Source organism: Tinamus guttatus, unplaced genomic scaffold (genome assembly GCF_059628265.1).
Source record: "Tinamus guttatus ecotype Peru unplaced genomic scaffold, ASM5962826v1 Tinamus_guttatus_pri_ptg000240l, whole genome shotgun sequence".
In the NCBI taxonomy this organism is placed as follows: domain Eukaryota; kingdom Metazoa; phylum Chordata; class Aves; order Tinamiformes; family Tinamidae; genus Tinamus; species Tinamus guttatus.
The window spans coordinates 14,541,084-14,685,262 of record NW_028288774.1 but is presented as its reverse complement, the minus strand read 5'-3'; the positions used below and the strand labels follow the sequence as shown (position 1 = coordinate 14,685,262).

Genomic DNA, 144,179 nt, shown 5'->3' with positions numbered 1-144,179 from the left:
CAAAGTTTATATGCAAAGTGGCAACACACACACACAAAAATGTCATTATTAAAATAATGTGAAACGTATTAAGTGATGGGGAAAAACTACAATGGATTGTTTTGGTTTAGTTGATTTTACTAAGCTATCTGTAAAATGTTATCTCTTCACTCTTGGATTTTTTTTTTATGGACATCTCGGATTATGTACACGGTACATATGGCTTCTGCTGTCCAGCTTCCTGTTTATGTCCCCTGGAAATTGTCTTTGCTTGACAGAATTCTGTTCATAAATGGCATGATCATAACATATTTGAGGCCTTGTGTGGAAAAGTATTGTTACTTGTGTTAATCGTGTTATGACAATAAATAGTTATTTGCAAACATAGTTCTTTTACAGTTTGAAAAGTTTCCAAGGAGCGCTGAATATGTATGTCTCAACTCTGCATATACATGCAGGTATGTGTATAAAGAGCTTTCACCAGTTTTTCTCTCCTATTCTGTTTTTATTCATAACTTTTCATTAACTATTTTTAACAGTGACTTCTTTAGGAATTAAGGGACACAGTTAACCATCACTGTTTTCAAAGCTACTGCTTACAAGAAGGCTAAATGCTTAAGCTCTGCCATTGTTAGGCAGGTGAGTTGTGTGAAAACTGCAATTTTCAGAGGGTAAACATAACAATATAAAGTGTTCCTCCAATCATAATTATTACACAGATTAAATGTTTATGGAGTGAAACAACAAAATGGAGTACTCTTCTTCAGTATTTTAAAAACTACCCCTCTGTCTGTGTCTGAAGGGGCAGTGAGAAAGGAGGTGAGAGAAAAACAGAAAGTTCTGTTGCATTCCAGGAATAGCCCTTTGCTCCCACTACTTAAATGAGAACAATGTGGGAATTTTTGAGTGCAAACGAGGCATAAAATGTTTTAGCTTTAGTTTTTGTTTTTCTTCCTGGATGAGACGTATGTATGAGCTGTATTCTGGAATTAGTTTTAGAGCAGAGCTGAACGCCTGGCAAAGCAGCGGTTGAGTAAAAGTGCTGATACGCCCTTAATAACAATATTGCAGATGCTGTTTCATTGTTTCGTTGAGCTTATGGACTGACAAGTTCGTGTGAATTGACAGAACAAGCCAAAGGAGGAGGTTTTAACCAGGGATCATACAATGGACAGTTGCACACAAACTGTTAGGTAAGCAGTGATAAGTAGGCAAGAGATGCGTTGGTGACAACCGGGCTCTCTGTTACAAAAATTACGTGCCCTGACAAATAAAGCTTTGCTACTGCAGGGCTGTTCATCATGTTTAACTTCACTGGCATGTTATAGTTCTTACCTGTTTGAGGCAGCTATTTAATCTTGTTTCACACCCCTATTAATCTCACTTGTCGCATCGTAATGCTGTACTTGAACTGTTGGCACAGCCCTGAGTGCTCTGCCAGGCAGAGGCAGGAAATTCTGATGACTAGCTCCAAGTTGCTTACATTTGTGTGACATTGCTTACAGCCCCTGTTGTTAGGAAACTGTCACTGTTTCCATAGTAAACTCGAGATCTGCTGCCTTAAGTCCTTCAGGGTGGAGCTTGGCAAACAGGCCAGGGCTGATTTTGCTGCCATTAATTTCAACTGCAGGATCACAAACTAAGGGAGGCAAGTGAGTCTCCTGGGGGGGGGGTCAAACAAATAATGCACTAAGGATACTTTCCACAGTAAAAATGCCTCTTTTCCCAGTCTTTTTAGGGGCTCTTCTGTGCACACATACTATGTTGCTGGAGAAAGAATTGCCCTGAATAAAGAGAATTTTCCCAGGAGAGGGAAGGTGATCTAACAGGCAAGCAACCCAGCACAAATGCTGGCTGAGGTCAGTGGCCAGTTAAAGCCACATTGCAGCAGATGATTTAGACACCTAGAAAACTTCTAAGTGTACAGCTAGCTCTTTTGAGTACGATGTTTCCAAGTTCTTTACTATGGAAAACTTTGTAATAGTGACAACTGCAGTTCCTGCTGGGAAGCTTGGGTGCCATTAGAAATGCAGCCATGACAAAATGCAGGTACCTGGGCTCAGTTGTTCTGCTGAGAAGTTGAGGCTTCACCTGCTCGGAGCTCTATTCAGTGTTTTACATAGTGAGGTGGTGTGGGTGTCAGAAATAAATGTGGAAGATAATATGCAACTGAAAAGTGGCATTACACAAGTTCTGAATGGCTTTTTTTTCCTTCTCTGTGATTTTAAGTATATTCAGCCGTTTTGCAGTTATGACCTTTGTAATAGCCACTCATGCAAAGTTAATTCTGAGAGATGAAATTCTGTGTTTGTATTATTGTCTCTTAATGATGGAAGCCTGTACAGGAAACTTAAGGTAATCCAAAGCGAGTGGGTGAGGACTGAGTGAATGCAACTTTAAAAAACAAACAAACAACCCTTTTGCTTTGTTTTTAGGAGTTTTAAGCCAAAGTTTCCCCAGATTCTGTTTTCATTTTTTTTCCCCCACAGTTGTGAGGTTTAGACAGCTACTTTGTGCATTTCAACTTGGTTATCTTTAAATTATTTATTCTAGGAAGTAGATGGAGAACCTAGCCTAAACATGGCTCACAAGTGACAAAGGCTGCGAAAGCACAGAAAATCCAGCAGGCAACTGGAAGCTTCTTGTATTCAGTGTTGAATCCAGGTACATAGCACAGGCTTTATGGCACTGCAGTGTTAAACTCAATTTAACTAACACTTGGAAATTCCTCACTCTGAACACACCTGTTAAGCAAGCAGTAGTTCCTTGCATGATTTGTTCCTGACTCTTCAACAGCCCTAATGAAAATATTAGAGACTCGTTGATTCATTAATTCTAAATGGCTCAAATCTGCCCTCTTTCTTGCAAGCTGGGAGGGGCCTGAAACTGCAGAAACCTTGTGGTTTGCTTTTCCGCTGCCTGGGAGCAGCTAAGAGTAGGGCATGTCCATAAGGACCTTCTAGCATTGCTTTTTAACCCACCCCATACCCTGCAATACAGAAAGTAAGGCTGCTGTGCCCAGCTCAGTGGAGAAAGGCACAGAGAAGCTGCTGAAGATGAGGGAGTTGAACACCAGTGACAGTGCTTCTGGCTTGTGAAGTTAGTCCATTGTCCTCTTACCTGTCACATGTTCTTCTGCTTTCAAATTTATCTGGTCTTTCCTGTCGTCTGTGCGTTGGTACACGCAGATATGCACACCACTCAGTGTTTTTTTTTTTTTTTTTTTTCCATAAAGAGTTATTAAAAAGTACAGAGTTTATCTCTAACTTCCGTAGAAGGCAGAAAGTTCCTGAATCATGAATTAGTGATGCAACACCATGCATATTGCATTAGGCTCTGAGGAACAGTGCAGCAAGTGATGTGTAGTAATTCAATACAACCTAGCGCAGAGTGGCACAAAACTACAGTGAGCTGCAGGATTTGAGAGCTGCAGTGTTCTGGGGGCTTGACGTGGCACTTTTCTAGATTCAAAAAGAGGTTGTATTGTGCATGAAGTTGTGAAAGGAGATGCTGCCAGTCAGTGCCTTTTTTTTTTTTTTTTTTTCCTTTTTCCTCCTTTTTTCAGCAGTTTATCTGTAGGGAGTTAGAATTGGCCATCTTAGGTTTGGTTTTGGGGTGTGGGTTGGTTGGTTGGTTTGTTTTGTAGAACCAACCAGAGATGCTGCATGATGAGCACGGTGCTGCTCACAAAAATGCAGCAGATCCCTGTGCTGTCCAAGTCCAAGCTGAGCATGTACAGAATTCTGAGGTGCTCTAATTCTGCTTCTTGCTTGCATAAACTTAAAAGTAATTTTTTTTCCCTTTAGTTTATTCTGGCATCTGTATCAGGTGGATGATATTGCATGTTTTTCTGAGCAGGGAATAAATACACTGATCAGTGTGCCAGTGCCAGGCACCATTCTGTCAGAAATACTATGTCTTGGAGAAATAGAGTTGGCACCAAAACTGCCTGTTTAGCCTAGGGGGGAGCTCTAGGGTAGTTGTTCTGGGTGAAGAATTCAGCAGCTTTGCAGCTGCTTGTGTGGAACATCTTGCATCTGCTGATTAAAGGCAAAAGCCACTTCCTGTCTCAGCGTGTAATGTGGTTTCTGAAGTGCCCTGCGATGTTCATTAAACACTACCAGTTTTTGACTCTTTTACTCTAAGAGAAATGACCAGCAGTGTAGGCTGGCTTTCCACCTACTGAGGTTACATATTGGGATAGGACCTTCTTGAAACTGTCTTTTTTAAACTATTAAAACTCCCCCATGGTCATTTTGTTGCCAAATGCTCTTGGATCACATTCTGTCCCATCACTGCAGATACAGAAGCAGTGAGCTAAACTCTACAACTCTGGCGCTTCTACCAAGATCTGCTGAGACAGTAGAAATCTGTCCCTTCGAAAGCAGAAGTGTTGACAAGAGCATGGTGTGTCCATGTCATGTCTTCACAGTATTTGAGATTTAAAAAAAAAAAAAAAAAAGCACATTGTTCACACTACCGATGAAGTTTCTAGCTGATCCTTTCTTCTGCTTCTGTAGAGCGGACCAAATGTATTTGAAGGAGTATTTAATGAGAGTTCAACAGCTTCTTCAGCTCCTAGAGTGCTCTAAAGCTCTCCTGCCCAAAGGAAGACTGCTTGTTTCCCTGCAAATCGTTTTGATTCACCTAGGTCTCAGCTCTGCCTTATTTTTGGAGTAGCACTCTGGATTGCATCCAAGGCATCAGTTCTCATTGCTGGCTCTTTTTCTTTCTTCTCCCCACAATCACTTGCAGAAACTTCTATTTGCAATCCTCTATTTGCACATTCCAAATACTGAATATTTTGTAAGGCAGACCTTTTTCCCCCTCTCAGTACTAATAATTCTATCCCATCTACCTGGGCAGAGGTGGCAATCGCTTCAGTTTCATCAGATTAACTTTTCTTTCATCTATTTCATTCTCTTGTGTGGTGTTTTGCTGTAGCACAGTAACATATGTTATATCTCTTCCCTGGAGAGAAAAACAAGTCATTTCCTTGCTGCTGATAATGCCTAAGGCATGAGTCTCCTGTGGCAGAAGATATTGCAGGTGATTGCGTTGCTACAAGCTGCTTGCTGGCTCTTTGCTTCGTGGAAGCAGAAGGCTAGCTGAGAAAGTAAGGAGAACAGGTAATTACTTCAGCTTGTCAATTTTAACCAAATACTTCCAGAAAACCTGGTCTGTTTTACATCAGTGCATGTAACCATGCTAGGATGAGCCTGACTTGCCAGGGGGAGGAAAGGTTTTCTGTATCTCTTACAACCAACATTGAGAATAAACTGCAAAACTGGAAAAACATGAATGTAGGAAGAGCTGTGCTGACCGTGTGTCCCTGTTACTCCTGATAAGTAACAGTTAGATAACATCACTGATCTCTTGGGAGGGCCCATAGACCGGCATGAGAACAAATAAGATTTTTACTGAAAAGGTAGGCTCTCAATCTGTTAACATGAATTGAGGAATCTCTCTGAGCCTGAATGAGGTTTCTTGCATGGCAAATGGCAGTGCAGAATAGATGGTTTTTGTTTTTTTTTGTTTTTTCTTTTTTTTTTTCAGAATGCATTTTTGTGTGTGTGAGTTGCTTCTGAGAAAGGAAAAGAGAAATACTTGTTCCTCCAGATATCTGCGCAGCTGGATGTTTGCCTCTCCAGACAATATGGAAATGTCATATGCCAATCAGCTCTGAACAGTGTGACAGAACTGGTGTTGCTCTGCCCTCTTATGGCAGAGCTGGAAACAAGATTTCCTATTCAGTTTTAGTAAGATTTATTGTGTGCATGTTACTGTGGGCTGCCTAGAAAATTACGTGGACGCTGTTGCTTCTGACATTGGCTGTTTTTTAATTAAAAATAAAGGAACAAACAACTCAGAATTTATTATTTTGTCCCATCATTGTTCTGTAAATCTGTATGATTTAACATTTCCCATCTCCTTTAAATGACCTGGTTTGGAGCAGGGGGTAGGCTGATTTCCCTCCTGCTTTCCACACTCCTACATTGTACTCCTACTGTGATAATACAAGGTATTAGGCAGAAGCTGTGTTGAAAACTTCCTCTCTTTGTGTCTCTGCTTCCCTGTTTAAGGGTAGGGACTGGGACATTTGCAATTTTCCCCCAGAAAAACCCTAATCAGATTTCAGTCTGGAAAGTACCACTGAAGATTTGAAATGCACCTATATCCAGGGCTGGTGTGATGTAATAGCTGTATGAGCATACTACTCTGCAGTAGTACTTCTCTGTAAAATGTTACTTCTCTGTAAAATGTCGCTTTTCTTCCTCTTTTCTGGCTTGACCTCTCGACCTAACTGCAATAAGGTCTGTGAACCTGCTTTCTTATTCTTTTCATTGCTGCATGCCCTTCTCACTGGCTCCTGCAGGTAAGTTATTTAGCCATGGAGACCAAGCCTGGCCAAGAGCAAATAGACCCGGGTTATGCGCCAGGTTTCTGCTGTAGTGGAAGCTGGTCTCTGTTGACTGACCAAAAGCAAATACTTGGATTAGCTTTGGGACTTCCTGGAGCATTGAGCTAGTGACAAATCGTTTGTTTCTGATCCCCCAGCATTTGAACTTGGTTCCAGCTCACTTTGTCTCTGTCGGGCAGTGGTGACCTCTGTGAAATCAGCTGTGCGGAGATGCCAAGGGATTTGGGCTGCCCTCGCTGACCTGAGTACCACATGGAGCCTGCTCTTTTACATCCCCTTGTTGAGGTGAAGCGATACACGTAGCATAGGCATGCTAACAAAATATACAGGGATTTGTCTTTAGTATCTTTCTGAGCAAACATGCAAGGATTCACCTGAGTGCCGTTTGCTTGACATGTAGCAGGTTTGTATTTTGAGAATGTTCTTCAGCACTGTAACACTGTCAGTGCTTTTCCCCATGTTAAAGTTGGGTGTTAAAATGCATTCACCATGCTTTCCAAAAAGTCAGATAATTTACCTTGTTAGATTTATTTTGGACCGTGAGTCTGTTATGCATTAGTTTGAGATGTGCAGCTTAATTGATGAAATTATTTTGCATATCTTCTGTATGGTAGATAATTGTGTTTTTTTAATGCATCGTATTGTTGCAGTATTTTGAGTCTTACTGCAGGAGAGTGTAATCCAAGCCTGCTGCCAATGTATTTCTGGGGCAAAAGAACCTAAAGCTGGAGAAAGCAGGGTTAGCCTCTCGTCTCCCTCTTACTTGTTTCATACCAATGACAGGAAAAGAGACTGTATGGCTCCTTCTCCCACCTGATGTTGTTGTATCTGTCACTTGTCAGCAGAAAACTCTGAATATCCAGTAGGAAAAATCTGTCATCAAAAGGATATACTCAAAGGTCCGTCTTAATTGTATTCAGGAATTATATTTGTTAATTCCTGTTATATTCAGGAATTGTTTGTGATTCTTGATAAAATGATCATTTAGCCATCACAGAAATGTGTTACTGGAACAGATGTTTAGACACTGAAAATTCAGTGTGTCCTGTCATAGCTTCTCAGGATGAGTCCCAAAGAGCAGAGAAGCTGCTTTTTTTTCCTTCCGTCCCCTGTCCTTTCCCAATTAATTGGTTATACAGTAGATGTAGGGCTGGATTCTATCCAGGGAAAGCTTTGGCTTCTCTAGCTTAACGTATTGTTTTTCTCATAGCCTGCAGTATCTGTCTGTTTATTGATATTGCTCATCTTGGTTTGGTCTGATTTACCTTGAAAGGAAAAGTAACTGTCAGGAGCCCTAACTGCAAACGTAGAACATATTTCATAGCACTGTCTGCTGCAGGTACAAGTTAGTGAGCCTGTGTGTGACCTACATGTGTGCTGGGGAGCTCTGAGAGCAGGAAAAACAGCGTTTCTGAAAGGTAGGGAAGGCAACAGGTGTTGTTTCTTTCAGTTGTTTTCCAATTACTTTTGGCTAGCGTAGCAGCTATGCCACTTTGCATAATGACAAAGAACATGATGAGTTTTCCTCTGAAATTGCACTCCTTTTTGCACAGGAAGCTCCAGCAGAGCTTGATGCGTATCCAGAAGCTTGAGTTACAGTCCAAATGTTCTGGGAGAAAGGTCCTGGGGAGGGGGGGACTTCTGTGGGTTCTCGTTGCCCCGCGGGTGCTTCTGAACATTCCCGCTATTGTACGTGCCCTGAAAGGTCAGCCTAAGAATTCAGGAGAACGAGGCAAGTTGGACTAAAAACATTGTCAGAAGGCAACCCTTCTTGTTTTACTGCCGCCTTTGAATCCTCGCTGGAGTTAATTAGAAGCAATAAAACATAACTAAATGTCCCTCGGTGAGGCAAGAACACTGGCTCTTTCAGTTATGCTGAGGCCTCAAATGGGAGCACAGTGGTGGCGGGGGAGGAGATGTTGAAAGAGCAAAGTCTTGGAGAGGAGATCCATGGATTCTGACACAGTGATCGGAGTCGTACCTTGGAAGCGTGGGGGCTGGCTGCAAGTTATACAGGGGTGGTAGCCACGTTCCTGTTTGCGCTGTGGAGACACAAAGGTGACCAGATCTTTAAATGCATGTTGTGCTGCTGAAAGCATCTTGGGATGCTTTGGCCTTTCAACATCTTCATGTCCTAAGAAACTGAACTTTGTAGCCCCACAGTCTTGTTGATAGTGCTTGAATATTGCAGAACATTTGCCTGAGATGTATGTTCGCTAACCAGAACCAAATAGGATAGCATTGAACTGAAAACTCTTGAGTCTGTTTTTAGGATGATACTGTGTCTAAAGGAGTAAAGTTGTAAACATAGGCTGCAAACAAAGAAGAAATGACTGATCTGTCTCCAGTGCCTGCGTTCATGCCTCCTCCTTTGCATGGACACTAGCATTCTAGTTTTCCAAGTTCAAAGCAATAGCTTGGATCAGGAAAACAATCCAGCTACGAACAAATCCAGGTAGACAAGTACAGATGAATGTTTGGCTTTCCCAGCAGCCTGACCAGAATCGGGGCCAGCACAAGGGGAAGGGCAGCAAGAAGCACCTTACTGGGAGAGGTGCCCAACTGCTCTTTCGGCAGCAGCCAAAACTCAGTTGGCTTAAAGAAATTAGGAACTAACTGTAGGAACATACTTGAGCTTTTGGATCCTTCAGAAATATTTGCTTTGTTTTATTTCATTTTATTTTTGTCTTGTGTTTGGTACACTGGCAATCAATTGTCACCACTGCTGTTTTGAATGATGGCATATGATCCGTGCTAGTCCAAAAGTAATAAATCCCAACTACATGAATCCCATCTGAAGGCGCAACCTGGCAGAACATCATGCCTTTGCTCTGAGATGAGCCTGTATGACAGAAGGGAAGAGGGTTGTGAATGAGGAGTTACTTATTGTTTTCATTCTAGGAATAGATGCTTTTAAGCAGTGGAATTCCCTCAGCTTTTGAACATGTCTGTGAAATGTAAGATAACAGCTTCCACTTAAAAAGGAGACTGGGAAAGGTTGACTTCATTCAGAGGTTTATTTTTTCTGCACCCTGCCTTTAAAATAAACAAATAATAAAATAAATAATAATATAATATAAATAAATTTTGTTTTGCTGTTGCTTAGTATCTTGGATGAGCCTCTTAATGTCTTGTTCCTTTGGGGAAATACTGCTCAATAATGGGTTGAGTCAAAATGGGGCATAATTTATAATCAAGTCATTGGAATCAATGGATTCAAGGCAAAAATTGTTTTTAAAAAAAGAGAAATTTGAAAGAAAATCAAAATTCATGTGTGACTTAAAACCTGAAAACATTTAAACCCTATTAAACCTACACTGCTTTCAGCTAAGGACTCTTGGATTGATGAATGCAATATATGAGGATAAAGCTGATAGAGTTTAGTATTTTATGATTTTTTCAAGCCATTATATCATGTTTAGAATCTATGAAATTATTAATTTTATCGTACTAACAGGTTTTCCAGTTTTCTAGCAGTGACCCTGCACGTTGTTCAGGTGTGACTAGTGACATTTTTGTTCAAAAACAAAAAGAAAACCCTCCCATTTATATATCTCTTTTCCACTGATCTTCCAGCAATTATTAAGCAGCATTTGCTGCTTGCTTTATTCATCCCATCCCTCATCCTTGACTCCTCATCCCCTCTTCTCTTAAGCTTCACGTTCTCAAGATGTGTACATTTGGAATAAGCTCAGAGGAAGAAGCACTTATGTGCAATCCCATAGCATCAAGCATCCTGTGGAGGCTAAAAAGTCTGTAAATCGGCTGCATGGCAGAAGAGGAGACGGGCCAGGCTGCGTCGCTTTGATTTGTGCCCTACGCTGGGATTGGCTTCACACTGTGAAGTAGGTCTGGATTTCAGGCACACAGTCGTTTTGGACACTTGGTGATTTAGTGACTTTGGCTTGTGCTATTAGAGAGACCCAGGGCCCTGGTGGGGCGATACGAAGCCAGCTCTGCATTTGGATTCTGAACACGCGTGTGAGTAGAGATCGGCTCCTGGAATTTGATCTTTGGCTCTCTTTGAGGAACGGTGCTGGTGGAGCTGGTTGCCAGAGCTGCGAGTTTTAGGAGCAATAGCAACTATGCATTGGAGAAAGAAGATGAGGTCATCGGTGCCTCTGAAGCTGTTACCCTTATCTACTGTGCACAGAGGCAGGAGAGCAATAGGTAGCAAAGGAGGAGAACCAAGAGCAGCTGGAAGAGGAAGCCCACGTTGTTCCTTCATCATCCCGGGCCGGGACAGGTCGTACGGGACGTGCTCTTCCCTGCTTTCGCTCCTGGAGCCCTTTGGCTGCTGCACAGTAAGTGTTGCCTCACTGCCATGAGTGTGGAGCGAGCCGATCGTGGCTCTGTTTTGCCTGTGGGCCGGAAGTTTCCATTTCTCATCATTAATGTGACAGGGGCTCTTTGCACAGTGTCCCTCCTAATTGCCGAGCTCGCTTGCTCGTGTTTTTAAATCAGCCTCTTGGATGGCATCACTCCAAGGGGTGTCATCGTGTGGGTGGTCAGAGAGGCCTGGGGGACGAGGACATGTCTGAGAGGGGGACGTTTTGTCCCTGCAAAATACAGAGGAGTTGCTGAAAGACAGAGGTGTTCAGTGGTTTTGAATACAGCTGCTCTTAGCTGTACAGAGTGAGAGTGATAGTGCCGAACCTGTGGAACTGGGGATTGCCACAAGAACTGCAGTAAGAAAACGGCAGTTTTCACAAATTCTGTGTTCTTGTAACAAAAACCAGCAGCTCAGAGTTTCTGGGACAGGGATGATATTCAGCTGTTGGTTTTGATAATGTGTTTGCAGAGTAAGACCTAGCTGCCTTTGTTCTCAGGAGAAAAGAGCAACAAATCCTACAACTGAATAGTATATGTAAATGCTTTTTAGGCTGTTGACTGCTGGTGGATCAGGGGATACTCTGAAGTGCCTGATCAAATATTGGAGTGCATCCAATAAACTGGGGCTAATGGGTCAGGTTATAAGAGCCCGAGCAGAATTAAACCCCATAAATCTTCTCTCTTGTGTTGATAACAATAGAGAGAGAGGCTGATGCCTGTTGGCATTTTGAAAAAAATGTAGTTTTCCTGTAGGCCAAGTATAAGAAGTTGTTCCAAACTTAAAGCCATGTTGATATGCATGTATTATTTATGCCATTTTCTTTTGTCTTAAATTTTTGATGCATTTCCCAAGTAGAAAATATTTCTTTTGGCATTGTCAAGACTGGGAATGTTCAATTATTTTTTACAGAGACACGGGAGACTGAGATTCTCAACCAGTTAAGCCACAGTTGCCAAAACTGATGATACAAAAGCCTTCAGCAGTGAAGGCAGGGTAATTCAAGCATGCTGTTCTGTTGAATCTCTTAATTTAGCTGCAGTGTCCCTTATTTAGGGGTCAGATAGATTTCTAGGAGTGTTGCACTTAGAGAAATGGGACTTGGCCATGAAGGTGGCTTGGACCTGGCCCTGCTGAATGCAGTGGTACTGAAATCCTTTTAAGAAGTGGAGCCGAGCTCTCCTCTCAAAAATGGGGTCTGACTCTGCCCCTTAGACAATGTCTTGCACAGCACCGAGCACCCTGTCGGCACTGTGATCTCCTTCTGTGGTGTTCCTCAGGTCTGAGGAATCAGCTAAATACAAAGTATGCAGGCAGTATAAAATATCCCATCGTCAGAAGTTGTAGACCATAGGGGCAGGTAAGTGCTCTATGGGTGGATTAATGAGTAACCTCTACTTCGATTAGTCAACCTCTGTTCTCTGGCGATATAATCTGTGGGCTTCTTTTTTCCTATAAAAACTCTTCTTGTTTTCACTCAGTCACTTCCACCCAAGATGTCCATTGCCCCTAGTGAGCTGCTGTTCCTCCTGGCAAGCACAGTTTGTGTCACAGAGATTCTTGCTCTACCATCCCCTCTTCAGAAAGGTAGGATCCAAATTTGACATCTGTCTTTAAGACTTTTCTTACTAGTCCAGTTTTTGTTTTTAGGCAGAGACAAACATGGAAGCCCATGTTGAAAAGAAGGGATTAGTTAAACCCCCTGAGAATTTGACCCTGAGGACTTGTAGACCTAGATACAGATAGCATTAAAATAATTTATCTGGTTTTAGTTCTTTGCTTTTGTTCCAAGTCTGGAACTGACAGCTATCTTTCAATGAGAAATTCTTATGAATTTTTAATCTAATTCCTTAATAATCCAAAATAAAATTGTATAAGCCTAATTTATAATTACCTAAGTAAATTAAATTCTGACAGATTTACAGTAAGTTAATGATCCTGGTTTGCATTTTGCTTGTGGGCTTCAAACAAAATGCAGCAAGTCCTGCAAGAATACCCTGTCTTATATTTTAAAATGCAGAATATTTTTTTCTTGGCACTATTAATGATTCCTTCAGGAAGACTTAGTAATTTATAGCCAACTGAAATGGAAATCAGATCTTGACTGCATGACCTATTATTTTTCCTTCTTTTTTAAATTTGCGCTCCTGAAAAGGGAAATTTCAAGTGATTTGCAGTGTCTAGGAAAACAAACTTGCTTTCAGTTAGCTCTACTTTGGCTGTCAAAAGAAGCTTGATATCTAAAGCATGATACCAAGTTGTGTTCTCAATCACTCCAAGGTATGATGGTGTATAGGTTGGTATTCTTTTGCTTCACTGTTCTTCCCTGCAGATAAATGCGACTGAGGCTTTAGACCTCTCGTCTAACCAAAGACTTAGAAATTGGTCCTGTAACTGTCCAGACCAGTCTGTAAACTGGTGTGCAGTCCTTTGGCATTAAAGATGTAATGCCACAAAAGATTTTAGTGTTACTCAAAATATAAATCTTGTGTTCATGCTTGTATGTTGGGAGAACAGATTCAGTGTCTAAAAAAAAATTCTAGTTTGTGGATCTAATCTGTTCTCAAACTTGGTGCCAAATTCCTTTGATAGGAGCTAAATCCCAGTTTTTTATTTTGTGTCTATGTCCTTTTTCCACTCTCTTTGTTGTATCTTTGCAAATGGTAAAAAAGATGGAAGCACTGATGACTAGAAAAAAAAAAAGATTGAATTCTAAATTCATGTCCTTAGCTTGGACAATTTATATAAAGGATTATAAAATGTGGCTTCTGCAATGACAGAGGGACTGCACTGACCTCTGCCCCAGAACCTGCCAGCCAATTTTATGTTCCTAAAAAAAAAAAACAGAAAAAAATAAATCCAGAATAATCCTGTCTTTCTTTTTACTCCTCAGATCCTAAGTGTGGGCAGAAATTTCATGAGACAAAACCGTGGAGTTACTTTAACCTTTTCACACGCATTGTTGGGGGAAACCAGGTGCAACGAGGCTCACATCCATGGCAGGTTTGCACAAGCCAATATGATCTTATTGTCAGAACAGAGCCCTGACTTTTCCTAGAAATAACAAAAGGAAAAAGCAGGTGTACTTTGTGCTTGCTGACACTTTTGGTATATATCAAAACTGTTGAGCTCCATCCTGCTTTTATCAAGAGCAGTGAAGCAGACAGGGCACCGACCCTTTCTACCCGCAGAGGAAGCCTTTATGTTTATCCTTGTTTCTGGAAGAGCATCTGTAGATCAGTCTTCTGTAAAGAGGTAGGGGTGACCCTATTCCAAAAAGACCTTCCCACTGCTGCCACCGCCAGCACCGCAGGCCATTGCCCAGCATTGTGAGGTTGCAGTTTGGAGGACAGGACACCGTGTGCTGCTTGGAGGCTCAGGATTGCAAACGATTTGGAGAACAGCCTCGGCATAGGCATCAGGGGCTCTCCTGCTCTGCAATGCACCCAGCGCCCAGCAAAGGAGAAATGCTGAGTGAACCAGCGACCTTTTCGGTTTGCTGAGTGCCTCAGGGACTTGGCATTTATTACATATATGTCGTCTCCATCTATGCCCCCAAGTTATGGCTGAGGGGAATAGCAGGGGTTTAGGACCTCTTAGACTCAAGAACAAAAAAAAGTGTTTTCTTGAAGTGCAGCATGAATTTTAACTGCGTGAACTGTGTAAGAGTTCATGCAAGTTCTCTTTTCTTCCTTCCTCAAATGCAATCAAAGCAGATTAACACATAGTCTTTAGCTGACTTGTCTCCTTTACGATGCAGATTTCCTTGAAGCGCAGGGAAAAGCATTTCTGCGGAGGCACCATTGTTTCTGCTCAGTGGGTGGTTACAGCAGCTCACTGCGTCTTGGACAGGTACGGACGTGATGCTTCAGGAGCTGCAGGTGCAGGAAAGCTGTGTGGGTTTTAAAAGTGTGTGTGTGACAGTCTTGTAACCAACACTTTCCATGTTGCAACAGAAGGGGAGAGAAAAAGCAAAACTGGTAACTATTTCAAAAGTGATGAACGGTAAAATAGACTTCCCAGATGGGATGGAGACTCATTTTTGGGAAGTGTAGCATTAGTGCTAAAAGAAGAAAAATATAGGGCTGGGAATATTGTAGTTGGTATTTTTGTCTTGATTCTGCTATGGCTTCACAGAGATTCCAATTCCATTGTAGTTAACATTGAATCCCTGTGCTAATGGAGTTGGGATTATAAATTCCAGTTGTTATTATTGTCCAGTTGTCAGGATTATAATTTCCAAACTGTACTTCTAATTGTAAATTAGATCTGTATCAGGTATCGTATGCGATCATGTCCTGGTCAAATTAGGCAACAACATGCAGAGTTTATATTAAGTATAGGAGGACAGGCAATATCTAAATCATCCTAAGGTCTCTTGGCACAAAAGTGTTTAATCAAATCTGGTTAATATGTTTGAAACATAACAGCAAATTTATATGGATTGCTTTGGTATTCCATGACTTCACATTTTGATTTGTACTAGGAACTTGCAAGTGGGATTCATTATGTTTAAAGGCACAAACTGAAAAACGCTAGAGAGGTGGCATCTCTCTCTCTCTCTTTTTTTTCCCTATGCTTTGTTGTTTCCAAATCTTCCCTCCTCCATGCACAAAGCAGTATGAGCGAATATTTTTAAATACGGGACCATGAGCCGTTTCTTCCACAGACCACTGTCAGAGTGCTCCCAGCGCCCTGCAAATTACTTTTCTTCTCAGTCTTTTTCATCTCTCGGTTTCTGCTGTAGGGGGCATAGTCAGCTTGCATTAAATGCTCTAAAACCTTAAGATGAAAGGTATTACGTATCAATAGTAATAATGTTTTCATTGAAAAACAATTATATTTTCCTTCCATTTTGAAGATTATTTGCTTGAAATTTTGTTTTGTCATTCTATAGGAATTTACTTCAGGATTTGAAGGTCACTGCAGGAGAGCATGATTTGAGGATCAGGGAGCCTGAAGAGCAGACCCTCCCTGTTAAATATGTCATTAAGCATCCAAAGTTTGATCCCAGGAGACCAATGAATTATGATATTGCCCTTCTGAAGCTGGATGGAGCCTTCAACTTCAGTAAGGCCATAGTTACCTGTGATCTTTTACAGTGAAGAAGGTAAAGCCTCTCTTTCTCGCAGATGCTGTGTAATGTCTTGACACTGAGTATATACCAATTTCTCAGTTACTAGATTATATAATTCAAATCTCCCGAGTAGTTTGCTACTGGAGGTAAGTCAGAAAGATATATCAGTTGTGTTTAATGATCTTATAGAGACTTAACGCTCCCTTCAAGAAAAAGATATTGTTCTTTGTATGTAGAATATTAATATTTGGCCAAATAACAGTGTGGGATGTTTCTGTTCGCTGTTGATCTAGAGATGTACATGGAGGTTTCTGCTTCAGGAGGACAGTAGAGCTGGTCAAAGGCAGGCCAGAGCTCAGAGCACATCACAATGTTATTTGGCCAAATATTAACATTCTACATACAAAGAACAATACCTTTTTCTTGAAGGGAGCGTTAAGTCTCCATAAGATTGCATGAGATTATCTTTAGCACTGTCTGAAAGGTCTGTTTGGAAGTTCTAAGGAAAGAAAAAAATGACAGAAGGAGAGACATTTCTGTTTCCTAGCCTATTTCCCAGCTATACCTCAGCTATAGAGTAGTTCTGTTTTACAGACATTTTCTTCTTTTTTTTTCTTTTTTTTTTTATGCTATTCCTCCTCATGTTTACGTGCTGTTGAGGGGCAGAGATGAGTTCAGCCTATTGAAATAATATGCTGCTATTCTGTAGGTTCACCTTCACATCACAAGGATACCGAGACCTGTGGTTCTGTTTTCTAATACATTATGAAGTAACAGCACAGAAAAATTGTCAAAGGGCAGACTTTTTGGTCTTTGTGGCATTCTTCAGATGCCACATAAATGAGAGTATTCTTTATCTTTGAAGAGCTGGATGAGGGGAGAAAAAAAAATGCTTTTTGTTTCTCTTTCCAATATTTATTAAGCAACTCCATGTCTATGTGCCACAGGTACATCAGTTTTGCCAGCATGTCTGCCTGATCCTGGTGAAAAGTTTGAAGCAGGATATATCTGCACTGCTTGTGGCTGGGGCCGTTTGCACGAGAGTAAGCTACTGGCGTTGTTCTTTGCCAGCGTCTGCAACAATCTTCGTTTCTTTATTTCTTCCTTCTTTTGTAAGGGACAATGATTTCTACAGCACCCCCATCTCTCTGTAGCAGGCAGACGTTTTCAGCTCAGTGAAGTTCTCTTGCCAGTTTTACGTATTCAATTTTAGATATTTTCTTGATAATTGCTCCAAAACACATTGTTTCAGCTTATTTCTGAAACTAAAAGCTTAAATGCATGGGCTATGAACAAGAAGAAACCATCAACTGGGCATAGGAATTGTTTATGTGTGAACTACCTCAAAATAAGTCACTGTAATATATGGACCTGTATTTAACATTGGAGACACTTTTAAATTTACTCAAGTGAAACTAGGCTTATTTTCAAATGTACACATAACTGGCTGTGTATCAAAACATGTTTGTGACCATTAAACTGTCTCGAGCAGGACTGCAGCTCATATTTTTTTTGCATGCTGGTATTGAAATTAATTTCACCTTTCAATATTACTTTTGAGCAAATCCTTTTTTGTGTGTATGTGTTTCAGATGGAGTACTCCCTCAGGTATTACATGAGGTCAATCTGCCAATCATAAACAGTAGGGAGTGTTCAAGAGTATTGTCAACTTTAAGGAAACCTATCCAAGAGGACACTATTTTATGTGCTGGATTTCCAGATGGAGGAAAAGATGCCTGCCAGGTCAGCTGAGGAGAGGGCCTCGTGTATGTACAAGTGTTTCTCAGACAGTCAAGATGCTGTGTCCCTGAGTGAATAGGTGTGCTGTGTATTGCAATATTTGGAATGTATTCATTTTGTGTGCAAATTCTTCTAAGATCTGTAGAGGGGAATCTGCTTATTAGATGATCCCATTTTAATTATCACATACATAGTACAACAGGGTCCTGAGAGTAATTTTGATTTGAAGACTCTGTCTTTTGCAGCATATCCCAGTGCAATAATATTTATGGCTTTCTAACTTCAGAATGTTGCTAATGTTCTCAGGAGGACGGTAAGAAAGTATTGTCTTGGATTACAGGAAGGAAAAGAAGCAAGATGAAAGTGAAGTGATTGTTCATCATGCATTATGAAATGAAAAATGAAATGGAAGAAAAAACTCCTTGCTCCATCTTTCATGCTGAAACAAAGCAGTTATATACCTTTGAGGCAATTAGTCTGACTCTCCCTTTTTAAAAATCCTGACTAAACACAATCAAAAAGTCTTTCTTCACTTCTTTTTTTAATAACTGTTCCCTAATTTGGTAGTTTTGACACTATGGTCCAAAAGAAAGCTCGATGAACTCTTGGAGGCTTGCTCAGGGTTATTCACATGCTTTTGTGAGGAGAGCCCCGTTGGTTCTAGGTTTCTGCTTGTTTTGCACAGGGAGACTCCGGGGGTCCTCTCCTGTGCCGCCGCAGACACGGTGCCTGGGTTCTAGCCGGTGTCATCTCGTGGGGCATGGGATGTGCTCGTGGCTGGGTGAGTAACGAGAAGAAGCTACATTACAGAAGAGGATCTCCAGGAATATTTACAGACCTCGGTGCTGTGCTGCCCTGGATTCAAGAAAATATGAGTACTGGTAATAAGTCTCCAAAATAATTTGTCTTCTATGTGGTCAACTCTTCTGTCTCGTAATAGTATTTCTTTTAAATTTAGGTTCTTCAAGGCTTGTACTTATATTTTCCCCCATACTTCCTGACAAAGTGCTATAGCTCCTCACAATGCCTTTAAATATATGGTATGACTGTTAATTGTCAATAACAATCAAATATTGTAAATGTTACACTCTGACTATAATCTGGACTATATATACACATATATATTTTAATATTTAAGGACTCCTTTTATCCAACCAGCCAGCCAGCCTGGAACTTAGTTTTTAAATTGAAATTTCACTGGTTGAAAGCTTTGGAAATGCATATACAACACTTGGAAGCCATTTGTTATTTTTCTCATCTAAAATGTCTTGGATTAGACATTAAACCAGGCAGGGAAAAGTGATGCTTTGAGAGGTATTTTCACTCACTCTGCCTTGAGGGCTACATGCTACCTATGTAGGGGAACAGGATGAGGATTCTCTGTAATTTCCAAAGTTGTGGAGCTGGAGATATAAATGACCATCTGTTGAGGGGTTATTTTCTTTAAAAGATATTAGAAATTGCATTAAAATTTCTGCAGAATAATGGAAAACTGAGGAGAGCTCAAAAAGAAAAGTCTGGAGGGAAAAAAAATAACAAAACTTCCCATTAGCAAACTTCAACTTGTGACTGGAAGAAAAAAAAAAAAAAAAGAAAGGAAACCCCAGAGAAAACTGAAAAGACTTTAGCTTCTGAAAGGTATTTTGTTCTCAGTGTAAAAAAAAAATGTAAGGAAATTCTTTTTATTGAGGATTTCCAGGGAACACTTTCAGTCCATGAAAAGAAATTATATGATTAGCTGTTGTGGTTATTTTGTTCAAAATGTAGGTCCTGATGAGTCAAAAAACAGAACAAAGGTTTGGTGGATAAAGCCAGGACATAGTTCCGAGTTGCAGCGCAGTAGGTTTCCCTCGCCTGCTCGCCGGTGTTCCTCTGCCACGCCGGTGCAGAAGATCCTGTCCATGCTGTCCGTGGTGGCCAGCAGGCCCAGCGCGCCCGTGTCGCCCGTGTGACGCTCGCAGCTGGGCTCTGCTGCCCGTGCCTGCCCTGCGTGGCGTTTGCTCAGACCGTGCACGGAGAGGATGGTGCTGCGCACGCTGGGCATGGCCTGGCAGTGCGCCGGGCATTCCGGCAGCGGCTGCTCCAGAGCTGCTTTTTCCAAAGCCAGCCTTGTCTGAAGTGGTTTAAGTGCAAGCCTAGCTTATTGTGGACACAGTGTATCCGACAAGCATTTGAATTTGCCACGCTGCTAGCGGTATGAAATTGCCATTTCATACTGATAAATATGAAGTCTATTGTGAATACAAAAGCAAAGTAATTTATTCTTTTCCACCCCTTCTCTTTCCCACTTGTCTTTAGATCTGAAAATGAAAAGTTCCACAGGTGAGTATGGTATTTTTAAGTTTCTACATGCATCAGAACTTGAATAATAGTTTTCAAAAGGACTGTTGTATAATCTATGAAGTGAGAAACATTTATAGCATGATCCATCAAAACACATCAAATATATGTTTTAAATGCATGTTTTCTTTTTGCTGTAACAGATGATTGCGTATGCGTCAAATCTGATTTCTGCTATTTCATTTTAACTCCACAATGCAGCATTTTGTAGTGCTCAAGGTGGCAAACTCCCCGGCAGTGAAGGAGAATTACATTTTCCTGGAAGCCCTGAGCATTTCTATCAAAATCACCAGTAAGTAGACAAAATGCAGTCTCTCAAAGAAACAATTCATGGTAACTGTGAACTCTTCTTTTGTTGCAGTTTTTTGAACGGAAATTCTTCTGTCCTTCCAGATTGTGTCTATGGACTCTGTCTGCACCAGAAGGGAATTATATATTGCTTCGTTTTTCCCACTTTGATATAGAGTCAGAAACATTTTGTGACTATGATTCTTTATCAGTCTATTCAAAAGATGACAGGCTTGTTGGTGAGTTGCTGAAACGATCTGCCACTGCTAAACCCAGTGAGAACACTGCATTTTAACTTGTGTTACTCTCATTTTCATCTTGAATGCGTTGTAGTATACTATCTATAATAAGAGACAAGAGCATAGGAGGAAAAAGAGTGGAAAAAATGCCTTGTAGGGAACTCGCTCAGTGCATGGTTTGCTGGTGTCAAGGATTTAAAGTTTTTAATACTATCCATTTTTGGCTGATGGATTAATAAAAGGCAATTCCCTTTTCATTCGTGAACTTTTATAACCAAGTACTGGGTCTGCAGATTTACAAAAATAGTACTTGCAGATTTCTCAAATGCCTAAAGACTTTGAATAGTGGTTATTCTCTATTAATGTATTTCAGGGAAATTCTGTGGAGGAGATCTTCCATTACCTATTTTGATTGGCTCCAATAGCGTAAGGCTGAAATTTGTGTCTGACAGCAAGAATTATGGAACTGGGTTTTCCATGACTTACAGAGCTCTTGCACCAAATACTCTTCCTGGTAAGTCTAAGTCTAAGCAGTACACCTGTCTGCCATACTGTGCCCCTGGGTGGTGGCCTGAGAAAAGGGTTCTTACGAAAATGAATTGGAGGAAGCTCCTATTCTTTTTCTACGTGGAGATGTAATGGAATGCCAGAAAGAGTTGGGCATTATATTAGATGCTTTTGAGAAAAGCCCTCCTGTACTTTTGTCCTGTCCTCTGCTTTTTGCTAGATTGTATCTCCTTTCCCATCTCCAAAGACAGATCATCTCTCTGGGAACAGAGATGAAACATTTTCTCTGCGTGTTTTTCAGGCAGAAGGATTTGACTAGCTCTTCTGTACCTGTCCTTTTTAACCTGTGTGAAAGCAGCACAATATTTTTTTCTGTGAATTTTGCGTGTGTGTTTGTGTGTGAATTATTTAATAGGAAATCACTCTGTCTCCATTTTTGTTTGCCTTTGGATTTACAGATTCTGGCTGTGAGTCTTTAGCTGTCCTTTTTGAAGAAGGAGTAATACAAAGTATGCACCATCCAGAGCACTACAGCAACCTGGCAAACTGTCAGTGGGTGGTTTTTGCTCCAGAAGACCATATAATCAAGGTATATTAGGAACTCTTATCTACAGAATGGAATGGAGTACTCTTTAGTCAACAACATGCAAATCAGGCAGCGAAGGAAAGCAAGATCTAACAACATAACCTTGAATAACACTGGTGGATGTAATTAGGAGAAATTGTTTTTCATCCTGAAAGACAGATGGGCTTTGGTTTCTCCTTCAGATTATAGTAAAATAGGATTTCTCAGTTTAAATTTTATTATGGCAAATTCTTCTGGCAAAAATAGTGTGCTACATATCACCTGTGAGAGGTCTGAATGACACAACCCCCAGATTCTAAAGGAATCATTGAAAATAGTAAAAACTCATAAAAAGTCTTTGAATTTCTCTTTGCAAGCCTCATGAACAGATTGTTTTTTTTTTTTTCTTTAAAGCTTACCTATCAGTCTTTTGAAGTAGAAGAGAATGAAGATTGCTCTTACGATGCTGTGACTGTGTATGAAGATGTAGGAAAAGAGGAGGAAATTGGTTTGGCTTTTGATTTTCAACCTAATATGCTGATTTGGGGATGATCCATTACTCATTATTTCCACTACCTCTATTTTGCAGTGTAAAATTAAGTAATTTCTCTTTAGAATCTCAGATGGTATTATGGATACTGGTCTGAGTACCTTGAAAAATACTTGCATGCACTGCTTTTTCTGTTCCACTTACACAGAACAATTTGTGTATTTGTAAATATGATATGATATGTAAATTCTATCTGAAAAATAGAAAACAGTCCTTCAGGCTGAGTCTTTTTATCTGCTCCTCTGTTACACATAGTTATTTTTTACTCTCCTGGATGACAGCTGGAATACAGTGAATATTGGTTGCCTGCTATTGGAAGATAAAATGGTGTAGAAGTGCATTTTAATCTGCTGTGATTCTTTTTTTTTTTTTTCATCTTTAGCTAAGTCTTGTGGATTTGCTCTACCAGCTCCTGTTCTGAGCTCCTCTGATATGATGCTGATCGTCTTTCACTCTGATGAAACAGAGACCTTTGGAGGATTCAGAGCTGCAATCTCTTTTGTTCCTGTAGCAGGTAATAGAAGTAACTTGAGAGTTTGCCGCTTTGAGGCAGCACACTGGGTTCTTCAGTGAATATGCATTTTGCTCCAGGAGATTCTCATCTAGGAAACTTTTCAGTGAAATAACTTTGTGAACCTACTTTGGGATGTAGTGAGTGGATAGAGAGAAGTAATGGCTGTCCTCTAAGCCTCAGAGATTTGTTTATTGTAAGGACATTTTGGTGCATTTGGTGCATATATCTGAGGATGTAATAGCACAGATTTCTACTGTAGGAGTCTAATCCTTCCACAGGAATGAAAATAAATAAGAGTGGTTAATATAAAAATATTACTTGAGACACCCTGTTAGTATGTTTTTTATTTTTGTTTGCTAGATTTAAATACTTTGGATTCAAGTAGTGAAGAAAAACTTAAAGATATGGATATGACTGTAGAAGACCTACAGATTGAGACAGGTAAGTCAGTATGGGGTAAGTTTTCTTCATGAGAATGCATAACAAAAATGCTGTTTTCTCCAGCTATCTAATAAATGCAGTCTGTGTTGCCTGTCAAGACCTTTAGTTAAGAGATGTTGAGGAAATAAGAGTATAAAAGATAACTCTTGTGTGCTTTAAAATAGCAGAAGGTATTTTTTTGGCTTCCTTAGCTTGTAAAGTCATTTGCAGCAGTGTACTAATTATTTCAGCTTGTATGTCAGCTTACACTTACCTGCTGTGGTGAAAAACGTGCAAAGAGTATGAGGTGGTTGAAAATAATGTCCACAATTTTTGAACTTGCCTTTGTAATTCTGGGATGTAATGGAGAATAGCTTGACTACATATTCATTGTACACCTGAGGCTAAAGCTTTTGAAATAGCGTAGGACCAAAAAATACTCTTTTGTAAGCAGTCGTTTTGTCCTTGGTAAAGCTATGTTTTTGCAAAGATCACCTCCTCTTGCTATCTCTGAATATTTGAATCTTTTGCAATGTGGAAAGTTGTGGGATTTAGGGAAAAAAGGGAGGGTAAAAAAAATGTAATGTAGCTTGCAGATTGCCTTTTAGATGGGCTATTCCTTGCTTTTCTAAATCTCATTCTCTGAAGATTTCTCTGATATATAAATCCTTTCTGTTTTAGATGGTATTTGTGGAATGGCTTCAAATCAGCCCCGGTTCCTCTTCAGTAGGGTAATTGGAGGTGAAGAAGCTGTGCCATACTCGTGGCCTTGGCAAGTCAGCATACAAATTTCAGATGAGCATATATGTGGAGGAGCAGTTCTTGCCAAAGAATGGGTTGTCACAGCTGCTCACTGCTTTAAATCGAAGTAAGTGTCGTTGTAGGAACCCTTCTCTGGGATGGTCTGTGCTTGCACCGAGTGTCTCTGCTGTGTTCTGCCCCGGGCGGTTGGCGTGGTTAGGGTTGCTTAAAGCTTAGACTGACGTAGAATTCCTTTGCTCAATGCATACATGCTAGGATCACAGTGGCAATAACCTCCTTCTGTACAATTGATCAGATTTAAAAGGTCGGGTCAGAATTAAAAGCAAATGTTTAAGTTTGCAAATTCAGAAAAGATCAGCAAGGTATTCATCTGTAAATAATTTGGACTCTAAAATGCTTTCTAAAATGTCCTTAGATGTTGCTGAAGGCAGTGTGGTCTTACATGATTATTGGCTGTAGGACAACATTAGTCATTCAGCTGGGACTGGCCCTCGTGGTTATAAGATTCTCAAGCCATGAAACCTGTTCTACCAGCCTGAGAAGGTACCTCCCCCCACTTTCTATTTTCTTTTTTTCCTTTTTCTTTTTTTTGAGGGAACCATACAGAGACTTATGGACAGTGGTCACAGGACTTCACGATCTTGCAGAGCAAGAATACAGACAGGTACTATAAGTTATGCTTAATAATAGCAGTTTTTCTGTAACTGCCAATTGTATCAGCACAGAACTGTGCCTTCACCAGCAGTTATGTCCAAAGCTCAGTATCTTGGAAATCTAAATATTTAAATATTTCCTTCTCTTAAAGAATCATGTATATAGCTTGAAAACATATTAAACTAAAATTCATCAAACCTCAGATTTCAAAGTCATTCAGAAAATGCCGATGTCCTTGCTTTCCTAGAAAAGGACAGTAAAGCAGCTTATTATCCATCCCAGTTTCAATAAGACCACCATGGACTGCGACATTGCGCTCCTGCGGCTGGCCGAGCCCTTGGAACTGAACCGCTACGTGCGCCCGGCGTGCCTGCCGGCGGGCGGCGAGGCACCGCGGCCCTCGCGCGTGTGCGTCGTCACGGGATGGGGCGCCCACGCAGGAGGTAGGCAGCCCAGCGCCGTTGTAGCTGTGCCTTGGAGACCGTGCTGGGCGTCGTGACATTGGTCTTGTCTGTGCTTGGGTTCCTGGAGAGGTGCTGGGTGAAGTCTTTGCCTGTGTAAGCCGAGATAGGCATGTAGGTAATAAATGAGTGGGAGTAAAGCAATTAGAGCATTGGGAAAGGTGAAGGGACCCCAGAGGTATTCTTCATCCTTCGTGATGGCAAGTGAGGCAGGTATTATATCTTGAATTCATGCTTTTGCTGGCTTCTGAGATGTTTCTGTCTCTGTTCCAAGATAGAGAAAAGGGGAAAAAACTGCATCAGCTTGAGGTCCCCATACTGGTGCTGGACACGTGTCAGAGCTATTACATAAACCTCCCCAGTAAAGTGACCCAGAAGATGATCTGTGCTGGGTTCCCTCTGGAGGAAGGCAAGGATTCGTGCACAGTAAGTTGCGCGCATCAGCTTTATTTTCTGCCGCTTGAGGTATGATTCTGAATAGGTTCTGCAGTGAGGAGTGTTAAAACCATAGTAAGAGCCATTGCCTTCCAAACACGCTGTGTCTGATTCACAGAGAAAACAATTACTCATATTACATAAAAGGTATATTTCTTGAATAACGGTTAGCTTCTATCTTTTTCTACCTTTTAAAAGCATTCAGATCCAAACACATGAACAGTTGCAGCCTGTCATAGCTGAAATGATGTCCTAAAAACATAATGTTAGCTTGTAACGAGAGCTCTTTGTCCTTGTATAGGGTGATTCTGGTGGCCCGTTAGTTTGTCCTTCAGAAGATGGCTCTGGACTGTACACCCTTAATGGAATCACTAGCTGGGGCCTGGGCTGTGGAAAGAAAAGCTACCCAGGAGTATACACCAATGTTGGTGTTTTTGTTGACTGGATCAAGCAGAGTGTTAATAGTAGTGGTAAGTATGGAAAAAATAGTTAAGATAATCCTTTTGCTACTGATAGATGATTTTGGAGGCCTTTTCCCGGGTCCAACACTTCCTGAAATCCTGGTTCTTAAAAATATCCTAGCAGAGTGCCCAGAAAGAGAGGAATCCAAAGCAGTAGTCATTTCTGAAAATCTCATTTCTCCAGGATGTGTAGTTCCTGTTTTTAATACATTTCTCTTATTGATGAATAGTACTTTGTCCCACTGCTACTTTGCTGCCTCGTTTCTCATGATTAGGAAGAGGTAGGGAAGAGTGACCTGATACATGTTAGTCAAGTCCATTTTGACGAGCTTACTGACTGCTTTTGTTTGATGATCTTTGTGAAGCTTACCCTGTTCTTCTTCATTGTTGTAGATCTTCCCATTTTCATGGTGTAACTGTCAAAGCAGCAGTTCTGCTGGACAACATTGCAAGACACTTCCAAAGCACAAGTATCATTGCAAGCCAAGCTTGGTGAGAGTGTATGTACGTTCATGCTTGGTGAACGGATTCCAAAGTAGCTGATCCTTGCTTCAGTGAAGTTACTGATTTACCCGAATTGAGACTTTGGCCTTAAATGCATGTTCTTGGGGCAGGCAGAAGTTGCTTTAAATCTTCTGAAAGTCTGAATGTTTAAAAGAAAGGAAAGGGAAAGATGAACTACCATATCTCAAGTGTGTTCTTGAACACAGTACACGAGGGTATTCTGCAGATATGGGATGAAATAAGCACTCACGTAAACAGGACTGACAGACTATGAAGATCAATGGGAGCATCACCTCTGACTCTGAGAGGACCTGAGCAGTGGTGGTAGTAGCGAATCACTGAGGAACAGGAGGATATTGTGTAGAGACAGGTGATGTGAATCAACCCAATCATTGGGAAAAGGGTATTTTTTAATGCATCTAAATGGTAGTCCTCGTGGACTGATTTCACTGATTTAAGTGTGGCAATACTCTTATCAGCTGAGAAACCTGGCCACTGATGCCTGTGATAATATGGTAACAGCTGCTCCAATAAGGAGGCTGAATTGCAGTGTAGTGTGAAATACTCATTTTTCTGGCTCTCTTTTTTATAATTTGTACTTTTTATAAAAGTTATCAAATGCAGAGAAGGCATTACTACTACTACAAGATGCAGCAGTAGTAACAGAGGTGGCACTTCCAAAGCTGCTCAGGCTTTAATTAATGAAAATAGTCTGTATTATTTCCCATTTTAACAAATACTTTGTTGTTCAAATGGATACAAGTGTTTGAAAATACAAGCATTCCAGACCAAGGGCCTCTAGTACCATGCAAGAACTGAGAAATATTCTAATTGAGCTGTAGGTGTAGTTAAGCAGGTGCTGTGTGATGCAGGCACTGTAAACTGAGCACACTTAAAGGCAAATAGCAGTTTGCTTAATGCTGAAACGGTTGCTTACACAAGAAGTTGTGATGACATCTTCCAGTTATCTTTGCAAATGGTGCTGTGCTGGGTCTTCATGTTTAAAACTCGATGGGGCCTTTTGACTCAATGGCCATTTGACTCAAAGGTTTTAAAAAAGGAGCGGGGTGGGAGCCACACACATACAGCTGTATCAACTGGGCTACTATCTTAGATTATTTATATGTGATTTGATTGTTAAGATACTTTTTGCTTGACTTTATCATGTTGGCTTTTCATATTTCTCCTACTATAGCTTTACAAGTAGTCTAATTTTGTTTGTTCTGTGTTTTACCAGTCTTTATAAGCTGCCAGAACCTTTCAGTAATGCAAATGTGAAATGTTTTGTGATGCAAGCGCAATCTGATTCAAAAATAAAAAATACTTCCAATGGAGTTCATATAATGGAATTGTATTTTAGTTTTTACAAAATCAAATATGTCTTGTTACTGTCTTTCAGGAAAAATAAGTAATCTCTGCTGGAATATGAGTGGGCTGGGAGACCTAGATACTATTTGCTACTGCTGGAGTAAACCTGGTCTCTACTGCTCAGGCTTGAGAGCGCAGCAGATTCCATATACTTTTACAACTTATTATTTATGCATGTGATTTACAAGACTTTGGGAAAATAAAAGGAGGGAATTTGGGACTAAGAAGTTGGCATTAGTGTGTGTTCACACAGCTAATCAATATACATACCATGATGTTTTGCAAATGTAGTTCTTTTTCTGTGCAAAATGTGCAAGGATTGGAAAGCTGTAAGGCAGTGTGTGTTGCGTGGCTGTTCATTGTGTAAGAAGGGCATTTGAAATGCACCACAGTGGATTATGGATGTGATTTATATGAATGGACGCTATGAAAGTGCTGCTAGACTAAAAGAAGTTATGTGAAAAAGTACTCAGGAAAACTTCAAAAAATGTGTATAGAACTAGAACTTTTTGTACTCAGGACCAGGACCTGATTCCTATATATGCAAAGTCATCCCCAGCCCAACCCACTTGAATTACTTGGCAGTTGCATGAGGTGTTTGTTAACCCCATGGTCAAAAGGTGCGGTACTATTTTCAAAAGCAAATCGGGTTCCCCAAGTGCTTAAAATCTGGATAAAAATCTTCTCTTGACATGCAATATTGAAATGTCTTTTTTGTAACATTGTATGGAACCAAATGAAGACTCATTGTATTGTGTACTGGCACTGCGCTTAAAAATAATAATAATTTTTATTCTAAATATTTTGTTAAGTATTGCTCTGACCCTTGGTGAACACAAGCATCTGTGAGCAATAGCTTTCCTGCTGAGGAATGGTCGGCCTGCTCTGTCTGCACGTGTGCATGCATGTGTGAGCTGGCACTCCAAACGCATGGCCAGTGATAGACCTTTTAGATGGCATTTGCAGGTTACTTTTTTGTAACTTCTGTTGGAAACGGGAGATCTTCATCACAAAAACAGAGAATACATGTTCATTGTTAAAGCAGGTCCTGGAATAGGACTGAAAAGCAACTTCCTCAAATCTGAATTCTGGCAATATAGAGTAACATACGATGTTAAAAACACTGTTGATCTTGGGCTTTGTGGCATTATCTTAGTGAAGTCGCTTGTTTCATAATTGGTTTCTGAGTCTTCTCCTCCTTTTAGGACAGACTTGCTGCAGTCTGCATTGCTCCTGGTAGCTCGTGCTCTCGTGCCTCTCCGGTGAAGCCAGAGGAGCTTCTTTCAAGTGGACTCTGTCTCAAGGTAAGTGTGCCATGTGTTTCCCAGGTTCTGCAAGCCCCCTTACTTGCCTTTTTCTTACTCAAAGACTGATCTGTGGTCATGAGGGTAGATTAATACTTCTTATCAAAAGTGCTGCTGTTGATTGCCCAGTTGGGCAATTATTTGTCATATTACTAAGTGCCTTAAAAGTCAGCTTTAAAATAGTTTAAAAGCAGACTAAAATTCCAAAATACCGTGGACTTTGGGATAAATTCTGTGAAGTAAGAATGTGTCTTGTTTCTATTGCTTTTGTTCTTATGCTCGTTAGTTTTAGAGAGGCCAAGTGGCATTTTGCCATGTGGATATATGGTGGCATCACTGTGAAAGCTGCTGCCAGCTGTACTATTACCTTATTGTAAGAAAATACAAGGTCATGGCACCTCAGTGAGAGAAGATAATACCTGAAATCATGGAAAATGGGTTGTTCGGGCCTGGAGTTCCTCAGCTTTCATATTCTGAGGGTAGTGGCCATCTGTAACACTGACTTAAAGAGTTAATTTAACAGAGATGTATCACACCCCTCAGCCTCTCTGTTTTCTGCAGCCTGCATAATACAGGATTGCATTGCATTTTGGTATTGATTCTCTTGCTTTTGAAGTCAGGTGAGAAAAAAACAGTGATATGAAATAAGGATTACGAAGCATGGTGCTTGTAAACCTTCTGAGCTTCCGTAATCAGTAACACAGAAGAATAATTACGTTTTTATGTCAATTCTTTCTAGGAGTCATAATACAAACATTCCAAAAATTAATACAGCAAATGTATTATTTTACTTCCTTCTTAAACTACTGTCTATAACTTGGAACACTGAGAAACTACTCCTGGCATTCTTTTCTCATAGATTTGGTCAGGGTTTTTTTTGTTTATTTGATTGTTTTTTCTTCCTTATAAAGAAATGTGCATCCTGTGGACATCCTTTTATTTTAGATAAACTAATCTGAAACTAGTGTCATGTACTTGGACTTCAGAGACTTGTGCTTGGCTTCTGTGTGTCGCCAACTCTCGGCTCCTGTTCTGCAGTCTGTAGATGCTATAGTGATATTTAGTCTCACATTTTGGTGGTGAAAGCAATCGGGACCCCATAGATACCAAATGTTATGTTAGTACAATAGTTTATCGCTATGTAAAATTTTTGCCCAGCAGATGGAGAAGAAAATAGGAAATAATTTATTGCCCCCTTTCCCTAGTTGATTTTACTGTGAAATGGCAGTTTGCCGATATTTGGCAACGTGGACTGTGGACTGGGCTGCAACATGCAATCTGGGACAATACAGCAAATCAAAGGGCAGTGAGTGCTGCGTCTCCTGGGTGCCCAAGCTTTGCAGTCCGTGCCTTACTTTTATTCTTGCTTTTCATGCATTCTTAGTGGTCTTTCATTAGGATTTGCAGTCTAGAGGGAGCGTGTTTGTGCATGAAAATCAGTTTTATCTGAGCATGCTTGCAGCGTGAATGCAAGCCTGTTCCTTGGTTGTGAGCGGTGCTGTTTGACTCGCGGGGTGTGTGCGGTTGTACCTGGAGTGCTTCCACTTGGATATTTTTACAGGACGGACTGTGGCGAGCAGGGGCTGGAGCAGAGCTGCTGCATCGGAGCTTTTCAGCTGCTCGGGCGTGAAGGCGATGGGAGCTGAGGTAGGAGCCTGCGGGCTGCTGGCGAGCCGAGCCACCAGCCTCGAGGACGCCGCGTTGGCGCCTTTTTGTGCCGCCGGGTCTTGCAGCTTTGCAGGGGGCGGGCCGGGGCGGGCCCGGGCGCCGCTGCGGGGGCGGCTGCACCGGGAGCGGCTGCACCGGGAGCGGCGCCGCGGCCATGGAGGCGCTGGGGGTGAGAGCCGGAGAGGGGAGAGGGACGGGGGGGTCCCTCTTCCCCAGCGCCCCTGACCGCCGCCGCCGCTGCTGCTTTTTTGCAGGTCACGCCCGTAGCCGTCGCCGTGCTGGTGGCAGCGGTGTCTGCCTTGCTGCTGCTGGCTCGGGGCGCCGGGCGGAGGAAGCGACCGCCGGTCACGCTGCGCGACCCGCAAGCCAAGTACTCGCTGCCGCTGCTGCTCAAGGAGGTGCCGCGCGACCGTTGGCCCGGGGCGGCGGCGGTTGGTCGGGGCGGGGTGGGGCGGGGTGGGGGGGCGTGCGCCGACCGTTGGCCCGAGGCGGGCGGCGGTTGGCGGGGGTCGCTCGCGCGGCCGTTGGCTGAGGGAGGTGACCGTTGGCGGCCGTTGGTCGCAGGCTCAGGGCGCCTTGCCCTCAAAGGTGGCTGCCCGTGGGGCAGTGGGGACCCTGCAAGCAGGTAGGTCTGCGCTGAACTTCTGCAGACACTGGAAAAAAGAAAGAAAAAGCACGTCCTGTTGGTTTTGAGATTCATTTTTGAAGTGACTTCATTCGGTGTCTCCTTGTCTCTTTTTTTTTGTTGTTAGGAAATCAGTCATGATACTAAGAAATTCCGTTTTGGGCTACCTTCCTCAGATAATGTATTGGGATTGCCTGTAGGTAGGTACTGAACCATGTCTCTACTTAGGATTTCAGAATTTATTACCTCTTTTCATAGGTCTGGTTTTTCTAACTTTTTTCTCCAAGAAAGATGGGAATTTAGTGCTCAGCAAAGCAGGGAGTTAAAAACTGTATCTGAAAGTTACTGTGCCAGAGAGAAATGCTAAATTTTGCTGTGATCATATTATCTTTTGTGTGCATTTCATGCTTGTGCTAAATTGTGTAATGCAGTTTTGGAGTCAGAGTAGTGAAGCTGAGCTGGGACCTGAATTACTAGCTAGTCAGGATGCAAATGGGATGGTGTCTGTTCAGGTTTTTAATTCTGCTTATTTGTATTCTATTTTTGGTCTCTGGTGCCCTCCGTTGTTTTTGTGCCTTAGCTGTAGTAATTAGAATGCCTGACAGATGCTTACAGTAGTGAGTTGTGCAGCCTTAGATGAGAAAGAGCAACTCTTCCATCTTGGAAGCTTATAAATAATGTATGCAGAGCGATGGGGAAAATACAATTACTCTATGCAAAAGATCCTGCAATATTCAATATTCAAAGCATTTTATGTGCATGCATTTAACCTTTGCATGCATAGATAGATATGCATATATATATGCCTCCTACTTTCGCTTGCTTTCTATAGCATTAAGTTCATTTCAGACGGATTGGCAGAGTTTTCTTTCCTGTGTCCTGAAAAACAGGTGGCACTGAACCTTGGACCTCAAATTAACTATGTATCTATGTAGGAGCAAGTCTCCCTTTTTGATCTCTGGATTTGGCAGATAATGTAGGTCTGTTTACTGCGCTTGACAGCTTTGCTTGCTGATTGCAAGCATCCAGCTTGTCCTGTTTCTGCCCTGAGAGTGCATCTTGCAGGCTGCCTGGCTTTCCTCCTGGCTTGCAAGAGAAAGTGTAATTGGGCTGCTTGTGTAAATAGATAAATAGTAAATGAATATAAGAAGTGCTCCATAGTGCGTGTTCATACTTGTCCCAGGGTTATTCTTAAGAATGTAGGAATAAGATGCTGAAACTTTCCACAGGCCGGATTACTCTCTGGGGATTTTAGCCTTCTGCTTTTTACCAGGATCAAAGTGTAGACAGTGCTTGTGAATGAATAACAAGCTTTTTGTATCACTATTTTGTTATAAATTTCCTACTTTTTTGTGTCTTATCCATGATTCTGTAACATACTAGTGCTCCTCTGTTTTCCCATGTTACAGAAATCAAACTGTTTCTGGAAAACAAACAAACAAACAAAAAACCCAAGAACTGGACTGATGCTCAGCAGTTTGGGTAGCAGCACTAATCCAAATCCTGCATTTTCATTAGTTAAATACCAAATCTATTTATAGAATAGAAAATCCCACAAAGTAGGTGCTATAAGGTTGTTATATGGTTTAATTTCTAGAAAGTTTTGTGCTTTCTACTGACTGGCTATTTAAACTGGAAAAATGTGTAGAAGTTATGGTTATTAATAGATTGCTTTTTCAACAATACATGTCTGGTATTGATACATAATACACAGTAAGGAAACACAAAACAATATGGCTACCTCAGTTGGGAAAAGCCAAACTTATCATGCCAGACATTTTTTTTTTAATTATTGTTATTTTTAGCTATAGGAGCCTTTGGATCACAGCTGATGTCTCTTAGGACAAAAATAAGGGGGGATGTACTATGTAGTTCAGTAGTTTGTTATGATTGAAGAAAAGAATCAGCTCCTTGGCTCTTATTTGGAGGGGGAGCATGTACACTTGCATGTGTGATATATACTATGATTATGATGATTTTCATAAATCATGGATTGTGTAGCTATTTACATAAAGTTTTTTTTTTCTGTGCAGATTCAGAGGCTAACGGAATAGGTATTTGATGTAACTTTTATATTGTAAAGAATTTTCCCATCATTGCTTGTGTTTAAGATGTTAAAATACCTGTTTTTCCTGTCCTTTTTCAGCCTTTTCTTATCCTCTAGGTCTGAAAAAAGCTTGAAACCAGGGGATGAAATCAAATAATAATAATCAAATTTCATTCTTTCTCCCTAGGCCAACATGTTTACCTCTCTGCAAAAATCAATGGTAATCTGGTGATCCGAGCCTATACCCCTGTTTCCAGTGATGAGACAAAAGGTTATGTTGATTTAATTATAAAGGTAAATTTTTGTTTCCTTTAATACAGATAGATTGCTAGATTTGATGAACATATAAAGGTGCAAAATAATTTTTGCATGGAAAGGGAACTATATTGTTTCAGTGAAATGTAGAGTTTTTTTGATTGATCTTTCACATAGGGCTTCATCGTATACATGAACTTGAAAAACAAGTTGTGTCTTGTAAATCTGCTGCATGCTACAAGGAGGTAGCTGAGATAGGGAAATAGAGAAAGGAATCATTCCTTTAGCTGTATTACAGGAACTTTCCTAATATTTTTCTGGCAAAAAAATAAACAGTAATCACTCACTGTTAATCTCTCTGTGCTGCTGCTAATAATTATTGCTAATAGGTTGCTGTAAAGTAGGAAACAGATCACTGAGACCTGCTATCTTCCTGACACTAGGCAGGTTACAGCTGTATGTCTAAGTTTCAGAAGTTCTGCTAATGCCATTATTGATAGTAATGGTGCAATATAAATTGAATATGATTTCTCGATAATAACATCACAACATCACAGAAGGGTTGAGGTTGGAAGGGACCTCTAGAGATCATCCAGTCCAACCCGCCTTGCTCCAGCAGGGACACCTAGAGCAAGTGGCACAGGATGGCATCCAGGTAGGATTTGAGATGTCATGTTTATATACTTTGCAATACAGATACAGGGGAAATTGTTTAAGCTAGAGAATGTGGGATGATCAGATCCCAAGATTTATGGATTTCCTAATCCTTTTGTAGGATGGAGTTTGTCCTTAGGCTTTTTTCTTCCCCCAACTGTATCTGTGGGTTTTTTTTTTTTTTTTCATTCTCTTTCTGTGTGCTGTGTTCCTCATGTTAACAGGTATTATGAATTGTTGATAACTACCTACTATTTCTAACCTAGTTTGAAATGTGAAAAGGGTATTACATGATGCAGCAATGCCATTTTCAGAAGGAGAGATTAGAGAAATGGTGTAACACAAAGTTATTGCTGGAAGAATAGTGAAATGAGTGCATAGTCTCTACATAATCTGCCTCCCACCGACTCCTCTTAGCCTAGCTATTAGCGGAGGACATAGAAACATGCCAAGAATGAGCATTTTACTTATTTTGGTTCCTTCCTGTTGCAAGGCATAGACAGATAACAGAGTTGAGAATCATCTCAATCCCAAATTTCAGACTTGCAAAGTATTTTTGTTTGTTGTAGTTTGTTTTGTAGTATTGCCTACTGGAAAGGAAATGGTTGACATCATAGAAATTATTATTTTTACAGGTCTACTACAAAAATGTGAATCCCAAGTTCCCAGAAGGTGGGAAGATGTCCCAGTACTTAGACAACATGAAGATTGGGGATGTTATTGACTTCAGAGGGCCAAATGGGCTGCTTGTTTATGAAGGGGCAGGTACTGTGACATAAATTTGGATGGTGGAAGAGCCAAGGGGAGGAACTAGTATTCGTTGTTTTCAGAAGTGTTTTTAAAACTTGATAACTTCATAGACAATTTTTGGGAGGCAAGATGGAAAGGAATAAAATCCATATCTCTTGATCATGACCAACTGGTTATGATGAGAAAGAGTACTTGTGGTACATACTTGTACTGAGACTACAAGTGCCTTTAGTTCTTTCACTCCTGTGAAATATTCATGGGAAGTATAATTAAATCTGAACAATCAGTTGTTGCGTATCACTGAGAAGAATACATTGGAAATAGCTCAGGTATAGCTAAATGGAGAGAGAGGTTTCAGATGCACTTCAAGATAGGGAAATCGTGGCCTACAGTGTCCTTTTGGGAATCTCATCCTTGTTACTAAACAACCTGGTGCTTGTGAGCCAGCTCTGTTTCATTACTAAATCTGTTTTTTTGTTGACTGGGAGAGAGTTACTTTGGCGAAGTAAGCCTCTTTCAAGGTACATGTAAAAGACCAAAGTTTTGCATTGATCTTTTAGGAAGGATTTTTGCACTTAAACTTCATACTTCAAGGGATTAAGTAAGTGCTTTACTTTTTTGAATTGAGATCTTTATAATAAAAAAAAAAACACTGAATCCCCTACTGGTTTCAGGGGAAACTAGTGATCCATGTTTTACATCCATTCCTTTGTCTCCTGCTTCGCTTGCCATGAAGTAGCTAGGGAAGCTTGTTATTAGTTACAGGTCTCTTAAAAGATAATTGTGTTCCATGTAGGATACATTTCATGAAGCTTGCCACCAAAGTTCCTGAAGATTAACTGAATTACAGACTGAGCATTTTGAAGCAATAGCGTACCCAGTTCTTGAGGCTATTTTATGTCATGTGGGTAACAGGGAAAGAGTAAATTGGTTGTTCAAAGCTAGGATTGCCACGTACAGAAACATAAAGTGGATTCTACCCTTTGCACTTAACACTATGCTGAGCGCTTTCAGCACTCCCAGAAGTTCTGTCCTAGTGAGTTGATTGGTAGGCTATAGTGTTTAATTCCCATGGACGCTTTCAATTATTTTTTATTTTTTTCTTTAGATGTTAATTTACTTATAGGTTTTGAATATTTCTTCCAGGTACGTTTTTTATCAAGCCTGATAAGAAGTCTGAAGCCCAGAAGAAGGTTGTAAAGCATCTTGGGATGATAGCTGGAGGAACAGGTAAAAACTATGCTCATCATATGGAGAGTGAACTAGAGAATTAAAAGATCTTCATAGATATTTGTGAGGAGCATCAAGCACCTTCCTGGTTACTAAGCTGTTCCCTATCACTGCCTGCACTGCTGCGTGAATTTGATGCTTCAATCAAAGTCAGGTTGCTTAAGAGTTAGTTGATTGCCCAGTGGATTTCCTCCCTCTTTAATCCTGAGCTATTGGGGATAGAGCTTTTATTTCTTTTCAGAAGTGTTTGGTGATATTGGGGCACTTCGGTGGCCTGAGCTCAGTGCAGGGAGGTAGCACAGAGTTTTCAGTCTTGATTTACTCTGTGCCCTTAGATGAGTCACTTCACCTCTCTAAGCTTTAGCAAAGAAAAAAAAATTAGGAGTGTGTTTTGCTGTTACTGTGTTTGATAAAGAATGCTGAAGAGGGAAGCCCCAAATTTCTGTTTTTTTTTTTTTAAAAATTATCCATAAAAACACCCCCCCCAACCTCTACATCTGGCATGGCTTAGGCATTCAGACGTATGTAAGCCTGTAAAGAGTATGCACCCACTGAAGAAAGGAAGCAGTAAGATTTGAAACTGTAGCCTTGTGTGAGCCAAAGCTAATGGTTGTTTTTGAATTGCTTTATTCTGAACAGGAATAACACCTATGTTGCAGCTGATCCGGCAGATCACAAAGGATCCTAAGGACTCCACAAAATGTTGCCTTCTTTTTGCTAATCAGGTGACTGTGCTGAATCTTTTGTTTGTCCTTCTTTAATGGACCCCTTTTTTGCTGCCTGTTTTACTTTGGAAACTGATACCACATTGAACTCCAGAAAAAAAAAATACTGCTCTGTGTGCAGTGCATTCTTCAAAAAGCTCTAGCTCTATATTCACTAATTTATGACAAAATTTTAGATGGTATATTTAAAATGATCGTTATTGCGGGAAAGGTAAGAAATGGTTATCATATAAGTGCTTACTATAGTGTCTTGGGTTAAAATGATTTGAGAAGGAGAAACTGAATTGTAACATTACCTGTGAGGCCCTTTATAAATATGGTGTAGTTTTCCACCATTTTCTTTCATTTATTTTGAGTATTGCTTCTCATGGTTTCATGTATTCCCCCTAAATGCCTTATTGGAAAAGATAATGTGAACAAATCCTTATCCATCCACTCATTCTCTCATAGGGAAGAAAGCTTGTAATCTGAATTTTCAAGCAAAATTTATAGCATATTGTGTAATGGGGAAAAAAAAAAAATCACTTTGGATGAGCTATCATTGAATTTGTTCTTGCTGACTACTAGGTGAGCTTATATTACAGGACATCATCACAAGAGAGTTTGAAGCTAAATAACTGTCTCTTTTTTTCAGACAGAAAAAGACATATTACTGAGAGATGAACTAGAGGACATCGCTAAGATGCATCCTGATCAGCTCACACTATGGTATACCCTGGACAGACCCCCACAAGGTAGGCTACTGCTACACATTGGGAACGCCTTTGCACCTCACTATGGGAAAACCAGTTTCACTCCTGTTCAAGTGGCTGTTACTGCAACATATCCTAGTCTTATGCCATCTTTAAAAACAACAAGCTCCTCCTTACCGCTACCAAAAGCTTAAAAGAGGAAGTCCTAATGATTAACTTCTCCAGGGAGGATGAGACCTATGATACTCTCTGGATCTTTGGATGCATATGATTGCAGTCCTGCTTTGGACTTTCCAAAGCCCAAATTTTCCCTTCCCAGAGCTGAATCAAGTTATGCCAACATTTTGTCTAACTAAATTTCTTAACACTTGAAAAATATCACATGTACAGCTTTGTGCTTTTCCATGAGCTGGATTAGATTCTGATGAGACACAGTTGTCATGCATATGGGTTAAAGCACTATTGTCTGTTGTTGACTGAACTGGAAATGGAGGGAGAAGCTCAGCGAGAGATTTAACCTTCTGCTTGCAGTAATGTGGCAGAGTTGTACTGATGTTTCACCTGCTTCTTGAATGCAATACACACATTTAAGAATAAGCTTCAGACTGTACATAGTTTAATTCATAGTTTAATTTCTTTGCTTCAGAGTGGAAGTACAGTTCAGGCTTCATCACTGCAGACATGATTAGAACTCACCTGCCTCCCCCTGGGAATGAGACGCTCATCCTGATGTGTGGGCCACCACCCATGATTCAGTTTGCATGTCAGCCCAACCTGGACAAACTAGGCTATCCCAAGAGCAGCACCTTTGCTTATTAACACTGATGTCATGTGCTACCTTTCCATAAGTAAGTACTGCATATTTTCAATGTGGAGAGCTGGTATGTAACTGTGTTTTCCCTCAGTTATGTTTCTGTATTTTAGCCACATAATTAACTTTTGAGTGTTTTAGTACTAATTAATCATAAATCATGTTGAATTATGTACAAGTAATTTAGACTGACTTTGTAAGGTAGTATGAAATGTTACATCCCTCATTCTGTGATAATTCCTAGGTTGAATTTGAGAGGTAGGAAAAGATAAAACCATTGGTTTGTTAATTGGATACGAAATTTGAACAAGAGTTGTAAAAGTACATTTGGGCTACAGGACACGCTACAGTTAATTCTTTACTGCATCCCTGTGAAAGTAAGAAAAAAATAATTTTTTTTTTCTTTAAATGCTATTTGCCAGGGACTAAGAAAGATGCTGCAGTGTATTACTGAAAAGTGCCTGAACAAGATTTGTGGCAGCTGTGAATTGCATTGTTAGGGTAATGGAGATTTTCTTTAGTGTGGAATTTATTTAGGCAGTCTCTATAATTTCATGCTATCTTTTGACAGTCTTATTTATGCCTGTAAAAGCGCCTAGATAGTTAAACAATCCCTTCTGCTTAAATATCCAGGGATGTTGCATCATTTGAATGTTTTCCCTTACAAGGCTAGTTTTTGCTTCTTTGGGCAGTTTCAGAGATTTCCTTTGCTTAGGAGAAAGCAGGGCTGCTTCCTGCTAACTGCTAACACCTCATCTCAGTGTTTTTACCACATAGCATTTGATTGTGCATGTTCACTACCTGCAGTACAACACATTCATACATGGGGATTATTTTACCCTACATTTGCCATAGGGTCTGAAAAAAAGGCTCCTGTGAGAGGAAGCTTGTTTGTTCAGATGCTAAAGCATGCATTTAGTTAGATCATGTTGATTCATCTGAAGCAAAACCAGCAAAATTTACCAGTTAAAATTTGGGGTATAGTTTGGTACTACATCAAGTACTTTTGTAGCAAAAATGTGAAGACAAACAGTGGCATTCAGCTTCTGCTTAGGTTCAGACTGATTCTGTCCCCCATAAGAAAGCAGTCATTCTGCATTAGAATCATTACACAGTCAGCCAAGAGATGGAGGAACATCCAGAATTTATTTTTAACAGTTAAAAAATTAAACTTTTTTTATTCTTGTGTTATGCTAACTAAGATTTCTTACTATATAACAAGGAACAACTCAAAAATTGTGTAGATTGAATATTCACAGCCAAGTTATCACAATGACACAGTGAGTTATAAATACATCAAATGAAATTGCAAATCTGCTTGGAATATCCCCGTGGTAGAAAGGCAGCTCGTTCCGTTTATCGTACTTCAAATCAGTCTGCTGCTAAATTAACCTGACAGATTATTTCAAATGCCCAAGCTATGCAAGCTGGTATCTAGTGGTGATTGCACTGATGGATTAGAGATGTAATTGACATGTGCGTTTAGGACCTTTTAGTACATGTTTTTAGTCTGCTGATGTATAGACTGATTCTTATGGATTTTCAATTATTGTTCCGTCTTCCAGTGAAAAAGCAGACTTAATTCTAACTCTTTGGACAATAAAAATCACACAAAAAATAATGTTTTTAACTCTTAAAATCTGATCTTATAGTGCAAGATCTGTCATGAAAGATTGATAGAGTGTGTGGTAATTATCTTTAAAATGTGCCCCTGATAGCCCCTGCTGCATACCCTGAACACTACCTGAGATTTCCCACCTACTGGAAAGGGTTGTGGTTAGGAGTCCACGTGCCCTCTGGCCATTTTAATGTGTATATTCATATCCTACAGCCAGAAAGGAGAGTTCAACGCAAAGCAGCTATACATGTGCTTATTCTTTACTGTACAGTCAGGCACATTTATTTTCTGGATTTTTTTCCTACTTACTAAGATACACTCGACACGCACCTATAAAGCGGTGTCATGAGTGACTGACACCAGAAAGGAATCACATGCACCCTTGAAAGCTCCTCTACGTAAGTAGTCGCTGGCTTTGCTTCCTTCTATTGCAGAACTGCAGTGCTGTCCAGCTCAGTAGAAAAGCAAATCTATTTTGCCGGTGTTTTAAGAATATAATTTTTTGTTTCATTAAGGTCATAGCCTGACCTAGTCACATTTTACACATCACAGCATAATAGCATATTTTGTCGTATTGCTAAATAACACAGTACTCTCTGAAAAGCTACCTCTACCTAAAGTTAAAAAGAGAACTGGAAGTATACCAGCAGTCTTATTTATAATAATACAGAAGTTGTGGAGCATTTCAACTGCTATCTCCAGTCCCAAGGGTGGTTCGTGGTCATGTCTAATTTGTAATAACTATGGAAAAACAGTAGGCTAATTATCATCGCAGTCTTCCCAAGAACCTGTGCAGTTTCATACCAGCCAGATATTAGACTCAGACTACTTTAAAAAACAAACAAACAAAAAACCAAAACAACAAAAAAACAACTAAACAAACAAAACACTGCTTTGACTGTTCGGAAGGCTCATAGGAGCCTCCTGATATTGGTACGTGTACCTTAGTAGAAACCATTTTAGACAAAATGTTTAAATTCAGAAATAACCTATTCAGTTATTCTGGTTAAAGAAAAAATTATTATTAGTTACATAAGCAATGCTGCTGCAAATTCTGTTGTGCTTACTACACAGGAGAGTGGTGAACACCATTCTGATATTATAAATGTACATTTTAGGGTAGCTTAGTATATGAGTAGTTGCTCATTCTTCGGAGATATGTTAATATTCATTGGAAGAAAAAAATCACAATTAAAAAGTGTACTTTCCAAGAAGAACTAGTTTTGCAGTCCATCAGTTTTCCAAGTGGTTCTAAAGTTAACATGACACTACCTGTTGCATTTGTTCAGTACCTTTTAGCTTTCGAGTTGGATAACAATCTGTGAACATGACAGTCATCCTCTTTTTGATAAAATCAAGGGCTTGATGAATATTCTGTAAACTATACTCAGAAAGAAAAAGAGGGCAGGACGTGTACTAATAAAAAAGAGATGCTAGTAAAAAAAAAATTAAAATTCTTTTATAGGAAAGAGTCTTTGGCCAGACTGTGGCAGCCATTACAGCTGCACTCTCTAGCACCTCTCTGAATTTGAGTGGCCCTGATAGCCTGCATGATACAACACTAATGATTCCTGCATTGAAAGTTAATTATAAAAATACAAAATTATAGAAGACCTTTCATATAACTGTACATAAACATACCATGTAAAAGAAGATGGAATAAAAGGGTATCGTATTTTACCTGGCTTTCCAGACTCTGGATAGGAAAGAATTTTGCATCACTTCATTTTCCTAACACCCATTTCAGATTACATAATATGGAAAAATGTGTGGAGGAAAAGTACCTGTGAAGTGTTGCTACATTAGCCATATTAGATGCTATATGTTAAGTCTCATGGGCAGAAAAGAGCTAAAGCTTTTCTGTACCACAGCATCAAGCTTTTCCAGGCCACCTCTCTGGACAGGCATGAGGTATTAGTGCTGTTGGTCATGGTGAAGCATCATCTCCAGTCTTCAAAGGTAGGCGTTAAAAATCTGTTGTCATTCAGCATTTCATCTTGACTTAACATATTCTGAGAAAACACAAAAATATCGGAACAAATAAGAACATTCAGCTAAAATAGCTATAGTTTTGTTAAAGAAATTTGATTGTAATGAGATATAATTCACAACAGAGGGGGTTAGAGCCACATAAAATTAAAGGAAATCTCTTGAATGCAGCCTAAAATAGTGAAACTATTATTAGCTTGAGGAAATTCTCACAGAGATTTTTGTGTTACATGTGACTCAGCTATGTTATGTAATTGTTCATTATGTCTTTTGGTGAATTAACTTTAAATAACAGCTGTTTTGATTCAGAAATCAATTTCTTTCATGGTATTTTAGCTCATACAAAGTATCATCTAGTCTAAAAATGCTTGAAAAATTACACATTAGTAATAGCATTGTTTGCATTTGGCTACAAATGTTTAAGTGGATGAAGATCTGTCACTGAGTCTGAGAGACAAGTAGCATTCATGAACAATTAAAATGAGCCTAAATTTCTTACCTTTCTGGAAATTAGAAGTGAAAAAGGTTTTTTTGGACTGCGACAGTGTAACCAAGTTATAACAAGGGATGTAACAAGAATGCTGACCTATTTACTCTTTCTTAAGCACCACCATTAACAATTCTTACTGAAAGATTCTAGCAGAACATGTTTGTGACTTTGAAACAAGAGCAAATTGGTACATACCGTAAGATTGTTTATGCCTTGAGAAAGAGCCCCTATTTGCATTACTGTTCCTTCTGAATGTTCCATCTGTAAAAGTATTCAGTAACTAGATCAAATTAGATGTTATGTGCAATTTTATTCCGGCTACATGCATGTTTAGGAGGTATCTCTTGACTATTCACATGAAATTACTTTTTAAAATGCCCATTTTTGTACATTTCAAAGTTATATACTAACAAAAATGCCTCCATGTTATAAAGTAGGTGAAAATGCATTTATGATGGGTATAGAGACCCGAGTAAGAAAGAGAGAGTCTGTGAAATTGGAGATCTAATGCACAGCAAAAAATAAATAGCTTAGCTGATATTATCAATGAAAAGTATCATTATCCAGAGCTTGAAACACTTAGATACTTTTGATATTCCTCTCAGAGAGAGGATACAAGTCTTTTGTAACAAAGTCCTACCAGTTCTTACATTAAAGATCATCAGTTGTAGGGGCATCGTGGTTTCACTGCATTATCACATGCTTAGAAGTCATGCTGTATCCAAAGGCTACCGACAAAATGAAAAATCCAGTATTTTTCTTAAACTTGCAGACCTGCACGCGGTAAGTCGTAGGCTAATGCATGCATGTACACCACTAGGCTGTGTAACTGGACATCCATCCTGGTGGATAGTATGGCTGTTCAATCCCCTCAGGGTTTGGTACTGTCTCTAGAAGCAGCAGTTTATTTCACTATTGTGATGTACATTGAAACAGGCAGTGGTTAGATAATGAATACAAATGCCATGTTAGATGCAATATACCATGCAAATGAAAAAATGACCTTCGTGGTTAGTCTTTTAAATTTTGTGACCCTTCTCTCCTTAGATTTAAAATGTCATATTCCGCTTTATGTCACTGCTTCCGGTTTATGGAGATAGGACAACGTTCACACAAGCCTCTAGGGGCTCCATTTTTCAGGGTTTACATCCCTTTACACAAAAATTGGCAGAAAACTTGAATGAAGGTTGATGGGTTTTAGTCTTCACCATTTATCTGCATGATGTCTAGACAGAGTTTCACTAGTGGATAACAAAATTGAATTATTCAGGTATTGTTTTATTAATTTTTCATTAATGATGCATTTTTAATATATACTGTGTAAGCATAATTATTTCCTACTGTACTTAATGAAAGAATTCAGTTGGGCGCATCAATATGTCTATTGAAAATATACACTCCAGTTGTATTTCAATATATAACTTGATACCTCTATACAAATTAGCCTGAGAATTTATTACATTAAAAACACCCATAAAGAAAAAAGTTGCCTGCCATTCTCAGATTAGGAAAACAGGGAGCACAAGTCTTGTTTACCACAGCCTCCACCTTAGCTATCAAAATACACTGATCTTCGTAGTAAAGGTGTTATATTCCTGAAAAAGGGCTTGAAGATGGATGAGTTTTTGCTTATGATGATTAAAAAAATTACTCTGACCTTCCTAGTATAGAACTGTTTCAAGTGTCCATAGCCAACAGTTTCTCAATGAGTTCATGCAGATGGGCCATGTGCTAACGCGAGGTTACTGGCAAGCTTGTGAATGCATGGAGAGGATGAGATGAGAATGGCATCAGTCTGTTTGTCCCACCTGGTCCAGCTTGTCCAATTCCCTGTCAGGGAATGGAGTAAGTCCTTTGTATCCACCATAGTTCTTGTGAGTACCATTGGTAGCACCTGGATTTGTATCCATAGGACAAATGTAGTCTGTTGATTCATCAAATTTCTTTTTTCTTAAGTTTCCAAAATGTGAAAATCCAAGTTTCTTTGGCTAAAAATGAAAAACAACAAGTTTAAGTGACGGAAAAAAAGTGGCCGTCCTTTAAACATTCAGTTTCATCTCCTTTTTAATTTACCACTCTATCTTAAAGTATGTAGATTCTGAACTAAACATTTAATTGTTTTCAATTTAGGAATTTTAACAGATAAGTGAACATTTTGATATCCAGAGCAAAACAAAATTTAAAATTTCTCTCAGAATTGACCTTTCCCTTTCCATATTATAAAAAGAGGGAAGAGTTGTGTGTGTGTGTGTGTGTGTGTGTGTGTGTGTGTGTGTGTAATATATCCATTTTAGAAAGCATACTCTACCCGAACTTTGGCAGTGGTGGTTAGAGGTGTGTATGCCGGTGACTCTGTTATTTCTCTCTTCTCTTGTTGCGCCTCTGGTCCAATTAATACATTAAAATTGGTGGTTAGGTGACGTCGTAGTAGGGTCTTTTGAGGTGGAATGTTCAACAGCATGGCCAGGGTGTCTCCATTGAAGCGAGGTTCAAGAATCTATTAAAACAAGGTCAGAAGATTTAATTTTTATATGCTTAAATAGTCACAATGGTAAACCATTAACAGTGCTTATGAGAGAGATTATCTCTTATAACTCACTAGCAAGACCATGAATGGAAAATGCATGAAAATAGAGACTGGCTTTCCAACTGTCTGAACAAAGTTGTTTTCAGATTTTTCTGCTATGATTTTACGACTCTATTGCTCTATTCTATTATTTCAGAACACCTGTTTTTTCTATTTAATTTTTGAAAAAAATCCACGTCACTGGAATCGCAGTATTTCAGAAATTTAGTATAGCTACATGGAGCTTAGTATTGAGGCCAAAGAAATTCTCATTCCTGATTGCTGGCCTGACTTCAGGACAGTTATTTACTGCGGCAGGCTTTTGGCTCAGAATTCTGTTAAAGCTATTTCAAGAAACCCTTGGGGATCCTTTATCAGTAAGCAAATTCCTTATAGAACAACTTCTCAACTTTAATTATATAATTCTGTTTTAACAGATCTTTTCTCATAGGCATAGATCAGATCCAGGGGGTCTTAAGGTCTGATCATGCAAAATGTCTGTATTTGTTTTTTCATGCTTGGCAAACACAAGCAAACACAATAAAGATTTTTTTGTAGTACAGTCTGTCAGTTTTAAGTTTGCATGCAGTAAAATGTTAAGAGTTCTCACAATGAGGCCACCATGCACTCCGCTTCCTCGAAGATTTGGTGCATATTCTGCCAGATCAACTGATCTGAGCCATTCCATCACTCTGTGATTCGACCACTGAACTACTTCTGAAGGTGAAACGTTATTCTGTAAAAATAACCAGGAAGCATGATGACAGTATATGCTCTGTCAGTGCACATTCACACTATTCAGAAATATATGCATTGTCTGTTCTCTTTCCTAGTTAGCACCATTTCCCCACTTTCTGTAATACTAATTTTTCTTCAAAGCCTCTGTTAAGATGGTAGGTATATTTAAAGTAAACCCTTTATTCTGCATCAAGCAGTAGAAATTAGATGTTATACAGATGCAGATGAGAGAGGAAAAAAAAGAGCATTTTTGAAGAAAAGCAATATTATCATTTAAGTCATTTAATATAAAGACCAAAAATAAGCTATGCTGACCAAGACAAATACCTTTTTATCTTTGACAATTTAATCAAGAGAGCTGAAGAAAAAGCATTCCAAAATATTCTCTGAAAAGTTGAATAAAATTGAACAAATAATTTCTAAAGGGAAACATATGAGGTTCAAGCCAAAAGAGGCTCAAGCACTTACAACCTGAGTTGATTCGGTATCAGTGTGTTGCATGCCAGAGATGGAAAGCAAACTATTGCTTTAGAGGCTATTTATATTATAATAATCCAGTGACTAGGGTATTGATATTCATTGTTATTTTCTGTCCTCTTGGCTAGAATGGGATAATTGGTGCTTGTTTAGATTAAATTACTTAAATATTCTCTTACCTCATCAACTGGTCTCCTGCGTAAACAGTGGGGGTTGAAACCGTTCACATGCAGCACATGAATGGCACATTTAATACTCAGATGATGAAGCTGACTGGTGACTTTCAGAAAGAGAAGGTCATTCTGTAAGAGTCACAAATACAGACTAAAGCAGGTACCTTCCCCAAGAAATAAGATTTTTAACTTGCTGTGCAGCTTTACGTAAACCACACTAACTACCGCTTGAGCTGAAATCACAGTTTATAATTTCAAGATTTTTTTTGTTTGTTTTTAGTCACACCACAGTATGTTTTGGATGAAACCTGAAGCAGTGTTAGAGCTTATTCTGCAAAAAAACAAGAAAGTGGGGGAGAGGGTGGTGTCATAGATGGTTAGAAAGTAGGGACTGTTTCTGTCTGGCCGAGATACTGCAGGTAAGACCGCTGCAGCTGCCAGTGCAAACCTGAAACCAAAGTGTGGAGTGTGCTTCTAGAGCAAAGAGTCCCCAAACAGAATAGATGAGGCTGTGCTTCTGAATCAAACTAAACAATTCACTGCTTTCATAGCAGAGGAACAGAATTGAATATTTAATTATCCAAACCAGACAGGGCAACCGCATAATAAAACACAGCAGCTATGTGTGTGGTTTGCTGCCAGTTTGGTCACAGCTTTACGGGTTACTGCAGTTATTGCTCATCTTTAGCTTATTGTATCTTCTTGTTAACTGTGGAAAACAAAACACTCCAGAAGATGCATATAAAGTAGGTAATTTTATCTGAACTCAGTGCATTGTACGATGGTGAAAGGGGTTCCCACTGCCCCTGCCCCAGCAGTCAGCTATAACATCTCCTTATTAGTTATTTTGCTTTTTTTTGGAATAGTACTGATGCATTAAAAATGGGAATTAAAATATAGTTATATTAGTATGCCACCATTTTTAGCTTGCAAAAAAAATCCCTTAGCTGTTCACATTCCAAGTAAAATTCTCCCCATTCTGCAGTGCAGAGTCTGGTTACACAGGGGCAAAAATATTTTTCACTTACCACTGTTAGGTACTGTAACATTCTCCCATCAACTCTGGACTCATGGAACTGATCTTTGTACTGAGGCAAACCAATATCATCAAGCCATCCTGCAGAGAGAAGAATGGGGTGTAAACCAGCTCTGATCCATGGGCAAGGATTTAATTCCTGCGCCGCAGCTGAATAGACAAACCCTTCCCAAGCAATTGCACAATTCTTCAAACACTTACGTGTCACCCAGATATGATCTAGTTGTGCAGACTTCTCATCTTGTTTTGCATTTATTGATTTAACTGCCAAAACTAATTTCTTCCTGTGCAGTGGATGCTTTATTCCCATTTCCTATAACAACGGTAGCAAACAGTTAGCCTTGTCTCTAGCTCATTTCACCTCATCAGACATCTACAAAAAGTTATGCTACGTATTTCAAAAAGGCAGAACTTAGCTACATGTTTGAAGAGCTTTGGCTGTACAGAATGAACATCTACGGTTGCTTGAGAGAAATGATTACTAATTATTACCTTTTCCATGTCCTGAGGTGTTGCAGTTAACAGCGTATGGCCTGAACTCACCCACTGCCGTGCAAAAATGACATACTGACCGAGACCAAAGTCCTCCAGCCAATTACAGACTCTTTCAGTGCTCCACTGAGCAAATGGGGCATTGCAGTCACTGAAAAGCACAAGTGTTTGAAACTCAAAAGGGGAAAAAAAAAAAAAAAAAAAAAAAAAGGGGTAGTTACCGGAAACATAATCATATCCAGAGACAGAACTACAGGGTACTTTGTGGCGTGCTTTGGTCTGTGCAGTAGCAATGGTCAACTACCATTCTTGTGGTAAATGCTATGCTAGAAGTGCCCTGTTAATAGGACTGCTCTGATTTTCTTCTCATGAACAGATATTCTCACAGAAGAGATTAAGCTTTCTTGCTATACCTGTTGTTAACAGAGTGACTTTCTAGCTATAATGAAATTCTGTGTGTTATGAGTTATGTTAACAGGAAGGTCTTGCTGTTCAACATATTTAACAGCATCATATACTACTTAGTGCAAGGAAAAGAACAAATCTTTACCTTTTTTGTCCTTTTGTTTCCTTGGATCTGGATAAGCGAGGGCCAGCTGTAGCGCGGAGACCACCTCTTCGAAACTCTGCCAAGCCCAGATCGTCTGCAGGAAAGTTACCCGACTGAGTTCTTCTTATTCTTTAAGGACAGAAGTGCCAAAACATTAATATTAGCCTTCAACTGGGAGCATTTTTTGTTTCATAGGGAAACTATAATGACAACTAAAACCTTTATTGATCTTCCCCTAAGTGCCATGCAGCTAACTCAAGTGGTAGCCTAGCAAGCTGCAGGAAAATCCTGTCTCATGTGATCCTTCCATCCAAAGAATCCGCAGTGGAGATTAGGCTCACAAGTGACACTGACCTCAAGGAGATAAACTGAACACAGTAAAAACTCAGTTCACCCCCTTGGTTTCTTGTTTTTCTCTCATCATTTTAAAAATTGACTTCTATAATGAACAACTTACTACATTTTTTTTTTTTCATAACTAAGGAAACTGGTGGCATTATATTAAGAAATCAGAGGATTTTTTTCTTTCCTGCAGCACAACTGTTAGTACTACTGTTCTTTTCTCTGCTTCTCCTGAAATTTGCTTTATTCTTGCTTCAGACATTGTAGACAACTGGATTCATTTATTCAAAGCATTTTAATGCTTTGATGGGGAACTACAAAAACAACAACAACAACAAACAAACAAACAAATCCCAAATCTTACTTTCCCCAGATCTTCTTGATCCCTTTTGGACTCTTCCTGTTTTCTGGAGACAATGGAGATTGGGGACCTGAATCTGTGCCCGAAGACAGAGGTGAAAGGTCGTCCGGGACTACTGTGCCATCCACGGTTTCTGTTTCTCCTGTGTTAAGGACAGTAATATAGTCACTTTTTATATAATTAACAAAATACAAAATGATTAGGTTATGTGGGAAGCAAATTTTTAATATAAAATAAAGACATTGGACCAGCAGATTTGCATAAAAACATTCACTTTAAAATCTTTAAATTGCAGATAAATGAAATACAGTACTTGATATTGATTAATAGTGAGAATTTATTTTCATTGGAGGTTTCAAATAACCCTGTTTTTACCAAGTGAAAGCAAACAACTGGAAGCGACTGAAAAAAAAAATAAATGAGCTTTTGTGCAATTCTCTGGACTAGCTCTTGCCTTGCTTATTCTTAATACTGAAAGTACTCTGTCAAAAACACTGGAATTTCACTGTTCAGTGAAAGCAGAATGAGACCAGGAGTAAGTATCTAAAACAATCTTATCCTAATGATGCAGACAAAAGCAGGTATTTCTTTTGAGTACTGCACTTAAGGAATTCAACCTTGGTAGCCCACTTAGAATTAGTATTTTATAAGAGATAGGAAGAAAAAGGAAATGAAAAAATAAGTAGCAAAATCTATGTTGAATAAGCACCGTGTTTGGATACGATACCTAGCACTGGTGCACTGACACTCCTGATGCGATCTTCAGTCATCCCAAGAGGCAGTAAGCCAGATGAAGCAAAGAAGACATAAAACACCAGCAAAATAAAGTTACAGAAGAGCAAAGAAGTGAGCTAGGCATTACAAGCAGAAACAAAAAGAAAAGCAGCAGTTATGCTTTACATGGAAGTGAATGCGCAGGTGTGCATGAAACCCAAGAATTCAGAAAAAAAGTCCAGAAATTATCATCTCTCATATTTTTCACTGTTCTTAGACATTAACATACTAAGCATGTACTCCAGCATATACTAAGCATATAGTTCCATAAAACCCACAGAAAGTCTCAAGTGAATCAGTGTCTAATACAACATCAAATTTCATTGAATGAAAGTATGAGTGTATTGGACACACAGACCAACTTCCCACATGAAAAAAATCTGTATATTTAGTGTATTTATGGATTTACTGCTTGTTTATAGAAAAATAACATTTTGCCTTTAGAAGACTGACCATCCTTGGCTAATCTCCTTGATGTGTGGCCATTAATGAAACACCAATGATGTGATCAGAAAAGAACTTTTAAAAATACCTACATAACACATAGCCTATTGAATTCTTGAACCTACCGTACCTAGCAACTCTCATAAGTCACAGAGCCTAAAATAAGAATTAAATGAGGACCACTGCAAAATCATAATGGGGTATTTGCGACTTGTGGAGCAGAACTCCTAGCATGATGTTACATACCCTGTTGTCACCTGCGCTTTTCCCCTCCACCCGCAAGGCTCCCCTGCCTCTGGGCAGCGCGGATACGTACGCAGGCTCAGGGCGCTGCTGTCCTCGCTGTCGTTCCCGTCGCAGAGCTCTGGCGAGTGCGGCGCGCCGGACCCACCCTGCTCTCCATTGTGCGCGGGTCGAGGCAGCTTCCCCGGCAAGGTCTGGTATTTGCTGCCTTTCACAAGTGGCTTATTCTGTTTTTAAGAGGCAGAGGAAACCAGATCACTCAAAGCATTTGTAGTCCAGTATGTAATACTCGTTCAAGAGTTGAGAGAACTTGTTGAAGATTTCTATTTGGAGCTTATGGTTAAAAATTATACCACCCTCTGTACGTTCCTTTTACAGATCATTCAATTTGAGCAGAATGGGCAGCTGACACCATGTTTCCATGATGCACACCTTACTCTTTACATAGGTAGATTAAAATTTACACGTAAATTTGAAGGTTTTGAACCTGACAATTACCTGCCAAACTATGCATTTCAGAGATGTATTTGTCTCTGGTTTTGGTACCTTATCAAGTTGCCATTACAAAAGTCACACTGGTATCCATCAACATTGAATCACAAAACATCTCCCCACAACTGGCAAAAATACAGAAATATAGAGGCTTTTCTGGAGAGGTAATGAACCTGCAGCTCCAGTTGGCATTTGTGGGAGTAATATACATTCAGTTTGATGATACTGGTGTTCGTTTCAACATTTTCAGAAAGAAGCTTATGTAGGAGAATAACGTACTGAAAATATGCAAAACATACTCGGTACCCAGAAACACAGAGCATATGCCTACTTAGTAACCCCATTTTAACAAAGCTATTTTGAAGTATTTAGATCAAGCTTTTCTATGACAAGATGACACATAAAACATTTAAAGAAGTCTCCACAGCTTTGTCTTGTTCTTATTTCAAGGCCAAAATAGATCTTTGTAACCATATAATCTGAAAATCAGAGTCCAGATTCATTGATTTTGGGGACTGTGCCCCGCTCTCTATCCTATTTAGAGGAGTGCAGAAGTATATCCTGTCTTTTTCAAAATAAACAAACATGTGGAGAACCAATCCAATCCACTGATTGCAATCATACAAGATGACCATTTTCTTTCTCTTTCAAAGTGGACCCACTTTGGCTTCCAGCCTTACATACTCAGAAAACTTTTCGATAATAAAAAATTCCCTCTCAAATCTTCCCCCCGCCCCTTACTTGAAGTTTGTCAGTACATGAACATTTTAAAGAGAAAACAGATAGGAAGTGAGGAGAGTCATACCATCACAGCATATCACATCAGATAAAGGTTAAACGAGTTTACGGTTAATATACCTCTTGTTCTACAACAGGCTGTACTGGATTTCCGTCTACATACTATGGAGTTGCAGGGAAGGTAATTTCAAAATTATATGGAAAAAAGTAACAGACAAATGTTAGTATTAACATATGTACAGAGAACGTCAAATTTAGCCCGATTTCTATGACAGTGATGCTACTTAATGCATTGACAGTATATTACAAGGTCTGTTATCTCCTCATTTCATTTTAATAAAATAGTCAACAAATGGGCCTGTGTTCAAACCACTTTATAAAATTTAGGTGCTATTTAGGTTCTGTTGAGAGCTAAGGGATTTTGCTATTTTTAGGCTTATAATAGTCCCATTAAATTTACTTCGACTTGAGAATATGACTTTTTAAAATCATGGAAGCAAAATGCTAGCATATGGCATTAAAAAAGAACATAGGTAACATCTGAAATCCCAGAAAACATTGTGTTGGAAATGAAATGATAAAAATGTCAATATGGCTAGATCAGAGACGCTTATTTATTTATTTATTTTTTAAAGTTATGGCCACTTCATATTTAGCCAATAAGTCATATATAAGTAAGGCTATTTATCTCACTAGGAAGCCTCACAGCTAATTCCACATTTAAATGCTGTGCTGACTCGTTACAGTGATGTTTCTGTTTCTTGTTCCTCTGTGATCTCCAATCTGAGAGATCCAGCAGATTTACAGCCAAAATATGTAAGCACATCTCATCACATCATAGACACAGACAAAAGATTTTGAATATGGCACAAGAAAATTTAGTATGTAAAACATTTAAGTATTTTAACAAGAAGAAAACAGACCTTCATAAATTCCACATACAGTGATATTTGTTAGTTATTAATTTGTCATATGTATTACCACACTAAAATGAGAGCAACATTAGTTTCAAACTTGGATGCTGTCATCTTCAGAAGTTTAACAGCAAATTTAAGAAAATTTAAAGAACTAGAATAACCAAATTACTACAGAATATTATTACACTTATATCCTCTCCAGATGGCATTAATCATTATTTGCTACATTTCTCTTGCATTGTTTTTCCTTCTCTTTTAGTTGAAAAGCTGAGTTTGAAGGCATATACATGTGGATGTGTCAAATTGTTTGTTTTAAGCTTGGATATTGGATGAAAAATGAGCTATTATATCATTAGGGTTTTTTTTTCCATGAGCATTTAGTGGTGGTAAAATTCACTAAATCTAGAACAGAAAGAGTATTTATATTTGATATTTATCTCAGTCTTGTAATTAAACCTCAGAAATCTAAATAGATATAAACCAACCTTTTCCAGGGATTCACTCTGCAACTCTTCTAGACTACTTGACTTTTTTTTCTGGGGAACCCTTAAAATAAAGAGCAACAGGCCAAAGCAACAAAAATTAATGAGATAACACCTTTGCATACACCACAGTGGTATCATATGATACTCGTATATAATCACGCAATGTCTGTATGTAACAGAAACGTCATAACTGGGAAAAAAACTTTTTTTTTCCTGTTTTAACAAGGTACTGAGCCTCATAGTACTGGGAACTGCAATAGACCAAGTGAGAAAGAGCAAGAAGACATGCTTTGATCAGCAGTGAAAAGCAACAAGGTCCTGTGTTTAGTTTTAAACATTACAGAGTATTAATGATTTTTCAGGAAGCTCTTAACCAAGCAAATGTAGACATCAGTAACTCTTGGAGAACAGTACACAACAGTTAAAGGCTTTTAAAACATGAAAAATGGAAGGAAAAAACAGAAGTATCCAAAAATGCCTGACTATATCCTTTTCCTTTCAAGTGAAGTTATTCATTCTTACCTATTTCTGTTTTCCAAAGATTCTTCTTGTGGAGAGATTAGATTAGTTGAAGATACTGGAATGCTTCCACTTCAAATCAGAATGAAATACATTGTTGTAAGTACTACAATACATGTTTCCTCTGATCTATAAAATTGCCCATTCATTCTTGTAATTCAAACCTTACAACTATGTGCTGTAAAGTTCACATGACAAATACTCATTCTGCAACTACCCAAAAGTTCTTGCCAAGCTAAAAACAGGCATAACTAGATGTCAACATATAAACAGATTAAATAAAATAGATTTAGGATAATCTCCATGAGAAACATGAAACAAAAGTCTTGCCTGATTTCCATAGCTTTGTGAGGCACTGGAGATAGCACAGCCAGTGACAGTTCTCCTGACGAGACCTATGTAAAATAAAAGCTTTGAGCCTGTAGCTGTAGCGGCTGAATCTGAAATAAGTCTATCAAGCCCGTATTGACAGGCACAAAAATTCTTTTAGGGCAAAACCCTTTTCCACATTTCCTTTGCTACTACAGGGAAGCCAATACAGACAGATCACCTTATAGTGGACCTTGTTTCTAAAACATCTTTACTACGTACCTCTGTTTTAAACAGTTCTCCCTGAGCATTAATCAAAAGATTCCACTTCCTTAAAGTTGTCTCAACTTCCTCTTCACCGACACCAGAGACAACTCTTTCTGTTGCACCTGCGAGCATTAGAGATTAGAAGTAGCATAAAATAATGTTTAGAATCACATCCAAACAGTTTATATAACTTTGCTCTCTAAATTTCACTTCCACCTTCATCTAATGCTTCTGGTTTAGCAGCCTTTTGGTACCTGTCTGCTCAACATTCCCCCTTAGGGCTCTGATTCACCACCAGACTGATTTACAGGGGAACAACATATTCCAGTTGTCCACCCTGCTGTTGCGTGTAGCTGAGCTGCTGAAGAAACAGCTTCTGAGCTGCTGTGATTTATAGTTTGATGTTCGAGGCAAGTTCCACTTGGTAGCACTGGCTTCCTCGCCGTGTTTCACTTGATGAGAAGTTTGGGGAGTGTGCTTGTTGGACATCATCTGAACCATGGTGCAGCTTCCCAGGCTTGGTTCCCGGCTGCCCACCACAGAGCGCCTCGGCGCGCAAGGAGCTGCGGCGGCAGCGTCTCCCAAGGGCCGATGTGCGGCTGCACGAGCACAGTAGCAGGCTCATCAGCCGTCCTTCCTTAATGACATCGTCTAGGACAACATATAGCCCCAAAACTATGTTCCAAGGAGGGATCTACTATTAACTGGCAAACAAAACATTTTTAGGTTAAGACTGATGCACCTGAGCAGAAGATTCAGTCACAGAAGTCTCCTGGAACAGGAATGGTGGAGCTAAATCTGCAGATGGATCTTTGCCTTTTTTGATATTGTTGTTATTGATCACAGCAGAAGGTACCAAAACTAAACATCTACAAGTTACAGACAACAATGCACAACCTGCTCAAGGCATACTGTAGCTTTCTTTATATATATGAAAAAAATGTATGCTTCCCCTCATTACTCAGATACATATTTAAGCATAATGTAATATATATTATTGCACACATCCATTTAAAGAACAAAAAGAACTTGAAGCATGCACAGTGTTTAAGAGACCTGATAGGAGAAAAGTATTCACCAACATGTTTTACCATGAGCTGCAATCATTATCTCCTTGACCTTCCTGTACTGGCTGAGCAGTATCGTTAGCTCCTCTATCCGACGGTCCTGGGAAAGGCATTAAAGGAAACCATATTTAAATGTCCTACGTCTTTAATTTGCAGAAACACAGTGTCACACATGCATTTCTGTGATTTTGGCCTGTTCGTCCGGAAAGCAGGATCAGAACTTTTACATGCCTCATTAAAAAACTTTTGGGGGCTTTTATTTCTCTTTAAAATCCTGGCCTCCTTCTCCCAGGAGATGGAAGTCTGATTCAAAGGGCTTCTTGGCCTACCTTTTTTAGCACAGTCTGAACTAGGGGTGTCAATGCACTTCAGATTAAGTTTGGAAGATGAAAAGCCGCTTAACCAAGCCTTAGGGATCTTTTCAATACCAGCAAGAGATCCGTCAAATTCCAGCCCCGGCTTTCTCTTCCCTCTGGAATTACCTGTTTACTATGTTTGCAGCAGGGTTAGTAGTTTCAGCTGCCACTTGCCATTTAAAAATCAACATTCTGTCACAATCTCATGGAATAACCCCCAAATCAGAGCGAAGGCCTGTTGTTCAGCTCATTACAGAGATTCATGACTACTGTTTTGTGCTTACTAGATAGAGAAGAGATTATTTTCTCACCTTTTCTTCATTTGCAGCCAGCAATGTTTCCATTCCTATCTTCAAGCGCTGAACTTCCTGATCTAAAAACATTTTTACAATGCTATAAAAAAATACACTTACTGTATTTAGTCTAAATGATCTGTTTTGTGATCTTTTGTGTTCTTATAAATAACCCAAACCATTTCAGTAGCACAGTAGATAAATATAATTTAATAATGTAGCGCCTTTTAAAATAAAGCTTTTCAAAAACAGAATGATTAAAAGTTTCATACGACACCAACATGCTGTTTTTGCTTACAAAAGATTGCATAATCCCATTTTATACTCCAAAAGGAAAGTATACTAAAAAGGAAAATAGAAGAGTGAAGCTTATTTTGCAAAAGATGAGAGGAAACATTTAAGGAAATAATTTTTAGCACCATTGAAATTGCCTTCCACTTGGAAAAGATGTCCAGTTTATGGGAAGTAGTTCAAAAATATTTATAAAACTTGAAGATTAAAATAACAAAAACTTGTCTGACATTCTCTAGTAAGGAAAATTTATAAACTATTTTTCATAAAAAAATGAGTATGAAAAATTTTTGTCATGCACAACATAGTATTACTGGAGAGATTCAGAGATTATTCAGGAATGTTGTAGTCAAAACACCACTTTAAAAATTATTTCTAAAAAATTACGTCTTTGTTGGTCGTGTCATCCTAACATTGCTAAGTGAAATATTTCATTTGCTTTCTACCTACTGCTCTTATTAAGTCCTCCAGTACCAAATCTAAATTGGATCTAGGAGACAAAGGAGACAAAACCTAACCCTGTAGACCCACAGCAGCTGTCACTCAGGGAATCCATATTTTAGAATTAGACATTAAATCAGACCCATTTGTTTCACAAAGGACTATGAAAAACAGATGTAACAGGCATGAAGTCAGACAGGAAGAAGAGAATTATTACTGCGAAAAAAATGGTTTAAAAGCTGAACATACAATGTCATCTCTAAATAGTTTGCAGAAACTGTAATTATTTTATTCTGGTTAGTATTCTGAAAAATATTTCATAATTATTACATTTTAAAACAAGTAAATTAATTTTGCAAACATTTATCTTCCAAAAAAAAAAAAAAAGAAAAAAGAAAAAAAAAAGAAAAGAAAAGAAAAGAAAAGAAAAAGAACATTCAGTAACACAGTAACACAAGGCATGCACAGACACAGCCAAATCAAGAACTAAAGCCAGCAGACAGTGGGCAAGCAATTGGAAGATTTTTAAGAAGCCATTAAAATCACAGTCCTACTAATTTCTATTCAGAAGTTTTAGACTTCAAAAAGAAATGGTGTTGAGGCATTTTAAAATATATTTAAAGCAAAATTTATTCACAATATTTGTAAGAACATCAAATTTTTATTCAGCTCCTTTTTCAATTTTATTGCACCAATTAAAAAAAAAAAAGAAAAAGAAAAGAAAAAAGAGCCCAGACCTTTTCTTCCAAGGAAAGAGGCTTTCAATTAACATAATCTTTGCAGCTAGTGTGTGGGCTTTGCACACATCAAGTAAAAAAGGTAAAGGTTAACTCTTGGCCCCGTTAACCTTGACCATGTCCCTTTGAAGTCCAACCATCTGATTTGTAAACCTGATATTTTTTTCTGAAGTGAAATCTCACTAAGCAGGGCAAGTAGCTGTGTGCTTGCTGCAAGCCATGGAAGCGGCGTCTCATGTATAGGCTCCATGTAGACAGCCAAATGTAAACAGACATAGAAGTATTGCTGCAGAATGCGCTCTAGTGATTGTGGGTGTGAAAGGGACAGGGAGGCAAAGCCAAAAGTGAATCGCAAGGCTTACGTTTTTCTTTTAGCCTTCTCCTATAAACTTCCTCTACGATGGTAAGTGGTGAGAGTCAAAGTTGGTAGAAAAAGCACAAATTAGATAAAGTTTGCAACTTAATTAGAATAGGCATTCAAGCATACTAGAAACATCTTAACATTTTTCTATGTTATCTCTCGAAGACCACTAAAATCTGAGGAGTGGGACATTTTTGGAGGGACACTGTTGCTACTGCATGTTGTTGCCATTGCAATACAGTCTAAGCAGTTTCCTTAAAAGTTCCCTGAGGATCCACAAGGTTTGATTCTTCTCCCACTGAAATCAAGAAGAGATTTTTCCCTCTCTTCAGTCTGAACAGGGATAGACACACTACTAGGAAGCTGAAAGTTGCTGAGCTCTTGATTTATTATCATACAACTATTTTTCTCTTGAAATACTATAAATCGTGTGATAATCCAATAGAAAATACACAAGTGTATTAGTAGCAGAGTCCAAAATACTGTTGTTAGAGGAACTAATTTTCTAGCAAGACATGCAGTATTCCACATGCAGAAGCTCTGCTGCTGAGTGAAATTAGCACTACGTAAATGTTAGTGCTTACTTGAAAGGACTCTCACTTCTTCACAACAAACAACAGTCCACATACAGACTGTTTTGGAAAGGGACATCTGCCTTTATTCTCGGAAGGAGACGTGTAGTGAGTGCTGAGAGATGGGCAGCACAATGCACCTGAAGCCCTCTCTCACAAAAGCACTCTGCACATTAACCAAATTAATCCACCAAAGACATTAGTGCAGGTAGGCTGATGCACCACCCTAGTTCTATACATTAACAAGTCAGCATCATAGAACACAACATATAATATCATATGGCTCACAACCTAGTAGTTGACAGAAGCTCTAGGTGGTCAGTATTGGACAGAACCGGTTATTACTGGCCGAGATCAAAGGGCATGGCCTTATCTGTCATTAACCTTTAATTGCATAGATTTAAAATAGAAATCCAGGATATAGCCCTGAATGAAGGGAAGGCATCCATCAGCAAGTAACTTTTAGAATGTTTGAATACTCAAACATTATGCAGAGGTTCTTTTATGACAATTTTGTTCTTAAAAATAGTAATTATGAAGATTTTTAAAAGAAAATTTGAAGGTATACACAAAAAATATGTTTCCAGGAAACACTCAAATGAGTCTTTCAAATTATAAGGAAATTCCCTGAAGAAAAGCTTTCACTGACCTTTGGATATCTCATTATCTGCTCTATCAGAAAAATAAATAGGTCTGCACCATTCTTCCTTCCTGAATAAATTCTGTAAGGTCACATTTTGTATCTCCTTATTTTACTTTGAAATACCGAGCCAGAGTGAAGTAAAATAGGTGAGGGTTTTAATTTCCCTCCGCTTACCTTTCTCTGCAACTTCATGATGTGATGACATCCTGGAGAGCTGACTCTGCAAGCGCTCGATTTCTGCATCTTTGAGCGCTAGCTGTTCTTGAAGCTGAGCGATCTCGGCCTGCAAGAGAACACAACAAATTCAGTTTAGAGTCACTGCCAATTCTCTCTCCTTCCCTAAGGACTGGGGGAAAGGAAACACTTTCAAGTGACGTCCCATTCCTCATTCAGGACATTTTCTAAACACTATAACCTGTTACAGAAGCTCACTTTTCTCCCCCCCGCCCCCATGCAGTTAGCTCCTGGGGAAGAGCTTGTGTGAAAGGTTAAATTTTTAACAATTCATGTACATAAACTGATGGGAAACTCTCAAAACGGCAATGCTGGCCATATATAATGCATACTACAGGGAAACTCCTGAATCCTGCTCCAAAGCCACTGAAAGATAGCAAAGCTTTTTTTTTTTTTTTTAAAGATATCTTGTTTTTTAATTCTAGTTACAACTTATTAATGTATTTGAGAATCTATCAATGCTGCCCCGTCTTTGCAGCAGCCTGACAGGTCTGTTCTTCCTCACACGCATCAGATCCATTAGGTGACAAATATGAGAGAAGCAAAGGATGGCTCAGAAAGCAATATTCCATAATGGAACAGAAGTCAGTGGTTACATGTGCTTGTTGGAATTTGTGCTGCCTCCAGAGCAGGATTAAATCTCATACATTAAGGGCCTCAGGAACACAGAAGGGTGGGGGAAAAAAAAAAAAAAAAAAAAAGATTTCTGTGATTGTCTGACATGAGACACTCATCTTTGTCTTTATCTCAGAAAGCCTGGCAGCAGCACCCAGCTTTACTGAGGTAATAACTTGATTCGGATTTTCCTCAGAGCATTAAAGCCTTATGCCTTTCCATTCTGTTTTTCTCCCAGCAAAAGCAAAGCAGCAAAATTGCAATTCCTTGCAGTTAAATGAAAACAAAAGCACAAGCATGTGACCAGCTTCTCAAAATATTAAAATCAACAGGGGGAATATCCCAACACACCAAACTTGATCTGGACAGGGAAAAAATGACCTATTTGTTGTACACAGACCCACATTTTGACCAGCAAGCAGGCAGCTGGATGGCAGCAAAGGATCACCACGCTGTCTGAAATTCCCTGTGGAATAGAACAATGTGCTTTGTTGCAGCCCAGAAGGGCTCCTACACTTCCCACTGACTAATGTGCTTTTTATATCCAGTCATGGAAATATTCCAATCTCTCATCTAAGAAGCTGGAGCAACAAGAAGACAAAGCTGCAGACCTCTTAATACCAGATTTGGGTTTGTCTCCTCTGGTCTCTTTGATCTTACTGCTCTCTTAAGTACCCTTTTCTTTCATTTCTCATTCCTGACATCTTTACAATTATTTTTCTTTCTCCTCTCTTCCCCTGCACATGTATTCCTTTCTGCTCCCATATTTTCTCTGACTGGTTTATTATTTTCCTTTCTTATTTTCCTCCTCCTACACTTCTCAATCTTTGTCTCTCTTGGCGGCTGGCCACACACTGTTTAGTAAAATATTTTCCCAAAAACTATTCAATGTCATCACTTCAGAAAGAAAATATTTTGTTGAACATAGAAGATATTATCATAATCAAATAAAAAAGAGAAGATTTCAATATTCATCTGAGAATTCTCCAAAAATGCTCATGCAAATAAATATCTATCTGTCACTTCTGGATGAGGGTATCTAAAAAAAAAAACAAAACAAAACAAAAAAAAAACCCCACTAAACTCAGTTTAATAACTTGAAATGTTTTTTCCAAGTCCAAGCCACAGTTCAAAAAAAACAGTCACTGATACACTGATACAGATGGTAGCAAATATATGGTGCAGGAAGGGAATATGACTGCATCACAAAAGTGAACCTCTAACAGGGAAGATTACTAAGGCATTTCTAAATCTAATGGGAAAAGTGCTAAAAAATTCAAACGAGGATAAAGTGCAACTGTTTAACAATGTCCAACCCTTGAAATCAATTTTTACAAAAAATGATGCATTATTTCAAATGTTGAGTATCTCCAGATGAAGATCTGACAGCTTTCCAGGAGCTGTTAAGGTCAGTTTAGGGGAAGACAGGTATGGCTGTTGATATATATTAAGTCAAAGTAGTGATCTAGTAGTGCATTTTGGCCTTAGTGTCTATTAAAATAAATTCCAAACACTCCACCAGCTTTGCATGCCTCTTCCTTACAATGATTTTCAGCCTGGAAACCTTATTCCATAGAGACTTGTCACCATTACAGAAACGAAGGACAGAAAACCTTCGAAAGAGGCCTCTCCTCAGAACAGCTCTTAGTTCTAAGTCCCAATGGTTCTTTTAAAGGTACAAGTTTGGAAACTGCAGGGAAGGGCACAAAAGGCACAAAAGAGAAGGTACAAAAACTTTAAGCCAAGATACTCATTATACAGATGATTCAAGAAAACCTGATTCATCGTTGCCAATGAAACAAGAGAATTATAAGAAAAGTAAACACTGATGAGACGTGTGCCTATCCCTTTCCAGCCAAAATAAGTCTGTCATTAGTAAATACCAAATATTCTGCTTACTTTGGTTGCTTTCAATTTCCACTCATATTGATTCCTTTCATTTTCCAGTTCTTCTACTTTAATTCTGAGATGTCTAAGTTCTTGTAGCAAATTCTGCAAAGGAAGAACAGCTAAATGTAAGATTGCTCAGGTAAATAATAATTTTCTGTAGTCTCAAATTAAAAATCATGCACAGACCATGCAGTAATAAGCACTGAACCATCTGCATAAAAAATTGTAGTGCTACATAGACAAAAGATATTTTTATTTCAGAGACTATTGTAAGAAATATTTTCTCGAACTCTCTACCTGAAACTATGAGCAAATTTCTACACCAAACAAGATGACCCTGGTGAAGTCATGAGCCTCTGTAGAAACGAGCTAAGAAGTCCAAAACAGTCAGCCACATGTAGTATGAACTGTTCTCTCCAAAGAGGTATTTAATCTACTTATCTAAGAAAAATAACACTCAGAATAAAGAATATTTAACACGTTACAAGCATTCAGTACCATACATTTGTAGTCCTATTTGACTGAGTACAGTATGCTACTTTTGACACTGATGTTGGGCACTTTCCAGATTGAGGTGATGCAGTGTTGAGCTCCAGGGCTCTTAATATTTCTCTGTCCCTTCCTCTGAAAGTTCTCTCTTGCCTTTCCCTTGTCCCTTCCCTTGACTGAATCACATCTTAAAGCTCATTCTTGAGGCTGTCAGTGTTAAAACCTTGATATAACTCTGACAAGACCAAATGTCTTGAAATGAACTCTCGATTACAGTAATTTGGAAGTGCAACCTATTTCTAGGTTCCCATTTAGTATCATACACATTAAGCAACCATACTCATATCTTGGATTAAATTAATTTTTATCATAGATGACTCCCAGATTTGACTTTTAGATTATTTTGTCAATATGTAGCCTGTACGGTAGTCTAATAGGTCACTCATCACTTCCACACAGAGGTAAGCTCAGAAGCAATAGCGCTATGTTCACAAGAGACATCGTCTTTATACCCAAATGAGATATTTTTGTAAAATAAATCTATGAGAAAAACTAGTGAAAAAGAAAAAAAATCACAATATAAGCATGTTAGTTGTAGAATCAGCTCCAAGGATCCACATTTTAATTAAAGGGCGGCAGCAACTAAAGTGAACAATTAAAAAGCAGGACTTTCTCAAACATATAGTTTCATTTCCCCCTCCAGTTGATTTTAAAAGCTTATGCACAGCTTTTGCTTTGATATGTGGCATATTTTTGAACAGATAAAAGTGAAGATTTGTAGTGTAAGTTCAAAAATATTTTTCCCCACAACTGCTTATGTCCGAGAATTAAAAAAGGCAATTTTTAATTTTTAAATTGTACACATAGATTATACTTATTATGGCTCCAGTGATTTTATCATAATGAAAAGAGAGAATATATTCCATATGTTTTTTAGATATTTTTTCCCTCATAGTCTTACCTGAAACTGTATTCTATACCTGTGCCAAACTTTTAAGATCTTCAAGAATTAAATATTGAGAAGATCGGTTAGAAGATAGGATGCACTATAATGCACATCTAGGATGACATTACACCGAGAAAAATTACCAAATCATGCTGCAGATCAAACAAACAAACAAAAAAAATACAGCTAAAAAAGTACACTTGTGACCTAAAAATAAAGTCACATAAAAGCTGAGAGATGCAATAGTTCTTAGAGATATTTGTGCTTTAGCAGTCAATGGTGACCAAATCTGTGCCATCTGTCCCAGTGTTGGGATTTTTTACTTTGTATTTTTTATAATCACTATTATAACCACCATATAACACTACTACTAACAAAAGCCCCCAAGATTAATGGTAACAATTCACACTGCAGTCCTGGTTAGCAGAATTTAGTTTCCGTAAAAGAAGAGGCAATGCACAGGCTCTGCCAAGGGCACTTCTCGTACATCACATCCAGAGCAGTTCTTCTGGCTGAGGGTCTCTACCACTGATCTTGGACTAGCTTGAGGACCATTAGGTGTCAAGTCAGCTGTCCTATCTTGAGATTTTCTTTCTTGGATTCTACTATTAATTTCCAGCTGCAGTCTACACATCTGCTCCTGTAGCTCACTGATCAGGTTCACTACTGACTGAAAACATGGGGAGGAAAGAGAGACGGATGAGAAGAAAAACAAAGACAAGCAGCAAAGGAGGTATTTCTACAGTTGCATCCCAAAGGAGGGCATGAAGCACAGCACAGGTAAGCTATAACGAGACGAATAACGTTTCCCTTCTGCTGAAGGGCATGTGAATGGGTATGAACATGGAGTGCTGCACAGCGCTGCAGTTTCACCACTATGGAGTCCATGTTCCACAGTAATTTCTGATTCTCATACCAATGTGAAGATCAGAGTTTGCTGCATGTTTTAGTGACTTATCCAGCCTAGGGCAGATATCGGGAAAACCTGGAATATAATTTGTAACATTGGCTGAAAGGCAGATTCCTGAAATGGACTTGGTTACATTAATTTATGCAGCCAAATCATCTACTAGGAAAACATTGCCAAGTGCTCAGTTACCGCCATACCCACTTTGTCTTATAAACATAATTTATCAGTAAAGTAATTGTGTCCCCAGGTTTATCAAGGGTCAGAAAAATACTACATAATGTAGCTTGCTATTTTGCTATATCCAGCTGGTCAGCATCAGGACATAAATAAACAGTTATGCAACATTTGTAAGAGAAGTCAAAAGAGTATCATAGAAGAAAAGTAATGACCTCTAAGTGCACTGATATGCTGGCCAGCTTCGCTGAAACAGTGATACACAAAATATTGCAGTTATGGAAAGCCACCACCAAATACAAATATTGAAGTCTATATGTCACTTCACTTTAACTCCCTCTTTGAGCAGCAAATAGTCCTCGGTATATTCTCAAAGATTATAAATTTGGAGGGTCCTTCTCTTAATGTTCATATATATATATATTGACAAAATACGCTTGGTGACTTTTCACTTTTCCTAAGTGAAATAAATTTGACGAGATCAATGCACTTTTCAAAGAAGTTAAAAAGTTACCAATGGAGAGAACAACAGAAAGCAGGGCACGACTCTCTGTTTCATCATTACAGTTATAGTCCTGTGGTCTCAATTCTCTGATGCTTCAGTAATCTCAAAATTGGCTATTGCCTGTGCTAGGGAACAGCCATTTCTTAACACAAGGACAGGATTTACAGTATTATTTACATTATTATTATCACAAGGAAGTACTTAACAGAGCCAATCTTGGACTGCAGCAGCTTCCACAGACAACCTTCATCATTCACAAACATCCCCCTTGGAAAGCATCCACAGGAGTGAGCTGCAGGAGTTTCACCTCAGTTCTCATGGGCATCGTGCGTAAGGTGAAATTTGGAACAGCAGTGGCATTGCCTCTGTGCATCAGCTCTGCCATCCCCAGTCTTTTATTGGCTGACACGTTTTGCCAAGGCTGACTGCTAAGAAAAGGTGCTTTCCTTCAGCATCGGCTCACCTAGGTGAAGCTACATCCTTCCTACGTTCACCAGCTACATTAGTTGCTTTACATCAGCACAGTGGGACACTGGTGTCCCCCAAGCTAACTCAACCTCTCGTGAGCGCGCTGTACAGCAGAGCGATTGCAGTAGCGGGTTATTCACAATTTAGATCCACAACCCCGTGTCTTTCACACTTAGTTTGTTTCATTTTCACCACTGCTGCCAGAGCCAGAGAGCTCACAGAGCCACCGAGCTGCAGGCTGGAGCCGGCCAGCCCTGTGCCCATGGGGGGCTTGGTCTGCGCAGGGCTCTGACACCAAACACTTCACCCTGTAGCTGTGCACGAGAGGGGACCACAGGGATATTTAGTTCATGGACTCGAGTGTCACTGAAATTACACATAACTGTGTCCTAGATATTGCATAACATTATTCTGCAAAAAGATAATTCAAAAGACAGACTCAGAGGGAGACTGTCCACTAATAAACAGCTCTTGGCCCCTGTGCTACATGTATATATAAAAAAGACACTTTAAATTTAGCACGCTTCTGAAAAGACAGAGGCAAGTGGCATTCAGTGTGGAATTAATACCTTGGATAGTTTAGAGATACTTGATAGATTTTGTTGCTAACTAAAAACTAAAACACAGCTGCACAAGACAACGTGAAATGGACCTGCCAAATTAAAACTCAGTCATACATAGAATATCTTCATTTGCTTTGTTTTTCCCCAACCCAAGCAGATAGGTAATTCTGCAGATAAATTCTATCTGGCTGGAAACAGCTGCTGTGAAATAAGCTGACAGACTGCAAATAGCTTTTGGCTGAATTATTCTGCAATTGCGCATCTCATATACCTTTTTTAAAGCCCATTATTATATTTAGAAATGGCAGGGTCAGATATGCAGTGTAATTAAAGAGCTCTTTAAAATGATTTAGTTAGTGGGCAGCACACATACGTGTTCCCCCGGAGCACACATGCTAGGGCAAAATGAAAGACCTGTGACTGTGGCAAAGCCATCCCATCAGAGCTCTGTTAATTCTAAATTCAGTCTTGAGAGCAGCAGCTGGCAAACTGCAGTGTGTAAGAAAGGATCCAGCTCTGTCACCCACAGCTTTGGCCTCACTCGTGTGAAAATACTACAATTCCGTTTGAAACACTAGATATTGTGCGCGTGCTGGGGTAGCCATGACATTCAGAGATACAGTTACAGCAAGACTAATTTCATTCTGCCAGGGTCAGTTTGGAGAACTGTGTCACTCTGCAGCAATTACGTTACCACAACACAGTTCTGTAGGCATAAACAAGAGTCACCTAGAGGTAGGCTGTTCCCCTAGTTAAGGATGGTTTATTTACTAAAGAGATGTAGTCAGACAGTGAGCATGGACAGGCCCTCAACATTACTAGCACATTTAAGCAGTACTTGTCAAATTGCATAAAGAAAATATATTGGAAATTTTCATCCTGATCAAATTTTGTTCAAAAAAGGGAAAAATCTTGAAAACTAGCAAAGTTTACAATAAAAGGAAATAAAATGGGGTTAAAGCATTGAAATTTAAGCAAGTATCATATCTCATTGAAAACAATTCCTTTTCATTTGGATTAATAATTATTTGGAACAATCTGAAATCATTAAAAAGTCTCCCCAAGCAAACCAAACAAGCTCCCCATTTCCCATGGCTTTAGTTACAATGCCGACTTTTCTTGCTTTGTATACATAGTTTTGCAACTTCCAGGAGGCCAGAAATCTAATGAGACCTTGGGCTAGTTAATAATTCAGGGCTTGCTTAGCACGGGGATTCTCAGCTTCTCCATCAGACGCGAGTCCTGGTGCTCCCTCTCACCCAGCAGCGCCGCAGAGACTCCCAGCCCAAGCTGGGCGCCTTCCGGGCACCCCGGGGCAAACGCGGGCCCAGCCCGGCCCGGGAGCAGCAGCTGGAGCGGCTGCCATCGCTACAGTCGCACAGAGCTGCGACGTGCTCGGCTAGCCCGGGGCTGCTGCCCACGACCGGCTGCTGTGGGGAAGGAGCACGAGTGGGCCACATACGGCAAAACCAGCAGCTGGTGCCTCCCTTTGCAGCCTCTGCCAGCCCTGAGAGCTATCTCTTCATCTCTAAAGAGAACTTAACAGAGAAATAAAGCAATAAACAAACACACCTGCCTAAAACACACTGCAGCTAAATTATACGTGCATAATCAGTAGCTATCAAGTATTACACTAGCAACCTTACAGAGAGCAAACAGTTTTCTGACATTGCCTGCATTGCAAATTCTCTTCTGTCTACTTGGAACATAAAGCCTTTCTTCATCCAGCAAAGTATAAAACTTGGCCCCAGCCCTGCCAGTTGTCCCTAGCAGGAGCACTGAGTGGAGCAACAGGCGACAAGAGCTCGTTGTTCCGTAATCCTTTCCCAGCTCCCACCTGCTTGCTCACTACCGCAGAGAGGTTTCTAGGGAACTGGGCTCCATAAAGACAATGGATTATGGACCTGTTGTTCATACTCAATCCCTGCTTCATACTCTCTTCATTAACCTGTACAGTAAAAAACAAAGCTTTGGTGGCTGGAAATCTTCACATCTGAAAGGGAGGGTGGATTAGAATTTCCTCTAATATGTATTATTTTTTCCCCTGTTATCTATTATGTAACCACAGAGGAAAAAAACCATTTGAGGAAAACAGCCTTTCCCTTTCCTTTTTTCCCCCCCTTTCCTCCCTAAGGGCCATAAATGTTTAAACCAGTGAGTGCCCTTGCATGCATATGTCTGTAGTACTCCCAATACTGCCAGGCTGGTTGTCTTCTCTCCCACATAAAGGGGGAAATACACAAACTCTGCTAGGGCTCAGATTGCTGTGCCATTTCAGCTCCTTTAGACAGGAAAGTGTTAAATAAACAACAATTTTAAAGTACGTATCTGGAAAGGACTTTTTGTATCTTGATCAAAGCCAAACAGCAATCTTTACAATATAATGAGAAAGGAAAAGAAACCACAACACCAAAATGTATAATCACCGAATCAACAGGACTGATCGTGCAGCCTGTGCGGTAGGTTGAGGAGAGCCTCCTGCACGCTGCGGACAGCACCCCCAGGGGTGCCAGCACTCAGACCCCCAGCACCCCGGGCACAGTGGCAGACCCGCCAAGGAACGCAGCCCACCTCCGCTTTGTTCTGTTTCTCTTCGTATTCGCTCTGTTCCTTCTCCATGCCAACTAGCTTAATCTTCAGATCTGAGACTTCAGCCATTAGATCCAATTTCTGAGTCTCAAGTGATGTTCGACTTAGCAGCTCCTGAAAGAAAAGTAGAATATTTTCCTCGGTTATTTCTATTTAGGTGAATACAGACAGGATGTTACATGGTTTGACACAGACCCATAGAAAAGTCTCTACCCAGTACTTCTACTTAAAAGGAAAAAAAAAAAAAAAAAAAAAAAAAAAAGTCCATCGTTAGAAAGGGGGGAAAAAAAAAAATCACAGGAAAGTGAATTTCTTTGCCTCCCTTAGTGGTGCTTATCCTTTGAACTGTGCATTCTTAGTTCTGCTGCTATTTTCCCATAAACGTTCTCCCATGTTACTCACTAAGCTGGTATCCCGCTCACCATTTTAAGCAAACGTGTGGACCAGAGTTAATTCCAGGGCAACACATCAATCTAGAACATAATATGGAGGCCGTACAAACCCAAAGGTACAAAACACCATAGAGATCTTCAGCTCACGCATTAAAAGGGCTCAATTAATTCCTAGAACACGCAGAGCTACGTTTTAGATTTAAAACGCAACGTTTTAGAATTATATCATTTTTATAATGTGTTATTTAGCCATAAATGTATTGCTGAATGAGGACTTTAAGTAGAAGTCATAGCACCAAAAATAAGCAGCATTTCCCCAGCAGTGCCAATAGTACTTGGAAGCTGATTATGCATAGGACTTCTGAAGACTGTTGTGGCATGGAGGGAAGAGCACTGAATGGGAAGCGGAATGACGTCCTGGAACCTGGAGGCACCGTCTACACTCAGTAAGTGGGTGAACTAGAAACATTTGGACATGACTTTTACTTGTGTGAACTCAGCTAATTTTTTAGATTGCAGGGCACATTTTGGACAAAGTGCATCTTTGTGTTTGTAAAACTTTCAATATTCACCTTGCATCTCTCAGTTCCCAGGAAAGCCAAAAATCTTCCTAAATTTAACAGAATATAATTTCTAAAACCATCTCTGCTGGCCTCCATATTCAAAGGAAAAAAAAAAAACATTATAAATCTTTAGCCTTACTATAAATCAATACCCGAGTTTGAAAGCATTTTTGCAATTTTGCAATTTAACTTAGGTTTCTAATTGGACATAATGTTTTTGAAATTTAGTAGCAATTTGTAGCTGTTCTGATCAGATGAAATGGGGTACCACAGAATTACAGACAATTATGCTTTGAATTACACAGAAGTGACTAAACTGAATTTGACATTCTGGATACCCTGATGGTACTGAAGAATTAGAAACACCCTTTTCCCATTTCTTCCACAAACAGAATAGTATGTTGCAGACTATGGTTCAGAGCCAGGGAAGCAACAAACAAATGTTATTTTAAAAAATTATACAGCTACAGTTTATTTGGAACCCAGATCTTCTCTACATGTAAATTGTTTTAATCTAGCGGGAATAGTGTTCAAATTAAAAATAGTACTAGGCTTGCATCCGCATTGCAACATCAGTGATCTCAGCTACCCACTGCTCCCAGAGCGGTGCCCGTTCCTGCTGACGCTGCCAGCAGTATCTGCTGGGGATGGGAAAAGAAACACATGTAGCCTCGTGCCCTGGGTTTTCCCTGAAAGAGATCGATCTATCACTTACCAGAAACACGCTGTCCTTTTTGCTCAGGAACCTTAAACAGCAGTCACCTAACAAGTTCACAGTATTGCCTGGTTTCCAAAATCATTGCATTAAAAGGGGTAATGCAATAAAAAGCAAAAATTACACACGATTCTTCAGTGCTGCGCAAAAGCCAAGGCTATAGGACTCCACTAACCTGCACACACTCCAGAGGCAGAGCCCAACTCAGACTGCAACAGGCTTTTGTACAGCTCTTAGCAGAGAAAAATTTCATAGATTAAGATGTAGTTTTAAATGGGAATTTTGACATGAAATAAAGCTATTGAGCATTAAAATGGCTAGTGAGATTAGGTGACTTTGGACCCTGTCCACGGACCGTCTGTATGCACTTTTGAATACCAGCAACATTAAGAATTGTTGTAATTTGACATTGCCACGGTGTTGCATGATAAAACAAGACTTGTTAGTAAAGCAAGCAGGCACAGCATCCACCCTGAGGTTTTTAACAGCAGAGCTAGCTGGGCGCACTGCCTGCTGTCACTCCGCACTTACCTTACAGGCTCCCACACTATTTATTGGGGCTTCATCTGCCCAAGGGAGAGCAGCACCTTAGTCCTCTCCATGTGAGCAGTACAGTGCTACCTGCTAGGAGCAAGCATGGAGGCAGCTGACAGGTTTTGGTTTACTTTTTCAATCATCTCAGACAAAAATTTACATTTTGCCCTGAAGCTGTAGAACCAGAACCTCATCTGGTGTAAACTGGCACAGAGCTTTTGCCTTAAAATAGACAAAATAGCTAACTACCCCTGGTTTGTTTTCAGTGGTGCTACACTGATTTAAACCAGATGACGATTTATCTTGCCTGTAGAAAGCCTAACTTTTGGGTTGAAAGAAAGTGCCGTCTAAAGTAAATGTCCCCTCTAGAAATGGGTAACATCTGGAAGCAATTATTTTCATCTTCAAGCGCAGAGTGAGCAGTTCATTAGAAAATGTGACCCATTTTGCTGCAGCAAAATTATAGTGTATTTTAGTGGTATGATGCGACTTGAGGCCAGCCAGAATAAATATGCAATTGTAAGAAAAGAAAATACAAATTTATGTTAGTGGTTTTAAAGCAAAAAAGATAATATAGGAGATGCAAAATGGTGATTTGGACTGCAGTGGCTTTGGTACTTTATGATCCTCCTAAAGTGCAGTATAAAAATAGAACATAGTCTAGAGAATCTTATTTAAGTTTTTTTTTTCCATTTTCATTTTAAAAATACAACAGAAGTATAACCTAATTTTCCAGTTATTTGAAAAACACCTTTTAATTTTTAAAATTAAATTGTTTTAAAGTTGAATGATTACAAAGGCAAGTCATGAAGAACCTACTATACTTGTATATCAGACAAATCAATGCACGGTGAGCCATTTCCAAACACATCTGCATTTCTAAATTCAGATCTTACACTTGTTAAATGCTAAGTCATGCTTTTTAATATTCCCAGCTAAAGTGAAGCATGTGCTAAATCTCACTTTACATTCCTTGGACTTGGAAAGATGTCCTTCTTATAAAGTTGTTTATAGATTTTAGCACAACATTAGATAGCTTAGAAAAATGAGGAAAAAAGAAAGGAAATTTCTTGATATTTAACAGATCACTTAACAGAAGTAATTGTGCTATATACTGATAGAAAGAAAACAAGTCAAGTAAAGTCAAGTAAAAGCAAGTTGCCCGGAACTGTATAAAAGGCAATGCTGCAGAAAGTTTTTGCTTCCCATTCTTATTAAAACAGCTTTGGAAGGCAGGAGGGGGAAGAGAGAGACAGACCTACCTGGCAAGCAAGATTCAGCAAGAAGCGCTACCAGCGAGGCCTGCACTTTTTAAGGGCTGTGTGTCAGCTGCAGCAGAAATAAGATACTTGCTTAACCGAAAACACAGCTGAGAGCAACGTACACGTGTAATCACCGTGAAATGGTGCAAGTCAGTGGCAGAGAGGCAATTGCAGCCCTCCAGTTCATCCGCTGCGCGCTGGGCAGAACTTGCCATTACCCTGACAATTTGCATAGTCTTTGCATGTGTCGGATGGGCAGAGCTGCACCCACAATAACTAGAATTACAACACAGCAGCGCTATGCTCACCTCTATAGATAAGCTGCATGAGTTCAGCACACGCTCTGCAAAGCTCACCCTTACAAGCAGAGCAGTGCAGAGCACAACTCGAGACCCGAAACTCTGAGCTTGCTGCTGGCAAGTAATTGCTTGCTGCATACAAGTGAGCCCTGAAATTCATCCAAGATCAGATGTCTCGGACAGCTGGAAACTGCAGGAATGATCCTTGCAGGCCAGCAAGTTCCCGTGAAGCAAACAGGGACAGCCCATACGTGCAACACACAACCAAAATGGGGTTCAGGCTCATGTGCACACAAGACAAGTGCAGATCAGAACAAGCACATAGTGAGCTGCCCTGGATCCACCCTCATATCCCTCCACCTTGCACTCTTCTAGGCTGCTACAGGGCCCTGTGGAAAACGCACCGTCTGGTACACATGCCCCTGGCAAAGTGGGGCTAAAAGCTGCCAACACAGAGAGACCAGGCAGAGAAATTCACTCCAGTTGGCGTCTGAACATTTCAGGTTCTATTTGTATCTTTAAGACAGAACACGTCCCAGAGACAAAGTAGGTGCTTTCTACTTTGCCTCAGAATTTACTTGACAGAAAACAATCTTGCAGATCATACGACGCTATATAAAGAGTGAGCCCTGCACTGCTTATTACATGTATTGGCAGGAGGAGGGTGGATGGCACAAACTAACTATCAAACAGGGCCAGAGTTCAGTACAAGTCAAGCACAAGAAAGACAGCACAACCCAAAGCAGAGTTTTGCCACAACCTTGCTTGGCAAAGCAAACTGTACATTGTGATCCTCTGTGTCGCAGAACTTCAGGGGGAACTAGTATTAGTTAAATTATTCAAAAGAGGCAGACGTATAGCTGAGAGGTAGCTGTTATTATTCATAATGATGACCACAATAAATGCACTTAAAGAACTGTGAAGGTGAAATCTGTGTGTGCAGAAAATTTTCTTTTTAAACAAGCCCAATTTAAGGTTCACCATTTCATCTCCATACCACCCATGTTGTCCCACCGTGGGTGGTGGGTCCTTTTCTGTCATGGGGCAGAGTTTGGGCTACAGATAAATCAGAATTTGCTTTTGCCTTATAGTTCTCTCCTACACTTGCACATTGCTCAAATGAAAAAGCAGTTGCTAGAAATTGCCATCCAATGGTGCCTGTGGCTCCATAAAGAGCAATGCCAGAGGCACAGCTTGCTGCAGTTTGATGCCAACTCTCCCAGGCCTGGAGCTTCTCTGCTTCTCTTCTTGGTTCAGCTCTCTAACCAAGCAGATAGCCCTTTTTAAAACCTGGAGTTACTTTTCTGATAAGTCATGGAGGGAAACACCATGTGAGCCAGGACAAATGGTAGAAGGACATGACAAAGAAGAAGGAGAAAGATGCAAAAACAGAGTAGAGGCTTCCCCTTTTAGAAGGGAGCTGCTAGACTGGCTCAACTTATTTCATGTAAGTTCACATGAAGAAAATGACACCCTCCTGCCACAACACTGAAGAGGCTGCAAGTTAATTCTACTGTGTAGCATGCAGGATCTCGGTTTTATGTAATTCATACGAAAAAGACTGTCTCCTGTTGGAACAGGAAAGGTTTAGTTGCTGGAGGAAAAAAAAAAAAAAAAAAAAAAAAAAAAAGTGGCATGGAAATGTTCAGTTGCTGTTCCCAAAGCACTTGCATGATAGCTTTGTAGTAGGGCTCAAAACAACTGTGCATAGAACAGGAGCCAGAGGGATTTTAGCCAGCAACCCCACCCTTGCATAGTGGACAAGTCTCTGCTAGAGCAGATTCAACAAGAACTATTCCGCAGGGTAGCATTACACACCACTCCGCTGGCACCACCGGCTATCTCGCTAAGGAACTTCAAATTGTCTTCGCACAGCTTGGATTTTTTGTTTGTATTATAGCATTGTGCATACAAAAATTAACCAAGTCAGCTTTTCTTACAGTTGCAGAAATTAAAGGCAAGTTTATCCTGGACCCACACATATGGAAACCACACATATGCTTTCCAACAAAAGTAAGATAATATGCTTAACTCTATTGAAATTAGCTTTTTTCTATAATATACATTAAAGATCGTTTTAAGCTAAGACAATTACTGTCATTGTTCATTTTTTTCATTTAGAAGAAGCAGTCAAAGTTCACAAAGGCAACAATCAATGGAGGTAAAGATACTGTAAACAAGCAAATCGAATCGTGAAATAAAATTAGATTTATAATGCACCTCAGGAAGATAAAAGAAGTGCCATTGTAAAGCAGGAATACTTACATACGAGCCTAGAGCTGGATGATTATTTTTATTAAAAATAATTTTGCTGCAAAAATAAATAAATACTGTCTTGCTTGCCCTGAAGAGCTCTCTAATAGTTTTGTCTGGACAAACTCCATGACAAGACCCAGACTCTATCACCTATCTGCTACGGCCCACAGGCGCTTCTAGAGGTCACTGGGAACTGATGAATGAGGAGGTCTGGAGCCAGCTCCCCGCAAAGCTAACTGTGCCCTGAAGCTGCGAGGTCAGACACACGCTCACTCTCTCTGCCTCACCAAGCGCCAGGAGGACTGGGCCACCCACCGTAGGTGAGCGTCCAAACCGTCCCGTTATCAGGACATTCTCAGCTCTCCCAATCTTACATTACTCCCTGCAGAGGGAAATCATTTTCAACAAGATGAACTGAGAAAAGAACTTTCAGAATAGATGAAAGGTTATAAAATAGGGGGCTCTGAGACATAGGAAGTGTAAAATTTCTCAGTGGAGATGCAACCGGGTTTCCCTCGCTGCAGGTCATTGGTTTGACTCCACTTGGAGACAGGAGAATGACAACACAGCTCCTCTTCCTCCAGTATTTCACTGCATCTGCTTTTCTTACTGTGCCCAGAACTGTTCGTTATTTTTACTCATTTCAATGAGAAAATAATGTTTAAATATCTTAGTTCTACAGTAATCTTTTTTTCAGCTGTCGAAAGTACATCATTCACATGAAACCCCTGAGAAACTCACAGGATTAAAATGAAATACACACACAAATCTTTGATGGGTTGTGGCCTATATCTTGCTTGCCCTAGAATTTGGCTCAAGCTATCCTACATGCTGCAAGCATTTGAGAGATCAGCCACTTAGAAACTTAGCAATGAACAGGTAAGCTTGGCTGAACTAGTGTAAATTATGTTCAAATGCAAGCTCTCGAAACTATGATACAAAGCCACCAACAGATTTGAGCTTATTGTTAACTACAGACAGCGTGCTACGTAGGCACAGTGATGGCAGCAGCAGAATCATGTACTGCCAAATAAATATTACCATTAAAATGACCAAAATGACCTCAAGATTTAGGTTTAGGGGATTTTTTTTTTTTTAAGACACATTTGCAGAATTTCTGATTTCTTTAGAGATTGTGTATAGATGTTTGTAGCTGCTAATCGGGTTGGGTTCAACTATGGTAAGCAACTAACACACATGCTTAATGCTAGACGGGGCTAGATTCGAACCTTTTGACTGAAATACCAATGTAAATGCATTATTTTGATCTCTCTTCAAATGCCTCAATGTCCTGCTGCCTCAGACTTTAAATTCACACTTTGCTCAGAACAGAACAGAAAATTTTCTGGCAGAAAAATGGTAAGTGTTTTAGCAGAAGTCATAGAACTTCTATCTACTTTAATGATTGTCTTTCTGACGTTTGGAAACAGATTTTCAGATTTCAAATACTCATTGTTCTTTGAATTTGACTTCAGATCTCATACTGAAAAATGGCCTGTTGACATTTTTTAAAACAATCTCTCTTAAATATGACATTTTTTTTTCCATCTCGAAGTATTTTGGTCCAGAAGATGTGTGCGAGACCAACATGTTTTTAGAGGAAATCATTGTATCTTTAAAAGGTTTAGGATACAAGTTTACCATAAGGAAACTGCCACACTTTACAATACTTAGGTATAAGGATCCTTATCACAACAAAAAAGCTTATATGCATTTACATAACTGTAATGTAAAACTATGAATATTTTATAGAAATGCCTGCACATTTCACATAGTCTAAAGCATTAAACATATAATGCAACATTTGGGTGGAAGATGAGTAAGTTCATGAAGAACAATGTATTTCCTGAAAATTTATGGCTTTCATTTTGAGGAATATTTACAACTGCAGACCTATTTTCAATATCTACATGCTGCATAATTTTTTTCTTGGTAAAAGCAGAAAATAGCACAGGGCAAGTTCTTTGGACCCACAGAACTGTCAGCTCTACAGTTACACATGAAACGTAAAGGTATTTCACTTTTTATTCATTCTACTTCCTCAGCATTTTCCATGAAACAGTACAAATAGATTACGCCACAAAGTCTGAAAAGAAGTTGATTGAAATAAGGCAAAAAATCTACCCATATATTTTTTTTTCCCCTTTCAAAAAATAGGGAGGAAGCTCCTAAATGAAGCAAAACTGGATGCGGAACCACACTTGAAACAGTAACTCTTCTCAGCTTACTTGTTCAGCTTCAAAGCCATATGAAATTAGAACATATATTTAACTAAAAGTTATTAATTCTGTAACTCCTACATATATTGTATACATTTATCTGGTCTAACCAGTTACTAAACCATGTCCAAATTTAGTTTGTCAGCACAACATGAATAATCCACAATAGTTTCAATTTACACTTTGCCACGTACAGTTATGCAACCAGCTAGTAAAATGTCTCTGAGCCAGAAAAACAAAGAAACATTTATTGCAAAAAACAGTGTGCAACGGAGCAAGAGATGAATAAAGAGAATTTTTTTTCTGTTACCTCCTGCTACCAAAGCATCCATGCATACAGACAAGGTGAGTGTATATGCAAATCCCTCTATTGCAGAAGGTTTTGTAAGAGTCCCCCCAGTCCAGATTTTTACCTGTTGAAGCATTTCTTCTGTAGCATTCAATTTCAACTGATGCCCCTCAAGACAGATTTCCAAGTCGCGGATTTTCTCTCCTTGAGCTTCTACTTGGTCTGTGAGGACACTCACCTGTAATTTGAGAACAGAGCACTAGGAATGCTACCGAATTCATTGTAAATAAGTTTCAATTACCGTATACAATTAACATCCAAATGCACATTTTAATAGCAGTTTTCCTTTTAAAGTCTTCAAAGGTTTCATATTTCTGTGCACTGAAACATCTTGCTCTATATGAAGACAAACAAATTCTCAATCTTACCTATAAATATTTTGCTGCAACTCCCACAACCATTTTTTTCCTGTTTTGTTTTAAAATAAAAAGACCATTTCTAGAAGGGTTTGAAGACTACACATAGGCAGCCTGTGTCAATTCTGGCACAAGTCTACACAACTCAAAAGCAGCCAACAAGAACACAGGATATTGAAAACACTTGAGGTGGTACTGCAGCACACTGGCTGTTTCAGGTTCTGCTGGCATTTTGCTCCCCAAGACAGATGAAAGATGAAGACAATAAAACTGTTCTTTCAGAAACCAACCAATTACCTCAGTGCTTACAAGAACATAAAACCAGTTTACCTATCAATAAAGCGTTTTGAAGTTATAAAGAATGCAATGAGTAAAAGGCATGTTTTAGCAGAGGTAAAGTTCTAGTCCAAAAAAATTCCCAGCCTTTACATGCCAAAACATGAAAGCAAAAAAAGGGAGACAACAAATCCCAGGAGAGGCTACCATAAGTAATACTAGTCAAGAACTGTGGGAATGGCAGAATGAACCAGCATTTGCGTCAGAAAAGTCCTGTCTCACTCAAAGTTGGTAAAGCTCAAGAAATTACACTTGGCCAGAAGTGCACCCTGAGGTACCCAATCTGGGGGTGGGAGGAAGGACTCCTCAAACAGAGTCTCCTGTTTAGCAGCTTCTTTGTTTTTCTATCATGAAATGAAAGCACAAAAATTGCTGAGAGGTCAGAAAGTAAGAAAAAAACTGAATTTCCTTCCTCAGTCTGATGCAGCTTCCAGAGGAACAGAAGGGTTAAGTTCTAACTAGCATTATAATCTACCAGGAAACCTTTCAGTTTTAAATATGACCTGCAAATGCATTTAATAAAAATCTCAGCAGCATATGCTGAATGTTCCAGCAGCAAGGCCGAAGGACACATTAGCCACTTTGAGCTCGTACTTCCCTCTCTTAGGGATGGCATCTGCCAGACCCTTGAAGGGCTCAGTAAGCTGCACACAAGACACGGCCTCTGCGCACGCTGTTCTGGCACGTGCATGCTGCCTCGGCAATGCAATACCCACAGAGTCAGCCAAGAGGTATTACATTTCCTGTAAGCATCTCTAAAAAGCAGGAATATTGAAAAAATAACGACAAAGTAAACAGAAAAAAAAAAAAAGGTTTTAAACACCTCAGATAAAAGCATCATAGGAAATACGTGTTTATATACAGATGCTGAGCTCTGAGAGGGCATCCTGGATGCTCCAAGTGCTGCAGTCTCTGCCACAGGCTGAGCCGAGAAGCACTGTGCAGCAGCAGGTTCTGAGGCGCATGGTCCGAACGGGTCCCGGATGGCAGAGGCAGCCGCAGGACTGGCCTGTTCCAAGGCAGGGCACACGAGCTCCTTCCTGCTGAGTTTGTGTGACTGCGTTCTGCAGGTACCTATCTGTGCAGACGCAGAAACGGTTGCTAAAAAACAGCAGATTGTATCAGGAAAACTACACACTGATAGGTAACATGCAGATGTTTCTCAGGACCTTAACCTTAAATTCCAAACAGAAAAGAGTTTTTTTTTCTTCCTTTTTTTTTTTGTTTAGCAGAACAGCAATGACAAAATCAGTCAAGCTGAAGAGTATGTATTGTAAACAGTTTACTGCCTATTTAACAACAGCAGTGAGAATTCACCTCAGTAAATTAATGCAAGTATGAACAGAACATACAGGAGAAAACATGTTTACAGAAGCTAGTTACTGAAACTGGGGAGAACACCCACCCAGTTTTGTTTTATAAAAACATATATAACTATAAGTATGCGTAACTATAAGAAAGAAGGACAGGCTAAGACTGTTTAGAGAATGCCCAGTTTCAGTGCTAAAAAGCAGGTAATTTGCAGTTTAGTAACAGTGAAAATATTCAAAAAACCACCCTTAAAGTTTAAATTAGAATGCACAAAATGTAATTTCCTCAAGAACAAAACTCACTTACATGGAACAGATGCCCTACTTGAAAAAGGTTTGATAAATTGAGACACAGAAAATCTGGAAGAGTCTACACCTGCATTTTCCTGCCAAGTTTTATTTTTCCAGATTACCTTCTCTTTAGCTTTATAATAAACTAACTAAACTATATACAAGCAAGAAAAACCTCAGTTCTATCACCTGTAAAATTTCTCAAGCTTTCTAGATTCCTCAATTTCTACCCTGATTTTCTCCAATCCTCCACATGTTTAGTGGATAATACACCACAAAATTTAGGAGTAAGCAAACCCTCCTCAGTAATGACCAAACGACCTATACAAAACTATACTGGCTTCACCATCTTGCTTTTGCATTCAGTACCTCAAGAAGCTGCATAGTTTCTCATCTTGTGTCATACACATCCTGAAAAAACATAGCACAACTAAAATACAGAGAGGTAGAGGCCTCTGAGCTCTGATTAACTCAAAGTGACAGTCATTTATCAATGTCAATTTAATGCCACTAATGGAGAAGAAAGTAAGTAAGAAGGAAGATATGGTTCTGGGAACATGACAGCATAAAAAGGATTCAACTATCTCGACCTTGTTCTCCAGTTTTTTAGTTCATGCAGGACCTAGAATATCAACTGGCACAACATGGTAAATGTAGAATGAAAATCACTGCCACAACACTCTTGTCTGGGGACTTCATAACATTGTTTCATTGGGGTTTGCCCTAAGTTATTTTCCTTCCTTTTATTTCTTACTTCCCCAACCCACCTCTCTTCTTCCCAAACGCCCCACCATGAAATCACACAGATAACTTACAGAAATAATTATAGGTTAACTGATGATTGAATATTTGCTGTTACTCTTGAAGTTGCATTTTCTGGACAGCTACCATTTGTTCCATGGAAACTCTTAACACTTAGCTTTTATCACTGGATATCAATGATGCAGAAGTGTTCCCTTTACACATACCTGCAGTATGAGTGACTCTTTATCTCCTTCTAATCGTGCCAATCTGTCTTGATAGGTTTCATTATTCATAGAAGAATGAAGATTCACCTGTGACTAGGGGAAAAAAAAAAAACATGCTGTAAGAAATTTGACAATTAATGTTAAAATTTCATGCAATAGTTAATAAAAAAATACCTATTGAGTAGATGCTATACTGCAAAGCAAAAGAAAAGTCTCTACAAATCCAAAAAGAATGTGTCATGGATTAGTGATTCTGAATAGCAAGACCTACTAGACTAGTGCCTGCTTCTCTTTCTACCAGCTCTATATCTCATAGATTTTAATATTACAGAATTAAATCCTCCCCGTTTTTTTTTTTTTTTTTTTTTTTTTTTAAAAAACTACAAAACTACATGTTTACAGAGAAGTAAGTTTAAAACAGCATCAAAACCATCTGGTTCATCCTGCATGCTGAAACATTTTGACATCTGATTGTAACATGAGCCCTTAGTAGTTCAGTTGCCAGCTTTATTGCAAGGGACAAAAAAGGGACTGTGAAAAAAGCACTTGGATTGGCTTTTTAGCTGTCATAAGAATCCAATTTCAAATTCCCCACAATTACACCCATTTGCAGAAGACTGCACATCAGGATAGCGGCTTCTTTTACACCACCACCAACCCAAGTTATAATCCTTTCCCCCTCTGCCAATTTCTGCCTTTTTATGGCTTCTTGCTTTCTACTGATGTCTACAGCCCCCACTGTAAAACAAATGATGAAAATAAACACGGCACTAATGAATGCTACTCAAGGACTTTTCCAACCAAAAGCCAAGACACACACTTCAACTGTAAAGTGCTAAATTATATTTATACGTGGCATATCTAAGAGTCAAGATGTGAGGCACTGATATATTAAAGATATAAAGATGCATTACCTCAGTTTAACTTCAACCTTCTGTATCAGGCAGGTCAGTCAGACCAGAAGGCCTTACAAAAAGCTTTCCTTCTTAACTGTGGCAGTACTATAATGAAAATAAGGAATCCCCATAATTAAAGATTCCTTTCTCTATGCTTGCCTACACATTCCTCTGAGCTCAGCTATGCAACCTCACTCACGCTGCCAGGATTTCAGCCTGGGCTGTTGCTCTACTTACAGAGCAAAGAGGGTCTTTTAGAATCTGCAATCTTTAGTCTTGGCAGTCAGGCTGCCATTAGCTTTGAAACTCCATTCCTCACCATCAGGGGCATTTGCCCAGGGAGAGCCTGCAGGGCTCCTCCAGCGCACCTCCGACTCACGTGCCTAAAGTGCAGGAACACTTTGCTGCATGCAGAACACACATCAGGTATTTAGGGAACAACAGCACTTTTCTAAACAGGGGAGGACTCTGCTATAAACAAAAGCTAGTGACGAAGACAGCCTCGTCAGATAGATTTTGCATCCTTTCTGCTGCTGTCACTTGCTATTTACTATTCTGGTTTTAAGAAATAAGCCCGTGACCCCTTGGGTCACAAATCTTATTATTACGATTAAGCAGATAAAATGAGTTTAATTAATGTCAACACATTTTTACATGACCAGTCTGTCATGAAATATAGAACAGGGTTCAACATTTTAAATGATCAGTAATTAAGAAAAAAATAATTCAAAACCAGATCACAAATTAAACATTTTACTACACTCATGTTTACAAAACATACAGCCCCCTAATGATGTCTGTTTCTCAACATGACTGTATAGCATCCTCTGTTGGAAGAGCAACATTCAATACCCCTGAAAAAGCTAGTGAATCACACCCATGTGGGCAGAAGGAAAATAGCAGCCTTTCCTACAAGTCAGCCAGATAATACTTAAGTAAGGACACGGAAGTACAGTAAGCAGAAAATAAACTGCTAAATGAAAGTGGTTGATTGACATGCAGCAGTTGTTTAGGACTTGGGAAAACTTCATGGCGCACATAAAGACAAGATAAAACACTGCACTATGATGCAAGGCCATCTGTGGATGGCTGGAGTTCATTCTGCAGTTGTGAAAGAGGAAACTTAGCAACTATGCTTAGACGTCACACGTGTCAGCTAGGACTGACTGAATACAGGAGCCAAAGCACTCGAGTCCTAGGACTACTTGAATTAGTTTAAGGCCTCATTTAAACAGTAAACACTATGGTCACTCAACCACATAACCAAAAGGCAAAATCACTAAGACTTATTACGGAGACAAAGATATTACTTCAGATGACGTAGCTTTAAATACTAAACATCACCAACTGAGCTCCACAACATCTAAGTTAAAATACGTTACCTCTATTCTTTCCAATGAAAGAATTAGAGAAATGGCATAGATCATATAAAAAAAATTCATGACAAGGCATGGCAGTGAAGTAGAAGGAGAGATATGCTCAGGAAAGGCGGTTGCAACAGTCACAAAGTGCTGCAGAGAAAGTCTCATGGGTGTATGCCTACATACTTTGTCTGTGGCAGCTTCTGAAGCACCTGCCTTAGGCTCCTGGGAGATTTTGCCAACACGTAACTGTCCACCTAAGACTGCATCAGGTACGAATGCGTTTTCTTTCTCAAACAACAATTCCAAACCAACCGCTTTTCCCAGTTCTAGGAGGAAAACAAAAACAAAAACAAAAAAAAAAAGAAGAAAAAAAGAAAAGGGCTTTTGCCTCCTGTGACCTGCCTCAGCTTCTTATGCATCTTTAGCTTCCAAAACTACTTCTAGATTAACCTTTCTCTCCTCTAACTTGGACATTGGTATGTACTGGAAAATTTTGAGTGTCTAAGCATCACTTATGTGATCCAATCATTAAATAGCTCTATTCCAAGAAAAAGGCTTAAATGTTTCTCTGGAATATATGATACAAAAAAACAGACTTTAGAATTCAACAACTTTTTTACATTAAAACAAACAAAAAAAAAAAACAGCAAAAATTAAAGAGGAAGGGCAAGAAAGGGAAAAAATATTTGGTCAATTTGATTAGCTAGCTTAATTTTCAACAGCTTCTTAAATAGGAGTTGACTCACTTCACTAGAATAAGCATGGAATTTGTGTGTTTTCATTCTCAGGAAACACAAGTCAGAAGGTTAGAACAGAGCAAAAACCATTATTGTACAGATGGTTTGCTCAGAAGTTCTGTAGCAGATCTTCCAGCCAAATCTTGATAGCCTATAAAAGTAAGCCCCTTAAAGGGCAGGCACACGCAAAATAACATAAAAGGGCCTATATGAAATATTACTATCTTAAGATGCCAAATTTCAGCTCTAGGAATCTCTTCAACATAGCTGATCCTCAAATAAAGAAGATGCCTTTACAAGTTCATCAGCAAATGGTAACACAGTAATTTATCCCTAGTGCCATGGGATCTCCTGTTGGGCTGGGAAGGGGGAAGAAGTTGAAAACAGAAATCTGGCAGTGTAGGGACTGGTGATTTGTAAGCTTTTTCACCAAGTCATGCGGCTCTTAGAAGACAGTTTACATCATAACTCTCCTCCCTTCCTGTTCAGAGTCACATGAATCACCTTTAGTTCCACTGATAATTGGAAAAAAAAATGTCTGTGGCAACTACTGATTTTGCCTCAATGAAAAAATATTAGGGGTATGCTTGATGCAGTGTTTTATATTGCAGTTTAGAGGCTGAAAGCAAGGAGCAGAGCCAGCAGAGTTCCACCAGCTGTTTTTTCATAGACTATTAGTAGCCCACAGACCACAGGATTATATTTCAATACAAGAAAGGGTATGCTATAGAATTTTTCCAGCCTATTTAAGAGTCGATAATATTGATAACATGCATTTTCCATCTTTTAATTACTATTCTGGGTCAAAAGAATTACAACTCTGACTCACGATACTTACTGTGCAGTGATGACTGTGTAGTCTACCCAGAAAAAATATTTTATTTTAGCATCCAAGTGTGGCTGTACTACAAAATTCTCTCTCAACAGTTTAGTGTTATCTGAATACACACCCATCTAAACATGGGCCCAGCTTACATTATGATGGGAAAGAGTAGGCTGAAAGGTGATTTCTGGATCTGTAATTCCTGTCGTTCATCTAAAGGCAATGAATGAAGTAATAATCAGAGTTCTTATTTGCTGTCACTCTTTGCTGATTAAGAGAAAGGGGCAGTCAGTCTGAAAGAGCTAACAGAATATAGCCTGAAGTCAAGCAAAAGCAGAGCAAGGGGAATATATACAGTTCTTAAAAGTATAATCCTTTGATTTTATCTGGATTTTTTTCTTAATATTAACACCTATTTTCTCCTCTAAGCAGTTATACTACTTAAATTCATCCTTACAGAAGTCATAAGATTTACTCCAAACAGTATGAGCTTACGACTACAGCATGACCTCAACCACTCTACCTCTTCCTATCATAAATTATGAATAATGGAAAAATGAAAGCAAAAGCATAACACAAATGTATACTTATTTCAAGTCAACCACAGCAGCTCAGTGTCACATGCACTTGAAAAGGAAAGGCCAAAGCAACCTGAAGAGACATCAGCAGATGCTGCCACTTCATATGAAGGCATCTCTTTCACAATAAAAAGAGTTTTACCACTGCACAAATTTTTCCAGAGATGTGGGGCTTTCCATTTAACTGCACTCCATTCCCAACAGTTCCATCACCACAGTTACTTTACAATGCCCTTCGACAGCTCATAACACCATTTGTTGCAAATACTGGCATTTATTTTAGCGATGGCATGTAGTCAGTTGTGGTTGTATCTACATGTCTGTGCACTGAAATGGTGGCTGTGCTGCTTTAATCAGAATGCTGTGTTCCCCTAAAGGTCGGACAGAAGCATGGTAATAAAGCAACAGGACAACAGAGGAGACTGCATGTGAATCTACTAACCCAAATCCTTTGGGAGAATTTTCATATTAAATACAAGAAATTTTGTATTGAAATAAAAAAGGCTTTTTTTTTTCCCTTAGCTTGCAACAGAAATTTATCAGTGCCAGACACACACTTAGACAGCGTTTAAAAAAAAAAAAAAAAAACCCAAAACACAACATCAACTCTCTGAAAAATGCTTCCCACAAATTGCCCACCAACCACTTGATGAGAAGCTGCTGTTTTAGCTGTAATGTTAAAAGTTCACTGTATACATCTGAGGAGTTTTCCATATCCACTAGAAACAGACTGCTGAAAGACATTCCTCACTTAGTGATTCCTGTGACCTCCTGGGCTATAAACCTCTTGGGGCTTCAGTAAACACAGGTCTTACTGACAGGGTCTCTTTGAACACCTCTGTTGTTACAAACTCTGCTCTGAGTTGCATGAAGCCAGGGCAGTTCTTGTGCCCGTTTCAGGCGTAATTCTTCTTCTTGGCCAGAATAACTAACCGACTTAGTTACTTAGTAATAATTTATTTAGTTCTAAAATTGCCATCATGGTATCTCATGTCATAAAGCATGTACAGCTGTACCCACTGCAAAGGTCTGTCTTTCTGGTATTAGGTGAGATATTACCGACAGCGAAAATACTTTTTGCTGTGAGAAATAATACTACTATAGATAGTAGTGTTATTTCCTTATTTTTCTATTGCCAGAAAGTCAAAGAAAAAAAAGAATAAAACTGTAAGGGTAAAGGAAAATACATTAGCTGTGCCTAGTATAACAGAGACAAAGCCGAAGCATTTTCTGGCTCTACCCATCTGCTCATCTTCTGCTGCCCACACAAATGCACAGCTACAGCTACTCTTGGCACAACACTTTTCATTTTGCCATGAAGACATTCAAAGGCTGAAGTGTGGTGATGCTTTATTTATATTTGATCTAAACACTGCTTTGTTCCTATGGCTGTCGAAGGACACACTGTATACACTATGTGCTACAAGATCACTGCTTACAGCTGCATTCCCCCCTCCAAGATCCTGAAGTTATCAGCTGTATCCCTCATTCAGCCTGTCTGAATCTTGTGATTTTTGTATTTGTGTGTTTGCTGCCCTCATTCAGTTCAAGCCACAGATATCACGCAAATCTGGCTTCACTAACCAGCTACGACATCCAAACTGATGCCAGTCTCCGAAAGGATTTCTGCTGATCACGACACTGGAGGCAGCTTTGGCATACTTCACCTAGGGTTGATGGCAATGCACTGCAGCTACTCTCTGCTGAGTGCTCTGGAGGGTACTACTTGTACTATCAGCCAAAACCAGCTTATGATTGCAGGATCTGGAAAACTTTCTATGTCAAAGTCACTGCCAGGACATGCGATGCTATACTAGGATTTTCAAACATAAGAATTAAATAAGCAACTTGGATTGTTTCAGGATTTTTAATCATTTATCAAAGGAACTTGAGAGCAGATTGCTCAAAATCTCCTGGGAACAAGATTATTTTCAGATCTCTTAGTCTCCTTCCTCCAAACACGCTCATCCTCTAAAGGAGTTTGCTAGAAAAAAAGAGCAGTACTGATATTCTCCTTTAAGCCCTCCTTATAAAAGGAACTACATACAACTACTGTAGCATCATTATATTCCCATTTCTGGAAAAGAATAAGTGCTATCTTTGAACACTGTATCCTTTCTGAACACAGAATTCATAACATTCTGAAAATCATCCCAAAGATACCCTATGTCATTAAACCCAGCAAGTAAAAAGCACCCAAAATAACCCTGCCAACCACTGACACTTCCATGTGAGAGATTCCTCCCAGAAGCTGTTTCTTTAGCCCTTGCCAGTGTGTAGTAACAAGCCCCCTGCATCTACACATCTGGAACAGCACACCTTATCCCTGCGTCTGCACAGCCATGCTTTTAGAAGTGAAATTCAAACCAGAAAATGGGGTGTGGAAAGCAGGCATGCTATACTCCAAATTCATTTAAATAACATTTTATTATGGGATCTCAAGAACAGTAGAGAGTTATTTAACTGCTCAGAGCATCAGTTTAATACTATAGTGTTACCAGCTGCTACTTCCTGTTGCCTCTTCTTTGCTTAGTGTTTACTGCCCACAATCTTGTTCCCCACCTACACCCCAGAAATTTAAGGGCCTCCTTACATTTCTCCATAACCTGATGCAAATATTTTGGCCATTAACTGGACTTTAAGCTCAGTGATAATATCTTTTATCAAAGACATTAATATTATGAATATTTTCTGTTCATTCAAGAACTACAAAAATTAAAGCTCCTGTTCACATTTACATTTATTTTATGTTTATATAGATGATAAAAATATGTATATGTGTTTTTAATCCACTAGGATGCAGTGGATTTGATATAAATTGCATGTGTATAATTTGCAAGAAAAGTATACACAGGCTAAAATACGGATTTAAAAAGTGTAACAAGAACATGCACTTACACACCACATACAGTTAAGTTGTTAACACACAAAAAAAACAAAATACAAAAAGTTCCCAGCATACTTCCTAGCATGTGAAGTATCTGCTTTCATTCCATTCACGGATTTTTCCAATACTGAAAATGCTTAGATTATAAAAAAATTAGAAGTTATCAGACGCTCAGTGGTCTTTCTAAGAGGAAAAAAAAAAAAGACTGCAAAAAACTTTTTATCTATAGGAAGACTAAAAAAAAATAATAATAATTTCATTATGTTATGCAGTTAATTCCCATTCAGATAATTCATCACAAATCTAATATTGCCATAACACTTCAAAAACATAATTCAACCAGATAAACTTGCACAAGAGAAAAGTACCACCATTTTAATCTACAACCAAGGCATCCTAAAGGTCCCGTGCAGTACTCTTACAGAGAATTAAGTGAAGAACCAATGCAAATACTTTTATATTTTAAACAACATCACAGTAAGCATCATTTTTTGTTGTTTTTAACAATAAATTCAGGTGTACGTTACATTTTGTTGTACTACAATCTCAGGAAAGCACAAGCACTTACTAGAGGCTATTACTATTTATTCAAAGTTTGAATGCAGAGTTTCATTTTCAAAGACAAAAGATAGCTGATTCTCTCTCCACTCCCCGTGCCTCCCTCTCCTGTATGGAGAAGTGCAGAGGGCTTCTCCGCCCTCCTCCTCGGGAAAAAACTTATGGTATTTTAAATATGAGGCACTCGTGTTTCCTTTTGCAAAGCTGAAAATTCTGCCTACTTGTTACTGAGACATATAAACAGAGAGAAAACAAAGTGCAGCATATCACTTACCCTCCTGAGCCACGTGAAGTGCTTGTAAATATCAATCTCACCATCCATGCTTTGGGCCCATCTCAGCAGTCACAGAGCCAGGGTGGAGAGGAGCCTTGCGAAGCGAGCGTGCCGCTTTGTTCTGCAGCTCTGGCTTCTTCCTCTTTCAACCCCTAACTTCTAAAATCCTGAATGTATGTTCGTATTTCTTCTGTCTCCTTCCCACAGTCCCAAATGCGTCTCACAGATGTATATATAACACACACTGTATAAACTTAAGACTCTCCCTCAAACATCTGTTTTTTTTTTTTAAAGCAGCAGATCAGCTAGCAGCAAAGAACAAAGCAATCTAAAAGCTTCAAAAACATAACTTGCTAAATGACTTTTGTTTTCTAAACAGAGAACTTTCAAGAATAGTATAAATATGCAGAAACCATTCCCTTTTAATGTTACATTAACAAGCTAAAAATTGTTAGGCTGTCACTGAGAAACTATTTTCAAGCAATGCTCTCTCTGGCTTTCTGTTTCAAGAGTGGCTGGAACTCATTACCAAAGACCCCCTACTTCCTGTCTCTGTTTTACTCCCTGTTTATCGTAACACTACTCAGACTTCTCAGTTTATTTCAGGCACAGACTAAATCTAAAAATACATTCTGCTCTTTGAATTACTTGCCTGTTCTCTCAAAAGACATTATAAAAGAGGAGGAACTCAAGGATCATCCCCTGAATAAGTTAACAATTCTATAAATATAAAAACTGCTATTGCCAAAAGGGGCAGTTTTCCATCTTTACAAAAACCAATGATACCGTAAGTTTTTCTATCTGTCGCTGCTGAAACTCAAGTCTCGTCACACGGCAACTCTCAACACCAAGATTAATACGTATGCAAAGAAATGACTCTGGCAACAAGAGGATTTTAAAATATTTTTGCCTGTTACTGTGGTGTCCTCTAGTGCCTCCACACAGTAGTTATGCTTAGTGCTAGCTTTCCCCAGCAAATCCCGTTTTCCACCTTTGTATCTCTCAACAACTACAAGCGGTTTTGACCTTAAACTGGGCAACTCATTGTTCCACATATAAGGAAAACTGCTTGTGTAGTGCCTATTAAGACCAAAACACAGTTGTCCCCAGAGCATTTCCATGATAATCTACAAACATTTACAAAACGCCCCCTTAGCTCCAATCTCTGCAGCCCAGCTGACTCTTGCATTCAAGATGGGTACAACAGTTAGGAGGAGTCATACTGCTCTATGCCACGAGCTGAAAATGCTGAAGCAACACAATGCCCTGAAAAGCAGTTCTTACAAGGACTGCCTCACTTAGCCGTCCACCCACCTTTCAGACTGAAGAAAGTAGATATGTGAGGGAGTTTTCTGTGAGAAGTGGAAATATATTATTTCAATCATTCTCAAACCTTTTGACCCAATAGACCTCTTTTTAGAGTCTACCAAGTTACAAAACAAGGGGAAGGGTATAGACCCAGTGACAGTGTTAGCCAGGTATTTATTACCTGCTCTTACTTAAAGCCACCTGGCAAGAAAAAAAAACATGAAGCTTTTTTAAAAAATAGTGCTTCAGGTCTTTAAGAGGTGCCAATATATCTAAAATATCAAGTAAAAGAAACAAAATAAAAGAACAATCAGCTGCCAAAGTCAACTGTGCCACAAGACAGCATGTGCAAAAAACTCACATTCTGTGCATAGAGAGAACTACTTGTACACTGGTTGTATAAGTTTTTATGCTATCTTGATGACAGAAACTCTTTTGAAGAGTCAGGCTTGTCAGAAGCCTTTATAGGCTATTCTGACCTATAGACATTATTTATAGCCCATTAAAAGGATTCTTTAAAGAAATACATTTAAAATGTACCGTATATACTACATTTTCTTCTGCATGACAGCCTCTGCCACAGGCTGACACCCTGGAGACTGAATGGGGGTTCTCCTAAGATAAAAATGTGAACTTCCTAAATCTTAAGGCAATTTTTGCCAAAAGCTAGCTATGTGATTATGGAGAATATGAAATAAACCACCGCTACAGTCACAAGTTCCAAGTTTCATCTGTGTCGAGAGAGACACTCTCATTTCAGATTTATTTAGAGGAGGAAGAAAACTTGTCTCTATTAAGAAGTTCCATCACATATAACCTCTAATGATTCCTTAAATCATTGTTTATTAAAAAAAACAAACACCCCAAAAGCCTTCCCTTTCCAAATTGTATTGCTTGCCAAGCATAGTTACTAAAACTGGAGGAAAATTTTATTATTCCATCTATTAGCGCCTCAGTATAGTATCTGAAGTTAACTGAATAGTGATTTCACCTGATGGAAATATTTTAAAATGACAAACATACCTTCTTTCTGCCTTATGATTTGTCCCGAGTTTCATGCAACGGCCTCTTGATTCTGTTACAGTCATTCTTCCTGCTTAAAAGGTAGACGTGTCTGAATTTTCTGCATCTTATCAGCTACAAATGTTGACAACGTGCATTCCAGACAGTCACGTGTTCACTTCTAGCCTGTCACCTGCCTGCTGAACTTTATGCCCTTCTTGAGCTTTGGCCTGAAAGTTTCAGGCACCAAATGAATGCAGACCAATTGCCCCAGACTTGCTCAGAACACTTTTTGGTTTCACCAGGAAAGCAGGTTAGTTCTGTTGGCGATAAAGATAAAAGCAAGGAAAATATTTTGCAATATGGGGACTGCTTCACTAGTCTACCACTACATTTTTTTTTCTCCCCCTCCTCTCCTCCTTTTTAGGAAATTTGCACCTGCATGTATTCCTTCACTGAGCATTAAATTCTAGTTTAATGGAGAATGGACACACCTCATATCACCACAACACTGCAAGTGGTACCCAAGGAGACAGATAATGACCTAGTTATTCAGACACACAAATGCTGTCTGAAATGAAGAAAAAAAAAAAAAAAAGAAACCCGCCACCCACACATGCATTATAGCTATAAAAAGGCAATGTAAAAAGCTAAAAAGCTTCAAATTAGTGAAGGTCAAATATTTTCAATCTGAAAGGCTTCGATACATTGCTGAAATTACTAAATATACAGATATACAGTAAGTCAGTGGCTAAAATGTTTGGAAGATATTTACCAATAACTGCACATACTTTAAAAATATTACCAGATGATATTTTACCTCTCCCTTATATTATACAGATCGAAGTTTTGTTCTGAATTTCAAAAATAAAAAATAAAAATGAGTAAGCTGCAGACAAATCTCTACTGGTTCTTATTCCTGCTAAACAAAGTACAAGTAACTTGATTATTTTCTTCTTAAGCACTTCATTATTTGAGTGAAACGCATGTTCATCTACTTACAGACTAACATGTCAGCATGCTGTATACTATTTTCCAAAATAAGTGTGATTTTTTTATTTTTGAAAGATGTGGAATGCCACACTTCTGCCACGAATGCCTTAAGCTTATTATGGCACAATCCTGCTAAACCACTTCAGTAGTGATTACATCACTGTAGTTGAAAGGTGGCTATGGTGAGTGCTACTGACCATTACATGAGTGTAAGAAATTGCAGAAAACCAATCGCACTGTGTTATTTTAAGGAAGAGATCTAAACCAGCCCTAGTTGTTGCAAAACTATTCTAAACTTGCCTTAGTTCTTTGCACAGATTGTCTTACGTCTGCTAAACAGTTACTACAGTGAGCAGTCACAGTCAAAGACTCTCAGAAAAAGCAATCACACAACATTAAAAAAAAAAGGTTTAGATAACAAATTTCTAAATAGAGCTCTTCCATGCAAGTTGTGTGCAAGCTGCGTGTTCCTCCTTTCCACTGCCTCCAAGGCAGTCTCTGCTATTCAAAGGACACTTACATTCAAGGGCACATACAAAAGACACTTCCTCTGCTGTTTCTTGTGCACTGGGAATTGCACTGACATGCCTGGGAAGCTCTGATAGGGGCAGATCACCCAGTTCGGGGTTTTCTTGCACCATCAGGTTAGTGCAGAGAAGCCGGGGTGCAGCAGAAGACTGGATCATCAACTTATGACTCACACAAATGCTCAGAAAACATAACCATCTAATGTTTCAAGCTGGCAAAAATGAACATGAATGCATACAGAATGAAGGCCTTCGCATGTTGTCCCAAAGATGCTCGCAGGTCAGATTTCAATGTAACAGGTGTTAATACCACTTGATAATGGGAAGATTCAGCTAAATAGTTCCACTATGCCTCTCAACAGTTAAGTTCCACAGTCACATCTACCAGTAGATAACTATCAGAACTTAAATTAATACTGCTCAGAATATATTCTCTTTAGAATCAGCGGTTGCTGAAAACTTCTCTTGATATGCACATTTAATACTTTTGATTTGATCAGCCATACCCTACATCCAGTAGCACTTCTAAAAGCTTTTTTAATACTAGCTATTTGTATACAAGCAAGTTTGATTTTTTTTTTTTTTTACTAGCAGAAGATGTTAATGTTACATTCCATCTTTATAAAAGCAATTGTTCAAATGTTAAAGTGCTCTGCAAAGCAAGTAGGTTCTCTGCTGATGCTCAGGACACAGATAGTCCTTTAGTACCCTTAGTTTCTAAGATATTCTTTGGTAGCCTAACTTGGGAATGTTTTTGACCTCACCTGTTTTTATATAGAAACAAAGAATTTCTGTACTCTTAAGATCAGTGGCATGCTTGGCATACACTTCAGCAGTCTCCAGTATCAGCTTCAAAGCAAGGTGCATGGACCCCCAAAATAAGCAGACGTGGAACTAACCACCCACACACACACAAAAAGGATATGGCCTACAAGAGCTTTTATAAAAGCTCAAACATATCAGTCTGTCATCCACTTTAAAGTTCATTAAAATTCAACTGCATTCTGCTTTATGTAACAATTTAGTTGGATAAAACATCAAAGGGAAAATATTCCAAATCTCTGTACTGCTTCCATTTCAGCCCCATGATGATGAAGAGGATGCTTAGAAGAAACGTTTAGCATAAATGAGGGAGCCCACTGTGTATATATGCCTGAGACTTTTTGGACTGAGTTACAGAATTGTGTATAGAATTTTGTACGTGTTCCTCAAAAGCATATAGTATTCTATCTGCCACATGCTAATGTGGATGCTAAATATGTAATTCATTGATTGTGTTGACTCTTTCTTTAATAAAATCAACAGATTGCTTTCATCATGATTCACTTAATCTCTGTGAATTAAGCAATTTTTCCTTATGACATTCCAATATGAAAAGACTGTACTGATCAAATTTGTTTGAGGCTTCCAAGGGGAACGTATTCACTGAGCTATTACATAGAGAATTTTCATTCTCTACAGCTTGCTATCTTCACTATACCTTTTCACATATTATGGCAACTAAAATGATCAAAATCCTTTGCAGACAACGTCTTAGGTTTCATAGCTCTGTATTGAAAGCAAGGACTTCTCAGTCAGGGATGTAACTAGGAAATTCATGTTCCATATCATTGAACTATGCTGTATTTGAAGAGTTTTCTTCTCAGTGTCCAAAATAAACTGTGGTTTGTCAGTGGAAAAAGCTTTTACAAATTTGCTGTCTACATAAGCTGTGTGTATGCTCACAAATAGTCTTTTATTTATTTATTAAAAAAGGACTGGTCTATACACTAAATTGGAGATGCAAATATATAGATTACCAGCCATTTTGCAGTAAAAGTTGTATCTACTATGTGTAACCTCCCTGTGTCCAAGTCTTTTTTTTTAAAAAAAAAAAAAGTACATGGTTTATCAACAGAAAACAGTAAAGATTATTAAAAATAGTTATTTTCTGCAACCTCAACATCCTGCAAAGAGATACAGCATACCAACAGTTTCTCTATTCTGTTGGTTCTGAGTGGAGATTGCCCAACTGCTTTATCAGATGAACACTACTCATGATACACTAGACAAGGCCTGTAGGACCTCAGTAAACTACAATTGTAAAAACAAACTGTGGTTTCTATTTTGACTAATGTCCCATGAAAAATAATGAGCACATCCATATAGATTAAGAGAGAGAGTTGAAAGAGTTAAAACACCATATGTTACCTACCTTTCAGATCTGAAAAGCAGGCTCAGTTAATATTTCTGTAAGGAAAGAGTCAGAAACCAGACCACCATTTTCAAATTATTCAGCTTGACAGTTCAGGGCCACCTTTGGTATGAACCGCTCTGAAAAGTTACATCTTTTATCCATTAAGACACTTTTCACCTACTGCAGGCCTTGGAAAGAATATCAAATATACTGAGACAGGAATTCAGGAATAGCTGGCCTCAGGATCTCAGCTCGGAATCTAATACTGAAAATCTAAATTTAACATTTGTCTCCACCTCTCACTTTCAAAACTGGCACCAAGTTCTCATTCCTTTCTCTCCTACAGTTCTAAACAGGACTTTCCGGCCACAGACTTGCACTTTGTGGAGAATGTCAAGAAGGCAGCAGTTGAGAAATTCAAACAAAAGCAGCTACTTTCCAGCAATATTAGCATATTGTATAAAAGCACAAGGCAGCTACAGCAGGTGATAAACACCAAACCAGAAGCTAACAATACTGTAATAGGCACTGTTATACTAGAGCAAAATTCAATGACAAGGCAAGAAAAAAAGAAGTTCAGAGGGTAAATAACTTCTCTTAAGCAAACCACCACTTATTTGCAATGGCAAATGGATCCCTGCTAAGATGCACCTAAAGATCTGATCTGTTTCTCATCTCAGTCTTTTCCAATGGATGGTCAAGTGTTATTCCCTTAGCTATCCGTAGAAACATCTCACACTCAAAAGCTAAAGCTTTGTTGTGTTTATCACCTTTCTCTGATGCACAGGATATTTTTTACATTGATATCAAAATACCAATAGCTAAAGACAATAAAAGTAGCAAGGAAGAGGATGTGAGAACTATCCATCTTTTTCCTGTTTCTCCCTTCAACAGACAATGTTGCCATATTCCAAGTGTTTTATATACAGTCTTTTTATCTAGTTATTAATCTGTTTATGTCCAGGAAGGGGAACAAAAAAGTGACTTATATTAAAAAAAAAAAAAAAAAAAAAAAAAAAAAAGGCTTGTTTTATTACCTTCTTCCTTACCTACTCCGGCCTCCGCACCCCGCCCTCCCCCCCCCCCCCCCCAAAAAAGAAGTCTCTATCCTCTATCTCTGCATTGCTTCAGTTTTCGGCATGCAAAATAGGAATATGCTCACTTTTTTTAAAGAATGCTCAGCATCCCTGGTAGTTAAGGATGTCATTATAAAAATAACTGAAGCATCAAATACTTGAACTAATACTGTTTGCAAAGAAAGAGGAAACACTGTATGTAACTGCTCACCAAATTCTCTTCAAACCACTCCCGTATACACATTGCTGTAGCCCCTGGAATTTGGCTTCGCAATGCTTCTTTCTCTTGAGGATCCTCTAACATTTCCAATGCCATCTTTAGATCTTCCAAGAGATGCAAAATTTGAAGTGTGCCCAGATATACTGATGGAGCAGGGGACACAATGTCGTAGCCACCATTGGCATACTCTGCAGCTGACTTTGTACCTAGAACAAGTAAAAACAGAAAATTATTTTAAATGGTTGTTTTGGAAGTGACAAACACACAAGTAACTGCCCACTACCATATGCAGACTTCAGATGCTAGTTGACAAATACCACCATTTCCTTTATGGCTTAGCTATACTTGAGTTAGTCACTAAATAAATAATGAATACTGGAGAATTAAGTGCAATAAGTTTATTATATGTAACATAGTTAAAAGAGAATTTTGACCTAACAATGCTTGTAATGGATTAAATTACCAACACCAAAACCTCACCACAAATTACCTGCAATTTTCCATGGTTACCATGAGATGTCACTACTTTCTCAAATACATAGCTGGAAGTTCCCATTCAGAGCAGTATTTCTCAAACAATACAAAAAAGATTTATGCAGTCTTTTGACAAAAAAAATAAGCTTAGATGAATATAGATCATGTTACCAGGAGCAGAAAAATCACAGAATCATAGAATGCTTAAGGTTGGAAGGGACCTCTAGAGGTCATCTAGTCCAACCCCCCTGCACACGCAGGGTCACCTAGAGCACGTGACACAGGACTGCGTCCAAGCGGGTTTTGAAGATCTCCCGAGAAGGAGACTCTCTGGGCAACGTGTTCCAGTGCTCTGTCACCCTCACTGTTACCAGGTTAAAAAGAAAACTCACAACGAACAAAAAATAAAGTTGGCAATAAGGATGGGTGACCAAAATTAGTTGGCTCTGAAATACAGAACAACCCCCCTCTACCCACCCATGACAACCAACGCTCTTTCCCCCCAGTAAAATCATTCAGCAACAATATTCTTTCCTCAAGAACAATAAGCATGGCAACAGACATATATCTCACTAGACCATAGATTTTAGTCATAAATAAGTTTCAATATCTCTTTGAAATAGTGTATTAAGAGGAAAACAACAACAAAAAAGGATTCAACAGGACACACAGTAAGCATACGCAGTCTTTGCTTGGTTCTGAATTTGAAACTTTTGATTTCATTAATATCCATTTGTTTCTTGAAGAACAAATAACTCCCCACCTGACTAGTTCTATCTACTACTTTTTAAATTAAAATTCACTTTACCTACATAATAGGCTGTACCTGTGTACCGATGAGAACTCATTCCTGCTCTCTCTAGCATAAGTTATCCCATTTTTCCCCTTATTTGATTTTTGAGATATTTTCTAAGGCTTTTGATCATTCTCACAGCCCTCCTCTGAAAACTCTTTATTTTGTAACATGCTTTACAGATGTATGATGAATTTATACTACGTACATTATTCCTTAGAGGGCTGTATGATTGATCCACAAAAGAGGATCAGAATAATCTCCACATTATTTTCATTTTATTTATCTGGCTGTTTAACATTGTTTACATTTTAGGATGTAGTTATAAAAGGAACAGAAACCTTCACTGAACTACAGAAAATGATTTGCCAAGTCCTTTTCCTAAGCAGAAGTACTTAATTTAAAACCCAGATGCATGAGTAATTTCAGGTTTCCTTTTTAGTGCACACTGTTTTGCATTAATCAATGTTAGCTTGTCTGCTATGTTTATTTATTTACCATGGTACAGACACTACAAATTATGTTTGAACCCAATCAACCTATATGTATTTTACATATAGCCTGACATCTTGCCTACGAGGCACAACTCATGAAAATATTAACACTGCGTGTGTTACTACACTACTGGAATACCTTCTGCATCTGGATTAGTTTTTAGTCAATATGAAAACCAATCATTTATTCCTAATATTTCTTTCCCTCTTAATTATACTTTGATATAAGACAATATTATGTCAATGCTTAACTTTCTACAAAGCTTTAGGGAACATTCTAAACAATATTAATTGGGTCTTCTCCAGCTACTGTTTCAATGGCACAACTCTAACAGTTGTAACTATACAAAAAATGCTGTACAAAACCATGCCCAGAAATTTTGTAAAGCTCAGTAGTTGTTTACCTGTTTATTTTTAAAGCAACAGTGTACTCAGTTTCACTGCCAAACTGTTTCAAATACTCTTAAGATCTTTTCAAGATTGGGATAACACTATTTCAGCCTGTCTACTCATTTCTACTAGTCATGAATACATGAAATGAGATCATATCTTGATTTCCGGCTAAGAACAGACCTTTGATAATACTTCTTCAATACTCAGTGCTATGAACACTGCTACACTGAATAATTTCACCTGCTAAAACCTGCTTTTAAAGGAGAGAGTGAAACAACTGCTTCGTCACATTTTAACACCCTAACCTCAACAGGGTTTCATTTTCTTGTGTATTTCTAGACCCTTATGCCAGCATAGTCCTTCCTTTTGTAATGTTAAATTCTAGCAACTAAAAAGAGCAGAATTCCAAATTATGCAAGAGCCATTTGGATCACACAGCCTCTCAAACCCGCTCACTCATTTGGCCAGAGTGGCTCACTCCTGCTTCAAGAGATTTGCATGCCACTCTGAAAACTGGAACTGTCTCCTTAAGTAACGTTGATGCAACTTTTGGGGAAGTTGCCTCCTTCGCTGTTGACATTAGGCCTTTTAGACTAGTTTCCTCATTTCTTCCTTTCAAAAACTTCATGCAATATTCTTCTGTCCTCTTTCATCCCCTGCTCCCCTAGAAGTATTTTGCACACCAGAAAGTAAGCAGGACCTGAAGTTATTTTATCATCAGCTTTGGTAAATACTGCCCCACCGAACTGAATCTGAAATAGTTATGAAATGTTTAAAACTTGACGGGGAAGAGGCAAACTGGGTTCTTCTCATACATCAAAAGCTAAATGTAGAATTCATCACACTAGAGAACATTCTGCTATTGATTTTTTTACATGACTTGCGTGCAACAGTTTTCACAAAAAGAGCATTTTTTCTTTAGCCAACAGATACAGACAAGGGAGGAACAAATATATGAGAAAAACAAAGAAAAATATACATAGGCTTTCAGGCACACAGCCACTACTCCACATGTGAAACAGAAACAACAATCTTCAAGGCACAAGTATAAACAAATTGCTTTAGATTTAAATTAATCTTATTAATTATTTTACACAACCTGATATACAGCCAGGTTGCACCTACTACTGCAACTATTCTTTCTGTTTCACAGTACTGGTGATATCTTCCTTCATCACTCTAAACTTATCATATCTCTCTTCTATCCTCAGACTATCATGCCTACAGTATTACAGCCAATATTCACCTTCTATAGAAAACAAATCTCTAGGAAAATAGACAGTGCAAGGCATACATTTTGACAGGCCTATATTTGACTTGATTCTATAGAAACACTTGAAAAACCACATATATGCATGTGCACACACATTCATATGTACACAGATGCACTTTAATCTCAGTAAATTGTTGCCTTGAGAAACTCAGTTCTACAAATTTAAAAACTCTCAAGTATTGAAGCACAGAGTCAGGCAGAAATTCCACACTGGTCAGTTTCCTGAAGCTGGACATACTCTGTACATGAACTTCACCTAAGCCAAAAGTTTCAGCTGACTCATCAGCCTACACAAGTGCCGGGGCCTTGGCATAAATTGCACATATTGAGTCTCCACAGCCACAGTCTAAGGTGGGCCTTGGAGGATAATCCTGTCCTTATTAGGGACATTGGGAAGACAGCAACACATCTGTTTGTTACTGGGAAAGAACATAAGCTTAATATCTAGTGATTAAGTCAAGTCAAATTAAGAGTTTTCAGCTTTTTTTTCTTGCTGTTCCCTTTCCCTGCCTTGACTTTATTTTCCATGTAAGTTTGCATTAAACAAGGAGCAGAAAGAAACCAGGAGAAAATGTTTCTCTACTCATTATTAACTTCAAGAGATGCAACAAATGAAATTCTTTGAAGACATCCATATGCCAAGTTCATGTACGCTGTGCTTTAGAGAACCACCTAACAACACACAAAAGCTGGTATCTCTCATGACTTGTGTCACCTTTATGACAGGGAATTAATTTTGAACATAAATAGTAAGGGATTTTATGAACTCCTACAGGAGACAATAAAGATACTTCAAAGTACTTCAAATAATAGCAAAGGCACAGACAACAGTTTATTTTGTATGCTTAGATGCATATAGGTGCATTACAAATGAACTGCCTAAAAGTGGACTTCTTTCTTATATGCGCTAGTTCCATTAAACCTTGAAAGGAATCTCTAGCAATTAATATTAAATGAAAGGAGTAGACATCGAAAGGTTTGATCTCATAATTTAAAGATTTTCAACTGAGACTAGTATCCATGAAAGAAACTATTAAAGAAAATCTATACTTTACAAGATTTGCATTTATATTTTAAAAACAGGGTGTCATGAGACCAGAATGACCAGTGTTTGATACCATTAGGAAAAAAAAAAAAAAAAAAAAAAAATCAAACTGTACTTGTAACCTCTTTTGATCAGCACATAGAGAATACACGTCGTATTTCTGAAACACATAAAGAAATTCTAGCTCTCAGAGCAAGATCTCACCAACAAGTCAGTGGGACTGTATATATGCTTACAATCAAGTAAGGGCTGAAACTGCTTTATTGGACTGAAGCCCTCAGCACACAGCAGAAGCAAGCCTTCGCATGAGTAACTCTCCCTGCCAGGAATGGTAGTTAACCACAGATTTCAATGTATCTCTAAAGAGAACGTGACTCTTCCATCAAATACATGCACACACTGTCCTTCTTTGTAAAGTTATTTTTAACTCGCTTCTCTGAGTGTTGCTACTGCAGCCCCTTTCATTCTCCCAGCTGAAAGGGAAAATAAAGGCAAAACCAAGGCACTTTTCATTAGAGAGGGAAGTGATCCAGGGAGGGAAGTGATCTAGAAATGCAAAATTAGATTCAGCATTTTAGTTCAGAAAACTTCCCATTTCACTACTTAAATTCAAATGACTCATTGGCTTTCTTCTCTTACTTGCTTTCCATGTTATTTCATATTAAATAGGACATATATTGCTCGACACAAGGACAAGAACACCACACCATGAAAAACAGAGCTAGAAGCATGTAAGAATAAATATTTAGGTAAATATCATTTATGTCTTTTTTTCTTCACGATGCTTCTGCAAATCACATTGAGTTTTAGCACTACAAGTAAGAAACCGGATATCCCTCCAAAATGAAGAGTAAAGAGAAGCCACATTACAAACAGTGACTACATGTTACCATTATATTGCACCCTTAATAGTAATTAGTTTGTGTCTGCCGTATTATAAACTGGTGAACTGGGGAAGAATGCAGTTAGGGCACCAGAATTTTATAAGTACGCAGGGGAAATGAGTGCAGTTTTGCACCATGGTAAAAGGACTTGGTGTATGATCTTGAGCAAGCCACAGTGTTTCTGCACCTCATTTTTCCAGGGGTAAAAAGGACTCTGGGAAATCTTTTGCTATTATATTCATGTAATACTCAACACCACTGAATTGCACTATTTTACTGGAATATTAATCATCATAAATTTCCAACTAAGAAAAAAAAAAGGCAAATAATACTGGACAAAGAAAATCCAAGCAACTCAATTTTATCTTCCACATCTAGAAAGTAGATGAAAAGGAGCTTAAAAGTTGCTGCATAGTTTAGGTATGTTAGAAAGAATAACAAGTCAATAGAAGGGGGAAAACAACTTTAAGTTGTTTCTTACACCCTGACCATGAAAGCACATTTTGAGTTCAAAGTTCCTTGCAATTAACTGAATGTCTCCAAAGAAACATTCCTTTTAGGCAAATACATAACTTATTCAGACAACAGCAATATCTGCACCTTGTTAAAGTAACCAAGCAGCACTAAATAAAGTTTCAGTGAGTCTGACCATTTCAAAAATTCATTCTCCTCACCTTCTATTACATACATTCATCTTTCACCACTTTTAGCAGTAGATACCGTTTCTGATTCAACGCATACCACTAAATTTCTGCTGTACAGCATTTATCTTGATTATCTCAGCCTATTCCCTCTAAAATTGTCTGAAATAAGAGAATATAATTTCCGGTAACAGACAATTCAACCCTTGGTGTTTACAAAGAGATATTCCTAACATAGCTGAGCTGTCTAATCTGGAAAACAGGAGGAAAAAAAAAAGGGGGGTGGGGGGAGAGAAAAAAGTTAAAAGTATGCTTTACCCCGGAGTAAAAACGGTTTTGTATAAAGCAAAATATTCAATTACAACAGTGTTGATATCTCACTCACACTGTTAGAAAAAAAGTTATAATCACAAATTTCTTCTAGCATCTCAGTCAGTCACCACACTTCTACAGAACAGTTCTTTTATTTACCTGCTTTTTTTACTCAGTGAGCGTATATGTTATCCAAGTTCTTCCCCTCTTCTCTGAGATTACAAAAGATAATTTTCCTTTGAAGTACAAGTCCCTTTTCCTCATGGAGATAGCCTTAAAAACTTGAATTTATGTAAAGTAGCAGTAAAGCCTGAATTAGATATAATTCAGCATCCTTCTCAAGCCTTCTGTCAACTGAACGAAGAGGTAGCTCACATTACCCTTTCTTCTAACACCAACATGCAAAATAAATCACAAATATTGTATTTTGAATCATAGCTCTTATTAGCTTCTCCTCAAATCTTTGTGTTTAGATCCTTAACTACAGAAAATAGAAACTGCTCAGCTGGAGTAACAGGAAGACCCAGAAAAGTTTACAAGCCTAGAAATGTTAATGATGACATTTAGATGCATTACACAGCTTTAAGTTTCAAGCAGCTCAGAAGATTTTCAAAATACTTTCATTAGAGCCACACATGGGCTCCTTGAGACAATTTAAGGACTGTCTGTAATTTATTATGCAAATTATACATGTAATCACCAAACTTTTCCCTTTTACAGGCTCATAAGCCCTAAGCAGTGACCTACAGCACATTATGTGCTATATATACACACACATATGTGCAACAAAAAAACCTCTCTCATCCAGATGGACTTGCAAGTTAAGCAGCCTTATAGCTGGTGGAAAAAGAATAGATTATAGAATAGATTGCAGCTAAAGTTGCAATTTGCCTAGGGTAGAACAACATAAATTGCAATTCCGTATTTGAGTAACTGTGTACAGGAAGTATCCATCATACAGGAAGAAAAAAAATTATTAAAGACAACAACTTGCACCAATTTTCTATCTGCTAGATCATTTTTCTATAGGTATTTCCACCTATAAAACTAGTAATCCAATTAAAACAATGTTGTAAGCTAAAATACACTTCATTCTAGCATATGGTTTGTAGTAATCGAGAGTAATTTTCTTGTTTTACTAGAAGGCAGTAATATTTGCAAGGGAAAATGATGATCAACTTAATCAGTAATTCACTGTGACCTTCCAATGCCTTTTTGATTTTACATAAGAATTTTAAACATCTACTTTAGCAAGCCATTATGAAATACTTATAGGAAACAATTTATCCATGCTTGTCAGCCCAGCATGATTTTGCAGCATTGCCCTGTTTAGAAGGGGTAATCCATCACTACTACAAGCAGGATTCAGGAATTCTTGGTTCTCTACCCTATGCTCATACCACACTACTTGTGAGAAAATACGCTTAGGATAGGAAGGGTATATGAAGCAAGTTTCTGGGACAGTAGCCCAAATAGCTATAATGACCTTTTGCAAGGCTAAGCACTCAAAATTGAGGAAATTCCAAAGATCAAGTTGCTTTGGCAACTCTGAATAAGAAACGAGGAGACAATGCCGCATCCCTACAATCATCATGTATATTGCCATGATTTTGATATAAATAAAAGCAAAACTTTATCTGAGCTGCTATGCAAAGTATTAACTTCAAAGCTGCAGAATAAGTTACTCCCCTGCAAAACTCACTATCAAATGGATGTGATGGTTATTCACATCTGCATGCTAACACCAGCTAGCGTCTTCAATGTTTCTAAGAAGAAGAGGAAGACTGCAGATAGTAATCATAAGCCATATAATCTACGATTAACCTTTTCCATTTCTTCCCTTTACTTCTTTGTCTATTTCTTCTTTATGTCTTACTGGTTCAAGGTCAAAACGTTTCTCTTATTTTCCTCACCAGATTTTGATACATACTTTTCTGATAGTTATGACAGGAGCTTGGTATTTCTCCATCAAAGATTTGAAGTAATTTATTTTTTCATTTCCTTTTTCATATCTCTACTGTTATATAAATACGCTCTAGCTAATAACTTCAAAAACCCACTACTATATCTTATAGTTAAACTTCACAAATGCTCCCCTTAACCAAAGCCTCACAGTAGTAAGATAATCAACAAGTATTATAAACACCTCATTTGTTCAGGAAAAAAAGGTTATTTATAGACTGTCAATAGAAAAACGAAATACAGTAACCATGAACTGAATCACAGTCTATTAACAGAATTACAACTTATTTAGAAAATACAAGGATAATACAAACTACAAAAACTATGATTGAGCCACTGCAGCTGTTGGTCTCTGATCTATATTGAAACAAATTGCTCATTATTTCAATTATTCTATTTCTGTCATCATTATTTCAACTGTAGTTTTTGTTCAGAGTTTGAAATAAAATTCTATAAAAAACTGCATTACAAGAAATAATGCATATTCATCATGTAAAATAATTTTTGTCATTGAAAATACTATGAATCCCGAATAGGACAGAAATTATAAAAATATAAAAACATCTGTGAATATATAGATTGAAACAAAAAAGTAAGGGCTAGTCTCTATTCACTCTACACAATCACAAGATGCTTGTACTGTCTGTCAGCTGCACGGCACCCAGTGTTTATTTTAAATAAGACTCCCACACATGCACACCACAAAATGGCGTCAAGAGCTATCTGTCTGGTCTGGACAATTTCAATGTCTTGTGAAGCAGAACAAAAAATTCTATTTTCTTTAGTCAAAAAAAAAAAAAAAAAAAGCCATGACAGTAGTCCTTGTGTCTTGAAAAAAATCCGCAGTGATGTGCATGATTCCATCAGGCTAAAGCATGAAGTCACTATTATGTCTTTTGATTTTATATTATTTATGTAGAAATTCAGTGAAAGCTTTATTCCACAAAAATAAAATCAATGGGGCTCAAAAACAATAGGGGCATTAATTTTTTTTCTAATCACTCCTGAATTTTTAATCCAAAGTCTAAACACAGAATTAGAGCTGATTTACTAATACAACTCAGGAACATGGGATATATCTAGACCTTGAACTCCATTAGATTATGATGGAACAGAAGAGCAACAGAAGAAACCAGATCCTCCGAGGAAAATATATTAAACTTGAAAAACATCTGGGGATCTCTTAGGGAGAATTTCCTCTAAAGACCTTTTGTTTTCTTGACAGAAGCGTGGGGAGCAGTTACATTTGCGGTACACCGCTAACGCAATGAACTGAATGTGAATATTCTGACCCTCAAGGAAGATTTGAAATGAGCATGCCTCTTGGACAACTTCTTGACAAGCTTTATAATACCTTTTGGAATCTTTCAGTACTAATAGTGAAATCCACACCCATGTGGATCCAGTGAGTAACAATAATACTCAATAATAATTGCAAGAGATTTGGTTAAAAGAAAATTCAGTAATTCCATTGCTCATGCACTGAATTTAAAGATTCTGGAGCTGCAGACCATAATGATGTGACAGTCATTTTTAGATCTTATATTTATGGACATTATTCACAAAGGGAAATAATGGCTTTTCAGACTGCTGCCAGGGAAAAACAGTTTGTTATAAACAATACGTAGATAAATAAGTATTTATTAAACATCAGGATTATTCAAAATGTATAGACCTTTGGGAGCAAACATTTTAATAAAGGCATAGAAGCTGGAAGAAACAGAATGTAATGATTTGGTAAAACCACAGCTGGAGGCAGAGTTCAAGTTATGCACCTCAACAAAGAAAGTACAGACAGGTCTGACATTGGGAAGCTATCTGTAGATAAGGCCTCTGTTTAGAGTGCAAGTCATGCTGGCTAATGGATGTCATGTTCATTGACAATCACATTAGGCTTTTTTGCAATTTTATCCAAATAAGGCTAATCATTCAGCATGCCTAATTTATACAGCTATGAGGGTGGGTTATCAGGACAGATGTAACGAAGCATTAAAGACTTGGGAACACTGACCTAGCTGTCAAATTTGATCAAATCCAATGGAATTCAATTTGTTAATCTTGCTTGACAATCCTACCCTCATGCACTCTAAACACTAATACATTTTGTATTGCACTGAGATGCACAGTCTACAGCAAGACTTTCTATTTGGACTGACCAGAAATAGGCCCTAGCTCTGTTCAGATTTGGAGTAAGAGGCAAGACTTAAAATAGGAAGTCCAAAAATAGAATTGTAAATCCATAAATATTTGTAGTATGTATTTTCTTTCCTAACTCTTACCTTAAAAGAAAGAAGCATGAGACCACAATCAAATATTTTAATAATGACTGCAGCTAATAAAAGAAAATATGATTGTTTTCTTATTAAAGAGCGAGAATTCCAACCCTCTAACACAAGTTGCTTTTGCCTGTGTATATATACACAGATCTATTCAAACATCAACTGACCAATGCAGACATTTCTGCACCTCTGGACATTTCAGTTCTCCATAGTACTGATCAGATTAATGCTCATTGTACGCCCTATAACGAAGGCTTCTGAGTCCAAGAGAAGAGTCTAACTCTTCCTAATACCCACTCGGGACTTACTCAAAAGGTAACATCTTTTCCATCAGCTACATAAATTTCCAACAGCCACAAAGCTTTGGCTTATTGCTACATAGGAAACCTAGATAGAGTGAAATGAAATAGCACAAGCTCTGAACAGTTGATTTATCCTGTTTCCAGTCTACTCTAAGAAGAACAAATATAGCTTTCTCCAATATTTTCAGTGGTAGACATAAACCTGTAGGTAGTAAACTTTCAGTCCTGGTTTATTTCAGGACAGTCCTTCTGAAGGAGTTTCCTACCTTACTACTTCTCCAACTCCATGGGACAACTAAACATTCCGGTTTTCCAATCCTTCTCCAAATTGCCTAAAGAAGCCTAGTGTATTGAATTAGAGACAATCAAACTTGGATAATTACTCTGTTCTCAATTTGAGGCAGATTGGATAGTAATTATTAGCCCAAATACAGGCTCCACCAGATCTCTCAATCATACTAGAATAGGCAAGAGGGAGTTCTGGAATACATAAACCATTAGTTAGAAAAGAATGATCAGAACACACTTAGTCATCCTACCTTTATGATGTCTTATATATTCAAATGATCAAACACAGAGTAAACAATTTTGCCATCCAATTGCACTTTCCTTTATGTTGCAAATATAAACAAATAAAAATGAGATCAGAGCTCCACCCAGATACCCAGTTTCTTTGGGGAGATTAGCTCATACTGAATGGTTTGTTGTCACAAAACCCAAGGCTACTGAGTCCTAACCATAGAGATCACCTCTGTCTTATATACAAGAAAATTGACAGAAGGATTTTTAACTGCCACATCATGAGAGCATCAAAAGACAGCAAACTGCATTTTGCATCACATTTCTTTATGGCACATATTTGTGCAAAAACAAATTCAGAGTTCCTCTGCTGGAAAAGAACACCATTAGGGAGAACTGTACATTCTAACTCACAAGGACATGAAGATAATTAATAACATAGCTATTCATTATTTATATACATGTGTGAAGGTGCATTTGTATGAATGTGTGTGTATATATGTACATATATACACAAACATATATGTACACCGAGACACAGAGGTATAAATTTTGATAAAGAGTAGCCAGCTAAGGGGATGCTGCAGTCTTAATGAAGACCTTAGTGAAAAAAACTATAGAAATTTGTCTGTTGTAGAAAAAGTGACAATTTAAGAAACAAAACACAAAACAACAACAAAAACAACACATACACCTCCGGAACTGCTGTAGGAGGGACAAAAGATTAACATGGTTAGATTCCAAAGTAGATGGATTGAAAGCAAAGCATTGTTATACCTGCAATGATGTCATCCATCTGCTCCAAAGCTGCTTCAAGCATATGACTAGCATCGGAGGCCATGATCTTAGATTTGTTCAGACCTTTACTCTTCCTACTGAAAAGACAGATGAAAGCATAAGTATCATACTAAAAATCAGACTTGATAGAAAATCTACTTTGCTGTTACACTGTAAATCAAGCCACGCAAGCAAAAGTCCTCTTAAAAATAGAGCCTAATTAATTTTGACATTTTGACTAAGAGATTTTACAAAAGCCAGCAAACAATCTCAAGCGCCCTGGAAGCCTCGAATTTGTAAGCGGAATTTTCTAATTGAAAGTTGATTTTATTCCAACCTTCTTTACTGTGGGAAAACCATCAGAAATGATGAAACTCAGTAAAAAGCCCAATAAAATGGATTTTTTTCTTAGTAACACATCAAGATTATTTGCTTCTTTTACAAATCAAGAGTCCTAACACACTGGCTCTTCACGAGCGTGCTGCTGAAATATTTACAAAGATACAGAGAAATTTCATTCATTAATAACCTCTACATAGTCAGTGAGTGTACGTGTCCTATGCCATTCTGGTAAATGTATATAACATGCAAGAATGAGAATCAGAAACTACCTTTCAATTTCAGCCCAGCCAAGATAAACTATAATTTATCATAACGAGTAAGCCATTGTTTAATTACAGATCAAACACATATGAAGAGTAACATGAGAATGTCATATTAGAAAATGGAAAAAAAGTCTTTTGTTCTTACCTAAGGCAAAGATTAATGAATTTTGTCTCTCCTATTTTTGTCAAAATAGTAATTTAAGTGTAGACAACGCTAAATGTAATTAATTTTCCCCAAATACATCTGATATTTATAGCAATGCTCTATGCTCAATGCTTCAAATGCTCTATTTAACAGAACCAGAAATAGGGCAAATTATGTTCAAATTGAACAATCTTGGAAGTCCTAAGTGAGCAGATGAAGTTAAAGTTTCAGAACATTTATCCATGTGATCTATACTTTCAAGAGACTCCTTTTGACTCCGTTTATTCCCTTTGTTGATTTTGGCAGGCTTCCATCTTCTGTTGTTGCATTTATACAATAGTCTAGTGTAGCAGATTCACTAAATACTTAAGAGATACCTGAACCACTTTAGGAAAATTTCTTTTAGTTTAAAACAACCATAACCAGCAACAATCACTACAACAAAGGGAAATCCGTCTTTGGCAAGTAGATGCCAAAGATGCATCTAGGCTACCTTGATCCTGAAGCTTATGCAGAAGAAAAGATTCATTCCCCCCAAAAAACTATTGCCAACCTCTGTGCTGTTAAATCAGGACAGTAGACCAGCTCAAGATTAGTGGGAAGAAAGCAATAAAAATACTAGAAATAGCATAAAGTCTATATTGGTAGGTGGTAATGCATGTTCTTATTTGCATTATATGATTATGCTTCGTGTACCTTAAGCAGCTACAGCAATTCACATTTATTATTAAAAAGAAATGGAAGACTGTCAATCTTAAGTTTCAAATATAGTATGACTGCCCTATACTGACCTGTTACATTGACATTTTGCAACAGCAAAACTTTTTATCAAGACCTTAACATGAAATGGAAAAAATATTTTGTTGAAAAATACCACTACATCTGAGTCTTTTATCTCCTCCCAGCCTCTATACTCCTTGCCTTCTTATCCGTATGCACAGTATAATTGCTGGTTAACTGAATCAAGCTGGAGTAAAACCGGCTAGACAAAAAATACATGATTTATTAATAAAAGTAAAGTGCTTTGCTCCAGCGTAATAATGTAATATTACTTGCTGAACATCTTTTTCTAGACAGACCTGTTGCATGAGCTTCAGGCAAGTCTTATTTTCCCAGACACTCCCTTCTTTGGCTGTTCTGAGCAATAATATGAAAGTAGCTTCTTAGATCCCGTAAGATTTCAGTTACCATTTCTGATCTGTTTCTATAGAACTATCTGTAGTTGTAGCTTTTTTTTTAAAATAACAAAACACCTGTATTAATTGGAAAGCACGGTGAGTTATACAAAAAGAATATACATATTTGCTGGCTATTTAATGGCAATTCTTTTTATTTTTTTTTCTTGAGTGACATCAACATATGCAAAACATAATGACTTATCTGCATTCATAAAAACCTGCATATGTTGAAAAGCAGTTTTTGTTTAATCTTTAGGAAACCTGAAAAAATATTCTTCATTTCTATCAATAAAGTAAAAGCTTTAATATCAGTATTAATATTTAATATTCTAATTTTCACAATTGTACCCAGATTAATTTATAGCAGAAAAATACAGGAAACAATTAACTCACCTTTTCAGGACTCTGAGAAGAATATACTTTCCCCATTCAGTAAAAAATATTCATTGTTAATAACAAAAGTTAGTGCTGTTAAGTAGACTTAAGTCTAAATTATTTCATCCCTTCCAAGCCACATGCTCATAAGAATTTAGAGCCCAACCTACAGATAAAGATATCGCAACCCTGTTTGTTATAATTACCTAAGTAATAAGATCATCCAGGAAGTAAAGAACACCAGTCTGAATGCTCTACATTTATTTTACTCAGGTAGCTTTACCCAATAAACTCCAATCTCAGATTTGCATTTCAAATCAGATGAAGAACAATCTCTGCTGGAGCTGTTGTGCTTGCAGCCAATATGCCTTACAAATTCCTTAGGCTACTTTCCTTATGTATAACTATAGTTTCCTGTGCCAACAGAACATAATATTTAACAGGCATATTCACTGGGCCTTCATAGTCATGAAAAGACTAAATTAAATTTGAATCTTTCATGGCTGCCATGAACCAGCAGCTCTCCAGAGATAAGAACATGAGCATAACTCCTGACTCGGACATTTTTCACAGTTGCTCCTAATAATGATGCTGCCAGTGTTATCAGTTGTGGAGAAGGGATGGGTTTTGTGCTAGGAACCCATGAAATCCAGATCTCGCTTTAATATTTAACACTGTGTGGCTTTCAGTTTCCTCTCATATTTAAAAGACATTGCTAAAAGATAAATGCCACCATCTTTCTGGGATGAGCCATTTCGAAGGATTCAGATTCTAAGCACTTAATAGCATAAGGAAATACTAAGAGCCTTGACATAGCTTCAGAAGGCATTTTTTTTCCTCAACTGCAAGATGGCTCCTAGGGAATGATGATGATATGTGCGTGATTCCCACTCCCAACATTTCCCACCTTGCTTTTCCTCCAGCCATATGCAGCACTCCATGCAGTCACTCCAAAGGTCTAGAGCTGCTAATTCATCTCTCTAATCTTTTTCAGAAATTTGGAAAACACCAAATGTTATAAATACATATTTGGACAATAGTCTTTGAAAAACTGGCATATCTCTCCAATTAAGTTAATTCTCAGCCCTAAATAACTATCTGCAGCTGTTAGGAATAGAAGGATTTCAGACGATCACTAAAATGACAACCTAAAGAACACTGCTATAGTGCTTGCTATACAGCATCATTCAGGGCTATCCGTCCAGAAAGCCTATTCAGCAGTAGGGCTTAAATTTCATGTTTTTGTTAACATAGATACTACCTTCTCTATTTCCTTTTTATGTGGTTCTGTAAAACAAGTGGAAGGGAAAATAGAAGTAAAAAACCCTTCCTCTGTTTATGACCATTTACATAATAAACAAAAGGAAAAAAATAACAGCATAGAATTTTAAGACAACTAAACCAGTAAAGGATAACAAATATTTTTCAATCAGGGAAGTCATTTAAAAAATGTAAAGGCAAAGGTCCATGGCAAAGCCAGGAGGATGCAGAAGCAAAGGGAACAAATAAACAAACAAAAAAATCTGGAAGTTACGCTTACACACTAGAAAAAAATGAAGACTTCCCAAAGCTGTACAGAGACTGAATCATCTGGAAATGGCAGAATAATAGGGAAAGTTTCCAGTCAACATATTCCTGGAAGTCCTTATATGTAGACATCCTTGGGCAGAACTAGTACAAAGTTTCATGCTGGAAATGACCTATAAAACTAAGGTACATCAGTACTTAAGTATTACCCAGGCATTGTAGAACCCCACATCCTGTGCTGCAAGCAATAGCTGGAGTTGCAAGCAGAAAGAACTATGCCATATTTAACTAAATAATTTCCATAAAGATATGACAGGAATTGAATTCATTTAAATTTGTGATATTACCATCAGGTTTCAGTGAAGTCAAACAACTGTTTTCAAGAATAGGCCCATTAGATTTGTGAAGCCAAGTCAGAAACTAAACAATTCATTTAGAGGGAAAAAAAAAAAAAAAAAAAAAAGGCGGGGGAAGGGGAGGAAGCACCCTTAAAAATATGGTAAGGGCTTTGGCTGATTCTTTATGATACTTTAAAAGTACAAATCCCCTCAGAGTAGCTCTTCCTCAAGACTCAAAGATATCAACTTACAGTTCCTATTAGTGGCATAACTGAATTTCCTGACTCATGTTTGTATCAAGTCTCATCCTTAAGTATAAAAGCTGACACTAACAGAATGGCATGTGTAAAGCCAGGTTTCTTCCGTTCCTCTCTACAGTAGTTTTATTAACCAGAGAAAGCCCTTTACTAAAGTTTTTTTTCTTTAATATATAAAAACATAGTTCATAAAAAAAACTTTAAAAATCACTTCATAATTTAATTTTACCTTTGCCATCAGATGCACATATCCTTCATTTTGCAGAAGTAATTAAAAATTGGTTCAAGGTTCTGTATATTCATGCATATGTGTGTATAAATACAACCTTTCTCTCCGATAGGCACATTAACACAGCAAATTCTGTAATTCATGATTTTGCAAATCTTATACCAAAATGCATTATGCACTACTAAAGTGGGCAAAAATGAATCAATGCTTTGGATTTAAAGTTCAAATGAGTTAAGCATGGTGATATATGGGAGGAAATTTTCTCAACCAAAACGTGAACACTTCTGGACTTATGATAAATGCAAAGGTGAATAATACACAGAAATCAAACATGGTACTACACATTAGTAATAAAATATTGCAAAAAGAGGGCAAAAAAACCCCCTAAATATTCCTGAGAGTTTGTTCATTTAAGCTGAGAGATGATATTATGAATGATTTACATTTTTTATCTAATAAACTGAAAGGTGAGAATTCATAATAAAAATAAACAGAGAATTAATGTGTGAATGAACTCTTTGCCATTGGGTATAACAGAACACAAGACCTTAAAACAACTTGAATCTTTTTGTTAATTCCTTTTACCTAATCTCTTGAAGTTTTACTCTCTAAAAATCCTAAAATTTTCAGACAAACTATTGTGGAAAAAAAATGAAAAAAACAAAAACAAAACACAAGGAAAAACCCAAAGTTTTTAATCTTTCAGAATCAAGAGAAAAATTGCTAATATTGCCTATAAGAATAGACTTTTAAAAATCTCTCTGAAGGAGAAGCTTCTTGGCCTGGCCATGACTAACCTAGTGAATTGGTCCAAACTCTAAAGAAAAATCCAAATATTCAATATCTGTTTGCTTTCCTGAATTTCACTAAGTTCTATAAATATAGATTGTTCTTCTAACCTGCTAGGCTGTTATGAAACTAACTTAGCAGAACAAGCATTTATTAATGAATTTATTTTATTAAGCAAGTAAGTGCACATGCATAAATCCCATGATCTCTACAGAAGTGTATGTGAGCACTATGAAATGGAGACTTTAACTGTGGTGTGACTTACACAGGTGCTCTTTTGAATATTAGTCTGAAAACATTGCTGTTTCATTGAAGGCTGCCAGTGCTAAGACAGAGCCAGAAGATCTGATGCCTCAGAGTGCCTGATCTTTAAATCTACCCACAGTGTCTGTTTCCTTCCCTTCCTCTATGTGTACAGAGGACTATTTTAAACATCAGCTGCTTTCCCAACATCAAAGAGCAGGCACTAATAACCAGCTTAGTGTTTAGTACTCATAGAGCCCTTCATCCTAGTGCCTCCACTGTTATGTATCACTGCAGGGTCATCTAGACAGGTGTCCATCAAAATTCATATGGTCCTGAGAGGCAGAGAGCAGCTTAACTGCTCTGAGAGCTCACAGAACCATAGCAACCATGCTGTCTCAGACTAGAAGTCTGCCTGGCTCACTGGTCTGTCTCCAGCGATGTTCAGTATAACATACATTTAGGGTGATCAGCCTCCTGGTCTATCTTCCTTTCCTTCCCATCACTGGAACATTTTGTGTAGCAATTGTAAATAATTGGAAGCATCACTAGGCTGGTTTAATATTTCCCACCCTGTATCTGTGAACACCTACATACTTAATTCACACTAACAGAAACTGATAATATCAAGTACTTCTGCATAAATTTAAGCCTTGCTAGCTATTTTGAGGAAAGTATCTGCAGAGAACAAAGAAAAGATACACTTCTGCCAGAAACTACAAACACGTAAGTGACTGGATTAGAACATTCAAACTAGAAACAGGTCACAATTAAAAGCACCATATCCCACATCACTCAAAAAGCCATCTTCAGGCTTTCCAATTTTTTGACTACAGAATTTTTATAACCAAAAGGCCAGAATTCTCCCTGACATTTTATATCCTGATCTAAAATTTTCTTTTGCTCCTCCTTGATACAGAAAATAGACTAACTCATTATAGAATATGGACAAGTAAGGAAACAGCCAAGTTGGACATTTTGCCATAGCTTATTTCTAAAAATCAAAGTACAATCTGCAATCATATTGACTTTCCATACTTAAAGGACAAACACAAGCAAAGACAATTTACTAATTACAAGAGAAAACATTATACAGTATGGCAATGCTGCAAGACAGACAGAAATCAGTAACTAGACATTCATAAGAAGCATTCTATTTTTTTTTTAATTTTGCATAGGTGACAGAAAGTTGTAGTAGTTCCCAGCTGAAGAAATGTTATTACAGCTGGCAAGAAAAACATGACATCCTTTATTTCTGTTTTTCCATCTGGCTCTGGCAGAAATATGAATACCAAGATGGCTAGGGACTGTTCAGGAGCTCAATTACACACCCACTGAAACCAGCAGCTGACTTGAGAGGAAATAAGAAGAAGCCCATAAATGAATGTGTGACCAGATACATAGGTCTCTCTGACGACTTGCCCATGGGAAATCCTCTTTAGCTAGGAAAGAACTTAACAGCATAAAGTACAGTGGAGAACTACTACTCAAATGTTTACCTTTCCCATTTAGCTCTCATTTATGCAAGTTATTCCTGTTTCCTGCTCTGCTGTTACCCAGAAATAAGTAAATTTCAACTAAGTATATATCCAATTTTGAATACTTCGTGCACTCTTCTTATATTTCTACAGAAGACTTCTATAAAAGACAGTATGGTACATGAATCAAATGCGATATACCCAATGGCACGAGACACAGGAGAGAACTTAAAAAATATTCAAGATACATGGTACTAAGCATGGAAATGCTCAGCCTCCGTTTCATCCACAGAGATGACTATTAGAAAGCTTGCTGAAAAAGACCAATAGCTCAGTAAAACAGTTTTCACACATGAATCTCCACAGCTGTCATATTCCGCTTTACTCATTTTGGCTTAATATCGCATAATTATTTCATTCAGAAACCTCTTGGAAGTATTTCGAATAAAAAACTAAAAAATAAAAAAAATAGAGAGAGAAGATCGGACCCACTCATTAATTCAATATTCTTCCTATTTTTTTAATACACATATTTGCATCCTAAGTTCCTAAGACAGCATCCTAAGGACGCTACCTGCATATTGGTTTATCAATGAGATACGTATAAACGATGACTTTTGAACTCACTCTTTTTATTGCGAATTCCAACTACTTACAGGGCATGTAAAATATGAATCTATATGGATCCAACTATTCTAATGAGCACACTTAGCTTACAAAAGTTCTACTGTTCATACTCTAGTTAATCAAAATACTATGTAAAACAAAACTAGAGAAATCCTTTCTGCTACAAACAGCGCAAAAACATATCCTACACTAGCGTAGCACAATCAGGGAGATCCTGAATTTTAAATAAGAGAAAAGTCTGTGGTTACTAGTAATTAGTTACTAGTACTAATTACTAGCAATAAACAAAATAATAAAAAGGCAGAAAAAAGAAAAAAAAAACCTTCTTTCTTGCAGATAAAATTGCACAGAAAGGAAGCTTCCCTTCCCTCATACATTATAGCCCCCAAAATTAATACCTCCAGAAGGGGTTTTAAAAAGTCATCTAAACATGTTTTCATCTTCAATGTTTCTGAGAATGTTTTAATGGCTAAAAGCTCTCCAATTTAAATGCACCCCATAATGGGAAAATTAATGGGAACAGCCTCCAGGCTTTAAATGTTTATACAGCTACCTCCCTACTCTCCAATTTTATTGCTTCAGTGAAGGTAGCATAGAAGACGTATTTTGCAAGGCTAGATCTATTTTAGTTAAGAAGTATATATGCATAAACTTAATTATTTTCTCACTGGATCGTTTTAGCATTCCATTTCTCCCTCCTTAGAAGTATAGCTCAACACTTCCCAAGACAGCTGCTCAGAAAAATAAAATTCAACAGGCAAATCTTCTGACAACAAAAGTAATGTCATCTTGCATTTTTCTGAATCCCTATTCTACCTGCAAAGCTCTATCTTACCTACCTAGAAAACTACCATTTTACACAAGCCTTTCAGGATAGAGCTACTAATAGCCCAGTTCCACAAGTCTGCAATGTTGTCATTATGGGTCAGGTAGCACAGCAACAAAAGCTCTCCAAAAGCTCTAAGCACTCAGAAAATTTTTAATGTGCTCAGAACAGAAATTTCTCTTCTATTTTCAGTCAGACTCGGAATCACAACAATGTGCAATAACTGACATTATTTGCTTGAGAGATGACACATGATTTGAAACTAAAGTGTTTGTATAGTTTTAGTAAGAAAAGCATTTTGCAAAGCAAGTTTGCAAAGCAATGACCAAGATATATTTGACAAACCAAATCCCATTCTAAAAATCTGTACTACCAGGTTACTTCTAATTCTACCAAAAAGTCTTAACATTGAAACAAATTGCAAAGTTGCAGTTAACACAAATGCTACAGTATAACTGTAAACAAAGCAATACATTGTTATAAATTTAGTCAAATTTTACTGTCTCTGAAGAAGAAGGATTAAAAAACCCTTTGTACTGACACAGAAAATAAATGAAACAGAATTCTTACGTTACTTTAAATGGTCTGAATGTCATTACAGCATGGCCAGAAATCCTCAGGAACACAACTACAGTTCCAAACAGTAATGATACCTGAGGGGATACTCACTGTCAAGTTACTACTCATCCTGACTTGCTTTAGAGTGCTTGATGTCAAAACTCAGTAGCTTTTCATAAGTGAATAAAAGGTTTACTACTCATACTTGGTCCTATTGCAAATAAATGTATGGAGTTTCTTGAGGTAATAACTTAATCACGTATTTATTGCTTAATCCTCTATAGCGAACTATTCAGTAAAAAAAGGCCACAAAACCAAATTATTTCGTTTCAACAAGCTTTCAATGTTCTTAACAGCTATCAGCTGATTATGATGTCTTTTCCCAAGTTTCTTATATCTGCAGCCAAGAGACAATGCACAGAGTCAAAAACAGCAGGGAAAAAAAAAAAAAAAAAAAAAAAAGACTGAACAACTACTCAAATAACTGGATGGAATGAACTAAAATTTCCTTTTGCATCCTGCAGTAGAAGGAACACTAAGTTTACTGTCAGTTTCTTCAGACTGAATCTATTTCATTTTGCTGAAACTGGTTCAAAGTCTGCTCTCCCAACAGCAATCATGACAGCTTTAGGCTAATGACCTAACTTTAGACTGAAATCTGATTTGCTACTATAGGTAAGAAAAAAATTACATGTTGGCTTGTGTGCGTTTTGTGCCTTGAAGAATTACAAGTACCTATATTCATGAGAGTTTTATTAATTCCTGAAAACATATCTAGCTTTTGGCCACACAAACATTAAACAACTGCACTGTCACGATGGAATTATTTCTTCACTGCTAGTCCTCGCTGAGTGATAAGTGCTAAGTGATAGTTTAGCTCCATGACAGAAGGTGTATAATTTACCTGTCAGTTAACAAAAGCAAAGGAAAACCATTTTCTATGGAAATGATATTTACACGCAGCCTACCTAGCATCACAGTTTTATCAGTATTAACTCACTGGAACGTCTGTAGTTGAGGGCTCAAATTAGGGTTTTCAGAGCAACTGAGTAGTTACTAGTCTCATTATTCTCTCTTAGCTCTCAGTTACTCTAAACCTCTGATCAAATCAAAGATTTACAATGACTGGTGACTCCAAAACAGGTTCTAAAGCATGAATACCCTCTTATATAAAAGGGTTGAGGGGGGAAAGAGAAAAAAAATGTTCAATTTAAACACAACCTCCTCTCCCCACATGTTAAATAAATGCAATCTTACATCCACATTACATCCGTCTTTCATTTTTCAAGTAGTTCATTCTTACGCAAAGTGTACACAAACTGAATTCCACAATCTAAAAACCAAACCAAAATCACTAGCAAATTTATTAGTTAGAGAGCACAAGGCAAAACAGACTATGTGCACAATTTTTTGCAAGTTTTTAATCTTTAGCCTAGCCTATAACTATTGCGAAATGTAGCATGCACTGAACAAAGTACAGGTGAATAATATTGTAGACTATTACACACTTTTCACAACACACTGCCAAAAATTCTTCAAAGCAGGCCAGAACAGATTTTTTCCTTGCACAATAGCTTGTTATAACAACTCTCCTTTCTTCCAGTAACAAAAGGTTCTGTTACCATTTTCCCTTTGTACATCTGAAGTTTGGCAGATCAGACAGTTCTGTGCTGTTTCATGTAAGATTACTACTTTGGATATATTTAGCTTCCTATATTAAAGGAGATTTAAATTTCTCATTCAAGAAAAATAGGTAGTAGTTCAAAAACATTTTACTGATTTATAATTATCATGACTTAGATTTTCAGGTTTAGTATAGTTTATAACACTAAAATACTTTGTGTATGTACTTTTCTCCAGGAAAACATGGAAGACTACTTTCAGGAAATAAAATCAAATGATTTGCTTAATTATTTTTGATTTTTTCCCTAGATACGATTAACACATTCTTTATGAGAATTACATGTCTTGCTTGCATTGGTATTTTACAATCTATGTTCCCGACAAGTCTCTCCAAGGATAATTTTAGTATTTTTTATTTATTCCCTTGAAATAATTATTTGATGTAAAATTGTATATTTTGCAAAAATGTAAAGTTTAATGTCAAATTGCTACATCTTACAAAAAACATATATTATAAATACTCCATTCCTCTCCTCCTCTCTTGGTCTCTGCCTTCTTACCCCTATCTCAAAAGATCTCAAAAAGCATAATCAGGTTGCAAAGTGCTTTACAAACATAACATTTGCATGCTACACATGTACTTCAATTCCGGCTGGTTTCTGTCTCTCCTCCCAGCCCACACCAGCAACTATATTTAACGTACAGTTAGCAAGGGTCAGGTCACCAGGATTCATATCCAACTCCCTGGGTTAAAGCTCTTAATGCATTACCTACAGACTCGCTGTTCTTGCAGTTGTCAATTTTATGCTTTTTCAGGAACCACTGATTTATTTTAACATCTTTTCTGGTAATCTATGGAGTGATCATCTATTTGCTCTTGGAATTGTTCAGTGAGTGATGGCAAGATCAATGAAAGATGACCCATTTTGTACACATTCTTCTCAGTTGACCCTCACTGCAGAGTATATAGAGAGGTTATAATCATTACTAAATCAAGGCCCAAATTCTAACATCATATCTGAAATCAGTTGTAGAAGCTTGATAAAGAGGCTTTCCTGCATGAAGTAATGGTACAGAATTAACACTAAATTTCAAGTAGGATCTATTGTGAAAATGTATCTTTATGCCTAATGAGAACCATTGTAACACATGGAAGTGTTGTAAAAGCTGGTTACTGACAATACAGCTTATCACAGGCTGAAACGCCAACAAGGCATTCAAAATAAATTACAAAAATAATTTTAAACAGATTTCATTATGAACTCTGGAGTAAGTAAAAAGATGGAAAAGCCATCTTAGGAAAAGCTTAGCTTGGGAAAAATATTTTAACACCATCTAGTGAAATGCAGAAACTTTTCTTTCCAGGATGCTCAGTGCTGGTCTCTTACCTGTTTTAAGTTATTGGATTTACTTCTCCTAGGTCTTTGCTAGAGAAAGCTTTACAGTACTTCATTTGGGGAACTGGTTGAATTACATACATTCTGTGACGATCGTAAACTAATGAAATTTATAAATTTCAACGCAAAATCTTTAGAGAAAGATATTCTGATCATGTAGTATTAAAGAAGATACTACCAGCTGCATTGCACTGGAATAAAACCATGATTCACTGTTTTGCAGGGATATGGCAAATATGTTCCCCTGTCGAACTAAGCTTTCTAAGCTAAATTTTGGGTAGAAATTTGGGTAAATAAAACTGTATCTTTGTATGAGTAGTAGAGACACAAGAAGGCATCCCCAACTGTGAATCTGTAGACCAACTAGGTTTGTTTTCAGAAAGGAATAAAGTAAAACACCATTTCCAATACTGCCAGTGCTTGAAATCCAGATTGAAATTCAGCAGCTTAGATTTACCAGTAGTAATTACTTCAAAAGGCACCACAATCTGTTGATCTTAAGAATATGAAGACACAGTTAACAAGTGAATCATTCTTTATGAATATTCATATATGCTCTGATTCATATACTCCTGCTCTGATGAAAACAAGAATCACATTCAGTACTTAAGGTTACAGATAAGCAACTATTTGAAACAGAGAGGCTTTGGACCTGTCTTTCCCTTGCCAAATATGTCTTAACTTGTCCTCAAACTCATTCTACCTCTCCATCTTAAAACTAGGTTTTGGTGGAAGAAAATCATGCCTGATGATTTATTTCCTTCAAGTTCACATCAGCTTCAGGCATCCAACATCAACTTAGTGCCATATTCCCAGGTGATCTGCAAAAGACCTCTTGTACAATCACCTACTCATGCTCTGCCAATCAGAAAGAAAGGCAGATTCATCATTTACCACTGCAGGCATGTTATCTGTTACATTCTATAAAATCAACATTAGGCTACCATAAACTAGGAAGTTCTCTATCTTTCTCTGTATTCAATCCTCTACCTTGAATTTCAGTTATTTCTTGTTTTTTTTCCCTTTACATATATATATATATATATACACACACAGGTATGTATATACATAGAATGAATAAAGGGGTTATATATATATATCCGACATATACAGAACTGAGAAAAAAAATAGAAAAATACTTCTTTCCTATTAACAGCCATTCCTTTTGTCTTCTTTCAGAAGAGTTTCATAATGATGCATGGCTGGTTGCTGCTGTTTACCATCATCTTAACATAGATGTAGTACTGGAGTGAAACAAAGGTGGTAGCAGCAGCAATCTGCCATCATTCCTCAACCTACTGCATCTCTCTCCAGTGACAGGACATGAAGACAGAAAAGGAATGTAGAACCAGGGAACAACCTTCCCAGCCCAATTCCTCCTCTGCTTCATCCACACAGGAGATGAACCAATTTCTGTCCCCTCCCTTTAATTTGGTGCTCCCTATAGGGCAGAGTCCCAGATGTAGGACAGATAATCAGCTAGAACTTTTGTCACTTGCGTATTACCTGTAGTAGGTAAACAAAGCATTGAAGTTTTGAGAAGTGAGACTTACATTAGCCCAAAACATTAACAGACACACCATAAGCAACAACAACACATAGAAATGTCAGCTGTCGCAGTGGCAAGATTAGCACTGAGCAATCCCTCAGCTTCTAGTACTAAACTGTACTTGCCACGAGACAAACCCATGGATCCTTCGAGCTCTTCCTCTGCCCAGTTTACATTGTGTTTCTTTTAGTCTCAAGGAGTCCTGCCAATTGCTTGAGATCATAGGCAAACGAAGGGCAAATGCATATCATTTTCAAACAACCCATGTTTGTTTAGGTTTGTCCCAATTTGTCCTTTCCCTTTCCTAGGGGTGAGTTCTACTAACCAAACAATTGCCCATTAAAAAAGGTACAAGTAATTGTAAAAATGTATTGGGTTTGGACAAGTTTATATAGCAGACCAAAATCAAATGAAGAAACACAAGTAGAGTAAATCAATATATCTGGAAAGGTGAGATTCAAAACGTTTTGCTCTCCTATGTAACTCTTCCCGCACATTTAATCTCCACAAAACAACTTTTTTCCACACAAGTTTCAGAACTAGGCCCTTCATGCAGCCACACACCTATTCACATACTGCCGCGTCCTATAAAACAGCAACAACAAAAACACGTACACAGAAAAGTGCCTCTTACTGCTCACTCTCCCACCAAAAGCTTGCAATCAAAAAGCTGGTATTGCAGAAGACGTTTATGGTGAGAGAAAGTGTGCTGCGCGTAGAAGTCTTCACCAGCACGCACTGCACTCCACCAACCTCTCTCAGATCCACAGTCACTGACCCAACAAATTAATATTTTAACATAAATACCACGCAAAACTAAACAAATGACCACATATCAAAGTCTGTGACTACTCACTCTCTTTGCAAATGGTGAGGAGGAGGTGTTTTGAATCATAATACTGCAATGACATAAGTGCTGAACTACAAAGCAAGAGATGACATCTCCTTGTACTTTTACCTCACTTAATTTTGTCTTGGTAAAATAACTCATTATAAGTGGTTCACCTTCCAGATGTTCTTCTCTGAATATTCTTTTAACTGTCTTATTTCCTTCACATGCCTCTTTTCCAAATACATCTTTTTCTTTCGCAAACACTTTAACAGAGATGTAAAGTGCAAAATAGGGAAGAAGAAAAAATACAATCTGCTTGCTTCCATTTAATAGAACTGTATCCTACTGTAGCAGAATGCCATGACTGACAGCACACTCTCTAATATCAATAATATAGCTTATTTCCCAACCTGCTAGCCGAAGCCAAGTTTCAAAGCCTCCCTCTCCCCGAGAATAAATGCTCAGCACACAGGAGCCGTATCTACGCAAGAGTTTTCTCAACAGGACAGAGCCCTTAACTCTAACAGCAATTAAGTAAACAAGAAGAGAAGCAACAGGCGCTGTTTCCAGTCACACCTCCAGCAGGGTTCCCGTTCAGCAAGCAGCCCCAGCTCCACAGAACCTGCACGCCCTCCGCCTCTGCCCCCGCGAGGCGCCGCAGCCCTTACCACACAGCCCGCGCCCCGACCGGGGAGCCCGCGACGCCCGGCGAGAGACGGCGGCGCCGCCGCCGCTGCCTTCCACCAAGCGCCCCGCACACAGCCCGCCCCGCCGCGGCACCCAGCTCGCGCCGCCCGCGGTCACCGACCTGCTGCGCTCCCTGCGCTCCCAGCTCTCCGCCGCCCCCGGTGCGCCGCGCAGCGGCCATTAGCTCTCACAGCTGTTGGTTGGCGGCCGTTGGCGCTCGCAGCCGTTGGTTGGCGGTTGGCGGCCGTTGGCTCCTCACGTGCACCAGGAGCCGCCCCCCCGCCCACGTGACGAAGCGCTGCAGGTGGGGAGGCGCATGCGCCGACAGGTGTGAAGGGGCGGCGCGCGGCAGCCGTTAGCACGCGCCGCAGCCGTTATTAGTTCGGCCCTCGGCGCGCGCTATAGCCGTTAGGATGAGTGTGGCTGTTGAGGCTCATAGCAGCTATAGTGGTGTGTCAACCCTGGGCAGCTCTTACGGGCCACCCAGGCTCAATATGTCCCCAAGAAGCACTTAGCTGGATAGGAGCTGGGAGTTACTTCAGGATACCCACAGTAAGTCTCCTCTGTGTGGAAAAGAAAAAAGAAAGAAAACGAGGAGAAAAAAAAAAAAAAAACAAGATGGGGGTGGGGGGGGAAATGGAGACCTCTTAATGGTGTGCCCTGAAGGCAAGGGGTTATCCCAGCAGATAGCAAAGCCAGGGTTCCTGTATCAGTGTAGCTTGGCAGGCATAAGCAGCTATAGCAAATTCAAAATAATTAAGGCTCCTGCCCTACCTCTCACTAGTCTTTAAAAGGTGTGAAATGAGCACCTGGGCCTGGCCTCGTGGTTAAGGAGTGTGATGTGCTTGCTGAGAGCACCATGTTTGCAGGCAAAGTGTTCTTTCCTAGTGGCTCTGGTGAGTCCTAGCTGGTGTCTCATGACTTTGTTGGACTTGCTATGCCTCAGTTTCTGTAGCTACAGGGAAGCTTTTGGAGAACTTGCCACCCAAGTTTATGAATTGTTTCTTGTGCCCTTGTTGGGGGGAATTGAGTAATTGCTTAAAACTGCATAATTTTGAAGGCATGTTTCTGATGCATATTCCTGCATACCAGAGATTTCGTAGGTTAACAAAAACTTGATGAAGTAGGAAAGTAGAACCTTTTTTGGGTTGAAGAAAAGTAAAACTTTTTTTTCTATTTTTTTTTCATTTTTAAACTATATATTGTTCCTTCAAATGTTACCTCTCTGTTTTATTTGTGTTAGTAAAATAAGAGTATGCTACTTATACAGATATTTGTGGGGTTTTTTTGTGTGTTTTTTGGGTACTTATTCCAGGAAGATTTTATAGTAGTGTGCAAAAATCTCCAGTGAAGCAGGGCTCCCAGAAAACAACTGCGTAAAAGAAAGGTGTCCGTAAAGTGTACTTTTTTTTTTTTTTTTGTCTCTAGAGATTTCAATATTGCTTCAGGGAATATGGGAAATGCTGCAAGATTTGATCTTCAGGGGTTTACTCATCGCTTTAGGTTCCTTGCTGATCCAGTGTTTCTGCTGTCCTGTTCTTTTTGCCCAGGTACCTCATCCTGCACGTGTACAACCAACGCAGCTTTTTAACAGAGTGTATGTGGTGAGTAATTTTGATTATGTAATTCTTCAAGGGAGTTGACAAAATAACAGTGAATATTTTGTTGAACGTGAGATAGAGTTACAAGTACTTATAATGCAGGCAATGTATTTAAAACGCATACTTTTTGCTCTTTGTAGAATGGTGGTATTTCAACCACTGCAGTTGTATGTCTTCCCTCTGTGATAATGTTGACATTCGTATAGTCTAAGAATGTTTAATCTTCTTGATGCTTTGATATAATTCTATAGCTTATCATAATTGGGTTCAATTTTTAGGTTTCCTTTTGGCTAGTGTGAACTTGTGTGTGTTTGGATTTGTAAACATAGAGGTATTTTGTTTCCTATTATGATCTCATATACTCTCTGACTTCCTGAAGTTGCATGTGACTTTAATTTTTTTCTTAAACTTGTGTGTAAGACCAAGCCCGTGAATCACGTATTGGATCCTTCAGATGGGAATTTGGAAAGCAAACATGCCCGAGATGGGAGGAGAAAATAGAGGAGAAAAAACAAAGTCGAACACCTTTGAAACATCTCTGAACTTGCTAAAGTATAATTAAAATTGGCAAGAATTCAAAAGCTCTATATTTATTTGACTTGGTTTTGAATTTTTGTTTCTCTGCTCAACTTTGAGGTAGTCATGTTGAACAGGTCACATGAAGGGGTAGTCAAAACCAAAATGGCTAATAACATTTGAATCTTTCACTGTAGTACTTTAAAATCAATATTAGAACACTGTTGCAATATTGATAAACCTTTTGGAGAAGGACCAGTATGATTTGGAGAAGTCTAGGTGAATTATAGATATTTGCATCAGTGCCAATTTTTCTCATAGCCTTGCTGACTGTCCAGGACATGTGTCTGGGTGATGCCTGCTTGATGAGAACTGCACCTAGAATTTTGTGTACTCCTTTGTGATGGTGAGGCATAACCTGCTACCTCCTCCATATGTGTTGCCAAGACCCCTGCTACCACATGTGTTGGAGCTCCTCTGTGGTCCACTCCACTGCTTTGCTGGGAAAAGCAGTGTCAGGTATGGGAGAGTGTGGCCTTGCCCCAGTGCTGCGAAGGGCCTGGAACAGAGAAGTTCTGCAATTACTGCCACTCCCTTTGGAACCAATAAAGGGCGGGAACTGGGGCGGGTGCGGAGGGGAGTTGAGCAGCACGGGCTGACTACAGAATGCACATCACTGTCCTGCTTTTGCAGCAGTGTTCACACATAATTGTTTCACTGTTCTGTTTCTCTGTTGTCTATTATGTGGAGTGCTGATACTATTGTAATGTTGTTAATGCCAGCAGAGAGCAGAGGGAATTCTAATATAGGGTTAACTTCAGCCTCTTGATCCTGTCTACAGCAAGTCATGTTTAACATGATTTTTATGGAAATAGATTAATTCTATTTCTGCCTTGCTTCATGTGGACAATTTCAGAAGCACTCTATCAGTGCTTCTGGTCCCTTGGCTAATTACCATTCTAGAACTCTCCGTGCATTCATCAAGAGCGATTTGTTTCTGTTTTGCAGTAGTGGAGACATTGCTGTCACAAAGACAACATTGTGTTAGAACTTGCCTTATATAACAATGAACAGTATTCAGGGAGAGCAGAACCTTCCTTCCTTAGAAAATAACTATGAAAAAACAAGTTAGGAACCCCCAAAGAGAATGCTCTGTTAGGCTCTGCTTTACGGACTGTTTTCATTTATTCCGTCTCTGAAATCAGTGGGAAGTTGTCTGTTACCTCCCAGCTGTTGCCCTATAACTGTTTATTTCAACTAGATCCAACTACTAGAATATACTTGAGAAAAAAAAAATTAATGAAGAGAGCTGTCTGATTTTTTCTCTTTCTCAGTGCTGCAGTGCTGTTATAGGTTATGCTGATGATGCTGAGAGGCTCTGCATTTTAGTTCATGTTCTTGATCCTGCAAATATCTGTGAATGTTTATGCATGTGAGTAGTTTTTTCAAAATCCGCTTTTTTATAACACACTACAAAAAGGTGGAAAAACAGACACTTAGATCAATATTTTGAATGACCATGTTCCCTAGACTGCCAAAGATTGCGGCTTTGTAAGGATACCTGTAATTTCAAGAGCAGACTAAGTCATTCAGTTGGAAATTTTAATATAATAGTTCACACTATGTTCCAAAAAAGTTGATAAAGCTTTAGTACACTGTTTATGAAGAAGAGTAGGTCAACTACAGCTGACATGGTTTGTAATTCCATAACTGAAATTTTTCATAGTCAATTTAATAATTCTCCTGAGAGAAGCCTGAGATCTCATCTTTCCTGATCAAGATTTACTCCAAGAAAGCTACGAGAAAGGTGGTCATACTGTGACTTTGCCTTCTGTGAATCATAGTATTCGTATTCATTCACTGTATAATCTATGCAGCAACAATATTAAGACATAAGATATTCATTTGTTGTGATGCAGGACTGTGAAAGCTGCAAGTACTGTGTAATCTTGTTTCTGAGAAAGACTGATATGCATTTTCACAGATTTCCTTTCATGAAAATTTTGTTAACTGAACAGGAAGTGGAGAATCATTTCCTGGTGACTCCATGCGTCTGATCCACTATGTCTCAATAGAAAGTGTAGCCTGCCTTGTCTTTAAAAGAACTTTATGGCCAGAGTTGTGTACCAATTTCCTTTGGTTTTATGAACAGCCTTCATTCATTCTTTAAAACTTTTTTTTTTTTTTAAATACACATGGGTAGTGCTAGTAACTGTTGTAGTGCATTTTCAATCCTTTATAGCCCCTTTAGTGGGAAAGTTTTGGTTTCTGTCATTGCTTAGTGGAGTTAACGTGAAATGTTTCAGAGGAGAATTTTAAAAAGTCTTGCTTTTGCATAAAATTAACACTTATTTAACAATGCCTTTTGTATCTGTATGCCTAGAAAGCAGTTCATATTCTACACAGAGAGAACAAAAATAATACATCTGGTTAGTGTCAAGCATTTGTACCAGGCTAGTAAAATTCAAAAAGTGTAATTTTATACAAAGGCAAGACTTTTTATTAAAATTTCTTACAAGAGCAGAGGAAATACTTTTTGTTTTTTTACTTAAGCATACCTACACTAATCAAATGGTATTCACTGGAAAAAAAAAGGTTTGTGTGGTGGGTGGTTTTTTTTTTTTTTTTTTTTTTTTTCCCCAATCTTCAGTTTAGGTCCTCGAGGTTCTTATGGACCCATGAAACTCTTGAAGAACGGCTTTTAGGAAGGTGCTGTTACTTTTGTTCAGACTGTTTGAACACTTTTAAACAGGGCATTGGTCAAGCTGCTTGCATTTAGCTGAATTGGAATAATGTCTGAGGAGACCCTTGCAATGGTGATGAAATACAGCTAGTGGTACTACAAGGGTATAGCTCCATCTAGTGCTCAGCTCTTAAATCAGGCATGAATGCAATTTTTTTTTTTTTTGGCTCCTTGGAGCCAAAACAGCAATGCTAGATGCATATAGCATTTTATAGTTTTGGAGGTTGTAAAGCCTAGCATAATAAATGAAAATCTGGTGCAGCCTTTTCAGGCAGGCACAGCTGTAAAAAATATCTGTGTCTGCTGTAATTGTAAAACAAAGGCCACTTGCAAGTTAGCAAAAAAAAAAAATTCTTTGTAAGCATGCAGTAACTTATACAGTACTGTGCTGTATGTACTTTAAGCTGTTCTTTCATTCCCTTCACTTAGGGGATTTTGAGCTATGGGACCTGTTTCAGTCAGACTTGAGAGATTTGGTGCTTGTATAATTTTGTTTGAAGGGAGTGTAAGCTGCATTAAGAATTGATAGAAATAAATACAGCTAGTAAGTATTGCGAATTATGTAAACTACCCCAGAGGGCTGCGCTGCCATCCAGAGGGACCTGGACAGACTGGACAACTGGGCAGTGAAAAACCTCATGCAATTCAACAAGGCCAAGTGCAAGGTCCTGCACCTGGGGAGGAATAACCCCAGACACCAGTACAGGCTGGGGACCGACCTTGTGGAGAGCAGCTCTGCAGAGAAAGACCTGGGTGTCATGGTGGATGACAGGTTGACCATGAGGCAGCAGTGTGCCCTCGTGGCCAAGAAGGCCAATGGGATCCTGGGCTGCATTAAGAAGAGCATCTCTAGCAGGTCGAGGGAGGTGATCCTGCCCCTCTACTCAGCCCTGGTGAGGCCGCATCTGGAGTATTGTGTCCAGTTCTGGGCTCCACAGTACAAGAGGGATGTGGAGCTGCTGGAGAGAGTCCAGTGCAGGGCCACAAGGATGATCAGGGGCCTGGAACATCTGCCCTATGAGGAGAGGCTGAGGGAGCTGGGCCTGTTCAGCCTGGAGAAGAGAAGGCTGAGAGGGGATCTAATCAGTGTATATAAATACCTCAAGGGAGGGAGTGCAGAGGACGGTGATGGTCTCTTTTCAGTGGTGGCCACTGATAGGACTAGAGGAAATGGCCGCAAACTGAAACATCAAAAATTCCATAGGAACTTAAGGAAAAATTTCTTAACAGTGAGGGTGACAGAGCACTGGAAAAGGCTGCCCAGAGGGGTTGTAGAGTCTCCTTCTCTGGAGATCTTCAAAACCTGCTTGGATGCAGTCCTGTGCCACGTGCTCTAGGTGACCCTGCGTGTGCAGGGGGGTTGGACTAGATGATCTCTAGAGGTCCCTTCCAACCCTAAGCATTCTATGATTCTATGAAATTGATATAAAGCTGCTGTTACACTCAAATATATTAATTGACCCACCACCTGAAGTTCCTAGCCAGCTTTTAGGTTTGAATCAAGGTGTATTTTTTGTGAGATCCTGTTTATTTAAAATATATGTACAAAATCCTGTAGCTTCAAATAGAGGAGAGATAATAAGCAGGAGAATTCCAATGTTGTCTTTCTGGTTAGCCTTGAGCTGGGAGGGAAAGGTGGGTGCGCAGAGAAGGCGTCTGTTTGTCCACACTCTTTTAAAAGAATGTTCTTGATTTGTTCTGTTTTTTGGTAAGCATCTTCACACTGTTGTTCTTGTAATTACACATACCCAATGCAAGAAGTAATCCCTTCAACTTTGTTTTGCAGACAGGCCTCATGCAGCTTCAGCTTATGCTCTTTGGTTGAGTTAGTCCATTTTTTTCAAATACTTTGTGCTCACCTGGCTGCAAAAACCAGCAGTGTGTGACCTAATCTATTGCAATTGTAGGCAGAAGGCATTAGTTTAAACAGCTTTCTTAGCTCTCTGCACTGGCAAGAACAGGAGAGGTTGGTTACTGTGACTCAGCTGACTTGCAGGAACTCGGCTCCTAAGCTCCTGGTTTGTTTGCTGACAGCTTGCTTTTGTCAGTGTTTCCTGGTGTTTGCTACTATGCAGTTCCATGGAGAAGATAAAAGATATTCTTGGTGGAGATTTAGAAGAAGCCACATACTCACCAGGTTTAATTAAGTCTTTGCCTGATTTTAAGATGTTTAAAGATCTGCCTGCAGCCAGTTACTAAGATCTCTTGCAAATATATGTGTGTGGCAAGTCCCTATCCTTAATTATTGCCTGGGATCCAATAGTTGGTAACCTTTTAGTATGTGTCATAGCATGCATAACTTGGAAATTATAACTAATTTGCCATAATTGACATATGCAACAGGAACTCATAGACTTAAACTCCCTGGGCCATCTAACCTGTTTGTACACAACAGAGGTTTCCTGTCAGGCTTTCTTACTGTTTCCCATAGTCTGACTTTTAGCCCTTTCTCTGTTGCCTGTTCCCTTTGTTCCTTTCTTTGCCTCTTTGCCCTCACTTGCAGACTTTCTGTTTTTCTAAAATCTGATCTTGCACAAAAGAAAGACGTGTTCTATCTTTTCCTCAGACTGTGGGGTTTTTGACAGTTCTTCGTTCTTTGGGTTTTTAAGGCTAAGATGGCTTCTGCATTTGCCCTTGCTTCTAGCAGTAGGCTGATTTGGTAGAAGTCTGCCGAAGTCCTTGTTACTGTGTTTAGGCTTTAGAATTAGACAGAAAAATGTCTCCAAATATGTTTTGAAATACATTAGCACAGAGATCAAAAATCTCCTATCATAAAAGCTGATTGTAAACAGTGCTAGTAGACTTTTCTATTAATTGCTTTTGAACTTTAAAGCTAATTATTTGGAGATTAAGGCAGTGTAAGATGATGACTGAATTAGATGAGTTCATGGCAGATTTGATGTAAACTTGGAGTTGCTGAGGGATGGTAAGTGATATCAGCTGCTTAACAATTTCTTATTTCTCATGTATGGCCAAAGCAAACCTTTTTTCTTCCACTCAAATCCAGATATGTCTAGGGTACTCACATGCTGAGCTTTATCACAGCTGTATGGATCTTACTTGAAATTAAAGTCTTGGTGTATATATCTCTGTGGTTAGATATAAAGGAACACAAACATTTTCATTGTGAGCTGCCTGCATGTACAACAATTCCAGTTAGAATAGCAGAGAGGCATTCCTTTTGAATCATGCATTTTTCCTCCCTGTGCTGTTCTGGGTGAAAAAAATGGATAATCCAATCTAGCTGAGATATACTTGGGCTAAGGCTGGGGGTAGAGATTATATGGCTTTCACTTGTTTTACCACCTTGGGATTAGAGTTCATAGGGAAGCAAGCCAGGTGCCTTTGTGAGTCCTCTGCATGCGTTGTGGTTGATTCTGAGGAAACCTGTATTTCATTGCAAATACCTCTTGAAGCTGTTGTGGTTTCGGCTTGCATAGCTGCAACCAACAAGTAAACTTTTCTACAATTTAAAACCAGAACATTGCATTCTTTATCATACTTTTGATTGGTTCATGTAAAAAACAACTTGACAGGGCTCATAAATAACTTTTTCCCGTGTTAATTTTGACACTTGAACAGTTAGCAAGACTTTTCAGGTAACTGACAATTTAATTCTATTATCCTTGTTCAAACTTGGCTGCAATGTTTGTTACTAGTAGCATGTTTACATAATGTATTACTTCATTCTCTTTAACTTCTTATGATCTCTGTCTTTGTCCTGCTGTATTCATAACTACTAATGTGAAAAACGAGAGCTTCTCTAAAAAGGAAATAACTATCATCGGTTGTTTTTATTGTGGTGCTGATATTTGTTTTTGCGGAAGTGCTGTGCTCTTTTTATGAAGTTAGATTTCTTTGCATTTTTTATAATCATCATGATTCTCATTTTTTTTCCCCCTAGATTTCAATTCATACCAGTCCTGAAGTGGTATCTCAGAATCAAAACCTTAAGAGGCTGTGTTCTTGTCATTTACTGTAACATAAGGCAGCAGCTTTCAGTTGCAGTCTGAATTGTGACTCACAGGTTCAAAGATTCGGTTCTAACCATTTATATATATTTATATATATTTCTGTTGGTAAGATCTGCTATGACTCTTGACTGTTATTTTCAGAAAGGGGAAAAAAAAAAAAAGGTTTAATTCTTTTGAGTGCCTTGAAAAAGCAGAGCTGTGAGGTTCAGTCAAAGCCCGATAATCATTGACAGCACTCCCAAAATGTTTGCCTGTTTCTTCTGTGCATGTTTGTCCAACTGTCTAGTTGTTTTACTAACACAATGAAGTGAATAAGCTTATGAACTTAGCTTATCATTTTTCTTGCTTGTATGTTGTCAGATATCAGAATTCCATTTCAGTTTATCACATTTCTTTTAAAGTAGTTAAGCCTTGTTTTTGCAAATTTATTGTTTTTTTCTTGGATTTAAGTCATATGATATTGTTGTGCATCCTGACTGAATAGTTAAGCAAGTTATCCTTGCACAGACAAACAAAAGTGGTATTTAAAACTTACCTCTTATAATAGCAGTGAATTTAATTTGATTCTTGACATTTGCAAATAACATTGCATAAATATATTGACAGCAAATTTAATAATAAGAACATAAATATTTTTCCCAAAGTTTGCTTTAGCTGGAAGCACCTTTGTTGCCTTTTGGTTCTAATTTCCACTGGAAAACTGCAGTGGCTTATATATTTTATGTTTCTAAGGTGGTGTGCCTTTTTCCTATGTTTGCATTTGTACATGTCAAAACATGGACATATAACACCATTGGCAATTTATTTCAAATGTTTAGATAGAATAAACATACATCCTTTATATCTATTGGTTAGTAAAACAAATCATTTTCTGCACAAATTTAATAACAAAAATATATACATTTTAGTATTCATTTTGGAAATGAATTGTATATTTTGGTAATATAGTAAACTGTTGAAATTGCAAGACTGTTAAGCATTGTAATATACTTAGTTGCATGAAATGTATGAGAGAATGAACATGATATTTTCCTTATGATGTTCTTATGAAAAGAAAAGATGCAGAATAGTAGAGGGTATTTCAGTTGGTATATGTAATAAGTCCTGGAAACCCTTTTAGAGCTTTATGTTATACTTCATGCTTTGCAGTTACAAGTATATATTTGCACTTGGCCAAACAGTTGAGTAGAAAGCTTGTGTGTTGTGGTGGTGTGTGTGTGTGTGTTTTGTTTTGTTTGTTCTGTAAATAATAATCAAGTTCCAGAAGGGTGGGAAAAATTAGCATTTCACAGCATTCAGTAGAATGGCTCCAAGAAGACTGTTGAAACAGGGATGTTTTGAGGCTCTGAGAAGAATTAACATTTTCCACAGTGATATGGGTTTTGAGAACACTTCAGATTTAATCGAGTCTGAATCTGAAATATGCAGTTTCAGATGGTCACCTTAGTTTTCTGGGTCCACAAAAATAAGAGCTAAGGTTTATGCACCTCTTCTCAAGAAAACCTTTCTGTTAAAGTTATTTCTACCAGCTGTATATGTGTCACTGGAAAGTTGGCATTAAATCAGCATGCATCTTGCAGACACATTAAAAATGTTTTTGGAAAAATATTGTGTGAATATAAAGCCAAAGTAAATCATTGCAGCTCTTACAGGGAGAGTCATCCATCCACATGGCATTTATCTCTTTCAAAATGAATATATATACAGGGAACTATGCTGAAATTTCATCTTATCCCTAATTGAAGTAAATGGACACTGCTAAAGTAAGCAGTGTAAGACTGTTTTTTTAAAAAAACAAAGTGATTGGACAAATTTAATGAATAAGTTTTAAGTGATATTTTACTTGGAGTTGACATGTACATCTCCCCTGTACTTATACTTGTCCCAATGCATTCTTTCTTGGTCTGTCTTGTAGATTGGGTTAGATGACTGATTAAGTTACCCAAGTCCTTGGCTGGATAGGATAAAAATGGGGTCACATTGCAGTAAGGTAAACTGAAGTGCCTTATGAAAAGTGTTCCAATGGTTGGCTTGTGAATTGAGAGTTGTGGAGTTTCTAATCTTAAAGGTTTAAGAGAACAGTTCAGACAGGCTAATTTAATGAGTTCTGCTTCTGATCTGTGTGTGTGTGTTTTGTTTGTTTTTGTTGTTGTTGTTTTTGTTTGCTTATTTTTATAACAGAACAGTTCATATATGGATTGCCAGGAAATTGGTATCAGGAATTAACACCTAGGAGTTTCAACTTTTGGAATTATTTGTTTGTTCACATAGGTTTCTGAGACTAGAAGCCTTATAATTGAAGCTTAGTTTTGGAATCTTTACAACTTCAGAGTCTATTTATTTTTTTTTATTTTTGCATTTTGTACAGCATGAAATACTTCAGTGAAGCTTATGTGTGCAAAACTTTCTCCTTTCCTTGAAATTAGGTAGTATTGTGAATGCAGTCTGAAGTTTGGTTTTAGCATATTTCCAGGGCAGCAAGACTCAGAGAAGGTCCTGTTTGAACTGTTGATGATTCCTTATTGATATTTGTTGAAAACAGCAACTGCTTTAAATTAGCACGAAGTACAAAACACTAGAATCCTTTTCATTGAGGTAATACTGTAATAGTAATACCTGTTTTTCTCCCAGGTTAAGTATGGTGCATAGCATCTAAGATTCTCCTCAAAAAGAGCAAGCTCAATCCATATTTGTCAAAAGCCTTTATTTAATAAAGCTGCAAATCCTTTTGCAGTAGGGACATAACAGGGACATTTGTAATTTGACAGATAAATAATAAGAGGTCAAATAACTTAACCTGCCGCTTGGCAATGGTCACACAACAAATTGGTGCCAGCCTCCTTACTGAGCCCAGTGATTTCTGTAACTCTGCTTCTTGTGGCCTTTGTAACACAGAAATCTTGGAACTATCATTAAGGCTGTTTAGAATTACTTGTTTTCTTTTTCTAAAGGCAGAGCAGCACTGTTGCAACTCAGCAGTCTGTATGCTTAGTTTTGTATTCTGGAACTCCTTTTGAAAATCATTCCCTCATGCTTGGCTGTTCAGTTGAAACTATTTTTAAAAAGAGTAACAGCTCTTTCACTGTAAAGAGCAAAATGTGTGTAGAAACAGCTGAGAAATGCTTTTCAAGCACTGCTTTTCCGTATTTTTATTAACCCCCCCCCAAAAAAAAAAAACCAAAAAAAAAAAAACCCAAAAAAACTTGTATTTAATGAATTTTAAAAATTTATATATTAATTTCAAAGTATTTGTATTTACATATTTATCTGTTACTTGCAAAACCAGTATTGACCAGCTTGCACCACTATGCCTATTTGGGCTACATTCTCTATTTTGCTGGAGCCAGCAGTCAGGAAAGGAAGCATTCAGACATGAACGATGGAAATGATTGGGAAGTATTCAGGGAAAGGTCTAGGTACTGAACTAGAACTAAAAACAGAAATTTGAAGAGTGATGTATAAAATAGCTTAAAATAGAGTATGATATATAGAACAACTAGGAACATTCTCTTTAACTCGCAAAGAGTGGTACACTGAGCTGTGGCAAATTTGAGCTTATCAAAGGGAATGTTTAATCTGTGAACATTACTGCTGCTGCAGAAGATGGCTTTAGCTAATGTCTTAGCAAGATTTAGAAGTGGACTATACAATATACAGGGTAACTAGTTTGGAAGTTTAGTGGAAATAGCTTAGAAGTACATTATACATAGGCTATTCATAATCTTTGAACAAATAGCTTATGTTCAAATTAAGCTACTTGTTTCTGGAGGTGTAAACTGTAAATTGATATAATCAGCCTCTGCTGTTAGAGCTATATAGGCCATTTCTGAGTGTGTGATTTTTATGTTGCTCACTACAAAGCTTCCTACAGCTAAGGATAGTGAAGGTAATCAGATCATGCCATCAGAAGGAAGGCTTCTAATTGGAGTCCCAGGTCAGTAAAGCAGTTTGTATAGTTTTGACAATTCTTGATAGGATGATAACAAGACAGTGTGTCAGACTTTTTTATGGGTTAAGACTAATTTGTGTGTGTTTAGTCACCATTTTTTGGAGTCTTTGTATGTTCTTAAATGGATATTTGCTAAAGATAGCATTCAGGTATGTGAGCCCAAATTAATGTAAAGTTTATTAAAACTGTAGCACATGGAATTAATGTAATTGTCAAATTGAAGACCATGTTGACATGGAATTCCAGGAAGGTAAAGGCTACCCAGTTAAACATACGACTCAAAAATGTGCATATATTAAAGATTTAAAACTTCATAAATGTCTATTTTTCATTTCTTACAATAACACGGAAGGGAGGTAGGTTTAGCAAAGGCTAAATGTTGAACAATAGAAGAGCAGCTTTTTTCCATAACTCCCAATGAGTAGTTGGGTATATTTTATACCTTTAGACCATTCGTGAAGTTCTTTCTGTCCTTCTATAAATTCCTCACAACTCATAGCCTAGCACAGATCTTTAAGCACTCACAGTTTAGGAAATGAGCCATTATATAGTTGTGAGCTACTAGAAGAGCATGGTAACTTAAAAGAATTATTTGAGAACTTCCTAAAGGTTTTAAACTTTTTGTATTGCTTGAAGCTTGTAAATGATCTGGTATCCATCACCCCAGGCAAAGAGTTGTTTTTCTTTGGGATTATAGTGTATAGTGGAATGGCTACCCTGACGCTTTGGGAAGTGCAGTACTGGGAACTCGTAAGTATTTACTGCACCCACTACATCATAAATGCATTGTATGCGAGAGGTGCCTCCACTTGGAATGTTGTATACAACATAGAGTATGTTGCATACTATGAAAGCAGCTTCAGCATCTTTGCTACTGCATGATGTGTCCCAGGTATTCTCTACTGCCATGGTCATGTGGTTGATTTTAGTAATTACAATATTACCTCCAGTGTCTGGTTCTGCATGGATTGCCCAGAGCCCTTGCTCATCAATGGCAAGATCTATTTTTGTAGCTGGGGAAAGCTGATAGGCAGGAATCCTTCCAGCACCTGACAGTAGCATCTGATCAGTTACATTTCTTTTCTGGATGTTATATTTAATTATCTCATTTAAGGAGCCATATCTGTGGTAGAACAAGAAACCCTGATATATGATGTGCCCAGTTCCCTTCCAGGGAAGTGGTAGGGTAACTCTGCGAGCTTTTTGTGTGTGATTGCTTTCCATAAATGTCAGGATATTTGCAAATTCCAAAATAACATTATTCACAGAACCACTTAATAAATAAATCTTTGCATGCTTTTTGCCAGGATCTTTCATCCAAGAGCCATGTATCTCACCAGTCTTCTTAACTATCTTTAGAGACTTAATACCTGCAAGCATGTAGTCGCAACCTGTAAGGAAACAGACAGAAAGACATATGAAGTTCGCATATCTGTGAATCCTCTATTTAGATTTCTTTGATTTAATTAGTTTCCTTTTAATCCAACTATAGGGCTAGGGTCATATGTCAGTAAAGGTGTCAGCAATTATGTTATATTAAGGAATGTTGAAGATAATTTTGTGATAAATTTAGTATCTTCTCCTAAGAAAACTGGCTTTGTTATCTTCAGCTATGCATACTGTATCGTTTTCTGCTTTTAGATGCATGTTATCCAAAAGGGATTCTGTTCTTGTATGTGAGAGGAGGTTAAGAGCACAGTTAATGATTCTTTATTTGTATTGGTTCTTTTATATGGGAGTAACTGACTCCAGTGTGGTGTCTGTTAATCAGATTTTGTTTTTTATTGAAAGCATATAGATTAAAATCTGTTTTCTTGAAATGTCATGCATCTACTGTTTTTATTTTGGGAATTCTTGGTTAGCCTCTTTTTTACATTTATAATGAGCAAATACATAAAAATCTATCTAATACAAAGCCAAAACACTGGATTATCATTCACTTTTTCCACATCTACAACACAATGGAACCAGTACAAATAGATGGATTACAGAATCTCCCTCAGTTAATGCACTGTTTAAATGAACCAATACACTATCTCTGTTATCAGTCCTTATGTTAGAGGCACGGCTGGTGAAGTTGCATAGTTCTTTATCTCACTGTAGGGATAAAATTTCCACCAGCAGAGTGAGTCATAGTTTTGGCCTCATTTTCAGGTGTTTAAGATCTTTGCACAGGTGTTTAGGAACAAAAAGCACTAGGCTTGTGAAGAATCAGGTATTTAGGCCCTAAGATCTTTATCCAATACCATCCTATTCAGCAAAAACTTAAGAGCAAAGCATATTAACAAGCTTGCTTCCCAAAAACAGTCATAAATTACAAGAGATGCTATCTGAAGTTTAAAGAATTTCCTTTAATGAAGTGCAGCCATTTTAGTAAACAGAACAAACAAAGCCCTAAGGCAGGGAATTCTGGCAATAGATGAAACAGGAAGCAAAGGCAGCCTCCCTTCTTGGCCTGATATGAACCTATTGAAGTCAATGGCAAGATTCCAGTTGCCTCTAGAAAGCAACCTTTGTCATTTGTGTACACTAATACTTCTACCAGAACCTTTGAATACTAAAGCTACAGCATGGATTTTTGCTGGAAGTCCTTTCTCTGGATGCAGTTTCCCTGAGCAAGGCACAATAGACTACTTAAAACAAACCAACATTTATTGATCAGTTAGATTGCAAAAGACATATATATAACCTTTGAGTCAAAATACCAAGGCAGGTTTAGGAACATCTTCATCTACAGGGAAGATAAACTAAATAGATTTTTTTCTGCAATCCGTGAATAGTTTGTCTTCTGCTTCATAGTCTTCACTGGGGTCAGTGTCTGGCTACCATTGACAAAAGTAATATTGCTAGGAACTGCTAGAATAAATGCAAAAGTATTAATTTTCAACAAGGAATGCGGTTAACTAATTTATCTCCCTTTTACAACTCTTGGAAAGAAATAGTTTTCCAAGTGTCCTTATTACAGGCAGTTTAACAATATCTTAATTCTTCTTCTCAAGAAAAATGCCCACCCTTTGCTTAAAAATACTTATATATATATATATATGTAAGAAATCATGATATTCAGAGTTCTGAAGTATATGCGTAGGGCTTAGAAGCGGAATAGGTAGTCAGCTGTTTTTAAGTAACCTTTTATTTCCTATTCTGCATTCCTCAGTTTATATTCCTTTTAAATGCAAATGAAACAAAACTACTTCAAATATATCTCAATATGTAATTCAGATCAATCACTTCTTAATTACTTCTTAATGATTATATTTCATTTGTTTGGGGTGGAGGGAGAGAGACAGTATCATTCCTCATTCTAACTACCTGTAACACTCAATTTTAAAATCAGATTTAAATTTTACTTGCAACTCAGCCAGTATGTCCTCTTGAGAGAAGAGGGAAGGAGAGGGTGGAAAGAATAAGAGAAGAAAAGAAGATGGTAAAATTGAGGAATAAAATGTAGAAGTAAAGTCTCTTTATTAGTTAGCTTTTGACTTAAGTATAGCTCTAGCACTTGAAAATGAAGTATTTTGGAGGACTTTATGACAGCATGCCTTCCAGAACTTTCTGAATTCTTTTTTTTATATTGAAGTCCTTTTTTTAAAAAAGGATTACTATTTATGTAGATTTAAAAAGTGATTATCTGTGGTATTCACCTTAAAGTAGAATCTATTAATTCTGTATCAGCATACACACACTGACTAATGTACTGGCTCCTTTATATCAGAGTTTTGGAAAATAAGCCGTTCTTACTTGCATTAAGCATGAGTTTCAGTTTCCTGTTTTCTTCTGCTTCTTCAAATAGCTGCTGTTTCACCAAGTCTTCATCTATTTCTACACATGTATTTGAATCTGTGAGAGATCCGAAATAGTCAATGTCCCTTTGTGCTCGTTCAACTCTTGTTAGCAAATTTTCTACTTCACTTTTAAGCTCAGTCTCATAACTGCTCAGTCCTGCCAGGCGTGACATTATCATCTTTGTAAAGTCTCGAAATTCTTCAACATAATCCAGTATATCTTGGTTGCACTTTTCCAGCCTTCTCTTGAGTTAGAACACAGAAAGAAAGCACGTATGTATGCAAAAATATTTTGTAGAGATAAGAACATAACTAATGTACACTTTAAAAAATGTGCCATTCTCCACTTTGCAGTCCCCCTCCCTCATCTATTTCAAACCAAAGGTCTCTTGTTGTATATCTACAGAATTTCAAACCAAAGATCTCTTGTTGTATATCTACATAAAGAGCACATACTAGACTGGCAGTAGTATTCAGTTCTTGTCAAAAATAAGAACTTTTTCTTCCTGTGGTTTCTGATGACCAGGTATTGTATATTGCTTCTTGAAGAAGGAAACGTGTTCTGGCTGAAATAATTAGAGATACTTCGGGGCATATGATCTCCGATTACTTGTTTTCTGGAAACTTTTCAGAATCCTTCTGTATGACCACTGGTGAAGTGATCTCAAACTTTCTTTGGAGCTGCTGCTCCCTGTAAGCATATGCATTTCACTTAAGTACTCTTCTGAGTAAGACAATACCTAGTGCAGCTTCTTATTTAGAAGACTGAAATGCTCACCTCATGTTAGCAATTTAAGATGTATGATTATAGCATGCCAATATTGCAAGGTATTATGCAGTACTAGTAGATCTTTACTGAAGAGAAAGAAACAGGTACTGACCCACCTGTACTTTTATATAATTAGTTGAAAGCAAATGCTTGTTTCAGTCTCCCAGCTGTACAGAGATCCTTTCAGTTCCTTGTTAAAGTAGGAGTACACTGACAATTTACAAAAATGCATCTTAAGCTACCTACAGTTATGCTCAGCAATACATAGGAGAGAAAAAAGAAACTCATCAGTTTTTTTATCTTGTTGATACTTGGTACCAGTACTGCTAGTAAAAATATGATTATTGTTAGACTATGATAGGGCTTAAAGCATTTGCACATCTAGCTAAATTTCATTGATACCATAATAATAATACGAGTGATGGCATGTAACTTTGTAGTCTTATATCTTTATTCCGCTATGAGGAGACAATGATGTTGCAATTGGAAGTTGTTAATTAATGACTTAGTTCCCATACTTCTTAGTTTTATTTATTTGGAAACAACAGCAACAGCAAAAAAAGTGGGAACTTATATCTCTCATACTAGTTAGAATATTATATTATTATATTACTAGTTAGAATATATATATATTATATAATATTATACACAGAACAAAATAAATCCATTTTCAATCTACTTTGTAGTTAGAGATTATTATTGAACTATATAGATAACACATACCTCTAAAGAAAGGAAACGCCGGTCGATGTAGTTCATCAGTGCTGCATCTTGTGTTATATATTGGGCCTCTCCCATGACACTTGTGAAGAATGGAACTAATAAAAACCGGAGTTTCAAGGCTATCATTGTTTCATAAAATTTTGAAAAAGTAGTGTGCGTGGCAGGGAAGGAAGTAACCAAGCAGTTCAACCACTCGAGTATAAGAGGAAAGTAATAGATGCCTAATGCTGTGATGCAAAAAATAGCTTAAAATACCAGGGCTGAAAATATTAAAAGGACTTAAAATGTCTGTTTAAGCTGCTGCGGTTTATCATTAAAAAAATAAAGTTGTGGAACAGGAACTGAATCTGTTTATTTCTAGAAGCCAGATGACTGCTTTCCAGTTTGTGATCCTATGATCAATCCCAGATGTTGAGTACTGAGTCACATAAAGCCTGTAGGCCAAATTTTATTAAATACAAATAAAAATTTTTTTTTACTATCCCTCCCCCATCTGCTTTCACTTATGACAAACACTGAAGTCAGTGTATGCTTGGTATAAATTAGTGTAGCTTCACTGATGTTGGTGGAATATTGGTAATCTTTTTTCACAGAAAGATCTGATGCCTAATGTCTGTAACTGTTTGAACAAGCATGGTGGTTGCTGTAAAATAATTTTAATACTGTTTACAATATTCAGCTCTATACAAAGAGGTTGAATATCAGAAATGAAAAAGTTGTTTATTTTTACAGCTTGTTTTCCTTCCTCTTGCCTTCAACTGTTGCCCATCTCCGTATATCTGAGTGTTTTTCCAGCTAAAATTAGCATCGCTGACAAAATTTTGTGTCAATTTAATGGAAACTTTGATTGTTCTTTCAGAGTAATTACTTAGGATAGCTTTTAAAAATAATCATTTGCTTTCCTTTTATTCTTTTGGATGACTTCCATGGCTGAATGCTGTGTCTGAAGAGATACATGGCTGTAACACCGTATTCCCTCATAATATTAAGGTAGTAGGACACAGCCTGAAGCCAAGCTGGGTTTCTCTGTCTCTGAACTCTCCACATCATCTCTCTCTCTTTTTTTTTTTTCTCCCATTTTCTATCTCTACAGATTTTTGTCATGTTTACAGAGTTTCTCTTTGCTTTCCCACTGGTTTTTAAGCATGTGAGTTGTGACTGAATATATGAAAATGTCACGTATTTACCTCATTTCCTGGATTGTTCCAAGGTACAGTTCTGCAAAACTTAGAGGCACAAGTAAGTCTGTTTCAACGCTGCTTTATCCTAGGAATTAAAAAAAAAAAAAAAAGATACGGGCAAAATCAATGATAAACAGAGAAACAGGTCTTTCACTTCAATGTTACATTGCTTTACTCAAGAGTTCCTGCCTGGGAGAGGTAGAAAGCTTCCTACTGGCCCTTGAAGGGTTATGCACTGAGAATAGATACTCTTGAAAGTATATAGTCTTACTGGATTAGGTCTTATGGAATGCCTTGCACTGTTGTCTTTGAACCTAAAATACCATAAGCAACATATCATAAGCTTAAATAGCCAAGTGCAAAAGCATATTAAAGTTGTGGTATATACATATTAAAGTATATATGTATACAAACGTATTAAAGCTTGTATATTAAATATATAAGTACAAAAGTACAAAAAGTTTTTTGTCATGAGGGATTTAACACTTTTTTCTGAGGCAGAATAAGAATTACAAATATTGTACTAGTTTCAGTTTTATGTCTTTTAGTAATACTGCTGTAAAAAAAAAAAAAAAGCTTTTGAAATTCCATTGAGCTCTTTATGTTTTGTTTGGCTGCAAGAACAGTATCAGGAGTGAGATCTGTAAGAGAATACGCTGCAATAAAAAGGAGTTATTTATCTAAGTTTTGGACTTTGCACAGATGCTTCCACTAGGCGTCTCTCAAGCCTTTATAATTGGAAGGCAGATTTCACTGAAACACACCATTCTAAACCCTTTGAATAAGATAAAATATACATGAGGAAATACAGTTTAGATCTTCAAAATAGAGAGGGATGCTATCGGAAAACTATTAGCAAGCTGGGGCTATAGCATAGATGACTGCTGCAGCAGTGCTCTGCTCACAAGGGTTGGGATTCAAGACCTCCAACAAGGTGAAAGCTGATACCTTCAGTTTTCACTGATTCCAGGATGTATCCAGTACCATCCAGGAAAAACTAATAATCTCCTGAGCCCTGTCTCTAAAACAAGATGCAAAGGTGAAATGGATCCCTGCTTTATTTCTAATGATTCACAGCTACTTAGTAATCCACAGAATTTCATGTGATCACAGATCATGAAACAATCAGATATTGAAATCATCTATGAACAATTATTTTGGAACAATTATTTTATGAACAATTATTTGTTGGAACAATTGTTTACAACAATTATTTGTTGTAAACAATGCACGTTGTGTTAGTTAAAGATCATTCCTTGTAGTTAAAAGCTTAAGTTCTTACCCATGCAACTAAACAAACCTAGAATTGTACAGTTCACTATTAAATAATATTTATGCTTTTGGCTTGATTTATGTGAAATCTACTTACTGTGAATATTCTCACTAAAATTCCCTTTTAGATGTTCATATTGATTAAACTTATTCGTAGGAAGAATATGAAAGTAGCCAGAAGGACTTTGCTTTAAGCTCAAATGATCATCACCCAGTTCAGTGGAAAACACTAATTATTCTTGCGAGCCTTGGTTTAGAGGTACTTTTGAAGCAGTTTTTTCTACGTGTGCTTCTTATTTGGATGAAAATCAGAAAGATACTGCTTTAAATGTCAAGTGCCTACAAAAGTGTGTTCTAAGTTTTTTGTGAAAGGATTGTGGATACCAACTTAATGCCATTTCATCATATTTCAATGTTTTTTTTTCATTTATTGTTGAATTGAAGAG

The 144,179-nt window shown here is 38.2% G+C and overlaps 4 protein-coding genes across 5 annotated transcripts; 2 read left to right on the top strand and 2 right to left on the bottom strand.

Annotated features, from left to right (window-relative positions):
• The first annotated feature begins 12,226 nt into the window (after nucleotides 1-12,226).
• OVCH2 (ovochymase 2) lies at nucleotides 12,227-26,343 on the top strand. The gene is made up of 21 exons (XM_088525962.1): nucleotides 12,227-12,317; nucleotides 13,624-13,733; nucleotides 14,491-14,582; nucleotides 15,628-15,800; nucleotides 16,755-16,850; nucleotides 17,399-17,550; nucleotides 18,233-18,428; nucleotides 19,846-19,869; nucleotides 20,089-20,179; nucleotides 20,281-20,414; nucleotides 20,788-20,928; nucleotides 21,380-21,510; nucleotides 21,901-21,994; nucleotides 22,419-22,550; nucleotides 22,911-22,991; nucleotides 23,652-23,838; nucleotides 24,327-24,396; nucleotides 24,634-24,829; nucleotides 25,122-25,273; nucleotides 25,584-25,752; nucleotides 26,137-26,343. Exons 1-21 carry the CDS (start codon nucleotides 12,227-12,229, stop codon nucleotides 26,157-26,159), a joined length of 2,535 nt encoding a protein of 844 aa, XP_088382088.1. The 3' UTR covers nucleotides 26,160-26,343.
• A 4,379-nt stretch (nucleotides 26,344-30,722) lies between these two features.
• On the top strand, nucleotides 30,723-49,365 carry CYB5R2 (cytochrome b5 reductase 2). 2 transcript variants are annotated; one of them, XM_088525905.1, is made up of 10 exons: nucleotides 30,723-30,756; nucleotides 30,842-30,985; nucleotides 31,340-31,412; nucleotides 33,447-33,553; nucleotides 34,804-34,933; nucleotides 36,065-36,148; nucleotides 36,788-36,873; nucleotides 37,508-37,607; nucleotides 38,212-38,399; nucleotides 49,212-49,365. In XM_088525905.1, the coding sequence occupies exons 1-9, from the start codon at nucleotides 30,742-30,744 to the stop codon at nucleotides 38,382-38,384; spliced, it is 912 nt and encodes a 303-aa protein (XP_088382031.1). In that variant the 5' UTR covers nucleotides 30,723-30,741; the 3' UTR covers nucleotides 38,385-38,399; nucleotides 49,212-49,365. The 2 variants fall into 2 exon arrangements, with proteins under 2 accessions (XP_088382031.1, XP_088382032.1); XM_088525906.1 differs by having other exon boundaries at nucleotides 38,212-38,413; nucleotides 49,221-49,365.
• Nucleotides 41,465-108,052, bottom strand: PPFIBP2 (PPFIB scaffold protein 2). The gene is made up of 27 exons (XM_088525907.1): nucleotides 107,958-108,052; nucleotides 95,801-96,015; nucleotides 80,391-80,483; nucleotides 77,194-77,307; nucleotides 68,523-68,654; nucleotides 61,906-61,998; nucleotides 59,332-59,440; nucleotides 57,944-57,976; nucleotides 56,131-56,192; nucleotides 55,488-55,563; nucleotides 54,412-54,518; nucleotides 54,151-54,215; nucleotides 53,824-53,892; nucleotides 53,302-53,362; nucleotides 52,020-52,061; nucleotides 50,743-50,896; nucleotides 49,212-49,350; nucleotides 48,506-48,634; nucleotides 47,956-48,106; nucleotides 47,665-47,776; nucleotides 47,456-47,544; nucleotides 46,434-46,556; nucleotides 45,650-45,775; nucleotides 44,782-44,970; nucleotides 44,282-44,461; nucleotides 42,669-42,734; nucleotides 41,465-42,006 (listed from the first exon to the last, which is right to left on the bottom strand). Exons 1-27 carry the CDS (start codon nucleotides 108,019-108,021, stop codon nucleotides 41,935-41,937), a joined length of 2,865 nt encoding a protein of 954 aa, XP_088382033.1. The 5' UTR covers nucleotides 108,022-108,052; the 3' UTR covers nucleotides 41,465-41,934.
• Nucleotides 108,053-136,615: 28,563 nt separating this feature from the next.
• OLFML1 (olfactomedin like 1) lies at nucleotides 136,616-141,414 on the bottom strand. The gene is made up of 3 exons (XM_010212039.2): nucleotides 141,281-141,414; nucleotides 139,745-140,033; nucleotides 136,616-137,394 (listed from the first exon to the last, which is right to left on the bottom strand). The coding sequence occupies exons 1-3, from the start codon at nucleotides 141,404-141,406 to the stop codon at nucleotides 136,616-136,618; spliced, it is 1,194 nt and encodes a 397-aa protein (XP_010210341.1). The 5' UTR covers nucleotides 141,407-141,414.
• Between the last annotated feature and the right edge of the window lie 2,765 nt (nucleotides 141,415-144,179).

Coding starts and splice junctions, on each gene's coding strand:
- CYB5R2 (XM_088525905.1), top strand. Junction 36,149..36,787: donor GATGATAGCTGGAGGAACAG/GTAAAAACTATG, acceptor TATTCTGAACAG/GAATAACACCTATGTTGCAG. Junction 36,874..37,507: donor GCCTTCTTTTTGCTAATCAG/GTGACTGTGCTG, acceptor TCTTTTTTTCAG/ACAGAAAAAGACATATTACT.
- OLFML1 (XM_010212039.2), bottom strand. CDS start 141,406: ATGATAGCCTTGAAACTCCGGTTTTTATTAGTTCCATTCTTCACAAGT. Junction 140,034..141,280: donor GGCGTTTCCTTTCTTTAGAG/GTATGTGTTATC, acceptor TTCTAACTCAAG/AGAAGGCTGGAAAAGTGCAA. Junction 137,395..139,744: donor GAAACTCATGCTTAATGCAA/GTAAGAACGGCT, acceptor GTTTCCTTACAG/GTTGCGACTACATGCTTGCA.
- OVCH2 (XM_088525962.1), top strand. CDS start 12,227: ATGTCCATTGCCCCTAGTGAGCTGCTGTTCCTCCTGGCAAGCACAGTT. Junction 13,734..14,490: donor GAGGCTCACATCCATGGCAG/GTTTGCACAAGC, acceptor TTTACGATGCAG/ATTTCCTTGAAGCGCAGGGA. Junction 14,583..15,627: donor GCTCACTGCGTCTTGGACAG/GTACGGACGTGA, acceptor GTCATTCTATAG/GAATTTACTTCAGGATTTGA.
- PPFIBP2 (XM_088525907.1), bottom strand. CDS start 108,021: ATGGCCTCCGATGCTAGTCATATGCTTGAAGCAGCTTTGGAGCAGATG. Junction 47,777..47,955: donor CACCTCAGGACATGGAAAAG/GTAATAATTAGT, acceptor CCGTTGTTATAG/GAAATGGGAATAAAGCATCC. Junction 47,545..47,664: donor AGATCATATCTGGGTGACAC/GTAAGTGTTTGA, acceptor TTCTCTCTGCAG/GATGGCTTGATGATATTGGT.